The sequence below is a fragment of the Molossus molossus genome, unplaced genomic scaffold (genome assembly GCF_014108415.1).
Source record: "Molossus molossus isolate mMolMol1 unplaced genomic scaffold, mMolMol1.p scaffold_m16_p_13, whole genome shotgun sequence".
Taxonomy (NCBI): Eukaryota; Metazoa; Chordata; class Mammalia; order Chiroptera; family Molossidae; genus Molossus; species Molossus molossus.
In genome coordinates, this window is record NW_023425348.1 from 53087239 (window position 1) to 53209134 (window position 121896).

The 121896-nt window shown below is 44.6% G+C and overlaps 1 protein-coding gene and 1 pseudogene across 1 annotated transcript; one reads left to right on the top strand and one right to left on the bottom strand.

Annotated features, from left to right (window-relative positions):
- LOC118628617 overlaps positions 1–5925 on the bottom strand; it is a 10799-nt pseudogene extending 4874 nt beyond the window's left edge.
- Positions 5926–31249: 25324 nt separating this feature from the next.
- On the top strand, positions 31250–109431 carry SWAP70 (switching B cell complex subunit SWAP70). The gene is made up of 12 exons (XM_036258465.1): positions 31250–31419; positions 56566–56706; positions 71069–71242; positions 83218–83445; positions 86544–86690; positions 87983–88091; positions 90319–90500; positions 98264–98371; positions 100214–100380; positions 106671–106869; positions 107835–107931; positions 108243–109431. The coding sequence occupies exons 1-12, from the start codon at positions 31321–31323 to the stop codon at positions 108347–108349; spliced, it is 1758 nt and encodes a 585-aa protein (XP_036114358.1). The 5' UTR covers positions 31250–31320; the 3' UTR covers positions 108350–109431.
- The last annotated feature ends 12465 nt before the right edge of the window (positions 109432–121896 follow it).

A 121896-nucleotide genomic window follows, 5' to 3' on the forward strand; every position in this document is an offset into this window, starting at 1 on the left:
TTCCTCCAGAGCCTTGGAGACCTGTGCAAACTCCAGGCCCTGGTCTCACTGTGGGTCTGAAGGTTTTGATCAGGTGAGCATTGTGGATTCTTATGAAGACAAGGCGTGACGTCTCTTGTGGGTGGCAGTGATCAGGAGTGTGAACAGGAAGGTGGGCCTTGGGAATCACTGCCTGACATCAGCAGCACAGGGACTTTTCCCTCAGTTGACCAGAATCCACCGGGCCTCAGATCAAAGCCTTCTCTCAATCTCCACAGTCTGGAGGAGGAATTTCTCACTTTTTACATGCTGACATTTCCCCTCCCCCAACATTCTTAAATAGTAATTTGGTGGAGTGTAAATTTCTCTCATTCCTAAGGCTTTTTGTTCAATTCTGGGGAAAAACAAAACAAAATAAGTCTCAGTAATCTCTACCAGTACTTTCAATTCTCCTTCTCTGGAAGTCCTATTATATAAACATTTAGACCTTTTAATCTGCTTTCCACGATTTCTTTTTTTGGCACGTGTTCCTAGTGGGAACCGAACCCAGGACTCTCTGGTCCACAGGTTGACGCTCCAACCGCTGAGCCAAACCGGCCAGGGCTGCTTTCCATGATTTTAACTGCTGTTTCTCTCTGTTCATCTCATGCTATGTTTGGGGTGAATTCCTCAGTTCTCTCACCCAATTCTCTAATTTACTCTTTGAGCATATTTAATCTAGAGTGTCTCCCATTTGTGGCCTAAAAGATTTCAATTAGGGTATTTTTCATTTCAAGGATTTCTAATTGGTTATTCTCCATATTGTTTCATTTTGGCTTATTTTTGGTTAATAATTACTTTTTGAAATGGAAGGTGTACATTCACCTCTGAACTTTCTCAACCTTCAATTTTAAAGTCTTCTTATAGTCTTTTACAAATTTCCAGAGGAAGTTTGAGAAAATTTCTGATTGTTAATTTCAAAAGCTATTTTTCTCACCAAATAGGTTCTTTCATGTTTAGGAATTATGGTTCACGAGTTCTTTTTGAGAGAGAATATTTATTTTGTGTGATTTCTCTCTTCCTTTCTTCTCATCCCTCCTCAGGAGGCCTCCATCTAGACCCAGAGCACCAGATCCTGGCTCTCCACCCAGGACATCAGGGCTATGGCGGACCTAGTCATGGGCCAGCAGGCAGCTTGACAATTTCTGGTACCAAGTTCTCCCTTCCTTTCCTCCCTCCCTCCCTGGGCTCCGACACAGCCAGACTCCACAGACTGACAGCTGTCTTCTTCAGGAGCAGGGGAGCCCCCATCAGCCTCGTGTATCAAGCTGTGAGCATCAGTCCCCACCATGTGGGGAGCACTTTTTTTTTTATCCTCATATTTTTCCATTATTTTATTCAGATAGAGCGGGAGAGAGAGAGAGGTAGAGGGAGAGAGAAACTTCGACGTGAAAGGGGCACATCGAGTGGCTGCCACCCACACGACCCAACCAGGGACGGGGATAAACTGCGACCCAGGTACATGCCCTTAGCGGGAACCGAACCCGGGACTCTCTGGACCGCAGGCTGACGCTCTAACCACTAAACCAAACCGGCTAAGGCAGTTTTTTACCTCCACAGGAGTTGAACTCTTGGCCGGCCCTCAGGGTCCACTTCCACACTTAGAGCCCGTAATCCTGTGACTTCAGCCCCACAGATCTTACTGTTTCTATTCCATTTCTCGTTCAGGGAAATATGTGAAGCCAGTTTTGTTTTTTGAAAATCATTTTCATATTTCAAATGTCTTGGCTGGCTATGTGTTCCAAGCCAGGGGGTTTTGGAGATATTAACTCACTTCCTTGTGTTGATTTCAACCTCCTCACACCTGCTTTCTGCCTCCACCTTTCTAGTGAAAACACTCACTCAAATCCAATGGACGTTTCTCTGTCCTAATCGTATTTGACTGTTCAGAAATTTTTGGCATAACTGCTCCATTCTTTTTTAAAAAATATTTTTTCTTTATTGAATTTAGAGAGAGAGGCAAGGAGAGGGAGAGAGATAGAAACATCGATGAGAGAGAACATCGACTGGCTGCCTCCTGCATGCCCCACTGGGGATCGAGCCCACAACCTGGGGATGTGTCCTGACCAGGAATCGAACTGGTGACCTCTTGGTGCACGGGTCGATGCACAACCAGTGAACCACACAGGCCGAGCAGCTGCTCCATTCTTAAAACATCGCTCCCTGTTCAGCTACCCAGCATTCTCCTGGTTCTCATTCTCATTGTTCTTTGCAGCTCAACAGATCAGCAATTTTGAGATACTCCTTTGTCTTCTGGCATTCTTTTTGCCGATGAGTAACTTGCTTTGTAGGCAGTTTCAACTTCTTTCATATGTTGCTGCTTTGAAGATTTTTGTTTCCTATATTTACTGTTCTCCAATTTTACCATCCTGTCTCGGTACGAAATTTTTCTACTTTACACAGTATCTTGTGACCTGCACCTGAAGGACAGTGCGAGCTCCGGTCCCACACTAGTGTAGAAACAGGCTTGGGTTCCAATTTAACCTAGATGATTCGTTTTCTCCTGTGACACAGGCCAGTGGCGAGCTTTCTTGCTCCTTCTCCAAGCAGAGTTTTTCGTCCTCCCTTGGGGAGTAGACAGGACCTTTGCCCCAACTGCAGGTCAGGGCTCAAGATCTCTTCTGTTGCCATATCAACATTGAACTCCCTCCTTCATCCCCAAGGCCTGTCCTGTTTTAGTTTAGGATTCTGCACACCGTGCTAGTTTTGGGTTCCTTTTAGATTTCTAGAACCTTGGAATTTCCCTTTCTTGCTTTCAATCTCAGAAATGTCTTTAAAAAAATCCAGCCCAGCCGATGTGGCTCCGTGGTTGAACATCGACCCATGCACCAAGATCACCGGTTCAATTCCTGGTCAGTGCACATGCCCAGGTTGTGGGCCCGATCCTCAGTGTGGGGCGTGCAGGGCGTGCAGGAGGCAGCCGATCGATGTTCTCTCTCATCGATGTTTCTATCTCTCCCTCTCCCTTTCTCTCTCTCTAAAATCAATAAAGAAAGAAAAAAGAGAAAAGAAAAATCCAGCATTTCTCTTTGTGAGTGGTGAGTCTTGCTTTGATTCAGACTTGATTTTTTTTTTTAATTTTAATTTTATTTTATTAGGGTGAGGGTGAGGGTTAAGGTTAGGGTGAGGGTGAGAGTCTCTCAGCTTGTCCTGGTTTTAAGACACTATTGTGGCCCTGGCCACAGGTTAGAGTGTCGGCCTGTGGACCAAATGAGTCACGGGTTTGATTCCGGCCAAGGGCATGTACCTTGGTTGTGATTTGTCCCCGGCCCTGGTTGGGGTCATGCGGCAGGCAGCCACTTGATGTGTCCCTTTCACGTCGATGCTTCTCTCTCTCTCTCTCTCTCCCACTCTATCTGAACAAAAATGAAGAAAAAGTCCTCGGGTGGACTTTTGTGGAACTCAAAGCCAACGATTTGACTCTTTCCCCTCCCTGGGTTCTTTTACGTCCTCTTTCCTGTGTCAATAAATCTTATTCCCAAGGTCTAGTATAACTAAGCTAGCCAAAATTGAGTTTCAGTCACTGGGAGCCTAATACAGTGAAGTTTGGGGATTTCTGACCTTCAGGATAAAGTTCAAGTTCCCTAAATATGGTCTTAACTCTATTTCCTGTTATATACCAATACTTTCTCTCTCTCTCTCTCTCTCTCTCTCTCTCTCTCTCTCTCTCTGGCATTGATTTCAGAGAGAGGAAGGGGGAGGGAGAGAGAGAAACACGGATCAGTTACCTCCTGCACACACTCCGACTGGGGACCTAACCTGCAACCTGGGCATGCGCCCTGTCTATACATCAGTACTTTAAACAAACCTAAGTCCTTGCTATTGTCTCTGTACCCATGAGCTTTCTCATATCTACGACCTTGAATATGATGCTCCTGTACCTTTACCAGAACTGCAGGCCAAACCCAACCTGTCTTTCCAAGTCCAGCTCACTGGTGTCCCTAGAAGACGGGCTCACCTTTCCCGCCTGGAGTCGCCCGTGCTTCCTCGGGGTTCCGTGGCTCAGGGAGGCGGCTGTGGGGCAGAGGACTAAATCCGCCACTGATGCCAGGACCTGGTTCTGCGTCAGCTTAGTTAGCTCTCTTTTACCTCTCTGAGCTTCAGTTTTTCTCATACAAAACAGAGATAGAAATAGCTACTCCACAGACTTCAAGTTTCTTTGATCATTCTTGTGGTTTTGAGTAACAGAAAACACAACCCAGACTGGCTTCTGACAAAAGGGTATTTATAGGTTTATACAAGTGAAAAGTCTAGGTAGGGGCAGAGATGGCTTCAGGCATGGGTGAGTTCAAAGCTCAAATAATATCGTCAGGACCCTGTACCTCTCCATCTCTCGGCTCTGCCTTTTGTCTTGTCACCTTCAGACTTGGGTCAAGGAGTGGCAAGATGGCTGGCCGCTCTCCCAGAACCATGTTTTGAACTACGCATGCCTCAAGTCCAGATAAGCTGGAGATGCTCTTTGTCAGGAGTCCTAGCTAAATTCCGGCTACACTCACCGGGTCACGTTCCCATTCCTGAGGTGGTCACTGTGGCCAGGAGCACCTGATGCTCGAATTTGCTGGAACCCAGGAGACTTGTCCTGTCTCGGGCCCCGAGGTGCAGCCCTGAGGGCAGCATTTGGCATGAGAGTGGGTGGGTGGGGGTTCCCCAGGGAGAAGTTAACCTTTCACTTCGGTTATAGGTAAGTTAACTCTGGTTCTTTTAATAGTGGGTGGGAGTGCAGGGGAGAGACATTAATTCAGGAAGATGTATCCTTGCATTGATTGATTTGTTGACCTGGCCAACCTAAGGCCACTCAGAGAAGAGTCCTTCTGGTTTATTTATTTATTTTATTTCTGGTTAAAGCTCCTGTTCCTGCCCTCGTTATACGGAGGTGGCTTCAGGAAAGTGCAGACTGAATGAAAGAATCTCCTAAAGGCATTGACCACCAGGGCAGGTTTGAGGCTTCCTCCCTGAGGCCTGAGCTTCCAGGAAGTTTAAACAATTTTTTTAATTTTAATTTTTTAAAAATTTTATTTATTGCCCTGGCTGGTTTGACTCAGCAGTTAGAACGTTGGCCTGGGGTCCAGAGAGGCCCAGGTTTGGTTCCTGCGAAGGGCACGTACCTTAGTTGTGGTTTGTCCCCGGCCCTGGTTGGGTCATGTGGGTGGCAGCCACTCGATGTGTCCCTTTCACGTCGATGTTTCTCTCTCTCTCTCTCTCTCTCTCTCTCTCTCTCTCACACTCCTTCCTACTCTATCTGAATAAAAAAAAAGTGGGAAAATGTCCTCGGGTGAGAAAAAAAATTTATTTATTGGTGAGAGAGAGAGAGAGAGAGAGATTGATTTGTTGTTCCACTTATTGCTGTATCTACTGGTTGCTTCTTGTATGTGCCCTGTCCAGGGATTGACCTTATAACCTTGGCGTATCAGGACGACACTCTAACCAACTGTGCTACCTGGCCCGGGCCCCAGGAAGTTTTGCGTTTAACTAAAGGAACTGGATATCAGTTCTAGTAGAAGCCCAGCCAGTGAATCTGCTCTCCTGTGTCTGTGGGGTTGTGTTGTTTCCTTAGATTTCCTATCTGAACATGGAGCCTGGAGCTACTGGGGCCCTACAGGAGTTTGGGAAATGATCTCTTAAAAGAGGGAATGAAGGACCCCACTCACTCAGTCTATGGGTGGCCCCCGCTCCAAAGCTGACCCAAAGCTGCTTTTTTGGCTGATTTTGCAATAGAGTCACTGACTGTTCTCAGCCACGAGTATTAAGTAGGAAAGGCGATGTCGCTTAACACGGAACATACTGAGGCTGTGGGGACCTAGCAGTTTCACCTACCTTCTCTTGAGTTGTGGCAATGAGTCCATTGCATGGCTCGGGCCCTCGCAGGGCAGAAAAAACAGGGACACTCTTAGAGAAAGAAAGGTCCATGATTACAGGTGTTCTGAAGGCGGACATAATAAGCACTTGATTAAGTAGCAGAGTCATTGTTAGAAACAGTGTTTCAGCCCCTGTACATCAAAGACAGTTGCTGGAGGGTGGAGGAGTGGGAAGGAGAATTGTCCAAGCTGGTTGTTAGCAGGTCAGGAGGCAACAAAGGAAAATCTGAGCTGGGCTGGTCAGCAGCATCCAGCCCGGGGCTTGGCAGGCTCGGCAGCAAAGCTGAGTGTTGCTGAAAAGGAATTTCCTTGTTCACTATCTTCACTTCCTGGACTGTGCAAGTCAGTGCCAACGCTTTCCTGGAAGGATGTCTCTTCACTTCCGGGTTCTGACCTTGCTTCCCTTTCGCGTCTCTGTCTTTTCCTCAGTGGGCATCTTATCTCTCTTCCTGACACTGGTTTCCTTTTCGGGCCTCAGCAATGCTTGCACCACTGTTTTTGGGTAATGTTCTCCTTGTATGAACCTGCCCTTTGGTCTCTCTTCCCCACAAGTAGCCACAGGTGCTCTGTCCAGGGACCTGCAGCAGCATGACTCTATAGAAAGCCACACAGAGGTGGGTTCTAATCCTAACTGTCATTTATTAACCGGGGCAAACATGAGCAACTTATTTCATCGCTCTGAGGTTCAGTCTCCTCATCTGTAATACGGGGATAATTGATCTTACTGGGTTTCTATGAGAATTTGATAAGATAAAGGACCTAGGGCAGTGAGTGGTCTGCCTCTTTGTAAATGGCAGCTCTTATTAAGAATGAAGGTCTGGCCCAGCTGGTGTGGCTCAGTGGTTGAGTGTCAGCCTATGCACCAGAAGGTCGCTGGTTTGATTCCTGGTCAGGGCATGTGCCCAGGCTGTGGGCCCGATCCCTAGTGGGGGTCATGCAGGAGGCAGCCAGTTTATGTTCTCTCTCATCGATGTTTCTATCTCTCTCCTTCTCCTTTCCTCTCTCTCTTGAATCAATAAAGAAAAAGTGAAGATCTAGCCCTGGTTGGTGTGACTCAATTGGTTAAGCATCGTCCCACTGGTTTGATTCTTGCCCAGGTCAAGGGCTTGATCCCAGTAGGGGATGTGCAGGAGGCAGCGATGGATGCTTCTTTTTCTCATTGATGTTTTTCTCTCTTGTTGATGTTTCTGTCTCTTTTTTTTCCCTAAAAAAAAAAAAGAAAATAAATCAATAAAAACATTAAAAAAAAAAAAAAGGTGAACATCTTACTCTGGCCAGGTAGCTCAGTTGGTTAGAGTGTCGTCCCAATATGTCAAGGTTGAGGGTTCAATCCCCCAGTCCGGGCACATACAAGAATCAACCTGTGAATGCATAAATAAGTGGAACAACAAACCAGTCTCTCTCTCTAACATCAACAAATAAAATTTTTTTAAAAAAGAAAGAAAGCCCTGGCCAGTTTGGCTTAGCAGTTAGAGCATTGGCCTGTGGTCCTGAGAGACCCGGGTTCAGTTCCTGCTAAGGGCACGTACCTTGGTTGCAGTTTGTCCCTGGCCCTGGTTGGTCGTGCGGGTGGCAGCCACTCGATGTGTCCTTTTTACATCAGTTTTCTCTCTCTCTCTCTCTCTCTCTCTCTCTCTCTCTCTCTCTCTCTCTCTCTCCCTCTCTTCCTCGCTCTCCCTCCCACTCTATCTGAACAAAAAATGGAAAAAATGTCCTCGGGTGAGGGAAAAAAAATAATAATAAAAAAGAAATGTATATTTTTTAATCCTCACCTGAGAATATTTTTCCATTGAATTTTTTTCAGATAGAGTGGGAGGGAGGAAGAGAGAAACGTTGATGTGAGAGAGACATATCAACTGGTTGCCTCCCTCACGACCCTGACCAGGGCTGGGGATCACACTGCAACCGGGGTACATGCTCTTAACCAGAATCGAAGCTGAGACTCTTTGGTTCTTGGGCCGATGCTCTAACTGCTGAGCCAAACCAGCCAGGGCAAGAAATAAATCTTAAAAAAAAAAGTGAAGTCCTGCCTTGAGCAGACACAAATACCACTTTCCCACCTCACCAGTGATAGCATCTGACCAACAGAGTCAGGCGTTCACCCTGCGGACAAGCCCTACATAGATGGAGCCTCCACTTCCTCATTTGTAACCTGCTCTAATGTTTCACAATCTGTTAGGTCATTCTTCTTAATATCCAACCTAAGTTCCTCCTGCTGCAGTGTGTCATATCACACTTATTTTAAAATAGTGTAACACGCGAATAGACCCATGGAAATGAGCAGGTTTTTCTATGAGTCAGAGGCATTCACAGGCCTTGGGTTTACTTTTATCTTCAAAAGACTGGGGGTGGGGGGCGGGATGAAACCAGGGAATATTTGTCGTGTGACCACTGCAGACAGAGGACTGTGCTGGGAAGCTGCGAGAGGTATGAGAAGACCCTCTTGAGAATCATCTTGTTTGGACCGGTGGTCTCAGTCTCTCTCCCTCTCTTTTATATTTTCAGTTGCAACTAAATGACCAATCTTAATGTGTAAAGCCTAGCAGCACAGCAAAGAAATTTAATAGGACTGATCCCATTAGTGGCTAATCTGATAGCAAATTGGCTCTGGCAAAGATTGAAATGAAAATTGTGTGTGGGCTTTTCATTTAAGCATATGATACTAGCCAGCTACCTGCAACAGATCATTTCATTCAACTCTGCAGGTGCATTTTTCAGCTAATCCTTCTTACCGGGCTATTATTATGAATCACATCTTTTCAGCTATGTGGCCCAGAACGTAAGTGTCTGAGAGGTTCCTGTGGGAGGGGTACGTTTGCCCTGCCTGGCAGCACAGGGCAGGTGCCTCACCTTTCATGTGTCCACTCTAAGGGCGTGTTCTAAGCCTATAGGCTGAGGTTACACACTGGCAACCTGTAGACCACGGGCATCCTGTAGATGTGTTCTGTTTGGTCCCAGCATTTTCTGTTTTGTTTTCAGTTGAATTGGTTGCCCTAATCCAAAACTTGATAGATTCATGTGATCAAGGCTTCTGGCTTTTCTTGAAAAAGGGAAAATCTGGCCACACTGAAGATGCATTTTCTTACAGCAACATCCCCTGCATATGAGCGGAGATGCTCCTTATGGTTGGGCCCACCATTTCTTGTAGCCTCAGCCCACCTAGGTTCATTCGTGCATAGAACCTACCTGGACCCTGAAGGCATTTGAACTGGGGACTCTTTACTGTGAAGTCCCTCCCCTTTGGACACTGATAGACAGCACAGCTGCTGGTGATGTGTTCCTTTGGGCTCTCAGCCTCTCTTCCTCCACCTGAACTGATACCAGCAGGTCAGTGCTTGTGATGCCTGCAGCTAGGCCTTCCCTGAGTGTGCATTTAATGCCACTGTTGAAGACGTGTGTCATGCTACCAGTAGGTTCTCATACAAGGATTAAGGGCATCAATCTCTCTTTGGAAATCACTTCTACGCGTGTTTCTAGGTTCTTTAAAATCCAGGGGGCTTCTGTCTGGGCAGAGGAACACTCTCTACAGTTTTAAGTATAACTGATGCTCAGTTTATCAAATTTATATGCCTAATAACGAAAACTTAAAAAAATAAAAATTTCTTAAACTACATTTTTACACTGAAATCCTGATTACAAATTATGTTTGTTTTGGTTGGAACTAACAGAAAGCCCTCACTCAAAATGGTTGCAACAATAGGGAGATGTATGATCTCACACAGCAGGAAGCCCTGAGGTGGGGTGGACTGTGGGTGCAGAGTGTCCGGGCTGCAGCTCCACTTCACTCTGTCCTTGGTTCTGTCCTTCTCCACCTATTGGCAGCACCCTCAGGCTCGTAGCTATGTGGCTGCTGCAGTATCATCATATGAAGACACAGTAATTCAGAGGAGGAAGTGGGACTCATATTTCTCTTTTTTGGGGACTGTGGAAATCTCTCTCAGAAGGCCCACAGTGGACTTTTCCTCACCTCTCATTGGCCAGCGCTGTGGTACATGTGCATTCCTAAACCAATCACGGGCCAGGAGAATGGGACTGCCAGTTGGCTTTTACTAATTGTCCCAGAGTGGAATGACTGTTAGGGGGTCCAGCATACTGATCCTTACATAACAATTACATTCCCTTAAGCAATCCAAGTTATAATCATAAGTCCGATAAAACTGGGTTCCTTGGACATTTCAAGCATCTTAACACACCAAATAGCAGGCAGAGCAGGAAAAGAAAATAATCACCAAGGCTATAGCTACATTTAACTCTAATTTTAAAATATTAAAACCGTGCATTTAATTTCTTTCACTACCTTTATACTTATAAGTAATATTTTTTAAGATACTTTTCTAGGATTTTAGTAATTTTATTAGACCCCCATCTTATACTGGCCAAGATTGTAGGTTGTTTATTTTAAGTTATTTATGTAGGTCAGGGTTATTTATAATGGATTCTTGGCTGGAGCAGGGGATTTGGTGGAAACTTCTAAACCTGAGCCAGTAGGCATCAGGCTGTTCACCCCCTTTATAGCAACTTTATTGAGATAAAACTCACATAACATACAATTCACCATTTATTTAAAAAAACATTTTTTTAAAATTGATATTAGAGAGAGAAAGAGGAAGAGAGAGGGAGAGAGAGAGACACAAGCATTGATGAGAAAGAACGTCGATTGGCCGCCTCCTGCATGCCCCCACTGGGGATTGGGCCCACAATCTGGGCATGTACCCTGACCAGGAATCGAACCAGCGACCTCTTGGTGCATGGGTCGATGCTCAACTACTGAGCCACGTCAGCTGGGCCAATCCACTATTTAAAGTGTAGAATTCAGTTTGGCTTAGCAGTTAGAGCATCGGCCCGCGGTCCAGAGAGACTCGGGTTTGGTTCCCGCTAAGGGCATGTACCTCTGTTGCAGTTTGTCCCCAGCCCTGGCTCGGTCATGTGGTTGGCAACCACTCGATGTGTCCCTTTCACATCGATGTTTCTCTCTCTCTCTCTCTCTCCCTCCCACTCTATCTGAACAAAAAAATGGAAAAATGTCCTCAGGTGAGGATAAAAAAAAAAAAAAGTAAAGTGTAGAATTCAGTGGTTTTCAGTACATTCACAGAGTTGTGCCACCATCACCACAATCAACTTTAGAACATTTTCATCACTCCAATAAGAAACCCATTAGCGGTCGCTCTCCCTTTTCCCCTTTTTCCAAGCCCTAGGCAACCATTGATCTACTTTCTGTCTGTATGGATTTGCCTATTCTGGACATTTCACACAAATGGGATCATATCCTACATGGAGGCTGGACCCCTTTTGTCATTAAACTTTTCTTGCTCTATCAGTGGCACTTGTCATGCCTATACCTTTCAGAGATTTCCCGAAATTATGTATTTTTAAAGTTTTGCTTAGTTAATATTACATAATTGGTTGTACTGCCCCTGTTATATTCTGACCCAAATGTCTGAAATAATGGAAATATGAATGTCTTATACATTAGGCATTCACTCCCTTCCTTTCTTCCTCCATGCCTTCCTTCCTTTATTCCACAAATAAGCCTTGAGAATCCCCTCTGCATCAGGGATTATATCAGGCGCTGGGGATACAACGATGGACATACAGCTGGACCTTTCGTCTCCTGGACATATGGTTGGGTGGGGTCCTGTTCCTTCTGCTGAGTTGAGGAGGCCAGGCCATGTGGGTGCTGCTGAGATACCATTTCACAGCTGTTCAGTGAACAGAGCGGCTGCCGGCTCCTTCCCATATTTCCAATCTTTCCATCTCTCTCATCACCTAACCCTTGACATATTATCTTCAGGTATACAATTACCATCATTTATACAAACTTTTCCATACATACTTAATTATCTTATTAGAATAATAACTCATAAAATGCGTATCAGACTTCCTTTGTTATCAAATTTTACTTGATTACAACACTAAACTGTGTATTTATTTCATATCTGTACCTAGATTCTTCCAAAAAAGGATTAAAATTGAAGCAGAAAACAGGTCATTTATAAATAGCCAAGGTATAGATAAGAACAGTTAACTGGAAAATCTTTCTTACGGTTGAGCACTAAATTTGTCTTGGACCAAAAAAAGAATGCAAACAAATTTGCATCAGTGAAGAGATTTCAGAATGGTGACAGATGATTCACATAATAATTATAAAAAAGGTTACAAATTATAAATTTGGTGAGGAGTTAAAAATTAAGGAAGTATATGGTATACTAAGGGAATATATTTTTATATTCAAACAAAAATAATTTAGAGTTGGATAAAAATGGAAAGTTAATAAAAAAAAAATATATATATATATATATTTTTTTGTTTTTGTTTTTGGTACGTACTCCTAGTGGGAAACAAACCCGGGACTCTCTGGTCCGCAGGCCAATGCTCCAACCGCTGAGTCAAACCAGCCAGGGCTATACATGTTTTTGATTTCAGAGAGAGGACGGGAAAGGAAGAAAGAGATAGAAACATCGATGAGAGAGATAGGCTGCCTCCTACACACCCTCTACTGGGAATCAAGCCCAGGCACCCGGGCATGTGCCCTGACTGGGAATCAAACCTGTGACTTCCTGTTCCATGGAATGACCCTCAACCAACTGAGCCACACTGGCTGGGCAAAAATGGAAATTTTAATGCAAACTGATGAACTTCAAGAATAAAAATATTTGCCCTGGCCAGTGTTTCTCAGGGGTTAGAGCATTGGCCCTCGAACGGAAGGGTCTCAAGGGTTTGATTCCTGGTGAAGGGCAAATTCAATCCCCAGACTGGTTGGGGCTTGCTCTGGAGGCAACCAATCGATGTGTCTCTCTCACATCAATGTTTCTCTCTCTCTCCCCATTCTTCCCTCCCTTCCACTCTCTGAAAATCAATGGAAAAAATATCCTTGGGTGAGGATTCACATACATACATACATACATAAAAAATAAAAATATTCTTCGGGTTCATCACCTGGAAACAACTTTACTCACTACCCAATTATTTGCACATACAACAATCAGATTTTGGATTTTAAAACGCTTCTTAAAAAGAAAACAAAGCTTTAAAAGCACAGCCGAGCCCTGGCTGGTTTGGCTCAGCAGTTAGAGCATCAACCTGCAGTCCAGAGAGACCCAGGTTTGGTTCCCACTAAGGGCACGTATCTTGGTTATGATTTGTCCCCGGCCCTGGTTGGGTTGTGTGGGTGGGTGGGTGGCAGCCACTGGATGTGTCCCTTTCACGTCAATGTTTCTCTCTCTCTCTCTCTCTCTCTCTCTCTCTCTTCCTCTCTCTCCCTCCTACTCTATCTGAACAACAACAACAAAGCACAGCCAATTCCATGTCTTAAAGCACAGAAAAATCAGAAAGGGCTTGTCACATCCAAGAAAATGGTGCTTCAAAAAATATTTGAGCCCTGGCCAGTTTGGTTCAGCAGTTGGAGCCCCAACCTGCGGACCAGAGAGTCCCGGGTTCGGTTCCCGCTAGGGGCACATACCAAAAAAAAAAAAAGGAAATAACGCTGATTGCACATGAAACCTGTATAACAGCATTCTCAGTGGCCATGTGATTCTTTTGAACATCAAAAAAGAATAATTACAGTTAATTATAACATTTGCAGAAGTCCACATGTCAAAATCAAAAGTCTTGAAAAAGTATATGGAAAGGTAGTTATGCCCTGGCCAGTGTGGCTCAGTGATTAGAGCATTGGCCTGCAGAACTAGGGGTATTGGGTTCGATTTTCAGTCAAGGGCACATACTTGGGTTACAGGTTTGATCTCCAGCCCCGGTTCAGGCACATGTGGGAGGCAACCAACTAACGTGTCTCTCTTTTTTCCCTTCTCTCCCTCCTTTCCACTCTCTCTAAGAATCAATGAAAAAAATATATCCTTGGGTGAGGATTAAAGACTTTTTTTTATTTAAAGAAAAAGGTAGTTATGCCCTGGCCGGTTTGGCTCAGTGGTTGGAGTGATGGCCTGCGGTCTGGAGAGACCCGGGTTCGGTTCCTGCTAAGGGCGCGTACCTCAGATGCAGTTTGTCCCCGGCCCTGATTGGGTCGTGTGGGTGGCGACCACTCGATGTGTCCCTTTCGCATCGATGTTTCTCTCTCTCTCTCTCTCCCTCCCACTCTATCTGAGCAAAATATCAAAAAATGTCCTCGGGTGAGGATAAAAAAAAATAAATAATAAAATAAAAAAAAGGTAGTTATAATACAAAAGGAGGATAAATACAAGATACATTTAACTTCTTATTTATTTTCAAAGTAGGTGTTAATATTTTTGGCTGCTTTTCTTTTTCTGTTTTTTTTTTTTTTTTTTTTTCCCTCATATATATATATGATTTATTTATTTATATACTTCTAATAGATTTTTTTTTTTTTTTTTTTAGAGAGAGAGGCAAGGAGAGGGAGAGAGAGAAACATCGATGTCAAAGTGAAACATGGATTGGCTGCCTCCAGCATGCCCCCCACCAGAGATTGAGCCTGCAACCCAGGCATGTGCCCTGACCAGGAGTCTAACCAGCGACCTTCAATGCATGGGAGGACAGCCAACCAGCTGAGCCACACAGGCCAGGGCACTGCTTTGTTGCCGTTAAGTACATTTTGTGTATAAAGTGTAAATATATATTTCTCTCTGTATAACGAGAAAAGAGTACATACAGGGAACTGTGAGTGAGCCAAAGAGTTATGTAAAAGGAAGAAGTGTACCAAGAGCAGGAAAAATGATTAACCCAATGGTCATATAATAACCAGGTAGAAAGAGGGTCTGATAATATGCCACAGGATAGCACATTAATCAAATGTCATGAAGAAAGAAAGCCGACTATGCAGACTAATTCCTTTTTTGCTGGGAGGTAAGACCTTTGGATGATTCTACTAATATATTAAAGGTTAGATGTTAAGAGAGACAGGGAAAGCTTGGAAATATGGGAAGGAGCAGGAAGCTACTCTGGGGACCCACCAAACAGTTGTGGATCAGGAACTCAGCAGCACCCACATGGCCTGGCCTCCTCAAGTGTCAGGAGAAAGAACAGGGCCTCCACCCCGCTGCAAGTCCAGCAGGGGAAGGGCCTACATGTTCATTGTTATACCTTGAGCATCTGATGCAATACCTGATGCAGAGAAGATGCCGAATACTTATAAAGAAAGAGAGAAAGAGAGAGAGAAGGAAAGGCAGGCAGGCCCAGCCAGTGTGGCTCAGTGGATTGAGCATCGTCCCATGGACTGAGAGGTCCCAGTTCAATTCCTGGTCAGGGCACATGCCCGGGTTTCAGGCTCGATCCCCATTGTGGGGCGTGCAGGAGGCAGCTGATCCATGTATCTCTCTCACATCAATGTTTCTCTCTCTCTCTCTCTCCCCCTTTCTCTCTCTCTAAAAAAAAAAAAAAAATCAATAAAATTATTTTTTTTTTTAGAAAGGAAGGAAGGCATGGAAGAAGAAAGAAAGAGCATGAAGAATGGAGGAAAATGATTTTTTTGCATTACTGATTCCCCTTCACCATTTATATATATATATCCTCACCAGAGGATATGTTTGTATTGATTTTTTAGAGAGAGAGGAAGGGAAAGAGAAAGTGAAACGTTGATGTGAGAGAGAAACATTGATTGGTTGCCTCCCATTTGTGCTTCAACTTGATATTGAATCCGAAACCCAGGTATGTGCCCTGACCAGGAATTGAACCCACAACCTTTTGGTGTTTGGGATGATGCCCCAACCAACTGAGCCACCTGGCCAGGGCTCCCTCCTCCCCCATCTTTATTGAAGCATAATTGATAAATCAAAGTTGGATATTTCATATACATTGTGAAATACTTGCCACAATCAAGTTAATTAACATAATCATCACCTCACATTGTTACCTTTTTATCTTTTTTTTGTGGTGAGAACAATTAAGATCTACGCTCTTGGCAAATTTCAAGTATGCAATACAATAATGTTAATTGTATTCACGTTAGATCTCCAGAATTTACTCATCTTGCAAAACTGAAACTTTGCACCCTTAACCAGCATCTCCCTATTTCCCCCACCCCCTCAGCCCCTGGCAACCACCATTCTATTCTCTGCTTCTGATTCACATGTAAGTAAGATTATGCAGTATTTCTCTTTCTGTGTCTGGCTTATTTATTTAGCATAATGTCCTCCAGTTTCACTCATGTCACAGACATCAAGATTTCCTTCTCGCCCTGGCCGGTTTTGCTCAGCGGTTAGAGTGTCAGCCTGCGGTCCAGAGAGACCTGGGTTCAGTTCCCGCTATGAGCATGTGCCTAGGTTGCAGTTTGTCCTCGGCCCTGTTGGGTCGTGTGGGTGGCGACCACTAGATGTATCCCTTTCACATCGATGTTTCTCTCTCTCTCTTCCTCCCCCCCACCCCCGACTCTATCGGGGAAAAAAAAATTTACAAATGTCCTTGGGTGAGGATTAAAAAGAAATATTTCCTTCTCCGTAAAGGCTGAATAATAGTCCATTATATATATATATATATATATATATATATATCACCTTTTCTTTATCCAGCCACCTGTCAATGGACACTTAGGTTGTTTCTACATCTTGACTGCTGTGAATAATGCTATAATACACATGGAAGTGCAAATATGTCTTCAAGATACTAGTTTCCTTTGGATATATATATATGCAGAGTGAGATTGCTGGATCATAAGGTTGTTCTACTTTTATATTTTTAAGGAACCTCTATACTGTTTTTCATAATGGCTGCATAGGAAGAAAAAATGTTTGATGCCTATTCTAGGGAGAGAAAATAGATGGAAAAAGGAGACCTCTTCTCTACTACTCTTTATCCCTGAGGCCTGAGTTGTTCTGTCTGTGCTGAGTCAATAAAAAAGGATATTCAGCCTGAAGAGGAAATGGACCTAGGATACCAGTGTTTGTCTTGTCCAAGTGTTATCAGTGGGGTGCCCTCTGTGTTCCCACTTGTTACCAGTGGAAGTGGAGTTCTTGGGGTGCCACAGGGAAAATAACTCTCTGAGGCCCCCATGTGAGGATGAGGTTCCGTGGAAAGCTTTATTGTTGATGTAAAATTAAGGGAGTTCCCTTCCAAGGTCCTATTTCCTCTGTCCAGTCATGGAACAAGTCCAATCTTGTCTTTAGCAGTGCTGAGATCAAAGTTACTGCCCAGAGTTTCCGATCCATATTAAAGCACGGACCAGTCCAGCATCTGGCCAGGTTAGCTTGTGTTCCCAGCTGCAGTCCATTGCGTGTGGGGTCCAAATGGCCATGGGCCATGCAGCTGCTAAGGCCACCTGGCGGGCTAGCGCACTACGACTCTGGGTCACAGAGCAAGTGAGAAGCAGGAGCTCGCGAGAAGCAGGAGCTAACGAGCAAGCAAGAGAGAGAGAATTCTTTGGGGATATGTATTCCTGAAATTTTGTGGGCTTGCGTTGTAATCCACCCTCCTAATCGATGATCTTTGTTCCCAGGCTAGACTGACAGGCAAGCACCTTCCCTGTGTCACCCTGACTTCATGCACATGCACCCATCTCCCCCTTTGTTTGCTCCCTTCCCCCACTGATCTGCAGGGAATAGACTGGTGGCTCCTGGGGAGTGTGAGGCTGTAGCTTCCTGGTGAAGTTGCCCAGATGACCATGCCTATAATGTCTGGTCTCTCCTTTGCTCTCTTCCTACTATTAATATGAGCCAGCTAGTTACGATGGTAGCACTAGCTTCCAGAGTACATATGTATACGTGGCTGTCAGTTAGAGGTTTCCAGCAGATTCAAACCATAGATGCCCCCCCCATTAGGAAAAGGCAGTGGGAAGAAGAGAACCACATGAATATCAGTGAATTACTTCCGAGGGCTTCACAGCTGCTCCTCTGCTTCTTCCCCCAAGCTGAAGTAAATGGCCAGGTAGCCACAGTTGAAACTTTCTTTACCGTTCCCAGGTCAAATAGCCTGAAAGTTCAACCATTAGAAATTAATTTACAATTTTTGGTTACACATATCTAATACTCAAGGGCTGGCTGAAGATAGAGAAGCATTGGCCATTCACACTTAAATGTGGTTAGCTTTAACTTAGACTGCCCTGGCCCGTTTAACTTGATTGCTTTTCTACACTCAGGAGGAGGGGAGTTTGGATGAAGACAGTAGAGAGGAAGGATCAAGAATTAGCTCAGGACATCATCCCATACAGCTGAACGGTCATGGGTTTGATTCCTGGTCAGGGCACATACCCAGGTTGTGGATTCAATCCTCAGTTGGGGTGCACATGGGAGGCAACTGATTGATGTTTCTCTCTCACATCTATGTGTCCCTCTCTCCCTCCGTGTGAATACAGAAGTTTCTATCTCTCTATCCCGCTCCCTTCCTCATTCTAAAATCAGTAAGAAAAACATACATATTAAAAAAATAATAATAATAGCTCAGGAATGAGGGGCACTATGATGGAAAGTGGGCCTGAGACAGGGGCTAGAGGTTGGGGAGACTGGATTTCTCCAGCTGCATTTTGTTAGCCTCTTTCATGAACTCCTTTTGAAGCCAGCCTTAAATTTTGTTTTTTGCTGGGATTCTACACTTGTTTTATCTTACTTTTTACTCTCTCTAGCTCATCTCGTCTACTTTTTATTTATTTATTTTTCAATCCTCACCCGAGGACACTTTTGCATTTATCTTCAGACAGAGCGGGAAGGAGAGAGGGAAGAAGAGAGAGAGAGAGAGAGAAACATCGACGTGAGAGAGACACATCGACTGGTTGTCACTCACACAACCCCAACCGGGGCGGGAACAAACTGCAACGGAGGTACGTGCCCCTAGTGGGAACTGAACCCTGGTCTCTCTGGACCGCAGGCCGACACTCTAACTGCTGAGCAAACCGGCCAGGGCTCATCTCGTGTACTTGTACGTCACACTCGGGCTGGATATTACCCATAAGTCCTCAGGTCATATTCTTGCCTTTGACCTCAGCAACTGTGTACAAGTCAGGCCCTTTTTCAGGCTCTGCCTCCCACTGTTGTGTTTAGACTTTGGTTGATCTCTCATTTCTGCACCACTGCTTTTATATCAGATTCCCCTCCTCTCTGTTTAGCCCTTTCAGATTTTGCTAATCATTTGGAGGATCTGCCTGGCTTTTGGACTTACTTTCTCCTAAAAAAACACCCTTCTCTTGGATCACCTTCCTGACTGCAAAGACAGAAGTTTCTCAGCGTATGTTCCTGGCTCCAGTTCCGATGTGTGGGTTTTTTGTTTTTTTTTTACAACAAGCAATTCTCCAATACCAGCTGATGTCAATTCTGACACTACCCGGAGATAGCATCGGCTGGCGCAGTTAAGGGCTCAGTCTCATGAGACTGCCCAGACTTCCGATGCCAATCCAGTCTAAGGACAGGTTACTATCTGTGCTTCTGACTGACTGGTTAGAAACCAGAGCTTCCATGACCAATCTTTCATTTGCTAGAGCACCTCACAGAACTCAGGAAACCAATTTACTTATTAGATTACAAAGGATATGAATGAACAGCCAGATGAAGAGATACATGGGGTGAGGTCCCAGACACAGAAGCTTCTGTTTTCATGAAGTCTGGGGCCTGGCACGTGGATGTGTTTAGGTTACCAACTCAGGTCTCTAAACCCCGTTAGTATGGATTTGTATGGAGGCTTCATTTCGTAGGCATTATTTATTTGTTTTTAAAAATATGTCATTGATTTGAGAGAGAGAAACATCAATTGGCTGACACCCCCCCCTCCTTGCCCCCCACTGGGGATCAAGCTGGTGGCCTTTCATGGGAGGACACCCAACCAATTGAGCCAGACCAGCCAGACCAGCAAGGGCTTCGTAAGCATTATTGATTAAATCACTGGCCAGTGGTGATTAATCTAACCTCCAGCCCTACCCTCCTTCCCAGAGGTCAAAGGGGTGGGACTGAAAGTTCCAACCCGCTAGTCCTATGGTTGGTTCCTCTGTCAACCAGCCCCCACCTTAGGTGCTTTCCAATGTCCCAGCATTAACATAACAAAGGACACCTTTATCCTCTCACCACTTAGGGAATTCCGAGGGTTTTGGGAGCTCTGTGCCAGAGGCAAAGACCAAATATATTTTCCATGATAAATCACAATATCACATAGCCAAAACACTAGGGTACATCTTCCTTCTTCATCTCCCACGCGCTGCCCCCCTCTTCCTTCCGTACTTTTGCACAAGCAGCTAGTGACCTCTTTCTCGAATGCCCTTGCTTGTCTTCTATGGCTATCAACTTTCACTAATCCTTAAGACTCCATCTCCACCTCCAAGAAGCTGTCCTCATCCCTATCTTCAGTGGGTCTGGCTGTTGGATTTTCTTTTTTTTTTTTATCCTCACCCAAGGACATTTTTCCATTTTTTGTACAGAGAGAGTGGGAGGGAGAGAGAGGAAGAGAGAGAGAGAGAAACATCGATGTGAAAGGGACACATCGAGTGGCTGCCACCTGCACAACCCAACCAGGGCCAGGGACAAACTGCAACCGAGGTACATGCCCTTAGCGGGAACCGAACCCGGGTCTCTCCAGACCGCAGGTGGACGCTCCAACCGCTGAGCCAAACCGGCCAGGGCTGGCTGTTGGATTTTCATGCATTAGGTGGGACAGCATAGATCTGGCCTTGGTCTTTACTGGAAAGGGGACCTGGCCCTGGTGGGTCTGCCTAGGGCCGGCTGGTAGTGTGTGGGTTCTTGACTCCTTGCAGGAAAAATTACACAGCATGGGTCCAGGTGAATTTTAGAGGATGTTTATTAAAGCCGGGGACAGAGAAGCAAAGAAGGGCCTTGGATAGCAGGACTAGGTGGGGAAATGAGCCTAGGCTGGGCTGCTTTGGCTTACTAAGACGTCAGAGAAAAGGAGGCCTTGGGGATAGGTTCAGAGGGTTAACCCTGAACAAACCACTACTCCTCATTGCTGCCCTGGTTGCCAGCCTCATGGGGTCCCTTAGAGGCTAGGAGATCACGCCTCTGGGGGAAAAGGGGAGGAGGAGGGGAAAGGTTTGGGTGTGCCCTGAGGAGGGAGCGCTCCACTGGGACCTTCATTCTGAGGGGTTTTAAAGGCTGGGAGTCTGGGGAGGGGGGTCTTAGGGGGAGGATCTCAATAGAATATTCATCAATTTTATGCTGATGTGACAAAATGAGATTCCCTTAACTTCATTTGTCCTTAGGTGTGGTTGGCAAATGGCACTAATTGGATTTCTGCTATTTATCTCCCAGAGTAGGGTGATATGAATGGTTAACCCTCTGGTTGGGGAAGAGAATTGCAAACCACAGTCTTGAGTGTCCCTGGTTTGGGGAAGACGAGATTTACTAGGTGGCTGCAAACTGCTGTTTAACTATCTGTCTCGGTTTCCCTATTCCTTTTGCCAAGGAATTTCCCTAGCTTCTTACCATCCTGCCTCAGTCTCAGTGAAAGATCATTAAAGTAGGGTGTCCCGTAGAACACTGGGCTCGGCTGGTGACGTCCAAGAGGCTTTCAGTTAGCCCTGCCACACTTCTTACAATTCAGATTTCGCTGCGTTTGCACCTTGAGCAAACCACCACCCTTAGGGCCTCAGAGACCTTTGTCCTAGTTGGCATCAGAACCCCATTATTATTCTCCTCCTTGTTCATCACCACTGCCTCTCCCATTTGGATGGGCTTTCATGATGATAGATACTTTCACAGCCGTTCTCTTATTTGTTCCTCACAATAGCCCGGTCCCAGAGGCAGACAGAGCTGAGGAGATTGCAATGTCACCGGGCTCTGAGAACAGGCGGCAGCCCTAACTCCTTGAAGCTCTGCTTAAACCCTGGTCCAGCTTATGAAACTTCCACCGGAACCAGAAGCTTCCTCTTGTCCCTGGGAAAGATAACGGGTAATGGCGGTACTGAAGATGCCATCAGCAGCTGAGTGGCCAGCGTTGAGACGCCACTACTATACTTGCCAACTTTCATCACAATCTGTTCGCATTTCTGCTTTGCTCCCAGAATGTGCCCACTGATTACAGGGATTTCAGACCTTTGGGAAGACAGGAGCTCTGCAGATCTAACTGACAGGCCTGGTGCTCCTGGCGTATGAGGCCTCAGATGCTGACACCTCCAGTTTCTCCTCCCATCTCAGCACTCTTGCTCTCCATACTCGTCACACCGGCCTGCCCTTGGGTTTCTTGACTGAACCATGTTCTGACCAGGTTGTTCTTGTTTTCCTATCTTTAAAAAATTGGAAGGGGGTTAGGGAGAGATGGAAACATCCATATGAGAGAGACACATTGATTGATTGCTTTCTGCATGACCCCAACTGGGGCTGGAATTGGACCTGCAACCCAGGTATGTGCCCTTGACTGGGAATTGAACCTGAGTTGGTTCAAGAGCCGACGCTCTAACCACTGAGCCAAATGGGCCAGCGCCCCAGGCTGTTCTTTCTGTCTGTAAGGTTCTTCCCTCACTTTTTGCCCAGTTAACTGCAACTTACCCTTCAGGACTCAGACTCATTGTCACTCCTAATGTGCAGGCTTCCCTGTCCCCAGCGGAGCAGCATGTTCATCTGTATACACTCTCCTATCAGCCCATACTTATCTTCTGTATCACTTAGCAGAAAAAGACAAGGTGGTCTGAAATGCAGTCCATGGGGGGGGGGAGGGGGGGAGAGGAGGTGCTATTTATTTGTAACATTTAGAAAGCCATAAATGGCTAAGCTGGTCCTGAATCAAAGAACACAGGCCGCCCAGCCAAAGGAATTACCTTTCAAACACAATAGAGCTATATCGTCTCCCATGAGATCTCTTAGAATTCCCTTTCTCATCCTCTGCCTTCACACTCCATAGTGCTTTTCCTTTCTTCTCAACAACTGCCCCTTCCCCTAAGAAAACTCTGCATTGTGGTCTTGATCCTCTATTCTTTTCTTTCCAATTCTTCATTACAAAAACAAACAAACAAACAAACAAACAAACAAACCACAGCCCTGGCTGGAGGCTTGGTTGGCTGAGTGTCATCCATTCACCAAAAGGTTGCCAGTTTGATTCTCAGTCAGGGCACATACCCAGGTTATGGGTTCAATCCCTAGTCAGGATGCCTACGGGAGGCAACAGATCAATATTTCTCTCTCTCTCTTCCTTCCTCTCTCTCTAAAAATCAATAAAAACATATTTAAAAAATATTTTTAAACCCACCAAAACATCAGCTCAAGAATTGGTCTGGGCAGGTAGGGATCTTGTTGGAAGGCAGGGGAGAAGAGTCTGGGTAGGCTAAACCAGAATCTTCTTTGGCGGGTAGAGGAAGGAAACATTATCTTGGGAACATTATCTTGTCACTGTTGTTTGGTTACCTAATGCTACATAACAAACTATTCAAAACTTAGTGGCATATAACAAGAGTCATTTTATTATATTCATGATTCAGTAGGTGGGACGTTTGGGCAGGGCACAGAGGGGATGGTTTGTCTTCATTTCCCAGGTCTGGGGCCTTGGCTAGTTGGCTCAAATGGTTGGAGATGGCAGGGACAGCTTGACTGGTGTAATATGTCCGGAGTTCTGGTTCTTCTCCATGTAGTATGTGAGGGGACTAGAATGTCCAAGTTGTCTCCTTCACTCAGATGTGTGATGTCTGGGCTTGTATAGTTGAAATAGCTGGGGTCTGGCCAGCAATGTTCTCACTCCATGTGGCCTTTGCATGCGGCTTTAACTTCTCACAGCATGGCAGCACGGTTCAAAGACTGGGAATCCCAAGAAATCTGGGTGAAAGTTGTGAAGCTTTTTATGACTTGGCCTTAGAAGTCCCAGGCTGTCACTCCTGCCACATGACACTAAGTCCAGCTTATCTCCAAGAAGAGGGGAATTAGATTTCACCTCTTGGTATATCATACAGTATGGGTCTATAGGGCAGGACACAGTTAATGGCAGACATCTTGGAGACTATCCACCATAGTCCTCACCCCACGCCAGCTACCAGAAATCATGTACCTTTCATGGAATTGACTTGAAGTCCAGGATCTCATCAAAATTAGGTTCAGGTGGATGGGGGTCCTTGATTGCAGCTCTTCTTCATCTGAATAACTGTGAATTAAAGAGACAAGTTATTTGCCCCTTCCTTGCCTGTGTTGAAGGTCCCCAAGACCACCACCAGGTTTGATGATTCACTAGAACTCACAGAACTCAGCATATAGTAATATTGGCCCTGGTCGGGGTCGTGTGGGAGGCAACCAATCAATGTGTCTCTCTCACATGGATGTTTCTCTCTCTCTCTCTCTCTCTCTCTCTCCAACACACACACACACTCTCCCTCCTTTCACTTTATCTAAAGATAAATGGAACAAAAGGGTACAGAGAAAAATTAGTAAAGGGAAAAGGCACATGGGGGCAATGTCCAGAGAAACCCATGTGAAGTTTCCAGAGTCTACGCCCAGTGTAGTTACAAAGACATGCCTAACTTCCCCTCAAAATGAGTTGTGAAATCACACGTGGAATGTTGCCAACCAGGGAAATTCACTGGAGACTTAATGCCCAGGGTTTCTATGGAAGGTTCTATGGTAGGTAGTCTCTGCTTGTGATGCACCCAAATTTCAGACTCCCAGAAGGAAGACAGTTGTTTAACATAAACCATATCATTTGTATGAACAGTTTAGGCATAGAGAGCCATTCTTATCAGTTAATGGTGGGAACCTTCCTGAAATCTAGGTTCCCAATTGCCAGCCAAAGGCCAATTTTATAAACAAAGCTTTCTAAGGATAAGCAGTCAGACCTGCTATGTTAACTTCTTTTTGCACACTGGCCAGCATGTACTGGTAATACAGAGACAGAATAACTACAATAAACACTTCCTTTTAAAAAAGTGGAGAACCCTGGCCGGTTTGGTTCAGTGGTTAGAGTGTCGGCTTACGGTCCAGAGAGACCCGGGTTCGGTTCCCGCTAAGGGCACATGCCTCTGTTGCAGTTTGTCCCCAGCCCTAGTTGGGTAGTATTGGGGGCAGCCACTTGATGTGTCCCTTTCACGTTGATGTTTTTCTCTCTCTCTCCCTCCCACTCTATCTGAACAAAATATGGAAAAATGTCCTCAGGTGAGGATAATAAAATAAAATAAATAATAAAAAAGTGGAGAGAAGAGGGATGAGAGATACATAGCTGTCACTGGTCCGTAGCAATTCTGAAATCTATCCAGATACAGGTTTCTAATTCCTTGACTAAGGCCCAGTCCTGTTCCATAAGAGTGTTTCTTAGCTCTTCCCTCTGGGCTCTTAGATCTGCATTTAGTCATTCTTTTTTTTTCTATAAGAGATAGCTTTTTTAGCCCATTTCTTTTTCACATAAAGTTGGGTGTCCCAAGGCTTCTTTTCATTTTGAATTAGCTTTGTTCTTTTTTTTTTAAATCCTCACCTGAGGATATTTTTTCCATTTATCTTTAGATAGAGTGGGGGTGGGGGAGAGAGAGAAACATTGATGTGAGAGAGACACATCGATTGGTTGCCACTCACACGACCCCAACTGGGGCCAGGGATGAACCGCAACTGAGGTACGTGCCCTTAGCAGGAACTGAACCGGGGACTCTCTGGTCTGCCCGGTGGACGTTCTAACTGCTGATCTAAACTGGCCAGGGCAGCTTTGTTCTTTTTAATACAAGTTGGTAGTGCTTCTCCTGACACAATTCTGTTAACACCATTGTGGGTTTCTGTTAATAGTATTTAGGTTCACTCTATTAGATGAAAGCCACATCCTAAAATATCCTAAGACAATCACCTCTTCCTTGTGCTAAGAGTCAAGATACTCTTGAGATAATGCTCTTAAAAAGTCTAGAGCCTTTTTATCTAATTGGGAGTGTCTCTGAAGCATACCCTTCAATCTTACATCTGTCCCCTGAGCTGAAAAAATTTTTGAAGTAATCTTTACCCAGAAGCCATACTTTATTTGAAGTATGCTGAATTTAATCTTTGTTATTAGTTCATATCCTGCTCTGAGAACCTTAAACTGGGAGAGACTAGGAATTAGAAACAGTTCTATTTTTTTTTTTTTTTTATCCCCGAGGACATTTTTCCATTTTTTGTTCAGATAGAGTGGGAGGGAGAGAGGAAGAGAGAGAGAGAAACATTGACATGAAAGGGACACATCAAGTGGCTGCCACCTGCATGACCCAACCAGGGCCGGGACAACTGCAACCGAGGTACGTGCCCTTACCCAGAACAGAACCCGGGTCTCTCTGGACCGCAGTCCGATGCTTTAACTGTTGAGCCAAACCCGCCAGGGCAACAGTTCTGTTTTTAAACCTAGCAATTCTTGGCTCCTTTATGGTTCCTCTAATGTCTGCTTGAAAATTGAACAATTTCTTCTTTAATTCAACTCCCTCCTTGTACTTTGTCTTAAACAAACAGAAGAAGCCAATGGCAATTTCAACATTCTGATTGGACATCTCCTTAGCCACATCCAGAAGATCATTAAGTATCCTTTCTATTTTTTACTAGATACCCTTTCCAGTTTTAACATGACCTCAGGAAACACTGCTGTCAAGCTTTCTGCCACTATATAACATGGTCCACCTTTTATCTGACTGTATGAATTTTCTTGGGGTGCCATAATACAGTGCCCCAAACTGGGAGGCTTAAATAACAGAACTCAGTGGCTTAAACAGCAGAAATTTATAGTCTCCCAGTTCTGAAGGCCAGAAGTCCAAGATCAAGGTGTCAGCAGGGTTGGTTCCTTCTAAGAGATATGAGGAAGAATCTGTCATTCCTCTCTCCTGGTTTCTGGTGGTTTGCTGGCAATTGTAGGCATTCCTTGGCTTGAAGACCCATCACCTTGATCCCTGCCTTTATGTTTACATGTCTTCCTCCCTATGTACATGTTTTATGTCTAAAGTTCCCCATTTATTTATTTATTTATTTCCTCACCTGAGGACATTTTGCATTTATCTTCGGATAGAGTGGGAAGGAGAGAGGGAGGAAGAGAGAGAGAAACATCGATGTGAGAGAGACACATCGACTGGCTGCCACCCACATGACCCCAACTGGGGCCAGGGACAAGCTGCAACCAAGGTACGTGACCTTAGTAGGAACTGAACTCAGGACTCTCCAGTCCGTGGGCCAATGCTCTAACTGCCGAGCCAAACTGGCCAGAGCTAAATTTCCTCTTTTATAAGGGTACCAGTCATATTGAATTAGGTCCCATTCTAATGACCTCATTTAAACTGGATTGCCTCTATAAAGACTCTATCTCCAAATAAGACCACATTCTGAGGTACTGGGGTTAGGACTTAAACATATGAATTTGGGGGCGGGACACAATTCAACTCATAACCTTCAATAACAATTCCCTCACTGCCCCTGAAGCCTTCACATGAGCCCATTGTAGTTCCTGGCCCTTTCTAAAGCCAACAGAGCACATATTATTTATCAGTTGTATCTAACTTTATCAATTGTCAATATCATTTAGGGGCCGATCAGGGAAGCAGCGCCACTGTGGAATACAGGATTTATTATAGGGATTATATACATCACAGCTGCAGGAGAAGCTAAGGAATGTCTGAAAGGAGCTAACTGGAGAATGAGAGAAAAGTGATTAACCAGGGATCACAAAGAAAGCTGGTGAAAAAGTCTATAGGAGTCTATGTTACCTCTGTATCCAGTAACGGGTCTGAAATTGATAGGTCATCATAGCTAACAGTCAGGAAGAAAAGGTGGATTGAATTGGGGGAGAGTGAGGACAAACTAGAATCCACAAGGAAAAACAAACCCGTGAAGACAATGGAACCCCTAGCTATCACACCTTGATGCAGGTAGTCTGCAGAAGTTGATGTCCTCTCCCCACATGTGCCTTGCCCTAGAGCTTGAAGAAGATGAAATAGGAGATGTGATGGGAGCTGGAGGAACTGGGGTCTGCTTGCTGTTCAGCACCAACCATGTGTACCAGCAGATGAGTAACAAGTTTATAGTCTGCAGCTGGCACCAAGTATCCTATGTCAACCATCAGAGCACAAGGGTAGTTTCACTTGCTCCTTCTAAATCTTATACAGATTCTCTTGTGGCCAATCCTATCCTGGAACCAGACTGGGAAGGGAAATTTAGGAAACTAAATTCCAGCTTAGCTAAATTGACACAGTACAAAACTACCACATCAGTCAAACCTCAACAGTTTCCAGACACCATGATGCTGCATCTCACATACCTCAGTTTTTCATTTAAGCCTCATAGCAATTTTGTAAGATAAACATTAGCATCACCATTTTACATCAGAAGAAATGAAGCCTCGTATTTGCTAATAGGTAAGCAAATGGTGGAGCCTGGATTCTGCCCCACCTCTGTGTGGTAGCCAGCTTCCAAGATGGCCCCAGTGATTTTGCCTAATGGTATTCGTGCTCTTTTGTGGTTCTCCTCCCACATTAACTAGGTCTGACCTGAGCATTTAATAGAATATTGCAGAAATTATGGTGAGTGACTGTCAAGGCTGGATCGTAAAATACATTGCAGCTTCTACCTTTCTCTTTCTAGGATCACATGTTGGGGGCAGGGGGTGGGGGGCAGTAGCCATGTTGTAAGGATACTCAACTAGCCTGTGGGCAGACCCATAGGGAGGAACTGAGGCCTTTTGTGAACCAGTACATGGGGGTAAATTATCTTGGAAGTGGACTCTCCAGCACCAGCCAAGCCTTCAGATGATTACAACCCCATATCCTGACTGAAATGTCCCAAGAGACCTCAAGCCAGAACAATGCAGCTAAGTGGCTTCTATATTTTGGACCCACAGAAAATATGAGATAATGTTTGTTATTGCTTAAAGCTGTTAAATTTGGGGGTAATTATACAGCGATAGGTGACTAATATAATCTGTTAGGTTCCAAAGCACAGCTTTATCCATGACATCATTCTGCTTTAAAATTGATTATGAGAATAAAGCATGTGGAAGAATTAGGAATTTGGAAGTGCAGAATGTCCTGGCTATGTGATTAAAAAAAAAAAAAAAAAAAAAGCTTTCAAATATCTGGGCTTCCTTTCAGAAACTGAGAGAGAAGGAGGAGTGTCATCTAGTGGTTAAGCTGAACCTTGAGAATTAGGAGGGTTTCTTTTTTTGTCACTCTCACAGGGAAAGCTGAGTTGACATGGAGAAAATTAGAGGTTAAATCACGTGCTTCTGCTAACTAGCAGACTTGGGCTGGCCTTGGGGAAGAAAAATGATAGAAACTGCATTCTGGCAGGGCAAGCGAGGACTGACAGTCCCTTTGTTTTTGCCTCTTCCCTTCAAGTAGGCCATCCTCTCCTTGCCCCACTATGTTCTGTTTGGCCCCAAGCTCATTGAAGCAGCCCCTTCCTTTTATGATCTAAGTTTTTTTTTTATCCTCACCCGAAGACATTTTTCCATTTTTTGTTCAGATAGAGTGGGAGGGAGAGAGAGAAACATCGACGTGAAAGGGACATATCCAGTGGCTGCCTCCCGCACAACCCAACCAGAGTCGGGGACAAACTGCAACTGAGTACGTGCCCTTAGCAGGAACCGAACCCGGGACTCTCTGGACTGCAGGCCGACACTCTAACCACTGAGCAAAACTGGCCAGGGCCTTTTCTGCTCTTTTTAAAAAAAGATTTTTAAATTGCTTTTTAGAGAGAGAGGAAAGGAGAGGGAGAGAGAAACACTGATATGAGAGCAGAACATCCAAGATCAGCTGCCTCCTGCACACCCCCTACCAGGGGTTGAGCCCACGACCTAGGCATGTGCCTTGATCAGGAATTGAACCAATTTAGGTACATAGGATGATACCCAACCAATTGAGCCACACCAGCCAGGGCCAGCCCCTTTCTTTTCTGCTCTTTCCAAATCCATTTTCCTTATGATGCTCTTTTCCTTTTTAAGATTTTTTGTTGTTGTTATTGATTTTTAGAGAGGAAAGGAGAGGTAGAAAGAGAGAAACATCAATGTGATTGAAACATTGATTGGGCCCTGGCCAGTTTGGCTCAGCGGTTGAGCATTGGCCTGCGGACCAGAGTCCAGGGTTCGGTTACTGCTAGGGGCTTGTACCACCAAAAAAAGAAAAAAAGAAACATTGATCGGCTGCTTCCTACAGCCCGCCGCCAGGATCAAGCTGAAATCCAGCATGTGCCCTGACTGGGATGGAACCAGCAACCCCTTGGTGCCCCGGACAATGCCCAACCAACTGAGCCACATCAGTCAGGGCTCTTTTCCTTTTTATTTTTAGAAAACATTTTTTTTTTCTTTATTGATTTTAGAGAGAGAGGAAGAGAGAGATAGAAACATCGATGAGAGAGAACATCAATCAGTTGCCTCCTGCATGCCCCCCACTGGGGATTGGGCCCACAACCTGGGCATGTGCCCTGACCGGGAATCAAACCAGCAACCTCCTGGTGCATGGGTCAACGCTCAACCACTGAGCCACACGAGCTGGGCTCTTTTCCTTTTAAAAATAAGGTGCATATGTGTGTCTTTAGGAACATAAAATAGGAAAACAAAAAACAAACTTTATTTGAAAACCATCTCCTTTTGCAAACTCTTGGTATTTGTTTTCTCTCCATATTGTTCAGATTTGTCTTGGATCAGAGAGGTGAGGCACTGTGCCTGGTGACCTAATCAAGTCGGAATCATCCAGCAACAGTTATTCTAGGGTTCAAGCACTAGACGAACCTTTCCAGAACATCTGATGCATCCAAGTTCATTCAGTATGTGGAAAATTTGAAGCCCAAACAGCTCAAGTTACTATTAACAGATATTTGTTGATCAGTTACAAGGAGGAGGACTCTCTTCTGGACTTGGATAAGTTCTTTTAAAAGGTCCACCCATTCTGATCAGTAAGATGGGTGGAGTGATTTGCTGAGGTCCTCTCAGATTTTTATGCAAGCACAGAAACACCAGGAACAGCAGCATAACCCAGGTCAAACTCTTCCTACGTTGTAAACTGACCCTCAATAGCTGAGGGTTAAAGAAAAGGTTGCCTAACTCTGACTTCTATTAAACCTCATCTTTGTGCCCCCTGCGAATACTACACAGTGGTATCAAGAAGTATTTGCTAAAGGAATGAATCACCTTCCCTGCCTCCCATCCCCCACCACAGCCCCTCCCTAGGGACTGCACTAGCGTTTGAGCTCCCGCCGGGGACTTTTCGGGGGTCTTGTCTAGTCTCCTTAGACAGTGACCTCGGTCCCTGGATCAGGACCAGGGTGCCCCTTTTCACTGCGGGGCGCCGGCTGGAACCGGACAGGGTGCTCACTTGGACACTCATATTTTCCTTCGGGATGGAGGCTCTTCTCTTGTTCGAGGAGCACACGAACACCGAAAGGGCCCGGGCTGGCTTGGGGAGCACTGGGGGACTGCGGAGTGGTGTCTAGGTCCCAGCCTGGACAGAGGGCTCGCCGACCCACCCCGCTCTCCCACCCAGCGCACGGCTCCGGTTGGCGCCCGGGGGCGGGGCACGATGGGGCCGGGTCCCGGCGAGGGCGGGGCGGCGAGGTCAGGTGACCGTGCGGCGGGCGGCAGAGGCGCAGGGTGTCAGACGCGCAGAGGGGCTGGCTGGGCTGGCTGCGCAGGCTGGGCAGTCCCGTAACACGGCGCGGCCATGGGGGGCTTGAAGGACGAGCTGCTCAAGGCCATCTGGCACGCCTTCACCGCCCTGGACCTGGATCACAGCGGCAAGGTCTCCAAGTCCCAGCTCAAGGTGGGCCCCCGCCGGGCTCTACCCCGGCCTCCGGGGCGCGCTCCTCCACGGGGTGGAAGCGGCCCCGGGAGACGGTGGCTACAGGGAGGGGCGGGCGGGAATGCCGCCCGGCGGCCTGCTCCGGGCTGAAGGGCCAGAGCCCGGGTTCGGAAGTTTTTGTTTCCCACTTGCCCTCGGGCGGGGGCGGTGCGTTAGTCCCCTCAGGGCTCCCCGGGAACGGGGCAGGCGGGGGTGGGATCTTTGAGTGGCGACCTCCGCTCTCTGTGGGCGCCCCCCCCCCCAAGTTTCAGACTCGGAGAGGGCGGTGGGTAGCTCCCTTAGTGAACCTACCCATAGTTTACCCCTTACTCTGGGAGAGGAAGGGACTTGCCCAAGCTTACTGGGCAGAGCCTTGTACAGCGGGACTGTCCTCGAACGGTCCATCTGCACCCAAGGCAACCGGGCCCTTCAGAGAAGGGAGAGGTGCCTCAGAGTCCCCAGAGTCCGGCCTCCATCGGCCTCCTCCTTTGGGGCGGCTTTGGCGGTGGGGAGCGCTTTGTAACTTTGGAGGAAGAACTGCCCCCCTAGCGCGCTCAGGTCTGGAACTACTCGAGGCTGTGCTGTGCCCCACAGGGACCTTAGTTCCCGGGGAAGGAGCGCTGATCTTTCTGGCGCCCTGCAAAAGCAGAGCCTTTATAGTGACTGCCAAATATCCCTTAAGTGAGAGTATAAGGTATAAATAAAGGAATGCTTGTAAATTGAGTAACCCCAAGCACGGGAAGTGGCACTTAGCCAGGAGAAATTGGCAGCTTCTTGAAAGTGTAAAATATGGAAACAGACAAGAAGAACCATTCACAGGCATTTTCAAATATACACATTTTGGATCTAAATGTCTGGTTTTCTTAGCCTCTTCTGGGAATTAATTTCTGAAGATTGGGTTTGCTCTGTATATTTTGAGCAGTAATCAGGAGGTTCTTATGAGTAGTGGCTTTTATGCCAGTAGAATTTAGCATTCCTACCGGGTTTCTTTTGCACTCCTCTCTATGTGTTATATATAAAATTATACTCTGGAAGGGTCCACAGAAGTCTGGAAGCGCCCATGGAAGTCTGGAAGGGTTCACGTAAATCATCCACTTAATTTTTATTTTTTAAATTAACGTACAGTAAAATTGACATTTTTGGTGTATATTTCTATGAGTTTTAATACGTTTAAAGATTTGGATAACTACTACCAACACCAGGTTTCCATCATTTCTGTTATCCTAAAAGGCACCCTCATGATGCCCCTCATCCTCAACTGTGGGCTGTCAGTGATCTGTTCTTAATTGCTGTAGTTTTGTCTTTTTCCAGTGTCTTATAAATGGAGTCAGACAGTAGGTAACCTTTTGACACTGGCTTTAAAGAATATATTTTTATTGATTTTTAGAGAGAGGAAGGGAGAGGGAGAGGAAGAAAGACAAACATCCATGTGAGTGGAACAGCCATCTGCCTCCTGCACGCCCCCTACTGGAGATCACAACCCAGGCATGTACCCTGACTGGAATAGAATCCAACTGACAACCTTTCAGTCCACTGAGCCATATTGCCAGGGCAACTGGCTTCTTTTTTTAAAATTTTTTATCCTCACCCGAGGACATTTTTGCATTTATCCTCAGATAGAGCGGGAGGGAGAAAGAGGAAGAGAGAGAGAGAAACATCCATGTGAGAGAGATACATCAACTGGTTGCCACCCTCACGACCCCAACCAGGGCTGGGGACAAACTGCAACCGAGGTACGTGCCCTTAGCAGGAACCGAACCCGGGTCTCTGTGGTCCGCGGACCGATGCTCTAACCGCTGAGCCAAACTGACCAGGGCAATAATTTATTTTTTAAATACAAATGTATGGCTGGCTACCTTTTCCGGTGAGTTCTTTTGTTGTTTTTTTTTCTTTATTGATTTCTGAGAGACAGGAAGGGAGAGGGAGAGAGAGAGAGAAACATCTGTGAGAGAGAACATCAATTGGCTGCCTCCTGCATGCCCCACTGGGGATCGGGCCCACACCTTGGGAATCAAACTGGCGACCTCTTGGTCCATGAGTATACAGTCAACCACTGAGCCACACTGGCTGGGCTCCTTCCTTCTTTTAGATTATTTGAATATATTTTAGTATACCATTTTATTTTTATTTATTCTTTTATTGATTAATTTTATTATTTATTTATTTATTTATTTTTTTATCCTCACTTGAGAACATTTTTTGATTTTTTGTTCAGAGTGGGAAGAGAGAGAGGAAGAGAGAGAAAGAGAGAACCATCGACGTGAAAGGGACACATCGAGTGGCTGCCACCTGCAAGACCCAGCCAGGGCCGGGGACAAACCACAACCGAGGCAGATGCCCTTAGCCGGAACTGAACCCGGGTCTCTCCGGACCGCAGGCCGACGCTCTAACCGCTGAGCCAAACCAGCCAGGGCTTATTGATTGATTTTAGAGAGAGAGAGAAAAACATTGATTTTGTTGTTTATGCATTCCTTGGTTGGTTCTTGTATGTGCCCTGACTGGGGATCAAACCTGCAACCTTGGCTTATCAGGACAACCCTTAACCAACTGAGCTACTAGGCTAGGGCTTAGTATTCCATTTTAATACTGAGTTTTTTATTATATTTATTTGTATAGTTTTAAAAAGATTACACTAGGGCCCTGGCCAGTTTGGTTCAGCAGTTAGAGCATTGGCCTGTGGTCCGGAGAGACCTGGGTTCAGTTCCCGCTAAGGGCACGCTCGTACCTCGGTTGCAGTTTGTCCCTGGCCCTGTTTGGGTCGTGCGGGTAGCAACCACTTGATGTGTCCCTTTCATGGCGATGTTTTTCTTTCTCTCTCCCCCTCCCACTCTATTTGAACAAAAGATGGGAAAGTGTTCTCGGGTGAGGATAAAAAATAAAATAAAATAAAATAAATAAAAGATTACACTAGGGATTATAATATTTATAATCTAACATTTTACAGACTATTTAGAATTAATTAATATTTTACTACTTTAAGAGGAAGATAGAAACCTTATCACCACATAGGTCCCTTTTACCTCCCTGCTTTATTTTGTAGTTGTCATATTGATTACTTTTCATACATTGAAAACACCATCAAATAATGTTAAAATTTTCAACCATCATTTTTATTGTAAAGATCTCTCAGGAGGAGTATAGTATTTTTTCTCCCAGATACTCCCAGATTACTTCTTAATTTTATAGATGAGATAGATGAAGCTTCTGAGATGTTTGATGACTTACTCAAACTCACAGTTGTAAGTAGCTAAATATGAAACCAAGATTTTCAAACTTTTGAGCCAGTGTTTCTTCATTTTCTCTCTTTCAATTGATTGCATAAATGAGATGTTTTCTTTTACTTTTGTTACACTCCATTCATAATTGTCTTTGTGGCTGCCAGTAGGAAAAGTGTTCAGGTTATTCTTGACTGTAGGCTTGACAGGAAGTGTTAAAATCCCAGTTCATAGCTTTCACCCACAAACGCTGGTAACGCAACTGTAATTGTATTTTGTTTCTGTCTACTTAACTGAGAGGCTTTGGGATTGATTTAATTCTGTTCATTTTACCAATGTTTCTGGAATTGAAAATATTTTTTAAAAATTTCTATTTAGGTCTTTATGTGCTGCTTTGTGAAGTTTGATGTTCATTAATCTATTGGCTAGACATAGGTTTTTGCCTTAATTTGTTCACTTATTCATTTGTTCATACAACAATCTTTTGTGTGTTTACTCTGTATAAGGTACCGTAATAATTTCATAAAAAGATTAGTATTTGTAGGCTCTTAGTAGTTAATATCTCCTGGGAGGAAATATCTTATACAGTAGCCCTTCCTTATCCATGGTTTCAATTTCCATGGTTTCAGTTATTAGTAGTCAACCATTGTCCAAAAATAGTAAATGAAAAATTCTAGAAATAAGCAATTCAAAAGTTTTAAGTTGCCCACTGCTCTGAGCAGTGTGATGAAATCTGATGCGGTGTCATTCCTCCCCTGCCCACCATCCAGCCCAGTCCCACCCTGGACGTGTATCTTGGGTTTGTCCAGTATACCTACGCATTTATACACAATCCTGTTAGTCACTTAGAAGCTGTCTTGGTTATCAGGTTAGTTGTTAAAGAGAAAGAGACCACATTCATATAACTTTTATTACAGTATTGTTAAAGTTCTATTTTATTATTAGTTATTGTTAAATTCTTACTGTGCCTAATTTATAAATTAAACTTTATCATGGGTGTGTATATATGGAAAAAAGCATTGTGTATATAGGGGTTAGTAGTATTTGTGATTTCCATCATCCACTGGGGGTCCTGGAACATATCTTCCAACTATATGGACTAATGTAATTGTTTTATTAAGTATCAGACTAAAAATTACATATCCAAAATGAAGGTTAAAATGTATCACTTTGGAAAACTGTGGGCATTCTAAAATATTTTGAACTTGTCTTTTTGAATTATTGTACCTTCACCACTTTTGACACAACGAATGGATACATTTACTAATTATGTAGTAGATACTTAATGTGTTAGATACTGTGCTAATAGTAAAGGTGGAGGAAAAAGAAACAAATAGGAATCGTTGCCTTCAAAGAGTTTAAATTTTGGTAGGCAAATGAAGAGAATGATCAACCATTAGAGAAAGCTATATCTATATCTCTCTATCTCTATCTCTATCTCTATCTCTATCTCTATCTCTATCTCTATCTGTATCTATACCTATCGATATGGATATAGGTAGATGTCAGACAATTACCCTGTCTTTAAGAAATATAAAGTCTGGTTGTAGAGATAAAAAATACAGAACTATTATTAGATAGAAGATGTTGAATGTGACAGAAGATGAAGGACCATGGGATTTTAGAGAAAAAGACAATTACTTTTTACTGGTGAGGTTACTTCATGAAAAAAACAGAAAAACTTCTTTGAAATTAACTCTGAAGAAAGCTAGGATTTGATTATATAGTAATGGGGAGGATTAAACCCATTATATTAATTTATTCAATGGATATTTATTGACTTGTGAATTCTAAGGCATCCCTGTGAACTATTGCAGCAGACAGGAATTGATTAGGCATTCTGTTGTGTAGCTTGTTTTGATTGGAGTATAGAATACAAGTGGGTATTTGTTTGTGTGTATGTATAAGAGAGAGTTACTGCTGGTGATAAAGCTGTAGAAATAGATTAGGGTTAATGGCTTTGAGTGCCAGGCTAGTTAGGTGGATGCCATAGGGCCTTCAAGTTTCTTAGAGGTGATGAGCCATGATCAGAATTGCACTTGAGGAAGTCACTCGGGCAGTAACATACGTGCTGGGTTGGAATGGATTGGATAGGTTGGAATTAGGAAACCATCGCAGTAGCCCAGATGAGAGGTAATGGGAGTAAGAGGTGGGGAGGATGGACAAGGGGAAGATGGTGAATGAAAGAACTTTGCTGAACCTGATTGGGTGTGAAGAGAAATGGAAAAGACAGAGTCAGAAATGTCTCAAATTTCAACTATGGATGACCAGTGGATAGTAGTGGATTTTTTTAAATTATTAAATTTTTAGAGAGAGAGGAAGGGAGAGGGAGAGAAAAACATCAGTTGGCTATGTCCTGCATGCCCCATACTAGGGATAGAGCCCACTCCGGCATGTGCCCTGACCGGGAATTGAACCAGGATCTCGCAGTCCACTGGTGGACGCTCAATCCACTGAGCCACACTGGTCGGGCTAAATAAAATTTTAAAAAATTTATCTTTATTGTTGAAAGTATTACAGATGTCTCCCCCTTCCCCCTCCACCATGCTCCCACCCTCCCCAAATAACTTTTGAAATTTAAAATCCAAAGAAATAATTAACAATATAAGAAAGATATTTTGTTGTTGTACACATAGACTTTTATTAAACCTACTAAGATAAAAATACAGAACACAGAATGTAAAAACCTCTTGTGACTTACATAAGCTACTGTTGAAGCAGATGTTGGGTTGTCATCTAGTCACAGTGATGTTTCCTTGTTGAAACAACCAAGCATGAGGTCATTGCAGGTCAATATCTTCTTGATCTTTGCTAAATTACTCCCTGGCCCAGCTGGTGTGGCTCAGTGGTTGAGTATTGACCCATGCACCAAGAGGTCGCTGGTTCGATTCCTGGTCAGGATACATGCCCAGGTCGTGGGCCCGATCCCCAGTGGGGGCATGCAGGAAGCAGCCAATCGATGTTCTCTCTCATCGATGTTTCTATCTCTTCCTCTCCCTTCCTCTCTCTCTAAAATCAATAATAATAAAAAAAAGTACACCCCACCCCCACCCCAAAAAACAAAAACAAAAACAAATAAAACCAAAGATAACCACTGCTGCCTCGCTTTCCTTACCTTCATTCTTTCTCTCTCTTCCTCCTGCATTTCCTGTGATCTTGGGCTTTTTCCTGGCAAACCGCATACCCTCTGCAGGGGACCTCTGGCTCTTGCTCCAGTTGTGACATTTCTGGCTCCCCACCTGAGTTGTAGCTGTACAGACTTCACCCCCACACTCAGCTTATGCACCCATAGAAGTCTTCAGGTGTATTATCTTAATTTGTGTTTGGATTGTTGGAAGGCCACTCATTTTTTTATTGTCATATTGTTTTGGTGTTAGTTTATTTTTGAGGCTGGAATACACACACACACACACACACACACACACACACAGAGAGAGAGAGAGAGAGAGAGAGAGAGAGAGAGAAACACTAAACTAAGTTATTGTTTTAAGTTAAGCTTTTTCTAATTGTGTAGAGATCAAGTTCTTACAGCTGCTGAAGTAGATAGCATTAGGCTAATGGTGGGAAAAGAAATCTTTAGGAACACATTCTTTACTTGCTTTTAAACTTGTATTCATGAATAGTCCTTCCTTAGAACAAACTGTGTTGTTTGTTTTGAATGCAATTTTGGTATACTCTATGGGAGTATTTAAAACTACCAGAGAGAGAGATAGACACTTTAAAAAATACCCATAGGAAAGTGATAGGTATCTATAGGTAGCTGAATAAATATCATTGAGTTTAATGTTAGAAATTTTTTTTTATTATCCTCACCAGAGGACATTTTTGCAATTATCTTCAGATAGAATGGGAGAGAGGGAAGGAGGAAGAGAGAGAAAGAAACATCGATGAGAGAGAGACACATCAACTGGTTGCCACCAGCACGACCCCAACTGGGGCGGGGACAAACTGCAACCAAGGTACATGCCCTTAGTGGGAACCGAACCCTGAACTCTGGTCTGTAGACCAACGCTCTAACCGCTGAGCCAAACTGGCCAGGGCTAGAAATTTGTTTTTAAAGCACTGTTTTTTTTTAGTTTGGTTTTGATGTTTGTGCCTTTCTTTTATCTGTGTGTGTGTGTCTGTGTGTGTGTGTGTGTGTGTGTGTGTGTATAATGAGGGACATTTATGTGTGAATTTCATATTTTAGGAAACCTTATTAATATGCCATTTGAAATAGCATTACTTATAGTTTATGATATAAATTTGCAGAAGTCATAATGGAAGTAGGTATAGAGCATATTATTTGAATAGAGGCAATCATTATTTTCCCTACTGATGTTTAAATGATCTTTAAATTATTTAGAATTTTCGTGGTCTTGCTGAAGGATACTAAATCCCCAGTGTTACTTAGAAATACATGCAATTCCAAGAAGATAAAAAGATTAAGGCTATTTATTATGTAAACATATAAATCAAAAATAAACTTTTTGAATAGTTTATATATCTACATGGTATAAAATTTATAAAGTTCAAAAGGGCATTCACAGAAGTGAAGTTTCCTCCAACACCTGGCCCTACTAGTTCCCTGCCCTGGAGGTAACAATTATTACTAGTTTCTTATGTTCCTTCCAGAGAGCAAAATGTACCTTAAAATTAATAGTCTTGTTATGGTAATTGTTGTCCTTGTCCTCTTATATATAGCAAAAGCTTGTGATATTTTTGCTACTTCTATTACAGCTTCACTTTGCAATTGTGGTTACAGTGTGAATTACATGTCAGTGCTGGAAATGTCTTGAAATAAGCTTATTGGCCCTGCACTTCTATCCTGTTGTTTTTAGAAACACAGGGTTTTGTTTTGTTTTGCTCCTTTGAAGTAAAAGGGTTTTCAGTGAGGATCTTAATTAAAAAACAAAATTTTAGGAACAACATGGGTAGTTTGAATATTGATTCGTTTTTCAATGACAGATTTTTTTTTTTTTTTTTTTTTTATCCTCACCCGAGGACATTTTTCCATTTTTTGTTCAGGTAGAGTGGGAGGGAGAGAGAGGAACAGAGAGAGAGAAACATCGATGTGAAAGGAACACATCGAGTGGCTGCCACCCGCACGACTGACCAGAGCCAGGGACAAACCGCAACTGAGATACATGCCCTTAGCGGGAACTGAACCCGGGTCTCTCAGGACCGCAGGCCGGTACTCTAACCACTGAGCCAAACCGGCCAGGGCTCAATGACAGATTTTTCAATTAAATGTTTTTATTCTTTGCCTTGCACTTTGCCTTATGTATCTTGAGAATAAGGTCCTGTATTCTATTCTCATGTAGGCATTTAGCCTCAAAAGATTTTAACCTTGCTAGTTACAGAAGTAAATGAACTAGGCCAGTGGTCAGTTGAAAACATAAAGGAAGCGAGTGGCAGTTAAGGGCTTTGATTGTGCGAAGCACGGAAAGAGATGGTTGATTCTTGGTAACTTGGCCTGTGTAGTATTCCCTCTCTAATCTTTAGTGATTTCGTTTCTGTTAACTCCTGCTGTAAAAGTTGTTTCTGTTGAGGAACTAAAAATCTAATTAAAAATGGGATTAGGGGATTGGCGTCATGAGTGAGCCTTTAAAAGTCTTTGTTAGATATTTTTTTTTTGTATTTCACTGAAATAAAACAGAAAAGACAGCTCTCCAAATAAAGAAGCATATAAGAGACGTTTAAAAATTTTTAAATGGCTATAATGGATTCTGGGTTATTTCCTTTCTCTATTTCTTACTTGCTAGAAACTTTATGTGGGATAGCTTGGAAATTATTGTTTTTTTTTTTTAATACATATAAACTTTTGCTTTATTGAAGGTAACGTGCAGACTGCGAGGCACTTTTTTGTGGCCCTCTGTCTTAACAGCCCCTGCGTTTCTAACCTTATGACTCAGACCTCTTAACCTTCCTGATCCCCATTTTGTATTTCCTTTGGGGTCTCACCAGAGTCCCAGAGGTACATAGTAGCTGGAAGTTAGAGATGAAAGAGGCTTTGTGTGACCTTTTCCCGCTTACTGTTTGCCCTCATTGAGTAGGTACTTCTCGTTCCCTCCCAACAGGAGGGTTATTGTAGTCCCCTCCGTGGTGTGTTCAGTACGTGGGAACTCACTGTACTCCATTTTGCCTCCTCAGTCCCTTTTACGTGTGTCCCCGATCCTTCCAGCCACCTAAGTCTAAGGTAGCCCTTTGCCTCAGCTTTCTTCATCTTCTCAAAGCTTTGTTTCATAAATCTATTTTTATGCTCTGCTTTCTGCTGTATTTTTTCTTCTCATTCTACCTACAGGTTGCTGCTGCTGCTGCTTTTTTTAAAAACTCAAAATCTGTGTCTACTTGAAACTGCAATCTTCAGCAATTAATCAATTAATTATAGAAATGTATTTAGGAGTAAATCTGCATAGAGTTGAATATCCTACAAGAGCATCTTGTGATTAGGGAGAGATTCCTGTAATATTAGAAAAACTAATTTTTTCATCTTAGGACAGTTCTATGTCTTCTATACCCTTTGCTTCAATCTTGAGGAATAATTAGTTTTATGACTATGTTGGATTGGGACCAGGATAGTGTATATGTGGGCATGGTGTACCAGGCAGAAGAAGTGACACCAGTTAGGATGAAAGTGGTTCTGCTCGGATGGACCACTGGGCAGATGTATAATATTTCACTCGAGACAGCTCTGGAAGGATGGAACACTTTGCCTTATTAGGCAGCACATCCCATCATTTCTTTTTTTTTAAAAAATATTTTCTTTATTAATTTTAGAGAGAGGGGAAGGGAGAGGGAGAGATAGATAGAAACATCAATGAGAGAGAACATTGATTGGCCGCCTCCTGCATGCCCCACACTGGGGATCAGTCCCACAACCTGGGCATGTGCCCTGACCAGGAATCGAACCAGCGACCTCTTAGTGCATGGGTTGACGCTCAACCAGTGAGCCGCACCGGCCGGGCCCATCATTTCTTTCAGTTCGCAGGATGATGCACATCTTGGCCAGATGACTGTTGATTTGGAGTTGAGAGCAGGATCTGATAGTCAGTCGACTTAACTCTCAGTGACTTTCTTCAGTGATGATTTGAGGAAACGCTGTTAGGTAATGGGACACCAGACTGTTAGTAGATAGTACTAGACTGGAATTCAGAGGTTCTTTACCAGGGTGACTTTGGGGTGTTTGTTTCTTGTATTTTAAGATTATCTGTTAAATGGGAATAATAAGACATTTAGCAACATGCATACTTGCACAGATGGAGCTTACAACCTTTATGCGTGACAACGGAACCTTTACTAGCCACCTATTTATTTCCTACCAAACGATGATGTTGAAGAGAATTATCTACCAAACATTATATGAATTTGAAGGTTTGAATCTACTGAACACCTTTTGTTAGGGATTCTCGGCGAGAAATAAATAGACAGCATTGTTCCTTACCTTGAGAAGTGTGTGTTTTAGTAAAGAAGATAATACAGGAAATGACTCCAATAAGACAAGTTCTACAGGGTGTGGAAAACGAGTCCTCTGGACCATGCTGTCTAGTATGTTAGCTATTAGCCACCTTTGTCTATTAAGCATTGAAAAGTGGCTAGTCTGAACTGAGATATAAATATAAAATATACACTGGATTTTAGAGACTTTTAAGAAAAGAATAATTAAAATATTGATTACATGTTGAAGTTATAATATTTTAGATATATTATTAAAATTAATTTTACCTGTTTTTTTTCCTTTTTAAAAATGTGGCTATTAAAAATTTTTAATTTCATACGTGGTTTGCATTGTGTTTCTATGTAATGCGATATATAAAGCTGCTGAAGATGTTCAAAGGAAATAGAGAAAGAAATGCAGACGGTTGTAGACAAAGAAAGTTTCAGGGAAGAGATAGGACATCAGCTGTCTCTGGAGAGAGTGGACAGATCTCTTGTCTCGTGTGGTCACGGATGGGTGGCAAGCGTGGTGGTAGCTTTGTAGATAAGAGCAAGGGCCCAAACGTGCAGTGTTTGTGAGCAGTGAAGAAATCCTCTGGGTGTTAGAATGTTTGTTGAGTTATAGCGGAGAATTAGGGTTTAAGGGGAGATAGGGTTATATTGTTGATGTTTTTGTTCTCACACAGAATAGATAGTCAATATATTTTTGTTGACCAACTATTGTAGAATGAGTAGTTCAGAAGTGATCCGTAAAGAGGGAAAGTTAAAACTTTTGGGTAGATATATATATGACAAAGGTGGTATGTTGAGACTGTTTTGGTGATGTGAGTGTGATGATTAGAGGCGAGAGGCTGGAGATGGGGAGACCAGTTGGGGAGCCTCTATGAAAGCTGAAGAGTAAGTTGAATACTGGGCTGGGATGGTGGCATTGGGAATCAAACAGATATGTTCCCCACCCTTATAGAACTTATAGTCTTGTGAGTGATACAGACCAGCAAGCCAGCAGTTCAAACACAGTGAGCTAAAGAAAGGATGACCTCACAGGATGTGTGAAACTCCTCTGTAAGGACATTTACGATGAAAGATTTGGAAAGTAAATCTTTTGGAGGAACAGAAAAATGCGTCAGGAGGGAGAGCATTGTTTGGAGAGTCGGGAGAGTTGGGTGGCCATGGGAGTCACTTCTCCTTGCTGGGCTTGTTTCCTCATTTGTAAAATGTGGATAGAGGATGGATCTTCAAGGGTTAGCCTTCTAATTTAACTTTGTTAGCTTGGTATGTTTCCCATGGTCATAGCCTGGTGAGCAGTTGCTATTCAGCAACTCTTTGTTAGGGCCTCAGAAGGGTGAATGAGACTGGTTTTAAGGGTCAGGAGCCCTCCTTTCCCCAGCCTCACATCTCTGGTTAGCCTTGAGCTGACCGATCAGCTGACTCCGTGGAGAGAGGAGTTGGCGTGGGGGCCTGGGGCAGACTTAGATCTGGAAATAGGACAAACTGTAAGTAAGAGAAGTGCAAGAGGAGAGTCCACAGTTTTGCTGTCAAAGGAATGGTGGTACCAAAGTCATAGCCAGGGTGGGAGACCTGTTTTGGGAAGAAAGGTGATGAGTTCTTATTTGGGTTATTTGGATGTGAAGCAAATTTAGCATAGAAATCTCTGGTATTAGTGATATAAACCAGAGCTTGGTTGAGAGGTCAAAACCAGAAAGATATCTGAGGGTCATTAGAATAGAAGTGACTTAACATTGTCAGAATAAAAACACTTTTTAAGAAGAGAATAAGAGAAAGAATTCAGGGCTCAAAAATTGGGCCTTGGGAAATGTCCAGATTGGGAGAATGAGGAGTGAAGGAGGCGGTTCCATAAAGGCACCTTGGTAGGGGAGGGAGGAGAACTGAGGAAACTGTGTGCCGCGGGACCAGAGCGTTCTGAGAGGAAGGGATGACTAGATTGTGCAGGGCCAGGCACTTGGGAGAGTTCCTGTTCAGAAGGGATCTGCCCCAGGTTGGCTTTTCCAGGAAGCAGATGCGGAGGTATGCTGGGAGTACCAAAGGGTTATTGGGGAGAAACACCTGTGGAAAAAAAAGAGAGGAAGCAGGATTGGGAAAAGCTGTCAAACTGCAATATGGACTTGACAAAGCTGGGACTGCTAGAACAAAGATGGCCTGTTAGAGGTCTTGAGAACCATCTTGGGGGGAAATGATACTGCTTTGCTCAGTCATTGGCTGAGGTGGACCCTGAAGGTACTACTGCTGACGCCTCTCAGCTAACCACAGTCCTTGTAGCTGGGCTCCAGTTCCTTTTGTGAGGAGTGATCTGAGGGATGCATCTTTGTATCCACCACAGAATTCTTTTGAGAAAGCAATTTCGCAAGACTGATAAGGATAGAAGCCATGTTATAGGGACCATAAGGGAATAGAGTGGTCAGAAGTGGGGTAGTAGAGGTAAACCTCGGATTTGGGATCTTTCTCATCACCTTGGGTGTACACCATGGCTTCAGAGAAGAGTGTGCTACTCAATTGTACTACCTGATTTCTGTTCCATGGAGTTGTCTCTCACATACTTGTTAATTCTTACTGAGTCCTTCCTTCAAAAAATCTCTTTTTGAATATTGAGGAAGTGGACTGCTTTACAGATCTCAGGACAGATGAATTATGCCTGCTAGTTCTGATGGTGTTAATAACTAATTCGGGTCATTGTTTCTTAATCTAAAAGCGATATGAATTAGAGAGTCCAATAAAACAAAAATTCTTTCTGGAAAGAATATACTGGTAGTATAGTGAAATACATTTAAGAGACCCTGATCTAGATAAAGATGATGGAAAAGAAAAAGAAACGAAGAAGATTCTTTTCTTTAAAAAATATTTTTTACTTTATTGATTTTAAGAAGAGAGAGAGAGAGAGATAGAAACATTGATGAGAGAGAACATTGACTGGCCACCTCCTGCATGCCCCCCACTGGGGGTCGGGCCCACAACCTGAGCATGTGCCCTGACTGGGAATCAAACCAGCAACCTTTTGATGCATGGGTCGATGCTCAACCACTGAGCCACACCTGCTGGGCAAGATTCTTAAATGGGACTCATTTAGGTAACATTTCTTGAACATCAGGCACTCTCTCATCAGGCTTTGGTATTGCACAGATGGATGCAATACAGATCCTCTCTTTAAGGAGATTATGGAGTAGCAAAAGTGATAGACACAGATGCTTCTTCCAAATGACTTACTTTCTTAAAGACATTTGTTATTCTATAGTCCAGTGGGGAGGCTGGAGACTCCAGTCCAGTGTCTCGCACTTGGAGAAACAGTGGTTTCTTCAAGAAGCATGGCAAAGCATAGTCCTCCGTGGATGACTGAAGTGAGTTAATCCCATCAGCTCTATAGTCCTACAATGATCTCTTCACATTTTATAGTTTTATTGGTGCTTTCTAGCTGGAACCCTCAGACATATTTAAAATTTTCTATAAATATAAAAGCTTCACTTTTTCGGATTATAAAGATAATGCCTAGAATATTCAAACAGCACATTGAAATATAGAGGCAAAGGTAAAAGCCCCAAAGTTCCACCACCACAGGCAGATGCAATGAACTTTTCAGTGAATATCTTTGTAACATCTCTCTCTTTCTCTCTCCCCCTCCCTCCATCTCCCTTTCCTCCTATGTGCACACACATGCACTTATACATGCATATATATCCTTTTATAAATGGGATCATATTTCACATGCTTTTGTAATCTTTCTTTATGATCTTAACCATTTAAAAATTGTAATTAAATTTGTTGGTGTAACATTGGTTAATAACATAAATTTCAATTATACATCTGTATACTGCGTTATGTACTCACCACCCAAAGTTAATCTTCTGTCATCAAATATTTGACTCCCTGTACCCTCTTCCCCCCCTCCCCCCCTCCCCCTCTAGTAATCACCATTCTGTTGTCTGAGTCTATTAATTTGTTTGTTCATTTGTTGCTTTTTTTTTATATCCCACATGTGATTGAAATCATATGGGTCTTGTCTTTTTCCATTCCGACTTATTTCACCTTGCATGATAACTCTCAAGGTCCATTCATGTTTTACAACTGGCAATATTTCATCTTTTTTTATGGCTGAGTAGTATTCCATTATATATGTGTACCACATCTTCTTTATCCAGCCATTGGTTGAAGGACACTTAAGTTGTTTCCATGTCTTGGCTGCAGTGAACATAGGGGTACACACATCTTTACAAATAAGTGTTTTCAAATTTTTGGGTAGATACCTAGAAGAGAGATTGTAACTCTATTTTTAATTTTTTGAGGAACTTCCGTATTGTTTTTCACAGTGGCTGCACTGATTTACATTCCCACCAGCAGTGTATGAGGGTTCCCTTTTCTTCATATCCTCTCCAGCACTTGCTATTTCTTGTCTTTTTTTTTTTTGAATCCTCACCTGAGGATATTTTTCCATCAATATTTTTTTTCTGCTAAAGTAGGAGGGAGGGAGAGAGAGAGAGAGAGAGAGAAAGATTGAAGTAAGAGAGACACATTGATTGGTTGCCTCCTGCACAACCCTGACCGGGGCTGGTGATCAAACCTGCAACTGAAGTATGTGCCCTTGAATGGGAATCAAACCCAGGATTCTTAAGTCTGCAGGTCGATGCTCCAACCACTGAGCTAAACTGGCCAGGGCTCTTGCCTTATTGATGATAGCCATTCTAACAGGTATGAGGTGGTATCTCATTGTGGTTTTGATTTGCATTTCCCTTATAAGTAGTGAAGTTCAGCATCTTTTTATATATCTGTTGGCCACCTGTATAACTTACTTGGTAAAGTGTTTATTCAGGTCCTCTGCCCATTTAAAAAAATTTGGGCTCTGGCCAGTTTGGCTCAGCTGTTGGAGCGTCGGCCTATGGTCCGGAAAGACCCAGGTTTGGTTCCCGCTGGGGGCACATACCTCGGTTGCAGTTTGTCCCCAGCCCTGGTTGGGTTGTGTGGGTGGCAACCACTCCATGTGTTCCTTTCACGTTGATGTTTCTCTCTCTCTCTCTCTCCCTCCCACTCTATCTGAACAAAATATCGAAAAATGTCCTCGGGTGAGGATAAAAAAAAAAATTGTTTAATCCTCACCTGAGGATATTTTCCCATTAATTTTTAGATATAGTGGAAGGGAGGGAGGGGGAGAGAGAGAGAGAAACATTGATGTGAGAGAGACGCATCGATTGGTTGCATCTTGCACAACCCCAACCAGGTCCGGGGATTGAACTGAACCGAGGTATATGCTCTTGACTGGAATTGAACCTTCAACTCTTTGGTCCGACACGCTGACCACTGAGACAAACTGGCCAGTGAGTGAGCTGCCCAGTTTTCAACTGGACTGTTGTGTTTTGTTGCTGAGTTGTATGAGTTCTTTATATATTTTGGGTATTAGCCCCTTATTGGAAGTATTGTTTGCAAAAATCCCCTTCCATGGTTGGTTGCCTTTTTGGGTAATCTATTTTCTTAAGCAGTGTGTTAGAATTATCTTTCTATATCAGTGCACATAAATACAGACACCATTCTTTATAATGGCTATAAACCAGTTCACTGTGTTGATGCTTCAGACTCTGTTTAACCACTTTCTTATTCACAGATATTTGAGATGTTTTGATGTTTTCACACTTTCTTATTCACAGATATTTGAGATGTTTTGATGTTTTCAACCAGGGATGCTGCTAAAACATCCTATAATACACAGGACACCTCCATCTGCTCCCCAAATAAAGAAATTATCTGGCTCAAAATGTCGGTAGTGTAGGAGAAAACCTGCTCTGTATCTTCTCCAGTGTTTGTGTGTTGGAAATCATTACTCCCCTATATGTGCTCAAACACCAGGCAAAATATAATAGTTTTTTAAATTTGCATTATTTTGATTACTAGTGAGGTTAAGCATCTTTTCCTATATTTGCAGTTAGTTTCTTTTGTGAATTTTTTATTCATTTCCATTGCCCATTGTTTTATTAGGTGTTCGTCTTTTACTTAATAATTTCCAAGCATTATTTGAATATTGGAGCCATTAGACTTTTTTGTTTATGGTGTCTCTCTTTTTAAAAAATCCTCATCCAAGGATACTTTTCCATTGATTTTCAGACAGAGTGGGAAGGAGGGAGGGGGGGTGGGGAGAGAGAGAGAGTGAGAAAGAAACATCGATATAAGAGAGACACATCAATTGCTTGCCTCCTGCATGACCCCAACCAGGGCCGGGGATCAAATTGAAACCGAGGTATGTGCCCTTGTCTGGAATCAAACCCGCAGCTCTGGTCCAAGGGCCTGATGCTCCAACCGCTGAGCCAAACCAGCCAGGGCTTTGGTGTCTCTTTTTAAAGGGAAATTAAAAATTCTTTTATTTGGTCAAATTTGGCACTATTTTCTGTTTGATTTCTGAAGATGGCTAAGTTAATGAGTTATCCAAAATAACTTATTAAAGGTGGTTCATTTAGAATGTAATCCATTGGCATCTACTGTAGTTTAGTGGCATATATTCTGTGGGAAACATCACAATAGATGATTTTGAGTTAGATTTCCTGCCTTAATCTGTCCATAAGTGTTATGATCCTACTGAATTCTTCCGTAGGCCTGTGCCAGTCACTGTGAAGGGTATGGAAGAAAAGTATTAGGCAGGGTTTTCTCCCTTACTGAGCTGCAGTTAGATGTTTGAGATCCCGCTGTCGTGTGAAACAAAATTCATTTAAATGCTAATAGGAGTTTAGTGGACAGGCAGGGCAGTGAAGGTTTCCTAGAGTTTATGAGGAATGACTCAGTCTTGAAGGATAAGACTATGCAGAAGGGAATGTTTCCAGCACAGGGCATCATTGTGGGACAGACAGTTAGTACACCTGGGCTCTTGTCCCTACTTTGGCACTAATTAGTGTGTGACTTAGGCCAAGTCTCAGGCCCCAGGCTTTTTATCTATGAAATAAGGAGATAGCAGTAGGCTATTTCCTAAGATTGTTGTCATTATTAAAGTATTATGGTTTTACTGTTTACTGAGAATTTTTTGAACTAATTTGTTTGGCATTTCTTGAAAGCCTTCTGCATTCTGGGTAGCGTGTTAGGTGCTGTGGGAATGCAAAGCTGGGTAAGATATAGGCCTTTCTTTCAGAAATTTACAATCTCATGGGAGAGAAGAGTTATGCATTGGTAGTGTAAAACAAGAAGTACAGACGTCTTGGGAAACAGAATGTTTGGGTGTAGAGGCTGTAGAAAGGGATGGCGTTTATGTTAGGTAGGGGTGGTTGGAGCAAAGGCCTGGAGGAGGAAGGGGGGTGGTACAGGGTTTGTTTGGGGTAGAGTTGGGTAGACTTGTTTGGCTGAATTTGTATAGTTGATGCAGAGGGTAGGGAAATAAATAAGGCTAGAAAGGTAAAGTGGGGCTGGCTTGTTGAGTGAGTTAAATATGGAGCTCAGATACTTTCTTGTGTCACTGGAAAGGGACTGAGCTGAGGTGGGTCTGTCCTGGCCTGGTCTGGAACGTGTGGGTTCTTGACTTCATGCAGGAAAGATTTCATGAAACGTGTCCAGGTGATTTTGAGAGTATGTTTATTAAGCTGGAGACTGAAACAAAGTAAGGGCTCAAGATAGAAAAGGCAAGATCATAGCAACAGAAGGAGCTGCCTTGGCCCTTTAGAAAGAAAGTCACAGGCAGAGGAAGTGAGCCAGCTGGGCTGTGTGGACTCAGTAAACAAGTTACAGAGGCAAAAAGAGGGCCCTTGGAGACAGGTTGAGGGGGTTGGCCGCAACAAGCTGCTGCTGCCTGCTGCTCCGCTGGTTGCAAGTCTCCTGGGAAACCTTTAGAGCTTAGGAGAAAGAAAGCAAAGATACCTGCCTGAGAAAAGAAGGGGTGGGGGGAGTGAGTGGGTGGGGGTAGGAGGTGCAGGCATGCTCAAGGGAGAGTGAGCACTGGGTCCTTTGTCTTAAGGGTTTGATCTGTTTTCTAAAGGTGGGAATTTTAGGGGAGATCTCAATCAGGATATTCATCAACTTTCCTGGTGTGTCCTTTGATATACTGATGCATCAAAATAAGCATATAGAGGGATCAGGGTCATTCTCTGGTCAGTTTCACCTTCAAAGAATGTCACTGGAGAGGGACTGGGACTGGGATCCAAGTTGGTCTGCCCCGCATGGTGTGGAATGTGTAAACCATTTGCTCCTAAGTGTCCTTGGTTAGGGAAGGTAAGACCTTGCGGTTTATTATCTGGCTGTAAATTACTTGGCCTTGTTTAACTATCTGTCTCAGTTTCCCCATTCCACTTGCCAAGGAATTTTCCTAGCTTCTTACTAATGTGCTTCACTTGGTTTTTACTTCTGTATGCTTTTGATGAATTTTAGATAAGAAGGTAATGTGATATAAGCAGTACTTGAAGATTAATTTGGTAAAAGAGTCTGGAATGGCATAATAATAACACAGGAATCAACTGTTTCACTACTCACAACTGTAAACCTACATTTGCCCCACCCCATATTTAAGAGAGAGCAAGCAGGATTTAAGCAGTGACAAGCAGGATGAAGGATATTTTCAGGAAAGGGAAAATGACTCCATGTGATAAGGGGCGGGACTTCTGTTGAGACAATGCTCTTAAGGCAGGGCATAGCACTGGTAGGAAATTGGTCATTCTGGTTCATTGTTAGGAAGAGTTTTCTGGTACTTTGCCATTAGCTTAATTTTATAAATCAGAAAGGAATTTTCATGTTTTTAAAAAAGATTGCCCATTATGAATTATAATTCTATAATTATGTCCGTTCAGATAAGCTTGTTGGAATAGAGATCTCCACCCCCCTCCCTTTTTCAGTGTTGAATTTTGCCCATTACGCACATCCTGTAAAGGGAAACTGTGACTAGGGGGCACATTTCAGAGAACCTTTATAATCTCTACATCTTTGGGAGGTTAAACATTATGCACTCATGTGTGTTAAAACGTTGTTAGTCGTTATCATTCCTGATTTCATTTTCATGATAGTTGGAGCAAAAGTAAATGGCAAACCACTGAACAGGAACACACCACACTAGCAGGGCTCTTGCAGCTAATTAGTCATCTCTTGTCAGCGGAGGCCCTGCAGAGCCATAGCAGACAGCTATGGGTCTTTAATTGTAGTGACAGTGGTTTATTTTTCAAATCGGAAGGGAGAGCAAAGTTGCTTAGCAATCACATGGGTGCTAAAAGAATGGTCTTTGGAGGAGCAGGCATTTGAAGTGGGATATATTCATCTTTTTCAAGAAACTTGTAAACACTCTGATTAGAGTGATTCAGGGGCAGTCCTTTCACAAATAGAGAATGTGTAGTCCTCTTTCCTTTTGATTGCTTTTGTCCTCAGCAGTGTCCCCCAAAGGTGGTTGCGGGGAGATGGGTGTTCCCAGAGAGAGAATGGTCCCAGATTTCTAGGCATATGTAGTTCTTCACCACTGGATTTATCTTTTTAAATTACTATTATCATCATCATCATCATCATCATCATCATCATCACCTGAGGACATACTTAGAGAGGGGGAGAAAGGGGGAAGAGAGAGAGAGAGAGAAAAAGAGAAAGAGAAACAGAGAAACAGCGATCAGTTGCCTTGCCTTCTGTATGTACCCAACTGGTAATCGAACTGGCAACCTTTGGTGCACAGGACAATACACAACCAACTGAATCATTCCAGCTGGGCTTCACCGCTGGATTTAACTTGGCTTTGCTAAACAGCGCCAGCCATCTTGCTAGGTCCTAGAGAACTGACTGGTAGGGCCGGGGGAGCAGCAGTCCATCACTGCACCTTAGCATAGCATGCATGCATGGCCAGAGTCACGGCTCTCTCCAGAAACAGGGAAGGTGGCCAGCGTGGCGATTTAGTCTAGTCTAGTTCTAGTACCAGTTTCATAACATACAGCTCTGATTTGGGGCACATCTCCTAATCTCTGACCTCACCTCTTCATCTACTCTCCCAGGGGCCAGACTAAGACCAACTAATGCATGATGTGGCTCTCGTCTACATTAACTGCTGCTTAAGCTTATGGAGTGTTTCCTTTTTGTGACTAGTTTATATTCTGACCTTTGAGATTTTGATCTTTATAGATTTTACTTTTTACTTAAGAAAAACCTGAGATACTGCCTAGGCTTTTAAAAAATTGCTGATAAAAATTATTACAGAGTTTTGAAGATAGCACACAATTTTTTCTGTTAGTAACAAAACCTTTTCATTTACCTATTATCCAGTTTGTTTTGTTTGAAGAAAACTTCCCTATTGTAGGCCTTACTAACAATGAAAAGAGATAAATTTCTGATCTAAATTATAGTTCTTTTGATGAATTCATGAAATGAGTTTGAGTTGACAGTTATAGATTAGGCTTTAAAAAAGTTAGAGACAAGTCCAAATCCTCATTATGCAGTTACTATACTGAGACCAAGTGATTAAGTAGCAAAATATTAAAATATTTATAAAGGGAAAATGGCAAATCACTGAACAGGAACAGAACACATGAACTGGGCCAGCACTGAGGCCTCCTCAGAAGGGTCCTTGTTCTAATGTGCTGCTCGCACATTGCTTAACTAAATGAATGTGGTTAAGGGAATCCAACTGAATTCAGCTATCTGTGTATTTCACAAAAGTACTGGTTAATTGTCCAAGGCTGAAGTCTGAAATTCAAATCTAAATCTTTTTCAGTGGGATCAATGAACTGAACTAACCACCTACTAAAAACGTAATGTTCCTATGAGTGTTGGACCAGGATTACAAAATCTGAGTTCTAGTCTCAGTTCTGCTAAGTAACTTTAGTCAAGAAAAACAAGTTGAATCTCTTTGCATTTAATCTCTGTAAGCCGGTACTCACCAGCTACAAAATGACAAGAATGACAATATGGTGTCTAGTGCCTCTGCCAGGACTTTAAGTTGGAGGATCTATGAAATCCAAAAGCAGAGAGAGGAGTGGATGTGGGGGAGATTGGTGTGTCCTTTTTTTTTTTAAATTCCTCACCTAAGGATATTTTTCTACTTATTATCAGATAGAGTGGGAGGGAGGGGAGAGAGAGACAGAGACAGAGAGAAACATTGACATGATAGAGCCACATCGACTGGTTGCCTCCCGCACAACCCGACCAGGGCCAGGGACGAACTACAGCTGAGGTACATGCCCTCGATCGGAATCGAACCCACAACTCATTGGTCTGCGGGCCAACACTCTAACCGCTGAGCCAGACTGGCCAGGGAATGTGTTTCCTTTTTGTATCCTGAGGATTTTGCATTAATTAACTACTTTTTCATATTATTCTTCTATCTGGCAAGTCTTCTAATGTCCCCCAAACCTTTTCCTATCCACAGCACTCCTTATCTGAGGCCCAGGTTACTTTGCACTTCCTCTATGAAGTCACTGTAGCACACACAATTTCTCCTTTCTGAACTCATTTATTGCCCTTACATCTCATTCATCTGTTAATCACGGTACATTGCTGCGGAATGTCTTCCTTTTATACCTAATCTCTAGGGAGTAGGTTACTGTAGAAAAAGTGTAGACCTTGAAGATAAATTAGATTTAGCTGCATGCTCTTAGGCCGGCCACTTTTTAAAAATATATATTTACTTTATAAATAGGTAGCACATTTTTGAATAGGTAATTTTTTTCAAGATAATAAAAAGGGGAAGATACAGTGAAAAGTCACCTTCTACCCCTAGTCTAACACCACACTAGTCTTTCCCCCACTGTTATTAGTTTCTTACACATCCTCCTGGAGATTTTAATTTTTTCTTTTTTTTTTATGTTAAAGATGACACACTAATGTAGTCTTAGGTATGTTGCTTTTTTTCACCTAATTTATCTAGGAGATGTTTTTCCTTTTTTAAATATGTTTTTATTTATTTTTTTAGAGAGAGAGGAATGGAGAGAGATAGAAACATTGATCGGCTGCCCCGTACTGGGGATCGAGCCCAAAACCTGGGCATGTGCCCTGACTGGGAATCGAACCGGGACCTCTCAGTCCATGAGACGACACTCAATCCACTGAGCCACACGGGCTGGGCTATTTGGAGATCTTTTTATATTACCTCACAGTGAGCTTCCTCATTGTTCTTCAGGTTTTATGGGTGAACCATAATTTAACCAATGGTTGGGAATTTTTACTTGGGTAAAGTCCCAAATAATTTTAAAATTTGAATGACCTTTGTGCCTTATCTAAGAAATATGCTCTTTATTTATCTAAAACTTGTATTTTTGTAGTACATTATAATTTTTAAGCACTTTACATTCTAAGCTGTTAATCTTCACAAAACCTCTTTGGGGTAGATAATTACTCTATAGATTTTACTAGATAGATAGAGCAAATAATCTATTTAGGATTTTGTTGACCGTGGTGTAAGATTCTTGAATAAAAGCTCACCGTGCTCTCCTCATGTGCTCTATTACAAATAGAGGGCTTGCTTGAGAAACACAGCCTGCTTTGTAGGGCTGATAAAAGTCTTCATTTCATTTACAGCCATTTGTGAATTTACTTCCTTTACTTTACTTCCTTAAAACCAGTGGAGCATGTAGAAAATGACCTGCACAGAAATGAAGCTTTGAGAAGCAAAACAAATGTAGAAAGAATATGTTCTTTTTATAGATTCAGTACTTTTAATCTTAAAAAATCCTAACTGAAATATGTTTAGGCAGAAAAAAGTGACTTGCTTAATAGAATTGCAAATATTCATTGAGATGAATGTGGCTCTTTAAGTGGTTAAATGGGTAGGGCTGAGAGAAATAGGAAAATTGTTTTTTTACAAAAAATTTTTTCTCTATTGACTTTAGAGAGAAAGGGAGAGGGAGAGAGAGATGGAAACATCGATGAGATAATATCGATTGGCCGCCTCCTGCATGCTCCTCACTGGGGATTTGGCCCACAGCCTGGGCATGTGCCCTGACCGGGAATTGAACCGTGACCTCTTGGTACATGGGTCTGTGCTCAACCACCGAGCCACACTGGCCGGGCGAAAAATTTTAACCTGGGATTTCACATTTAGTAATAATCTGTGTTAAAGGAAGTGTAGCCTTAGCTATGTAATTCGACCTGTTAAGAATGTGCAAATGATATTGAAGGAATTTGTTTTATTTTTTAATTTTCATTTAATGTGAAACAAGATTAGTACTGAGATAGCCCAATCTGCTAATTCAACTACCTGCATGTTAAAGTGTGTACTTAGCTTATCAACAAGACCAGTAACCCTTTATATATGGAATGCTAATTTTCTGCAAAATATTTCAACCATTTTATTTTATTTTTTATTTATTTATTTATTTTTATCCTCACCAGAGGACATTTTTTCCATTTTTTTTGTTCAGGTAGAGTGGGAGGGAGAGAGAGGAACAGAGAGAGAGAGAGAGAAACATCGATGTGAAAGGAACACATCGAGTGGCTGCCACCCGCACAACCAACCAGGGCCGGGGACAAACTGCAACCGAGGTACGTGCTCTTAGCGGAACCGAACCCGGGTCTCTCAGGACCATAGGCCGACACTCTAACCGCTGAGCCAAACTGGCCAGGGCTATTTCAACCATTTTAGTAACTCCTGAGATATTTATTGTTTTTTTAATAGGATTATTATTATTTTTTTATCCTCACCTGAGGACATTTTTTTGTTTTTTGTTCAGATAGAGTGGGAGGGAGAGAGAGGAAGAGAGAGAGAGAAACATCAACGTGAAAGGGACACATTGAGTGGTCGCCACCTGCATGACCCAACCGGGGCCAGGGACAAACTGCAACTGAAGGTACATGCCCTTAGTGGGAACCGAACCCGGGTCTCTCTGGACCGCAGGCTGACGCTCTAACTGCTGAGCCAAACCGGCCAGGGCTTCTGAGATATTTTTGCTATTGATTTTTTTTCATATTTAGAAACTGGGCCCTTGATGTCTTTTTTTTTTTCTCTTTTTACTTTTACACTTTTAAATGCTAACGCTGAAAACAGCCTAACACCATAGATTTTCAGAGATGTTTGGACACTTAGAGATTACCAATTGTATTTGTGATATTTGTATATTAACTTGGCCCTTTCTACTGAACAAATGAGAAAGCTGCAGTCCAGAGAGGCTATGACTGGCCCATGTCAGCCGCCTTGCCCAGGTCTCCTGGCTGGAGCTGCTCAGTCAGTATAGGTTCTTTTTCTTACAGCTCTAATCGACTGACACTGCTCTACTTGGGGAGAAGTTTAATTTTGATCACATTCTCATGCTCTTTTCCCCCTTTCTCTTTCTAATGTGGGACAATTAATACAAAGCTACAAATATTATAGTCACCGATCTTGCATAGAGCCTGGCTCAATGTGGTCAAGTAAGGGAGACTCATTTGAAGTGTACCAGAACTGGGGAAGGAATGAGAGACACTCATGGGTAACAAGTGGGGGGCTGGCAGCTGAGCAGTACTCATCCGCATTTGCTAGTTTATTCTCCATCTTTCTCTCCCCAGGGCAGGGAGCAGCCAGTTGTGTTCAGACAGGGAAGGTACCGTGTGCCGGTTAGTGGCGGCCTTTAAATAACTTTTGTTTCCCTCTTAGGTCCTTTCCCATAACCTGTGCACGGTGCTGAAGGTTCCACATGATCCTGTTGCCCTTGAAGAACACTTCAGGGATGATGATGAGGGTCCCGTCTCCAATCAGGGCTACATGCCGTATTTAAACAAGTTCATTTTGGAAAAGGTATGATTCTATCTAACCTCTTTTTGCTTACAGTGTTGTTTGATTTGCATATTTCAAATGGGCCCCAGAGCCCCTGGTTGGTGAGTTCACTAAGGAGTTCGGTTGTGAGGCATCAAGAAAGGAAATCAGCCTGGCCAGTGTGGCTCTGTGGTTGAGCCTTGACCCATGCACCAGGAGGTTTCGGGTTCGATTCCCAATCAGGGCACATGCCTGGGTTACAGTCTCAATTTCCAGTAGGGGGCATGCAGGAGGTAGCCAGTCGATGTTTCTGTCTCTTCCTCTCCCTCTCTCTCTAAAAATCAATAAAAAAAACACATTAAAAATAAAAAATGTTATAGTTACTTAAAAAAGAAAGAAAGACAGGAAATCAGAAAGAATGAAAGATGGATGTCGCTTTCTATTTCTCCCTCTTCTCCACTGTCTTCTAAAACTTGGTTTGAGCCCTGGCCGGTTTGGCTCAGTAGTTGGAGTGTCGGCCCTCAGACCAAAGGGTCCTGGGTTCAATTCTAGCCAAGGGCACGAACCTTGGTTGCAGTTTGTCCCTGCCCTGGTTGGGGTTATACGGGTGGCAACCAATAGATGTATCTCTCTCACATTGGTGTCTTCCCCCCCCCCCCACTCTGTCTGAGGATAAATGTAAAAATATCCTCGGGTGAGGAATTAAAAAAAACCCCACAAAACATGGTTTGATAATTTCCCAACTTGGCTCATTTTTGGAGATTAAGAAGTGTATTTTGTTTTAATCTGTACCTGTTTTCTCTTAGGGTGCTTTTTGTTTCTTTTAACATTCTGATTCCACATGTATTGGCAATGATCGTAAAAGCCCAGGTGGGATGGGGTGAAATCTGAGCACTGAAGGTGATGTTAATTGTCTTTACTAAATAGATATTATACAGCAAAGTTTTCATCCTAGACTTTTCAGAATACCACTTGAATGCTTCCTCTGTGGTATGTTATGAGTAAAGATGTTGCAAAAACCTATTATGTGTTTGGAAGCCAAATAGTAAACCTATTGGCATTTGCTGCCATGTTTAGTTTCTTCCTTGGTTTGGATAATTAAAAAATTGACACATCAATGTGTTGAATTTAATGTACTTTTCAGAGGAAAATTTCTTTTTAGAAGAAAGTAACTTAAACTGATGGTACATTTAAGTAATTTTAAAAATTGGTGATTAAAAATTATGAAAGGTAGTACATGCTTATTAAATAGGCAATTAATACAGAAATGTATGCAATAAAAAAAATGAATGTTTCTTTAACCCTTTTTAGTTTGACTCCCCAGGAGTAACCACTCATAACATTTTGGTAAATATCTTTGCAGACCTTTTTAATACACATGCAAACACATACTACATGGTACATAAAGTTTTGTTTCTACATGAATAGGATCATGCTGTACATATAGTTCAACTTGTATTTTTTTAACTGAAAAATATTAATGTCATTTTCCGTATTATGTACCTTTAGTTTAGGTATGAAAGTAATCATGTGAAGGGTTGGAAATTCCTGCTTTTACCTATTCATGACATCAAGCATGAAATTTTAATTTTATTTTAAAAATTAAAGACAGTAATTTCAAAATTGCCCTTTAAAAAGTGACAGTGATAATACTTTTAATTAAAAAATAAAACACATTTTATTTTATTATTATTACGTTAAATATGTTTTTATTGATTTTTTAGAGAGAGAGGAAGGGAGAGAGCGATAGAAACATCAGTGTGAGAGAGAAACATTGATTGGCTGCCTCCTACATGTCCTCTATTAGAGATCAAGCCTATAACCTAGGTGTGTGCCCTGACGGCATCAAACCAGGGCTATGGGACGATGCTCAGTCCACTTAACCACACTAGCCAGGCATAAAATGCATCTTTAAAAAATCTCTATTTCCGTCTGGCCTGTGTGGCTCAGTGGTTGAGCGTCGGTCCATGTACCAGTAGGTCACTGGTTCAGTTCCCGGTTGGAGCACATGGCCAGGTTGTGGGCTAAATCCCCAGTGAGGAGGTATGCAGGAGGTGGCCAGTCAATGTTCTCTCTCATCGATGTTTCTATCTCCCTCTTCCTTTCTCTCTCTCTGAAATCAATAAAGAAAAAAAAATCTCTTATTTCCCATCACCTAATTATGATGTCTATTTACATATTTTTTTCCCTGTGGCTTCTTTGGATTTTTATATGTATAAATCCTATTTTTTCTTTCTTTTTTTGTTAACCCTCACCCAAGGATATTTTCCCCTTGATTTTTAGATAGAGTGGAAGGGAGGGAGGGAGAGAGAGAGAGAAACATTGATGTGAGAGGGACCTATTGATTGGTTGCCTCCCGCACAACCTTGATGGGGGCTGGGGATTAAACCTGCAACCCAGCTATGTGTCCTTGACTGGGAATCAAACCCGCTACTCTTTGGTCTGAGGGCTGACACTCTACTGCTGAGCCAAACCAGCCAGGGCTATATGTATAAATTATTTTTATTACTTGATGTGTTTGTATAATAACAAAGTACAGTAAATTAAAATTTATAATGATAATTTAAGTTAGTAATTTGGAAAATGCCAAGTGTTGGTCAGGATTCTTTTGAGAAATCACATTTTATTTTTCAGAAATTTTGAAGCAAAGATTGTCAAAATTACATTGTTTTCATTTATGTAGTAGTCTTTGTAACTATATCTATTATTTCATATCAGTCTCATAATACCATTTTCTGCTCTTTGTGTATGTATATACTTTATATGTATATATGTTATATATATGCATTTTAAGTATTTTCCCTTGCATAGATGATAAATTACCTTGACCATGCTTTAATTAGAAAAAAAGAGAGAGAAACCACACTATAATGAAATATAAGATTTAACCAAACTTAAAAGCCACATATTGTATGATTCCATTTATGTGAAATGTTCCAAATAGGCAAACATATAGATATACAAAGTAGATTAATAGCTGCCAGAGGCTGAGAGGAAGTGGGAATAGCGAGTGACTACTAATCAGTATGGGTTTCTTTCTAGGGTGATGAAAGTGTTCTAGTTATATAGTGATGGTGGTTGCAAATCCTTGTGCATGCACCTCACACGGAATGGCTGTCATTAGTAAATCCATAGATGACAAGTGCTGGCGAGGGTGTGGAGAAAAGGGAACCCTAGTGCACTGCTGGTGGGAGTGCAGACTGGTGCAGCCACTGTGGAAAACACTATGGAGTTTCCTTAAAAGATTAAAAATGGAACTGCCTTATGACCCAGTAATTCTACTTCTGGGGATTTATCTGAAGAAACCCAAAACACTAATTTGAAAGAATATATATACCCCGGTGTTCATAGCAGCTATTATTTTTTTTTTTTTTTATCCTCACCAGAGGACATTTTTTTTTCCATTTTTTGTTCAGGTAGAGTGGGAGGGAGAGAGAGGAACAGAGAGAGAGAGAGAAACATCGATGCGAAAGGAACACATCGAGTGGCTGCCACCCGCACAACCGACCAGGGCCGGGGACAAACTGCAACCGAGGTACGTGCCCTTAGCGGGAACCGAACCCGGGTCTCTCAGGACTGCAGGCCGATGCTCTAACCGCTGAGCCAAACAGGCCAGGGCCATAGCAGCTATTATTTACAATAACTAAGCTATGGAAGCAACCCAAGAGCCCATAAATAGACGAGAGGATAAAAAAGCTGTGGTACGCCCAGCTGGTGTGGCTCAGTGGTTGAGCATCAACCCACGTACCAAGAGGTCGCCCGATCCATTCTCAGTCGGCACGTGCCCAGGTGTGGGCAAATCCCCAGTGGGGGGCATGCAGGAGGTGGCCAGTTGATGTTCTCTCGCATTGATGTTTCTGTCTCTCTCTCCCTCTAAAATGAATAAAGAAAAAAATAAAAAGCTGTGGTGTGTGTGTGTATATATATATATATATATAAATAATGGAATATTGCTCGGCTATAAAAAAAGAATGAAATCTTATAATTTGCTACAGCATGGAGGGACCTAGAGGGTATTATGCTGAGTGAAATAAGTCAGTCAGAGAAGGACAAATATCATATGATTTCACTTATATATAGAATCCAAAGAACAAAATAAATAAACAAACAAAACAGAAACAGACTCATGAATGCAGAGAGAGAAGTGAACTGGTGGTTGCCAGATGGGAAGGAGGGATGGAGCGCTGAGTGGAAGAGGTGAAGGGACCAAGAAGCACAGATTGATTGGTAGTTACAGAATATTCACAGGGAAAGTAAGTAAGCATAGGAAATATGGTTGTTAATACTGTAATAGCTGTGTATGGTGCCAGATGGGGTACTGGAAATGGTAAGGGGAACACTATGTAAAAAATATGATTGACCACTAAAAAACAAACAAACAAAAAAAACCTGTGAATATACTAAAAACTGTATTGTACACAGGTGAATTATAGTTCAATAAAAAAGATTTAATCATATTGTGCAGAGACTGGTGTGTGAACTCTCAAAACTTCACAGTAGATGCTGTACTATTCTCTGGAGCTTGGCGTAGCTGCTGTTCTGTTCAATGATCAGGTAGCTCATTCGTGCCCTAAAGTTGCATTATATGTACATATGTCTTATATTCAGCAAATATTTGATGACCTGTTATGTGCATGTGTTTAATCTTAAAAATGTCTGTTATTAAAATATGGAACATATTGGGAAAGCCCTAGAAATCTGGAAATTGCTTTGTTTTTCAGTGCTAGAATTTGTGTGATCTGGGCCAGTAGTTAGAGAAACATGGTTTAATATCTTAAAGTGCCATGCCCTAAATCCTGCATTTTGTTCTCCTGGGTGTGACTTTCTTTAAGCATCTTGAACTTTACGCTTTAAAATGTTCTTTATTTTTATATTTAGATATTTTAAAGTTTTGTAACTGGGGGAGAAAATATAGCAGTATTTAAAAAGTCCAAAATTAGCCACTAAATTTAGAGAAAACCTTATTCACAGAGCGGGTTAGGATGTGATGAAACAGTGAGCCCTTGTTTACTATTGCGTAGCCACCTGGAGTGGGATTTTGCCAGTACTTCAATCCAAATCAAGCTGCCAAGGTTTCCATGGTGTGGGTTTAAATTGAGCAAAGATTAGTGCTTCATTTTGAATCTTGGTGGAAAAAATGCCAGTAGTGACTGAAGCATGTTAACATAAAATTTAGAAATGGTCATCTGCTATGCGAACAAAATATATAATAATGATTAAATATTTGTACGATGTGCAAGTATATACATATGCTGTCTCATTTGACCCTCATGTTAATCCCGTAATCCCCATTTAACTCAGGAGGAAATAGAGCATAAGGTTGCCGAGCTAGTAAGAGGTAGATAGCTTGTGAACCTAAGACCAGTGTTCTTTTAACTGTACTATTGAGGGATTAAAATGATTCCCTTCCAGAATTATTATGTTCCCCAGTTTGGACACAAAGGACAGGGGTGGAGTGGCTTAAAAGCTTTTCTGACCATCTCAGATTACCTCATCCTCCATTTAGTTCTCTCAGGTTTTCTCTCAAGTGTTTTTATGAGGATTGTTTTCTCTTCATTACCATCTGGTGTTTCTTAGTGTTCCTTTCCGCCCTCCAGGTTATTTTGCTGGTTTTCTGCCTTAGTTTAGGAGAATTATTCTGAAGGGGTTGGGACTGAGAGATAAATTATATTGAAAGTTGCTTTCCAAAAAGTAATTTTTCCTTTTGGTTTCAATATTTGCTTCTTCAGAGATAAACATTCCTGTTGCTCTTCATGTTGATAGAATTTATTAGGACTTCAAATGATTACTATATCTGTTGTTCTTATATCAAATATTTTGCCTCCCCTGAGTGTTAACTTTTTTTTTCTTGTTAAATTCCTTTTTTAGTAAAGAATGGAATTCTGTAAGCATCTAGAAAGAATTTTAAAAAATGTTTTAAAATTGATTTTAGAGAGAGAAAGGAAGAGAAACATCGATTTGTTGTTCCACTTATTTAAGCATTCATCAGTTGATTCTTGTATGTACCCTGACTGTGGGTCCAACCTGAAACCTTGGCATATTAGGACAATGCTCTAACCAACTGAGCTGCCCAGCCAGGGCCTAGGAAGAGCTCTCCCCCAACCCCATTTTTGGCAAAGAGACACTATACCTGGATTATCCGACAGTGAAAAATTAAAGAAAGTGGTATAATATTAGCTTTTTATTATTGAACCCCAATAGACTACATAAAAAACTAGTTCTGTTTCAGCATATTTATGAGACAGTCTAATTCTTTAATGAGATTTAATTACCTGTTAGGCTTTTTGGTCCAAATAATTGTCAGTTCTTTTTCCTGAATCTACATGTGTTAAAGGTTGGTCTGGGCTATATGATTAAAACCAATACTTTATCGGGAATATGCTAAGTCCCAACTGGGGAATCTGCTACTTTCTAATATAATCCTTGGGGGTGGGGGTTGGAAGCATATATATATGCAAAAGATAAACACACAAAGATAAATACTTCAGTTCAATATAATGTCCTTTCTTTAGATGCTAGCAGCCTCTACATTCTGTTTCCTATACTTTTTTTTTTACCAGATGCTTGAGTTCATATGTCAGTTGTAGTTCTTCCATAAAATGAGGTTTCCGATTTCTATTAGTTGAATAAATATACTTTCAGCCCTCAAAATGTCTTCAAAACTTCTGAGTGAATAAAGAGGTTCTATACTGAGTATTGTGGATTACTTTATACCATTAGACACTTTGGCCAGCAATATAAATCTAAGGGTGATGTAGTTTAAAGAAATAACTAAGTGTGTGTGATTTATTTTTATTTTTTATTAATTTTTTTTTTCTTTATTGATTTGAGAGAGAGAGGAAGGGAGAGGGGGAGAGAGACAGAAACATTGATGAGCAAGAACATCAAATGGCCGCCTCCTGCATGCCCCCACTGGGGATTTGGCCCACAACCTGGGCATGTGCCCTGACTGGGAATTGAACTGGCGACCTCTTGGTGCATGGGTTGATGCTCAGCCACCGAGCCACACTAGCTGTTTTTTGAGATATAATTCATATACCATACATTTGACTTTATAGTGGACAATCAGTAGTTTATAATATAGTCACATTGTTGTGCAACCATCACCTCAATCAATTTTGGAATATTTTCATCATTCTCCTTCAAAAATCCATATCTATTAGCACTTACTCTCTCTTCCCCCAGAGCCCTAGGCAACCATTAATCTACTTTCTGTCTCTGGATTTGCCTATTGTGGACTCATACAATAGGAATGGAATCATAACATATGTGGCCTTCTGTGTCTGCCTTTTTTCACTTAGCATAATGTTTTCAAGATTCAGCCACATTTTACATATAACAGTACTTCATTCTTTTTTATAGCTGAATAGTAGTCTATTATAGATATACCACATTTTGTTTGTACATTCAATAGATTATAGACATTTGAGTTGTTTCCACTTTTTGGTTATAATGAATTTGCTGCTTTGAGCATTCACGTTCAAGTTTTTGTGTGGAAGTATGTTTCAGTTCTCTTGGGTATATACTTAGGAATGGAACTTTGAGTCATATGGCAACTATGTTTGCCCTTTTGAGGAATTGCCAAACTGTTTCCCAAAGCAGCTGTGCATTTTACTTTTGTACCAGCAATATGTGAGGGTTCCAGTTGTTTCATATCCTTACTAATAACACTTATTATTTTCTGTCTTGATTATAGCCATCCTTGTGGTGTGAGGTGTGGTATCTTACTGTGTTTTGATTTGTATTTCCCTGATGATTAACGTGAAATACATTTTTTAAAAGTGGTTTTCTTTATTGAAAATGGTTTCTGTATTGAAATACAGGCTATGGTTATAAGTTTTTTAAAAAGGAACTTATTCAGCCTGACCAGTGTGGCTCAGTGGTGGAGCGTCCACCCATGCACCAAGAGCTCGCTGGTTTGATTCCTGATCAGCAGCGCAGGTCCAGGTTGTGGGCCAAATCCCCAGTGGGGGGCATGCAGGAGGTGGCCAGTCGATATTCCCTCTTATCAATGTTTCTCTTTCCCCCCTCCCCCTTCCCTCTCTCTAAAATCAATAAAAAGAGAAAAAGGAACTTAATTCAGAAAATACTTATTACCCATAACCTTACCATTTAGAGCCAGTCACTGTTAACATATTGATCTGTCTACTTTGGGTCTTTATTTTTTTAAAAATATATTTATATGGTTTTTCAAGCTGGGATCATATTGAACACTTAACATTAATGTCTTCTTTCCCATGTCATTGAAATCTTTTTGAAAATATTAGTTTAAAGCTAAAACACTGCTCTTGCTGGTTTAGCTCGGCAGTTAGAGCATAGGCCTGTGGAATAGTGAGTTGCATGTTCGATTCTGGTCAAGGGCTCATACCTCGGTTGCGGTTTGTCCCCGGCCCTGGTTGGGTTGTGCAACCGGTTGATGTGGCTCTATCACATCGATGTTTCTCTCTGTCTCCCTCTCTCCCTCCTTCCCACTCTATCTGATAATAAGTAGAAAAATATCCTCAGGTGAGGAATAAAAAAAATGATAAAACACTAACATTTAGTCTACTGTGTATCAGGCATTAGGCTAATTATTTTAAACAAGGGCTACTAGTTTGGATGGAAATTCTAGCTTAGAGAACATGTGAGTATAGTTTTGTAAATCCTTTAGTACTTTGAGTCAGAATGGAGGTCCATAATTGCTATCTTATTCATCTGTATGGATTTTGATGAAAAGCAAATATATGTTAAAAATAAGAACAACTCAACTGTCTGACGCAGTTTGAGGTTCTGTAGCAATAAAGTACCTATTCCAGTGTTCTCTCCTCTCGGAGACAAGCTGTTATGTAGACTTAGAAAGTGTTTAAAACACACACACACACACACACACAACCAACTATACACATTTCTTTCTAGGAAATTATCTTGTATTTGGACACCTTGAAATCAGTGACAGTGTTACTAGTTTTCCAAAAGATGTGAGACTGTCAATTTAATGTGTTTTGATATAAACTGGGATGTTGGGGCAGTTTGTAATCTTAGGTGAGATGGAGTATGGAATCATAGATTTCTAGACCTTTTATAGTTAGAATAGACTTAGAGATCATCAGTTCAAGTCCAACATCCTATCGTGGCCTGAGCGCTGTGTTCTGTTTGGCTCTGCCAGCCTCTCCAGCCTCCACGTTCTCCACTCCCCTCCTCGTTCACTTCAGTGCAGCCGAGTCGGCCTTCTCTCTGTTCCTCAAATTATGAAGACCCTTCCTGCCACAGAGCCTTCAGACACACAGATGACTCTGCTCTACGGCTTCCCGAACCCATAACATGCAGCCGATTCCTGTTCATCCTTTTAGGTCTTAGCTTAATTGTCACTTCCTCAGGGAGGTTTCTGTAGGTAGCACCCCACCCTTCCTAAGACTAACACAGCTCTGCTCTAATGTGTTCTCAAGAGTCTTTTGCTTTTCCTTCATAGCACTTACTGCAGGCTGTTATTGCTGTGCTGTTTGGTATCTGATTCCCCCCTTGGAGGGTAATACAGTTCTGTGATGGAAAGGACTGGTTCACCGTTGTCCACCTCTTGATTGTTTTCTTTGTGTGCAGAAGTTGTTGTTTGATGTAGTTTCATTTGTCTGTTTCTGCTTTTGTTGCCTGTGCTTTTAGTGTCATATCCAAGAAATCATTGCCCGTTTCAATGTCATGAAGCTTTCCTCCTTGTTTTCTTCTAGGAGTTTTATGGTTTGAAGTCTTCCATTTAGATCTTTACTTCATTTTGAATTAATTAAAAAAAAATCCTCATCCAAGAATATTTTTCCATTGATTTTTTTCAGATAGAGTGGGAGGGAGGGAGAGAGGGAGAGACTTTTACCCATGCTTCTCGGCTGTCTTGAAGGTAACCATAGACAACTGAAGGGCAAAACCAGTGGTCTTTTCTCAAATAACTTCTCCTTCATCTCCTTGCAGCATTTTACACTATTTATCAAACCTTCTTCTTAACTCTTTCCTTACTCAGTTCTCATGTCTTTGCGGTTCTCCTACCACTTCGACTGCCTTTGCAGTTATCCTAATTCCTGTTCCTCCTCTTGCTTTGCAATTGTGGTAGCCCCCGAGGTCCTGTTTCTGATCCCATGTCTTTTCTCCCTGCGTTCTCTCTCAGTGATCTCACTGGCCACACGGTGTCAGTCACCGTTGGCATGCAGTTGATTCACAAATCTGCCTCTCCTCTTAGGTTAGTTTCACTTCTCGATTGTCCGTGGACACCTCCATCTAATGTCTTGCCAGAATTGTCTTATCAAAATTGAAAACTTTTATCTTTCCTTTGCCCTTGTTTTTGTCTTCTTCATCCTGTGACTATTCCCTAAACATGGCTGGTGTGCTGCTCCTGCCATGCTTTTTTTGCTCATGCCATTTCCGTTCCTGTCCTTTGGAGTACTTTACCTTGGGCATTTCAGTATACTTCAAGGATCACCTCAAATACCATCTTTTCTGCAAAGTAGTAATCTGGGCTGCAGATGACGCTTGTTCTCTGCTCCAAAATCCTTCAGTTGGGGGTTTCCCATAGGCTATTTAAAAAGAAAATTATAAAGTTCTTTGTGATTTGTTCTGTGTTTGCTTTTTCCAGCCATAAAGCTAGCCACTCCCTCCCAGGAACTCTGTAATTCACCACACAATCCACACAGAATCTCTGGTTCCTCAGAACAAGGCTGTGTGCTCTCATGCACATGTCATTTCCCAGGTGGCATAGCTTTCACTTAACGTTGTTTTTGGGGGGAAGGGGGTAGATAGAGTTGATGGTGGTGGCTTTTCAAACGAATGCCACAGAGATGTCTTTCATCATGTAGATGTCGTCCATCCACTGAGTTCTATGAGCAGTTTGGCATAGTGGAACAGACAGCATCTGGACTTTGATTTAGACTCTGGTTTTGATATTTAGTAGCCATGTGAACTTGGTAAAAGTACGTAGTTTCTCTGAACCTCTATTTCCTGATCAGTAAAATAGAGACATTTAAGGGAGGTTTAAGGGAGAAACTGCATATACAATGTCAAATATAACTAAGTCCTCAATAAATGGTGTTAAAGAAAAACAAAGAAAGCCCTGGCCAGTTTGGCTCAGCGGTTAAAGCGTTGGCCTGCGGTCCAGAGAGACCGGGTTTGGTTCCCGCTAAGGGCATGTAACTTGGTTGCAGTTTGTCCCCAGCCCTGGTTGGGTTGTGTCCTGGTTGGGTTGTGTGGGTGGCAGCCACTCGATGTGTCCCTTTCACGTCGATGTTTCTCTCTCTCTCTCTCTTCCTCCCACTCCATCTGAACAAAAAACGAAAAAATGTCCTTGAGTGAGGATAAAAAAACAAAAACACAAAAGAAAAACAAAGAAAGAAGAGATGCTGCAGTAGCAGTTGCTGCTTGGCCCTCATGGGATCAGCCGTGTACGATGGGGCTGTGGAAAATGGTGCCAGACGGAGACCAGGTGCTGAAGGCATAGCACAGAGGGTATCTTCCTGTCCTGGGGAACTGGTTTACAAACCACAGGTTCTAGTTGGAGATCAAGAGAAACTTCTCCCTGCAGCCAGCTAGTGACTTCTTCCCTATGCTACATGCAACACTTGGTTTATATTTCTCGAAAAAGAAATGCTTTGCTCATATTGTCCTGCCCCTTCCGCTATATCTTCCATATTATGCCAGAACATGGCTTTTACAGTGCGGGTGAGTGTGTTGCTCCCTTTCACTCTTTACAGATAAATCCTGATGAATTTTAAGGCTCCTCATGATCTGGTCTCCATCTACTTTTCTAGCCTCATTTTTCACTATGCCCATGCAGAGGTCAGTTGTCATTTTTTTGTCTGCCCAGTGTCTGAACTCTTTTCTCACGTCTGTGAAATTCCACAGCGTCTTGGTGGGTGGGGAACAGGACCTGACCCACATCTCAGATTTTGAAAAGTTCAGATACTCATTTTCCCTGTTCCCTGGCGGCCTGAGTGAAGGAATGTGACCCAGGCTCAGCTAGTGGGACTTTGAAGCTGCAGCTGGGTCAGTGGAAACAGTGATGGCCTCGTGGTGGGGACGTCACATTGGCAGTGTGTCTCCCCCTGCTATCCCTGTGAGTATTTTTCTCCACGGTTCTGACTGCCTCGCCTAGCTTGTAGCTGCTTAGATTTGGAGCCTAGATTTTCCAGTGCTTGTGTTTGATCTTTGAGGTTACCCATTGTTTTTTCAATAAATTCCTTTTCTGTTTAAAGGAACCCAAAATACTTTCTGTTATTCGCACTGCGAAGAGCCTCAATTCATACAATTTTCTGGCGCCAGGGGCCTGTTTCACATTAGACTTCCCATAGTTCTTCCAAACTGACCGTGGTTGTCTCCACCTGTGGGCTTTCTTTAAAAAAAGTTTTTTCCCCTTTATTGATTGTAGAGAGAGGGGGAGGGAGAATGAGAGAGAGATAGAAACATTGATGAGAGAGAACATGGAATGGCTGTCTTCTGCATGCCCCTCACTGGGGATCTGGCCCACAACCCGGGCATGTGTCCTGCCGGGAATCGAACCAGTGACCTCTTGGTGCATGGGTCGATGCTCAACCAATCAGCCACACTGGTAGGGCTGGGCTTTCTTATATTCCATCCTACTTGGGACACTCTACTCAATTCTTGAACTGTTTGACTCTGGATGGTTCTCTAGAACTCAGCTCTGTTGTCATTTTTTTTTTTTTTTAATCCTCACCTGAGGACATTTTTCCATTTTTTGTTCAGATAGAGTGGGAGGGAGAGAGAGGAACATCGACGTGAAAGGGACGCATCGAGTGGCTGCCACCCACACAACCAACCAGGGCCGGGGACAAACTGCAACCAAGGTACACGCCCTTAGCGGGAACCGAACCCAGGTCTCTCTGGACCGCAGGCCGATGCTCTAACCGCTGAGCCAAACCGGCCAGGGCTCTGTTGTCATTCTTTCTGCAAATCTTCCCCAATTCTTACGATTGCATTAGCTTCTCAGTGTTCCCACAAAACCAGACAGAGACACTATACTGTAATTGTCTTTCCATTCCTTGGAGACATGGGATAGCATTATATTAAATGTCTTTGCATTGTCCCTGGCAAAGAATAATTACCATATAAATTTTATCTGTTGAATTAGTGAAAAACTATTGCATTATACACTGTGTTATATTAAAATTTATTGATTTGCATATCTCTTTTTCCTAATAAACTATGAACATACTAAGAGGAGAGACCAAGTTCTTCATCTTTATATTTTTAATTTGTAGCAAAGTACTTGGCTCATTGTAGAGGCTGTGGCAATGTTGAATGGATGACTGAATGGCAGGGTTGTCTTTTAGAATTTCAGTTAAACAGTGTTTCCCAAGAGAAAGTATCTTCTTTGACTGTATAGGTGAAGATGAGGTGTCTGCATGTGGCTTATCTTGAGTAATGGACATCCTCAATTCCTCTTGACTCCCAGGGTTGGTAGTCTATTTAGAAGATATTGTGTACACATGAAAAAAACAACTATTTGACAAGTCAGTATTTTTTTAAATTGATTTTTATTTTAGAGAGAGATAGAAACATTGATGTGAGAGAAACATTGATTGACTGCCTCCTGCATGCCTCCTACTGGGGATCGAGCCCGAAACCTGGGCACGTGCCCTGACCAGGAATCAAACTAGGACCTCTCAGTCCATGGGATTATGCTCAATCCACTGAGCCACACCAGCTAGCCAGTATTTTTTTTAAATTGTCACCCAAGGATATGTTTTTATTGATTTTAAAGAGAGAGGGAGGGGCAGAGACATGAGAGAGAAACATCAATCTGTTGCCTCCTGTACATGCCCCTGCTGGAGATTGCACACAAAACCTAGGTATGTGTCCTGACTTGGTACTGAACCTGTAACCTTTTGGTGTATGGGATGACACTCAACCAACTGAGCCACCTGTCCAGGGCAGACAAGTCAGTATTTTGTGTACCAAGTGAGTGATGTGAGCAGATACTGCTTTAGTGTGAGGCTAAATATAACATTCTCAGCTGAGCCTTTGAAAGTGTGGCATCTAGCCCTGGCCGGTTTGGCTCAGCAGTTAGAGCCTCGGCCTGCGGTCCAGAGAGACCCGGGTTCGTTTCCCGCTAAGGGCACGTACCTCGGTTGCAGTTTGTCCCTGGCCCTGGTTGGTTGTGCGGGTGGTAGCCACTCGATGTGTCCCTTTCATGTCGATGTTTCTCTCTCTCTCTTCCTCTCCCTCCCTCCCACTCTATCTGAACAAAAAATGGAAAAATGTCCTCGGGTGACGATAAAAAAATAGAAAGTGTGGCATCTAAGTATATACTCTGAACATGGTAATTGGTTAATTGGATTGGTTATATAATAGGCTTTGTCTTGGTTTTTCTTGGCTCATTTTATATTCCTTATTTTGGACTGGTTCATTGGAATTTTTCCTCATTCCTTTTTAGGTCCAAGACAACTTTGACAAGATTGAATTCAATAGGATGTGCTGGACCCTCTGTTTCAAAAAAAACCTCACAAAGAGTCCCCTGATCATTATGGAAGAAGATTCATTCAAAGTGTGGGTTATTTTCAACTTTCTATCTGAGGACAAGTATCCACTAATCATTGTGCCGGAAGAGGTAAGGCGTGGCTCTGGGCCAACCTCACATTTACTAGCTCTGACTGGGAAGCATCTGTGTTCAGTGTAGATACGGAAGGTGATCCTCGACTAGTCTTTTTGGAACAGAGGCAAAACAGCTTGAATCCAAAAAAAGTACAAAACTTAGTGATTTAGGATCATATGATATCCCTGGAGGTTTGCAGACACGGTTGGACTCTTCTTCTCTAAGTTGTTGTAATTATAGATGAATCTATCCTCATATCCAAAGAATATTTATTCAGTATAAGTCACAACATAATTTTTTCTCTACTTGCCTATTGGTAAAACCATTAGAACTGGCTGAATGATGCTATATGGGAAACACATAGGATCTAGAATGTTTTCAAGGCTGTTTTATGTAAGGAAATACTATTCTTGTTTCAAAGTCCAGGATGGTGACTTTTAACCGTACTTTCCAAAGAATGAAAAAGGACTTTGCTTGTTTTGTTCTGGGCTATTTTTCTTAAGCTTCCAAAGGAAAACAAATAGAGGAGTAAAGTTGCGTGCTGTCTTACTGCCATATAAAATTATACCTGTAATACATGCTTATTATAGTAGTAAATTTAGAAAAGGCTCATAATACCAAAATTAAAATCAGCTGTAGTCCTCCCCTTAAAAACGAGTCATATGTAATCCCTTAACCTTGGACAAATGATTTAACTTTTTGGGTTTTAATTTCCTCATTTATAAAACAGAGCTCATAATAATGTTACCGCTAAGTCAGTGGTTCTCAACCTGTGGGTCGTGACCCCTTTGGGGGTCAAATGAACCTTTCACAGGGGTCGCCTAAGACCATCGGAAAACACGTATTTTTGATGGCGATTCTTAACAGTAGCAAAATTACAGTCATGAAGTAGCAACAAAATTAATTTTATGGTTGGGGGTCACCACAACATGAGGAACTGGACTAAAGAGTCGCGGCATTAGGAAGGTTGAGAACCACTGCTCTAAAGGGTGTGAGATTCTGCATTTAAAGGACTTAACTCAGTGTGCAGCATGTAATATGTACTCAGTAAATGTGTTAACTCCCATGACTACATACATTTTTGCAACTAGTCTGCGTATTTGCTGAGGATACAGTAGAATTCCAAGTACTAAGAAATGCACTTCCAAGGTGTTAGATGAACAAGGCAGAATTGCCCTTCAGAAAGGCTGTACCAATTTGTACACCTACCAGTAGTGGCTGAGGGTGCCCTTTATTACCCATCTTGCCAACACAGTCCTGACTATGACTTCTATGATCCTTGTTCATGTTAGGGAAACCCGCCCCCCCCCCCTTTATTTATTTTATAGAGAGGAAGGGAGCGGGAGAGAGAGAGATAGAAACATTGATGAGAGAGAACATTGATTATCCGCCTCCTGCATGCCCCGCCCTGGGAATCGGGCCCACAACCTGGGCATGTGCCCTGACTGGGAATCTAACTGGGACGTCTTAGTTCATGGGACAACGTTCAGTCCACTGAGCCACACCAGCCAGGCAAAAAAGCAGAGGCTTGAAGGGCCAGACAGTAAACATTTGAGGCTTTGTGGGCCCCGCTGTCGGTCGCAGGTACTCAGCTCTGCTGTGGAAGCATGAAAGCGGCATAGACACTGTCCTGCTGTGCTTCAGTGAAATGGATGTTAGAATGCGAATTTTTATATAATTTTCATGGGTCATGAAATTTTTTATTTTTATTCCCAACCACTTAAAAATGTGAAAACTATTCTTAGATCACGGGTGTATAAAAACATGCTGTGAGTCATTTCTGGCTGCTGGACTAGATTTGACTCATGGGCCATAATTTGCTGTTCCCTGATTAAGAACAGGGGGCTGGAGTCAGATTTCCTGGATTTGAATTCTGGCTCTATCACCTGTTCACTAGATGCATGACCTTGGCCAATTTTCTTAATTTGTTTTTGTTGCATTTTCCTCAACTGTAAAATAGGGCCAATGCTGGTATTTACCTCCTACTGTATTTGTGAAGAGCCCGTGAAAAGAATGCCTGGTCCTTAGTGCTCGTTAAATATTAGCTATTGTATTTATGGGGAAGCAGTACTTGTGCTGGGTCTTGAAAGATGGGGTGAGTTTTGACTAATAGAGAAGAATTCTGGGTGGAAGAAACAGTGGGCAAGGTTATATGAGACAGGAAAGCAGAGGGCATGTTCTGAGATGAGTGAAGGATGCTTCCTGGGAGACACCAGGATTCATGATTTAAGGCAAAAAGGAATGTTTAAAAAGGATGTTGGGTAGTTCACAGAATCACCTCAATATCCTAAAAATCAAATGTGAAGGATGGAACTCTACTGGTCCCTCCAGTGAGGACCCACAAAGGAAATGCTGCTGCCACAGGAGGGTCGGTGTTGCACTCGTACTGAGGAACACCTCTGGCTCTGCACACTGGGTGCTGCCCAGGGACTCTTCCTGATCTTCCTGCAGCTGTTCTTGCTCCCAAGGGGAGTTCTCTGTGGTGCCCACTTTCCAACTCTCAGTTGGGATGATGCATCTAATTGGTATGGCTTAGGTCAGGTGCCATAAGCTAGCTGCAAAGGAGGCTTGAAAAGGGTATATTTGCATTTCTAGCTCCAACATTGGAAGGTAGGGAATTCCCCAGACATAAGAAGGGGGTTAGATGCTGGGCAGTCAGAAAGGATGACACATATCCTTCCTAAGTGAAACATGATGGTTGTGAAGAAGAGTGGTGGTAGATGAGGCTGGGAAGAATTTTGACTTAACCTGTAGTCAGTAGGGAGCTTGTGAGCCACTGATGATTTTTGAGCAAGAGAGTGATAGGTGAATAGATGAAATACGGAGAGATGGGAGATGGAAAGTTAAGAGAAGTTAAGTGGTATTGAGGACTGAAGAATAGTAGTGTCAGTGAGAATGGAAAAGAAGGCCAGATCGGAGGGACCCGGAGGTCACAGGACCAAGCTCATAGTGCCTTGCTGTGCAGAAATATAGATGAGTTTCATGCCTGAGCAATTGGGAGGTAATATAGTGCAGTTGTTTAAAGCATGGCCTTTGAAATCAGCCTGGTTTGAATCCTGGCTCTACCATTTTTTAGCTATGTGACCTTGAACAAATTACTTAATCTCTCTGTTTGGGTGTCCCCATCTTTAAAATAGGGATAACTACTTTCTTCATTCGACTCTTGGGAGGATTATAGTAGTTGATGTATGTGAAGCATTTAACATAATGGGTGGTCCCAGAGTAAGTACTCACCTAAGTGGTGTGTCTGTGTGTGTGAGTGAATGACAGGATGATGAACAAATTGGGCCACAGTGCATGATGATGTGCTTGGTATATTTGGCATTTGGTACACTTGGGCCATCCTTGTGGCGCTGTCCTGTGTTCAGCTGAAGTGCACATGTAGCGTTTGTGAGAGGCCAGGGCTGGACACAGACAGGGAAGCCGTGGAAATGGGTTAGATCAGGTGGGTGGAGACTAGTGGGAGAAGAGGCTGAGGACAGAATCTTGGGACTGTTTCAGTAGCAGGAGGAGGAAGTAGATTTGGTAAAGGAAGCTGAATTGAATAGTCGGTGAGATAGGAGAACTGGGAGAGCGTTGAGTCATGGGTGCCAAAGGAAAAAAATTCTTAGAAGCAGAAAAGTAATTACTAGCGTTCTCTGTTACAGAAACATGAGAGTGTGAAGAGTGAGAAGTTGCCCTTGGATTTAGCAATTAGGTGGTCATTGGTAATCAGGGAGAAGGCAGATTCACTGTAGTGGTGGGAACAGTTTCTTCCTGTGAAATAGCCATAATGATGTAATTGTGCATGTATGTTAAAGGGGAAATAAAATATAAAACATGCTGTGGAATTTTTGTCCACAAAAATTGTCTAGCTTGCCCTGGCCGGTGTGGCTCAGTTGGTTGGCTGTCATCCTGTGCACCAAAGGGTTGCTGGTTTGTTCCAGGTCAGGACACATGCCCGGGTTGTGGGCTCAGTCCCCCAGTAGGTGGCATTCGAAGGCAGCCGATGGGTGTTTCTCCTTCTCCTTTCTTCTCTCTCTAAAAATCAATATGAAACCTTAAAAAAAAGAGAGAGAGAGAAAAGTAAAACAAAAAAATGGTCTAGCTTAATACAGAGAAATATAGAAGGGGATAAAAAATTTATAGGTGTAGAAAAAGTTATACCAACGGTATTATAAAAATCTAGCTGCTGCTTGGAAGGATTATGCTAGTAAAATCTCCAGTGTCATCTTTAAAAATTTTTTTTTTCCTTTATTGATTTTAGAGAGAGAAGAAGGTAGAGGGAGAGAGAGATAGAAACATTGATAAGCCATTGGTCGCATCCAGCATGCCCCCCACTGGGGATTTGGCCCACAACCTGGTCATATGTCCTGACCAGGAATCGAACCAGTGACCTCTTGGAGCATGGGGCGATGCTCAACCACTGAGCCACACCGGCTGGACTCCAGTGTCATCTTTTAAGACATTTTGTAGTTACACCCAGTGTTCCAAATTTATTTGTTTTCCTTGGAACTGGAGGAAGGGTGGGTCTCTTACCTGTGATGTTTTGTTTCCATTATTAAAATATTCATGGTGAACTTGAAAGTGACCTTGTCCTGATTTCAGAATTCGGAATTAGTGAATAAGGAGACTTACCTTATTCTTCGAGGCAGCACTCGATTAATGGGAAAGACTTGTTACTGGTTTTAAATCATCACTGAGTCACAGGCTGTGAAAGGAGCCAGTCAGCATCAGCTTCCTGACTACTCTGCTTACGAAACTCAAAAGATTTTTTCTCCAGGTGGCTTGAAGAACTGGGACCCATGTGAGCTTCAGTGTATACCATGACTCTGTTCTTTTTTTTTTTTTAATCCTCACCCGAGGACACTTTTTTTTTTGCATTTATCTCCAGATAGAGTGGGAAGGAGACAGGGAGGAAGAGAGAGAGAAACATCGATGTGAGAGAGACACATCAAGTGGTTGCCACCCACACAACCCCAACCGGGGCCGGGAACCAACTGCAACCGAGGTACCTACCCTTGCCGTGGTTCTCAACCTTCCCAATGCCGCGATTCTTTAACACAGTTCCTCGTGTTGTGGTGATTTCCAAACATAAAATTAGTTTTGTTGCTACTTTATAACTGTAATTTTGCTACTGTTATGTCTTAGGTGACCCCTGTGAAAGGGTTGTTTGACCCCCAAAGGGGTCACGACCAACAGGTTGAGAACCGCTGCCTTAGCGCGAACCAAACTTGGGACTTTCTGGTTTTTGGGCTGATGCTCTAAGCACTGAGCCAAACCAGCCAGGGCCCATGACCCTGTTCTTTATGCACCCAGACCCCAGCCAAAACCTTGCAGCATGCTTAACTTCATCTTTGCAGGCTGGCAGGAATGTCTTGGTCCTCTTTCCAAGCAAGTTCCTCTCATTTGAGAGGGGAACAGCCTCTCTCTGCTGTGAGAGAATAGCCAGGCAGCATACCTTGCCATGTGGTTGTTTGGACTTACTCTGTGTTTTGACATCCTTCACTCCCTCACCGTTTCTTCTAGTTAAAAGTAGAATTTGGTTAGTTTTACTGATTATTCCTCTGTGGCCAGGAGTACTTGTGTGGGGAAAGAAAGGATCGCTGGGACAGGTTTATGTCGAAACAAATGCTTTGTCTGGCTGCTGAACCAGCCTCCTGAGGTTTAAAATGTGGCCTTGAGCCCTGGCTGGTTTGGCTGAGTGGTTTGAGCATTGGCCCGCAGACTGAAGGGCCTTAGGTTCGACTCCCCGTCCAGTGTGTGTACCTGGGTTGTAGATACAATCCCCGGCCCCGGTCTGGGTTGTGTGGGAGGCAACCAGTCGATGTCTCTCTCTCATATTGATGTTTCTCTTTTTTCTCGCTCTCTCTCCCTCCCTCTCTCCCTTCCACCCTATCTGAAAATCAATGGAAAAATATCCTCGGGTAAGGGTTAACAAAACACACACACACACACACACACACACACACACACATCAACAAAACAAAACAAAACAAAAATGTGGCCTTGAATTTATTGAGCCCTCAGCACATCTTATGTTCTTTGACCAAGCTCTGCAAACTCAAGGTCACACTATTTTATGGAAAACACTTGAGTCATAATATTTCTTAAGGTGACAGTTCTCTCTTTGATTTGGCTTCCTTCCTAAATACTTTAATAACATGTAAAAAAGTATGTTTTGATTTAGTTTTAGGCTAACAGATTTTAATAAAATTTAATGTGAAAAAAGATGTATTTAAAATATAAAATTTGAACTATAATGTCTTTGTCATAAGTATATACAAAAGTTTATTTGTAGTCTTACCAACAGTTTTTAGACTTTATACACTTAAAGTAATTTTTTATTTTTCCAGTAATCTACCTACCATAATGGTCATTTGCATTTTAAGTCCAGAATGTTTTTAAGAACGATTTTATTCTTCAGCTTTGATGAATGCTATATAAGTATCAGTGATAGTTAAATGAATAACATAAGTGGTATAAATAAGTTTGCTTTTGACTTAGTTTTCTATCACCCAGAGAGTAGTGTCAAGAATATTGAATAAATATTTGAGTGACTAACTACACAAAAGTTAAGAAATAATATGTCCTTATTTGAGATGGTTCTGTAACTTTTGTCAAAAGTTATTCCTGGAAATGTGTGTCTATAAAGTATAGTTTTTACATTAGTATTCATTTCCCATAGAGCCAAGAACAAAACAGGATGTGTCTGTTGTGAGCTTATTTGGAAGAATTGCCTTGAAATACATATCAAACCTGAAATAGTTTTAAGAGATCCTCCATGAAATAAAACCTGAATTGTTGTTACACCAATAAAGGCCCTTTTAAATGACGACAGGGCAAGAACTTTTAACAAAATAAATTTTGGAGCCACAGGCATCGAAAATCACATGCAGTTTAAAAGTTTACTCTTTGTTATTTTTGGTGGAACTTGCTTGGAAGGAGGAAGTAAGCTGCTTCCTGAAACTGAATGAGCTCTTAGAACTGATGCAAGCCCTGGAGACTAACATGCAGCGCGTGGTTTGTTATTTAGTATAAGTGAATAGTTGAGAATGGTAATGCTTGTCTCTCGTTGGCCCAATATAATGTTTTAAGAGATCCTTAAGTTACTTGGTTATGATAAGTAAATGATTGTGTAGAAAGCCAGCAGGAAATGAATCTAATTCGTTGTCTGGTATAGTTATTGGCAATGCTGAGCAGATGCTGGGTGCTGATGACCAACTCAGAAGGGTTTGGAGGGCACCTTCAGAAAGTTTGCTACTCATAGGACCTTTCTGGGTTACAGACATAAAGGTCATCCCATAGGTAAGAACTAAGCTCAGAGCGTGAGGGGTGTGGGTTCATTTATAAGGGGTAGGCGAGGAAGAGCTGAGGCTGTTTCTTGACTTGGTGCAGATACAAGCGGTCAGTTGGATACACCAATTTGCCACACCCACTTTCCATCATACTTGTGGCCAAATGCATATGTTTACATTGGCCTTCCTACTAAAACTTCTAGCTGTGCCGTTACTGCATTTACCCCAAGTGTGATCAGGCAGCATGGGCCCTTCTTTTTGCTGCCTTAGGGAGATTGAATTTCTGTACATACATGTTAATACCTTGAAGTTAGTTTACCATGGGCAATTCTTTCTTTTTCTTTTTCTTAAAAACAAATTTTTTTTCTTATTGATTTTTAGAGGGAGAGGGAGAGAGAAATATCGATGTGAAAGGGATACATCGAGTGGCTGCCTCTCACATGACACCAACCAGGGCCGGGGACGAATCGCAACTGAGGTTTGTGCCCTTGGCCGGAATCAAACCCACGACTCGTTGGTCCATAGGCTGACACTCTAACCGCTGAGCCAAATCGGCCAGGGCTTAATGTTCTTTTCTACTTTCTTTTTCTCTCTTGTCTTTCTTCAGTTTCTTCTTGCCTTTATATATTTTTTTCTTTTCTGTCTCATTCTTTCCTTCCCTCTTCCTTTGTCTTCCTCTTAACCATTTCCTTTTTCTCTCTTCCACTGACTATCCCTGTTCCTTTTTTTAAGAGCCAAGAAAATAGTATCTGATAAGCTTAACAGTAGATGATATATTTCCAACAAGAGGAAGAGACCTAAGTATGTTTTTCTCCAACAAGTGAATATTTGCTGACCACCTACCATATGTTAAATTTAGGGGATTAGATAATCTCCATACTAAAGAATTTTTACAATTTTATCAAATTAAATCAATAGAACTCATATTTTTTGACCTTGTGAAATTTTATGAATGTGTATTTTTTTGAAAATATGTTTTTCCTATTTTTGTAATCTTTTTCTGTTAAAAATTCACAAGCATTATGACCAAGTTAATAGAATTGTAAAGAAGAGAAAGAAAAAAATAATTCACAATCCTATCTGTAACACTTACTGTTTCTATGTTTTCCCTTAGTATTTGTCAAAATATTTACATAATCTTAGCCCTGGCCGATTTGGCTCAGTGGTTGGAGCATCGGCCTGCGGTCCAGAGAGTCCTGGGTTCGGTTCCCGCTAGGGGCACGTACCCCGCCCCCCAAATATTTACATAATCTTTATGGAATAGAAATCATAGGTAAATATAATTTTGCATTCTTTCACTTTATGTTATTTCAGAAATATTTTCTTAAATGTAATTTTTTTAAAAATCCTCACCTGAGGATATCTTTTTCCATTTTTTTTTTAGAGAGAGAATGGAAGAGATGGAAGGAGGGGGGAGGGAGGGAGAGCGAGCGAGCGAGCAAAACATTGATATGAGAAAGACACATCAATTGGTTGCCTTCTGTTTGTGCCCCAACTGGGGCTTGGGATTGAACCTACAACCCAAGTACATGCCCTTGACTGGGAATCAAACCCGGGACACTTTGGTGTGCTGGCCGACAGTCTGACCACTGAGCTACACTGGCCAGGGCCTTAAATGTAATTTTGAATGGTGGAATAATACTCCAGTAATACTACACTCAGTGCAGAAGGGAAGTAACATTGATGGAGTACCTAGTGTGCCAGGCATTGTGCAAAATGTTCTACATTTGGCCCTGGCCGGTTTGGCTCAGCGGTTAGAGCGTCGGCCTGCGGTCCGGAGAGACCCGGGTTCGGTTCCCGCTAAGGGCACGTACCTCCATTGCAGTTTGTCCCCGGCCCTGGTCGGTCGTGCAGGTGGCAGCCACTAGATGTGTTCCTTTCACGTCGATGTTTCTCTCTCTCTCTGTTCCTCTCTCTCCCTGAACAAAAAAATGGGAAAATGTCCTCGGGTGAGGATAAAAAAAGAAAAAAAAAATGTTCTACATTTGTTTCATGTTATCCCCATTGTAGTTATATGTGATGAGTGTTGTTATGCTCATTTCATTGATGAGGAAATTGAGACTTAGCCTAATTTATTTCAGTTTAACAAACATTAATTGAGCTCTACTGCATTCTAGGTACCATGCTGAGTCCTGGGGATTCAAAGATGAGTGGGATAGTCCCTCCTGTAAAGATTTCAGAAAATGATGGGGAAGCCAATTAGTAAAGAGATCATTGTACTTCAGTATGCTGAGTGCAGTGACATAGAAAAACACCTGACCTGGGCTAGGGTTGGTCAGGCAGGTTTTTTCTTAAACTTTAATGTGCATATGGAAGTTCCTGGGGTTCTTGTTCAAAGGCAATTCTGACTTTGGGGTCTTTAGTGGGATCTGAGATACTTAATTTCTAATAGGCTTCTGAGTGCTGCTGCTGCTGGTCCACACATCTCACTTTGGGTAGGAATATCCTAGATGATGTAGGACTTGAATAAACACCAGTTGGCCAGGTAGAGAAATGGGTAAAGGTATTCTGGACAGAGGACAGCGTGGGGAAAGACAAAGAAGCATAACAGTGTTATGTGGGTAAACCACTTATAATCTGTGGCAAGTGTTGGCAGACTGTGGCTCACTGGCTGAATGATCTGTTTTTGTATTGTCTATGTTCTAGGAATAGTTTTTATGTTTTTAAAAGGTTGTAAAAAAACAAAAGGAACACAGAATGGAAATGGACAAAGCCTGAAATATTTACTGTCCAGTCCTTTATAGAACAAGCGAGGGGCCCTGATCGGTGGTATTGGTAGGGCAGGTGGAGTGTAAAATGTGCCGCAGGCATAGTGGAAGACATGGTAGAGGCAGCAGGCATGAAGATGACCACCAGGGGATGCAGGGGAGCTTAGCCTTTCTCTTTGAAGTGACAAGGACCCAGGGCAGGGTTTAAAGGTGGTGGTCACAGGCTCAGGTTTTGTTTTACAAAAATCTCTCTGGCAGAATATAGATAGATACAAGGAAGGCGATGCTGGAGGTCAGGTAACAACCAGGAGGCCTGAACAAGGGCAAAGGGGTAGGAGGAGACGGAGTTGAAAACTGTCTTGGGCAGTTTTTCATTGTCTTTTCTCTTGACAATGAAAAAAACCTATAGGAAGATAAACATTTTATTTCATGGCCCAGCACACACAGATGCATGCTCACAAAAAGCAAAACTTGTCACAAAACAGTATTTGTCTTTATTTGTGGATAAACTAAAATATTTTTCATTTCATTAAAGAAAATGCTGGTTATAGTAACAGAAAGGGAAGTCATTTGGAAGGTAGAGGTGATTCATTCATCTTTAGACATGTTGAGTATTGTAAGATACCCAGAATTTTCAGAAAATAGCAGATATCAATTTCTTATTCAGTATCACTACCTCATTGTTTTGTTTAACTGCTACTGTTTCAATAATAGTATTTTCTACTGCTTTTCTAGACAAAGGTATGTGTTTCAGGATTTAATAAGCTTTTCTAGGCTAAGCTAGGAGTTCAACATTGTGTTTTTTTTTTTGTACAGATAGAGTGGGAGGGAGAGAGAGGAAGAGAGAGAAACATCGATGTGAAAGAGACACATCGAATGGCTGCCACCCACACGGCCAAACCAGGGCCGGGGACAAACTGCAACCGAGGTACATGCCCTTAGCGGGAACCGAACCCGGGTCTCTCCGGACCGCAGACCGATGCTCTAACCGCTGAACCAAACTGGCAAGGGCGAGTTCAACATTGTTTACAACACAGTTAGTGTTCTGACAGGAGGAGGCAGCATGAATTTAAAAAAATTGGCCCTACCCTGGCCGGTTTGGCTCAGTGGTTAGAGCGTCAGCCTGCGGTCCAGAGAGACCTGGGTTCAGTTCCCGCTAAGGGCGCGTACCTCGGTTGCAGTTTGTCATGTGGGTTGCAGCCACTCAATGTGTCTCTTTCTTTCATGTCGATGTTTCTCTCTCTCTCTCTTTTTCTCTCTCTCTCTCCCTCTCTCTCCCTTCCACTCTATCTGAACAAAAAATGGGAAAAAAAAAAAAATTGGCCCTGGCTCGTGTGGCTTATTTGATTGGAGCGTTGTCCAATGCATAGGAAGTTTGTGGGTTCAATTCCTGATCAGGGTACTTACCTAGATTGTGGGTTTGATTCCTGGTCGGGGTACATGCAGGGGGCAACTGATCATTGTTTCTCTCTCACATTGATGTTTCTCTCTCTCCCTACCTCTCTCTCTAAGATCAATAAAAATAAACAAATATACAAACAAATAAATAATAAACTAATTGGCTTATATGGAAAATTTGTAAATTGGGGAGTAACTTATACATAGTACTTTGAGATGCTTATTTAATTTGGTGCTTGGGTATTAGTTCAGTAAGATGAATATTTTGATATATTGAAATATTTATCCAAGAGAGAGTAATCAGATCACATTAATTAGTATGTGTATGATAGTGTATGTGTGCAGTTTGCTTTAGTTATGTATGCAAATATACTGTTAGAGGGTTATCAGTTTTTGATTCCTTTATTTATTCTAGGTTAATATAGAACCAGTGGCATTTATCCATACCCTTTTCCCTGAGAGTGTCATGACCTTTTAAATACCCGCTATTGGAATTATAAAAGAATATTTCTTAAGTTGACTTTATCAGTGTAAAAACTTAGATACATACCTAAGTTAAAAAGCTATTTTTAAACTAATAAATAATAACCTCTAAATTTTTATATAGATTGAGTACCTGCTTAAGAAACTGACAGAAGCCATGGGAGGAGGTTGGCAGCAAGAGCAGTTTGAACATTATAAAGTCAACTTTGATGACGGTAAAGATGGTCTTTCTGTGTGGGAGCTGATTGAGCTTATTGGAACTGGACAGTTTAGCAAAGGCATGGATCGGCAGACGGTGTCTATGGCGATCAATGAAGTCTTTAATGAGCTTATATTAGATGTGTTGAAACAGGTAAGAGTCGTATTGCGCTGTTTTTTTCTCACCTTTGAAATTTGACATGTTTGAAATAAAACAAATTTTCATCACAAAGATGAGTATAAGTCACATGTACTTTCACACTTATTTAAAACAGGAATAAAGTTTCTTACTTTGCCAGGTTTTCATTTTAAAGAATTACTGGTACATTTCTGAAGCACAGTTAAGCATTGGGAAGTTGTTATTTTGAAAGAACTGTTTAAATGATCACATTTCCAAACTGTTTTTAAAGTACTTTCTCGTGTCATGTAATCCATGCTTATTGAAAACCAGGCTGTTGGACAGCAGGTGTCGTGTAATCCCTGTCACAGTCTGCATGTGCGCGTGCAGGGCTGGAAGGATGCTCACCCACCTGTCAGAGCGCTTGCCTCTGCACTGTGGCACTTCTGTGAACCTTTTCTTCTTTATTCCTCTCTTAGCATTGGATTTATGATGTGTACATGAGGCTGTGTGTATGGTTATATATTATTTTTATAAAATCAGAAAAATACCCTTATTTTTGGAAGAAAAACTCTTTATATAACAAAATTGCATTTATCTTATTAGATTATGATGTTTGTTTTCTCAGCACCTGCAAAGCAACTGGTATGCACATGGGAAGCTTTATGCTTTAAAATGGAATTTATATATTTATTAGTGGAGCTTTCAAATTTCTGACATTATTATATTGAATGATAATTCCAATTTGGGATTTCCTTACTTTGGTCCTTTTTTTGCTCAGTAGGTGATATTGCTGTCTTGATTCTTTTCTCCTAGTGGAGCCCATCAGTAAACAGTAATTGAGGCTTAATTTGTATAGACTCTTGGTGCTTTGAAGAGGTATAAGACACGATCTCTGCAAAGAGGACTTTTAAGCCCACCAGGATGGCAGGATATAGGAGCACAGATGAATTTCAGTATGAGATAGCTTTTTAATTTTTTAAAAATAAAATTACAGTTTACTTTCAATATTATTTTGTATTAGTTTGAGGTGTACAGCATAGTGGTTAGAATCATACACTTCACAAAGTGTTCCCCTGATATTTCTGGTATGCACCTGACAGCACACATAGTTATTACAATATTACTGAGTGTATTCCCTATGCTGTACTTTGCATCCTCGTGACTGTTTTGTAACTGCCAATTGTACTTCTTAATCCCTTCACCTCTTTCTCCCAGTCCCCCAACCCCCACCCCTCTGGCAACCACCAGCCCTCTCTCTGTGTCTGTGAGTCTGTTTTAATTTTGTTTGTGAGACAGCTTTTGCTTAAATTTGCAAGGATTAGGAACTGAACAAGTAATATGATTAGAACTTAGTGTAATCATCAAATGATATAGCTGAACTAATATATATTTAGTGCTATGTATATTCTACCATAGGCTGTCAGCAGCTGTACATTATATATATGTGTACATTTTTTATTTTTATTTTTATTTATTTGATTTTTATTTTTTTATCCTCACCCGAGGACATTTTTTCTTTTTTTTCTTTTTATTTATTTTTTTATCCTCACCCGAGGATATTTTTCCATTTTTTGTACAGATAGAGTGGGAGGGAGAGAGAGGAATAGAGAGAGAGAAACATCGATGTGAAGGGACACATCGAGTGGCTGCCACCCGCACGACCAACCAGGGCCGGGGACAAACTGCAACCGAAGTACGTGCCCTTAGCAGGAACCGAACCCGGGTCTCTCCGGGCCGCAGGCCGACGCTCTAACCGCTGAGCCAAACTGGCCAGGGCGCCCAAGGACATTTTTTCATTTTTTGTTCAGATAGAGTGGGAGGGAGAGAGAGGAAGAGAGAGAGAGAGAAACATCGACATGAAAGGGACACATCGAGTGGCTGCCACCCACATAACCCAACCAGGGCCAGGGACAAACTGCAACCGAGGTACGTGCCCTTAGCGGGAACCGAACCTGGTCTCTCCGGACCGCGGGCCGACGCTCTGACCGCTGAGCCAAACCGGCCAGGGCAGTTTTTAATTTTTTTATTACAGTTTACATCCAGTTTACTGTTTTGCATTCGTTCCAGGTGTACAGCACAACGGACAGACACTCACATGCTTTACAAAGTGTTCCCTCCGATAACTCAGGTGCCCACCCGGCACCATGCGTAGCAATTAGAACATTGTTAGCTATATACCTATGCTTTACTTACATCCCTGTGCTTACTTTGTAACTGCCAATTAGTACTTCTTAATCCCTTGCCTTTTTTTACTCTGCCCCCTGTATGTTTAATATTTAAATGTCAGCTGTTCTTGAACAACCTTGAAGGGCTATAATGTGTGATTTTGCTGAAGTAAAAATTTGAATTATACACCTTTGAGGCAGATACATGGGCAGGAAGTACAGAGTTGTAAGTATGAGCATAGAAGCTACACGTAGAAGCTAGTGTCCTAACAATTAGTTCAGTTCTTTGTCCGCTCATCTGGAGCACAGCTCATCCTCCAGAATAGTGTGCGATCAGGCAGTAAGGGGGCTTGGTGTCAGAAGGTGACTGGCTGAGTAAATAATACTTGGCCAAGCTGACACCTTTTAGCATTTTCATTAACTGAGGTATTAATTGAGAATCACTGTTTGATGTGTGTGTGTATGTGTGCTAAAAGGAATAGAATGAATAGTATAATGAACTTCCGTATACCCATCACCCAGTGCCGGTAACCACCTCCACCTGGTGAATCCTACCCTACCTACTTTTGCCTCTCCTGTATTATCTTGAAACAAATCTCAGACATTGCATTTTATCCATAAATATTTCAATAAGTATCCCTAAAAGATAAGAAATTTAAAAAAACCACAATGCTGTTAACATCAGGGATTCTAAAGTCTGCTATCTATCTAGCTTTGCAGGGAGGGGAGGGATTGTCTCTGAGTGTCTAAAGTTCCATGTAGGCTTTTGTCTGCATGTACTTGTGTGAATTTGACTGGGTCTGGTGTCCCTGGCCTTCATGAATGCTCAAAGGGTTCATGATCCACAAAGGGCAAGAACACTGATACTGTTCTGGATCATATATCAGATAATGGAATAGGCAAGAATATCAAGGAAGAGAGATATCAGTTCTTACAGGCATTTATATCAGATTTAATCTCTTATAGGGTTATATGATGAAAAAAGGCCATAAACGGAAAAATTGGACTGAACGCTGGTTTGTACTAAAACCCAACATAATTTCTTATTATGTGAGTGAGGATCTGAAAGATAAGAAAGGAGACATTCCCTTGGATGAAAACTGCTGTGTGGAGGTAAGAGCCCATTGTTACCTCTTTCTGGTGCTGCCCCCTGCTGCTCAAGCAGTTTATCTTCCGTGTGGCCTTCAGAGCCTTCAAATAATCTTAAAACTTACATTTCCAACATAATACAGGCATAAAATTGCAGTAGTTTCTGAACTAAAAACTAAAGATACCTGAAAAAATTTTTTTCTAATGTGAGTTTATTTTCTGTCTTATATTCATGAACAAAGTATAGGGATTAAATTGAATTTGTTTGTACATTTAAGAGATCATTTATTGAATAAAACGGAGTCATCAAAAGAAAGTGAAGCAAAAAAAAAAACAAAAAAAAAAAAACTGCAATAAAGTGTTTAAATTATGAATATACAAGAAAATCCAGGCCATTTTGAGTGCAATGAATAAAGCTGAAGAAGCTGCGAGCATTACCTTTGAATATTTTGAGTGATTCAGGATACTTTATAACTGTCAATTCTATAAAAAAATGAAGTCCTCAAGAACATACAATTTTGAGCATTTGTATTTGTCTGTATTTGTCGAAGAACATTTAAAATACCTAAGGTCTTACTCACAAACGACAGTATATTTTGGTGGATGAGATGGCATAGATATATTAATGTCCTAGGGTGTGCAGTGCCCACTAAGTGGTCTTCTTAGATTCAACTAAAATGGAGAATCACAAAATTACTATAGGCCATACCAGTCTCTTTATAAGGACATAGGTCAGGACCCACAGCTGGCCAGTAACAACATCCCAGGTGTGAGGAGAGGAGAGAGCACATTTCAGGCAGGTGTGGGAATCACCCTGGCTTAGAAGCCTCATAGCTCATAGGAGTTAATACCTGTAGGGGTGTGCTCAGGTATGAGTCACTGTGCTTGGGAAAGCCCAAAGCTTGGCATCCCCATCAGGCATCGATGGTTCTCCCTGTCTGGAAGTGGTATACTAGCCAGGGGTCATTGTTCCCATAAGTAATGTTGCCCCGGGGATAGAGTTAGTGAATCTGTAATGTGCATTTATAGATATTTTTCATTGACATTGAAGTTCAGCCAGATTTGTATAAATAATTAAGCTTGAATTTAATTTAAATACTTAAAATAAAACCTTAGCCCTGGCCTGGTAGTTCAGTTGTGGTAGCGTCGTCCCGATACACCAACATTTCGGGTTCGATCCAGGTCAGGGCACATACAGGAAGCAGCTAACAAATGTATAAATAAGTGAAACGACAAATCGATGTTTCTCTCCCCCTCTCCCTTCCTCTTTCTCAAAAAACTAAAATCTTAAAGAACTAATTTAGCTTTCTGTTTAGTCTTTGCCTGACAAAGATGGAAAGAAATGCCTTTTTCTCATCAAATGTTTTGATAAGACCTTTGAGATCAGTGCTTCAGATAAGAAGAAGAAACAGGAGTGGATTCAGGGTAAGGCGACGTTATTATTTGTCACATACTCGCTTGAGAGCTCTGGCTTTCTGTTTTTAAATCGCATTGAAGATGCTAAGATCTTATTTCCTCATTGTCTGTGTTATTTCTGGATGTAACATGGTGGCTTAGAGAAAACAAATCAAGAGGAGTTTCCAAATTTTTAATCCATTTTCGAAATGATCTTGTGGGAAAATTGTAAACTGGACATTTTGAGTTTTATTTACTCCTACTATTTGAAGAGTATGGAATTTCCCATTAACAACCGAAGAATTTTAAAGTGACCATCTTGAGTTTTGAGTAATATGTAAAATAGAAGAGGAAGAATGGAATAGCTTTTGAATAATTTTTAAGATTGGTTATTTTCACAAGAAAAGTATTATTCCAAAATTAATAAAGAATGAGACACTCTACCTCATGGGGAGATTTTGAATATGATATTCTTGGACATAGGTATTTAACTGGGACCCCAATGTTGGTTTTTTTTAGTCCATCTGCCTGCATGAACTGGCCCAATGACATGCAGGAGCAGGCGTTTGCAGTATAGAAAGAAAGAGTTTAATACTGAATGACCAACACGGTGGTAGAGAGCTAGTGCTAAAAACCAGTTCCCCCACGGCATGTAGTTACAGATTATATAGGGCAAAATCACTAGACAGGATTAGGGGCTTCAGGGTCGTGCTGGGAGCTGATTGGTCCAAGGTGAGGTAAGGGTAATAAATCATTTCTTCAGGTCTTGAGGACAGTCTGAGGTCTGCGCAGGCGTCCCTTTGTCTGGTCTCATGGAAAAGTAGCCGAGGGGTCTCTACTTTAGGGCTTAGGAGCTGCAGCATAATTTAGGGCAAGATGTAATCTTTAGCCTGCCAGTGGTCCAGCCCTTGTGAGCATTAGTCAGATCCGGGCTGTTTTCTGCTGCCTCGGGGGTGCTGATTATCTGGGGAAAAGGCTGGGTCTCTGAGTACTATGTATTTATATAGAGAGATGATTTCTGGAGCTGGGATTTAACACTACATTTATCAAAGCCATAGGGACCCTCGGTTTCAGGTAGGGAAATATTATATTGAAAATTGTGGTCATTTTTGATGTGATTTAAGAGTTTGAGCAAGCACAGCTACGTTCCAATCTCCCCTGAGTCACGTGGGTTGAGTTATGAATTCTGTAGCTGCTTTCCTCCTTGGCATGGGACCAGTACAGCACCTTCCTCTCGGGCTTGTTGTGGGGGATAATAATTAAACCATGAAGGTATACTCGCATGGTTTAAAATGACACATCATTGTGGAAATGTTTGTGATCGATGGCAAACGACCTAAATGCTCATGAACTGGGAGATGGCTGGCTAGATGGTGGCTCAGCTTCACAGTGGAGGGTGCAGTCCTTGTGTCTGGGGCTGCGTGTTCTGAGATGGGAAGCTCTTCCAGATAAATTAAATGAAAAAAAAAAACACAAAAAACCAAGGCCCAGAAGAGTGTGTTGTGCCACTGTTTGTATCAAAAGAAGGTGGAGGATGTATATACATATTTATTTGTATATTCTTAAACTACCTTCAGAAAGATGCACCAGAAACCGTTCGCATTGGTTGCTGGCGGAGAGGGGAACCGGGTACCTGGGGACAGAAGTAGGAGAGAGACTCCCCCTATGCCCTGTCATGCTATTGAATTTGAACAAAAGTGTTAGCTATTAAAAAAATTAAATTTATGTAATTGAAATAATCAAGAAGAAAATCAGATTTTATATAAAAATTTGGTAATGCATGTAAATGGTGTACATATAGGAAGTATTCAGTAAATGGTAGCTACTGTTAATCATCTCAGGAAGGGGTGTGTGTATAGGGAGCCAGTTTCAAAAACTAATCACAGCAGGTAGCAAATCAGATGTAGGAACTTTGAATCTTGGTCCTTACTATGGCTTAATCTCATTTCGCCTTTTGAGAAGTATGGAGAAGGGAGTTGCAAGTGTTATAAATTCTTCAAGCGTGTGTGCTTTTCCCGAATCAAGTATCTCTTTAAGCACAGATAATGCAGTTTTGAAATTTTGGAATTTTGGAGCTGGAAGGGACGAGAGATCATCTTCCTCATCTCAGAGGAAAATGGTGCTGCAGGAGATGGTGTGAGGTGGCCGAATCAGAACCCACCGTGGGTCCTGTCTGGTTTCTTCCCACTGTGCCATTTGCATGTTAGGCTTACAAAGAATAAAGGGTGTTTCCTGTTTTTTCTCCCACCTTTCACAGCCATTCATTCTACTATCCATCTGTTGAAGTTGGGCAGGCCCCCACCGCACAAAGAAGCCCGCCAGCGTCGGAAAGAACTCCGGAAGAAGCTGCTGGCTGAGCAGGAGGAGCTGGAGCGACAGATGAAGGAGCTCCAGGCTGCCAACGAAAACAAGCAGCGGGAGCTGGAGACTGTGCGGAAGGTGGGAGCAGACGCTGGGCGGGAGGGCTCTTTGAATCGCTGCGGCCACAGCTGCCTCACTGTCCAGCTTTGGTTTGACCAAGACCGGGTTACTGCAGTTTCAGGGAGGTGTTTTCAGTGAACATCTGAAAGTTCTCAGGAAGTATATCCGCACCACGTGAAACACCCTGGTTTTCTCAACCCCAAACGTATGAGTGTCACAGGGCAGCAAGGACATTTCATTGATCAGAAAAGCGTATTTATAAAAATGAAGCACAGTTGAATTTTGTCAGAGAAAGATGAGAAATTTTATTCTCCTAAGATGTCAAGGTCACTTTTTCTTATACTTTTAAAATCTTAACCATGTGGTCATGCAATCTCAGAAATAGCTGTTTCTATCTAGCACGTATACTTTCTTTTTTTTTTTTTTAAATCTTTATTGTTGAATGTATTATAGATGTTTCTCATTTCCCCCCCCACTGACCCCCTCCTCCCCACCCCTATCCCCCTCCCGCCTTTTCCCACACTGTTGTCTGTGTCCATTGGTTATGCATGTAAGTTCTTTGGTTTATTTCTTCCCACCCCCCAACCCCCTTCCCTTTGAGGTTTGTCAGTCTAACAACCAATTTGTACTTCTTAATCTCTTCACCTTTTTCACCCATTTCCCCAACTCCCCTCCCATCTGGCAACCATCAGAATATTCTCTGTATCTATGAGAATGCTTCTGTTCTGCCTGTTCATTTTATTTGTAGATTCAATTGTCGATAGATATGTATTCATTGCCATTTTGTTTGTTCATATATTTTATCTTTTTCTTCAAAAAGACCATCATTTCATATAATAATGTTTTGGTGGTGATGAACTCCTTTAACTTTTTCTTGTCTGGGAAACTCTTTATATGGCCATCAATTCTAAATGACAGCTTTGCAGGATAAAGTAACCTTGGTTGTAGGTTCTTGCTTTTCATCACTCTGAATATTTCTTGCCACTCCCTTCGGGCCTGCAAAGTTTCTTTTGAGAAATCAGCAGACAGCCTTATGGGAACTCCCTTGTAGGTAACTAGCTGCTTTTCTCTTGCTGCTTTTAAGATTCTCTCTTTGTCTTGAACCTTTTGCCTTTTGATGATGATGTGTCTTGGTGTGGGCCTCTTGGGGTTCATCTTGTTTGGGACTCTGTGCTTCCTGGACTTGTATGTCTGTTTCCTTCACCAAGTTAGGGAAGTTTTCTGCCATTATTGTTTCAAATAGGTTTTCGATTTCTTGTTCTTTCTCTTCTCCTTCTGGCACCCCCAAGATGTGAATGTTGGCATGCTTAAAGTTGTCCCAGAGGTTCCTTACACTATTCTCATTTTTTTGGATTCTGTTTTCTTTTGCTGTTCTGATTGGGTGTTTTTTTTTGCTTCCTTATATTCCAAATTGATGGTTTGCTTCTTGGCTTTATCTACTCTACTATTGAATCTGTGTAAATTATTCTTTATTTCAGTTAGTGCCTCCTTCATTTCTGACTGTGCATCCTTCATTTCTGACTGGTCCTTTTTTATGCTCTTGAGGCCCTCACTAAGTTCACTGAGGTTCTCACTAAGTTCATTGAGCATCCTTATAAGCAGTATTTTGAACTCAGCATCTGTTAGGTTGCTTATCTCCATTTTGCTTAGTTCTTTTTCTGGGGTTTTGTTCTGTTCTTTCATTTGGGACCTGTTTCTTAGTCTCCTCATTTTGGCTGCCTCTCTGTGTTTGTTTCTGTGTATTACTTAATGAGTGGTATGGGGCTAGCTGAGACCAGATGCTGCTTGTTTGAAAGAATTTAGGAAAACCTGAAGCAGGATCCAAGACAGACCAATCCTATGTAAAGCAACTGGCAACAGCTTGGGTGGGCCTGAAAGTTGGGTGGGGCGAGGCCTCAGGGAATCACCAGGGCAGGGCTACCAGAGTGAACCAGGTTGCTGGAGTCCCAGATATGGTGACTGTCTGCTGTCCCAGGGAAGGGCTCACCAAAGGAACAAAGGCCTCTCACAGCACGTTTGTCCTGGAGAAAGCCCCCTCTCCAGCCCTCGCTCCAGTGCCAAACAGCTCAGTTCTTCCCTGTATGTCTCTGGTGCCCCTCGAGCTGCCTCCCCTCCAAGCTTAGAGGGAGTGAGTCTGATAAGTCTGTGCGCGGGCTCTTTAAGAAAGCTGCCTGGGGCTCCAGCCGCTTCAGCCTCCTGAGCCTCAGTTCCCGCTGGTTTTTCCAGCCAGAAGTGATGGGGACTTCTCTTCCTGGCACTGGAACCCTGAGCAGGGCGCCTGGTGTGGGACGGGGACCCCTCAGTCCTCAGGAAGGACCTTCCCAGCCGAGGTGTCCTCCTGATTTTTAGCCTCCACACGTGGGTGTGGGACCAGCCGGTCCTCCTCCGCCCCTCCTACCAGTCTTGATATGGCTGCTGCTTTAATTCCGTAGTTGTAGGACTTCCTTGATTTCAGGCGGTTTTGAGTGATGGTTGCTCTGTAGTTTAGTTGTAACTTTGACGTGGTTGTGGGAGGACGCGATACCGCGTTTACCTACCTGCCATCTTGACCGGTCGTCCTCCCAACACGTCTACTTTCTAAAAGCAGGTCCTTAGGTCTTGCTGCTCTTGCTGCTCTTCTTTCCAAACCACTCCTGCATCTCGCCTCTGCGGTGGTGTATTTTCTGTAGAAACCGCTTCACAGGCTCAGCTGCGCTCCTGCAGGACGAGGTTGCTGCTTCCTCCAGCACTGCACACGGCAGCAGTGGGTGTTATGGGAATAGGCTCTGGGCTTGGTGTCCTTCGTTTATAACTTACAAACGTTTGAAATGGGTCATGCATACAAAAGAGTATGGAATATGTGTATACAAATAAAGCGATATTCCTGAAACTTAACCCAAGTAGAATATTGCCAATATTTTAGAAGCTTCTATGTCCTCTCTTTCTTTTTTAAAAAAATTTATAAACAGCAAGTTTGTGATTTATATATAGTTTTATGAGTCTTTATACCTGCCTAGATTCTTGTAACTACCACAGACAGAATACAGAACAGTTCCAATGCCTCAAAGAATTTCCTCACACTGCTCCTTGTACTCAGACCTTGCCCTCACCCCAACCCCTGGAAACCACCGACCTGTTCTGTTCCGGTATTTTTGCCTTTTCACATTGTTGTATACATGGAATCATTCAGTATGTATGCTTTCAAGACTAGGTTCTTTCACTTAGCATCATGCCTTGAGACTCATCTGTATGGTGTCCTTTTAAATTCTTTTGAACGTGGCCTCCCAGCAGCACGGAGATGTCCTGCTCGGTTACGTGGGTGCCTGCCTGGGTTGACAAGGCCTAGCCACTTAGACAGCTTTCCTGCTAGCGTTACAGAATTGTCGAAGCAACTGATTTGGGATTTGGGGATAAGTGTTGGAAAATTATTACAGATCCCTTAATAATCTTTAATTTGCTTTTTCTTATCAAGAAATAAAATTCTCCAGTTTTTCATAGAAGCATTTTATTTATTTATTTAATTCTTTATTTATTTATTTATTTATTTATTTATTTATTTTTATCCTCACCCGAGGACATTTTTCCATTTTTTGTTCAGGTAGAGTGGGAGGGAGAGAGAGAGAGAGAAACATCGATGTGAAAGGAACATATTGAGTGGCTGCCACCCTCACGACCGACCAGGGCCGGGGACAAACTGCAACCGAGATACACGCCCTTAGCGGGAACCGAACCTGGGTCTCTCTGGACCGCAGGCCGGCGCTCTAACCACTGAGCAAAACCGGCCAGGGCAAGAAATAAAATTCTCCAGTTTTTCATAGAAGCATTTTTAGAAAAATACTGCTCCAGTGAATATTTTAATCACCTGGAATTATGTTGCACATTTGTGAATTTTGTATGACTTGCTAGGCCTTAGTTGATGCAGAGGAAAAGAATAAGAGATCTTGGTGTTTTTAAAATAAATTAATAGATTTCTTTAAGGGATTTACCCAAATAATTTTTTTAAAATATGATTTTACTGATTTTTGGAAAGAGAGGAAGGGCGAGGGAGAGAGAGCAGCATTGATCAGGCCAGGGCTACCCAAATACTTTTTTAAAAAGACTTTATTTTTTTAGAGCAGTTTTAGGTTCACAATAAAATTGAGAGGAAGGTACCGAGCTTTCCCTTATGCCTCCTTCCCCAGCGCATGCATAGCTCCCCATTCCCAATATTCCCTACAGAGGGGTGCGTTCGTTACAGCTGATGTCTGCAGTGACTCAGCACCCAGAGCCATAGTTTAGGGTTCACTCTTGGTGGCCCACATTCTGTGGGTTTGGACACATGTATAACAACAGATACCTACCATCAGGGTGTCATTCAGAGTATTTACCATTAGAATGTCATTCAGAATATTTTCACTGTGTTCTATCTGTTCATCCCTCCTCCCCAAATAATTTTTATTTCTACTTTTGTTTCTTTAAAAATATAACCATTTGATTAGGTAATACAATCTTATGGTTCAATATTTAAAAATACAAAAAGGAATTCAATGAAAAGATTTCCTTTTCCTTCTTTTCTCCCCTCTGCCTAGCTTCCACACCTTGTCTAAGGTAATCATTTTTTATTTCTTGTATATCCTTCTAGATTTATTTAATATACATAAAGAAAATATGAATATACATTCTTATTTTTCCATTCTTTAAACACAAAAAGTACATACTCATCCTCATGGTTCTGCAACTAGTTTATTTCACTTTATATACTAATTTGAGATCTTTGCATGTCAGTATAAAAAGAACTTTTTTATTCTTGTTTATGGCTATATAATACTATTAAATGACTGTATCATTACTTATTTAACCAGTCCTTTATTGATGAACATTTGAGTTGTTTTAATAAATAATGCTATAGGGAATTATTTTGTACCCATGTTCATACATGTTCTAATGTATCTATAGAATAATGTCAGAAGTGGGCTGGATCAGAGAGTATGCATCTATAATTATGAAATCCAGGTTTATGTAACAGCCAACATCTCAAATCTTGCTATTTACTCTACCAGAATCAATAATGTTCCAGGGTTTGGCAATTAAGTACTCTGGCACAGAAATGTCACACTTCACTTCTGTTTGCAATATTTTGACCAGAACTAGTCATATGTTTCTGATGAGAAGTCAGCTGTCAGTCTTATTGGAATTCCTTGTGTGTGATGAATCATTTTTCTGTTGTTACTTTCAGGATTTTCTTTTTGCCTTCATCTTTCCAGTTTTACTATGATGTGTGTGGGTGTTAGATGTCTTTGTTTCATCCTAGAGTTGAACTTCTTGGATGTGTAATGTTTTACATCAAATTGGGTAACTTTTCAGCCATTTTTCCTTCAAATATTTTTCTACTTCTTTCTTTCCTCTCCTGATAGTCTCATTCTGTGAATATTGGTATAATTAATGGTGTCCCACATTTCTCTGAGGTTCTGTTCATTTTTCTTCATTCCGTTTCCTCTCTGTTCTTCAGACTGCATAATTTCTCTCAGTCTTTGATAGATTCTTCTTGCAGTCCACATGTGTGTATTAGAACCTCTAGTGACTTTTTCATTTCAGTTATTGTACTTTCAGCTCCAGAATTTTCATTTGGTTCTTTTTATAATTTCTATCTTCTTATTGATATTCTCTATTTGATGCATATCACCATACCTTCTATTGCTTCCTCAAGCATGGTTTCCTTTAGTTCTCTGAACGTGTGACTTCTTTGAAGTCTAAGCTAAATCCACCATCCGAGCCCTTTCAAAGGCAGTTTCTATTGCCTGCTCTTCCCTGTGCATGTGCACACTGTTCCCTTTCTTTGTACATCTCATACATTTTTGTGGAGAACTGGACATTTTAGATAATATGTTGTATGCACCTGGATATGTCTTCCTTTCCTCCCCCAATGGCTTGTTGTTTGTTCATTTATTTGTTTAGTGACGTGGCTGGACCATTTCATTGGGGTCTGTTTTCCTCACAGAGTGAAACCTGTGACTGTTCCTCAGAGGAGTGCCTGGGCAGGTGTACCCTGTGACTGTTCCTCAGAGGAGTGCCTGGGCAGGTGTACCCTGTGACTGTTCCTCAGAGGAGTGCCTGGGCAGGTGTACCCTGTGACTGTTCCTCAGAGGAGTGCCTGGGCAGGTGTACCCTGTGACTGTTCCTCAGAGGAGTGCCTGGGCAGGTGTACCCTGTGACTGTTCCTCAGAGGAGTGCCTGGGCAGGTGTACCCTGTGACTGTTCCTCAGAGGAGTGCCTGGGCAGGTGTACAGTGCCCCGGGATGACGGGATGAGTGTGTCTCTCTGTTAATCTGCCTCTGTTGGTGTCATATCCAGCTATTAGAGCTCCCTAATCTCCAGTGATTGCTCTATTGTTTTCATTTGCCCCGCAGTCTGATGCTATGCGAATACCGGTCTACAGGCTGTCTTGGAGACTGCTGCAGGAGGCCTCTTCTTTGCTATCTTGGCCAGAATCTTTTTAAAAAAAATCCTCACCCGAGGCTGTTTATTGATTTTTTTGAGAGAGGAAGGGAGAGAGAGAAACCACTGATGTGAGAGAGAAATATTGATTGGTTGCCATCTGTACTTGTCCCAACCAGGAATCGAACTTACAACCTTTTGGTGTATGGGACAATGCTCCTACCAACTAGGCCACCCGGCCAGGGCTCAGCCAGATTCTCACTGTCAAACTTCTAGCTGGCCTGTGGTTTAGTTTGTTGGTCTCATGGAGCTACAAGCCTCTTCATATTCCTTACCACCCAAATGTCCATTGTTTTTAAGAGCATCTTTAGGCTTGAACTTCTCACACTGTTTAGATAAAGTTAGCTCTTTTGGGGAGAGCTTCAGGGCCTGCTTTCTCCCTGGACAATGCTCTGGATCTGGCATTGAGACAGTGGTCTGTGTCTCTTGGAATGATACCCTGCTTGGTGGGCCTGTCCCTAGGTGGTTACCTCTTGTCTCAGTTTGTTTCTCCCAGTGTGGAACCTCTGCCCTTCAAGTGAGTTGGGACAGGGGTGCCCGTGCCTGTCATACCTGAGGTGACACTTCTACCCTATGAATGGGGGCTGGTGGAGGAAGAGAACCCCTGACCTCTTAGCCACTCTTCCCTGGAATAGGGTTTCTGCAACATGGACCTGGGTGAATGAGAAATACTGGTGACCAACCCCTCCTGGGGAGATGCCACAGCCTGGACTGTGAGCTGAGGAGGGGGAGCCCTGTGTTGTTGGTTCCATTGCCGTGGGGTAGACCTTCCTTCTCACCGACATCGTGGGGGAAGAGAAGGGGCCGACTGTGGCTCCAATGCCATAGACTCTCACTCTTACTACTGAGACTAGGTTGATTGTCATGGATCAGTGTTCTCCATTTGCTGTGTGCCCTTAGGGTAATTCTCAGAGACGAAATGGTTGTTTCACTGGGGAAGGGGCATATGGAGTTCCTCATGCCATCCTTCTAGAAATTGAGCTCTGTTAAAAGTTCTCAGGAATAATGTATAAGATGACAATACTTTACAGGAAGAGCTCAATAAATAGATCTCGAACCTCGTGAATGCGTTTACAGGTGAATTTCACTCAATGACCCCTTTGCAAAATGTTGCTCAGACTTACCAGTGTCATTCATTTGACTAATTTGTTTTGTATGTTGACTGAGAAAATTGATGGAATGGATCTAAATGTTTTTGTTTTAAATTTATGGAACATTAAGAATGTTTGGATTCTTGCATGTGTTGAAGCGTGACCATTTTTTCCCCCCAAATGCACTTCCACTGTAACATGCCCTACTTTTCTGTGGGTGGGATTTTGATCGGGTAGAAACTGGAAGAAGCAGCATCTCGGGCAGCAGAAGAAGAAAAGAAACGCCTTCAGACTCAAGTGGAGCTGCAGGCCAGGTTCAGCACGGAGCTGGAGCGCGAGAAGCTCGTGAGTCCCGCGCGGCTGGGGATGCTGCTGTGTCAGCTCAGAGGTGGCCTGGGGGGGCGGTGTCGGAGGCTGGGAGGCTGCTGGGTCAGCTCACAGAGGGGTGTGTGTGTGTGTGTGTGTGTGTGTGTGTGTGTGTGTGTGTTGTGTCAGAGGCTGGGAGGCTGCGGTGAGGCTTTTTCAGCTGGGCTCTGCTCCCGACCTGCAGTGGGCTGGGGGGTGTCCTGTGTTTGTTCGCTCATCCATTATCAGTTTATTGAGCACCTTCCATGTGCTGGGCACCATGCCAAGGAAGTAAAGGTAAAAGACATAAACCTTGCTTTTAAGACCAGGAAGTGGAAATGTGAGGGATGGGGTGATAAGTGCTGTGGTTAGGGTGACTGTAGGTCTTGGTTTGACCGAGACAGTCCCTGCCATCCTGGTATAATTATTAGGAGCATCCCTCTTCCTTCTCAGTGTCCTGGCTTTGAAAATAAATAGCTATGGAAAAAGGATGCAGAGGCTCCATGACATTTCTCCTCTGTAATGAGCAAAGAAGGAGGTTCTGAAACCGTGAGAACATACAAATTCTGGTCTGCTGCTGTTGGCAGTTCTGATTAATTTTAGAGGTTCCCATCCCCAAGGAACCCAGGATTCACGTAGCTAGCCGGTCCTCCTTCTCACATTGAGTTCTAAATGTGTGGGTGCTGAGCCCAGTGCCTGCTACGTGGATGCTCGTCGCATGGCCTGGTGACGTTGTTTGGAGTTGAGGTGGACATGCCCGAGTTGTGAGGAGAGGCCGCAGGGGAAGGCAGCCGTGCTGGGAAGGAGGCTGGGCTTGTCTCCTCTCGGCTCCTTCTCGCTGAGCATTCGTTCTGTCAGTCAGGGGTTGTCATATGATCGGTCATGGCTGTTATGAGGATAAAGTGAGCTAATACAAGTGAAACTATTTTATTTTATTTTTTTTTATCCTCACCTGAGGACACTTTTTCATTCTTTGTTCAGATAGAGCAGGAGGGAGAGAAAGAGAGAGAAACATCGATGTGAAAGGGACACATCGAGTGGCTGCCACCCGCACGACCAACCAGGGCCGGGGACAAACTGCAACCGAGGTACATGCCCTTAGCGGGAACCGAACCCGGGTCTCTCCGGACCGCAGGCCGATGCTTTAACCGCTGAGCAAAACCGGCCAGGGCACAAGTGAAACTATTTTATAAATGTCAGACACATATGCTCATATGTATGCTATGACATTTAGGATGGTCTTGTCTTTTCATTGTTAAGGCAGAGATTCAGACTCTTAAGTCCAGAAGGGAGAAACCCTAAACTCATTAGGACATTAGGGCTTGAACCCCGCCCAGGTTTGGAGGTGCCCTCGGGAGGGAGGGAGGATGGGGTGCTAGGCTGCCAGGCAAGTGCGGGAGTCATGCCCATCAGGGATTCCTCTTCCCTTTGGCAGTTGTAACTGGGGAAACGTTCATTCCTGTTAGAGAAGACTCTGTTGGTAAGAAGCTTGTAATTTTAAAATTGAAAAGAATTTAAAGAGAAATGATACGAGGGAGCAGTTTTTTCCCCTTGACTTGATTCAAAGTGTGGAGTGGAGAAGATGGAGAGTGTACTGGGGCAGGAAAATAGCACTGGGGTTGTAGTTTGTCCCCGGACTCCGTAGGTGTGGTCCTGGTGTTGGTACTGGGACTGGGGTGCTCTGTTCCTCCATTTTTGTTCAAGGACGGAAGGCAGGGCCCCCCTACCCTGAAGGGCTGCAGTTGTGGGCTGTGGCAACCCCTCAGGGTGCTGGCAGAGTGGGAGGGTTTCCCTGAGGGTGAAGTCCACCGGTGTTTAAATATGACCCTTTTGTACCATCAGATCAGACAGCAGATGGAAGAACAGGTTGCCCAAAAGTCCTCTGAACTGGAACAGTATTTGCAGCGAGTGCAGGAGCTGGAAGACATGTACCTAAAGCTGCAGGAGGCTCTCGAGGATGAGAGACAGGCCCGGCAAGATGAAGAGACCGTGCGGAAGCTGCAGGCCAGGTGCTGGATTGGTGTGCATGTGCACCTCACACGCGGTTGCTAGGGGCGACTCGCACAGCTGGTGGAGGCGCAGCCTGTGTTGTTTATACTCAGTCTGGGGCATGGAGGACCCTTGCTTCTGGGGCTAAAGACTGACCTATATCTGTTTTAGAGCAGTCTTGGGTATGTTGGATGGGGTGCCTCAGTCATATTCTAGGATGTCCCTGGACCCAGGATCAGCTCTGGTGAGATCCTGGCGTCGTCGACATGTTCCAGACCAGAGAAGGACCTTGGGTATGGAGACGGGCCTGCTTCACCCCAGAGTTGCAGCCACTTTGGGGGGATAAGGAGGAAATAAGCAGTTTTCATTCCGTCATTCAGGAGTAGTGACATTCTGTAAATAATTATTATTTGGAATCCTAGTTTTAGAAGTTTTTCAGATCTAGATTATTTTTTTCCTTAGAGCTTTTAAAGTCAGGTTTGCTATTTATGACGTCATGTTCTGCTATGAGAACTCTGAATTGCTGGCCTTTGCAGCAGCAGGGAGGGCGGGGTAGAGTGAAGACCCCGAAGGGAAATGTGAGCTCTCCTCTGGCCGTTTCTGACTTGCTTCCCCTTGTGCGTCTTTGCCATGTCCCCTGACACCGCGCATGCGCGCCCAGGGCAGCAGCTGGGCCGTGGAGGTCCACGCAGGCTTCGCCGGCTCCCTGCTTCGGGGCAGTTGTGAGGCGGCCTGGGGTACCTTTCCGTGGCTGCCGTTCTTCGTGGGGAGCAGCAGAGGAGGTTGGTTTGCCGTTTAGGTAGGAAGAGAAGAGAGGAGGTCTTGGTTGTGTACTTTGTCAACATGCCTTCAAAAATAAATAGGTTGTGAACATTTTAATTCTTTTAGGGAAAACTTATCTTCTAAATAGAAAATGAAATGCTTGGCACATTGCCTGGCGTTTACAGGCCCACAAGCATTGTTCCGCGTGCTGTGATGTTAACTAGATTCTTGGAACTGCACCCAGTTGCCGCTGGCAGTGATGTGAGTACAAGATTCACTCATGGGAAGGTTTGAGCCCGTGTGACTTTCAAAAAGAGGCAAAGGCGCACAGGATGGTTTTTGAGCCTCTTTATAGTCTGTGGTGTGTTGGGAGTTTATAGATAGATTCCCCTTGTGCAGAGAATGCACAGGTGAGCTATGATATATGTATAACTTTCCTGCAGTTTCGAGAGAGGTTGATTATAACACAGCAGAGATTTGCCCTGGCTGGTTTGTCTCAGTGGTTAGAGCGTTGGCCCGCGGACCAAAGAGTTGTAGGGACCAAAGAGTTGTAGGTACCTCGGTTGCGGTTCAATCCCCAGCCTGTGTGGGAGGCAACCAGTTGATCTCGCTCTCTCTCTATCTCTCTGTCCCCCTCTCCCTCCCTCTCTCCCACTCTATCTGAAGATAAATGAAAAAATATCCTTGGGTGAGGACTTAAAAAAATATATATATATATAACACCTCGGAGATTAGATCACAAAGGGAACCAGATAACTCTAGAAATTTATTAAAGTATTAGTTATTTTTTATTTATCGAATGAATGATCTTTTGAATAAGGGACAATTTTGGATAATAAAACTTATATTTTTTAACCAATGGTAAATATCAGAATCACCTGTATAACTTTTACAAAATACAGATGTAGGGTCTATCCCACATTTATCGAATCAAAATATCTGAGATAGGAGCCAGGCATGTGTATTATTATTTTAAAAACTCTGGCTGTGCCTGGCTGGTGTGGCTCAGTTGTTGAGCATTGACCCACGCACCAAGAGGTCGCCAGTTTGATTCCTGGTCAGGGCACATGCCCAGGTTGGGGGCCGATCCCCGGTGGGGGTAATGCAGGAGGCAGCAATTGATGTTTTCTCTCATCGATGGTTCTATCTCTCTCTTCTTCTCCCTTCTTTTCTCTCCAAAATCAATAAAGAAAAAAAACAACAACAAAAAACTCTGGGTAATTGTTTTGTATAGTCTGATTTAAGTATATAGCAAAATGGTTTCAACCTTTTGAATGCAAATGTGGCTATTACATATGTACTGATTTGTACCAATAAGCTGAAATTACTGCACAAAAGTTAACCTTTTCTTGGCGTGCAAAGGCCACTTTATGAATATAATTATTTTACTATTCTAAATTATTTTTCTTTCAACTTAATTTTGGGAACTTGAAATAGATGAACTGATGCCCTCTAGTGGTCATTTTTAAGTGAGGCGAGTCCCTCTCATTCCTGAAGTCCCGGAGGCTGGGCCTGGTTCGGAGGGTCCTTTTGTCATGATGGCTAGGGGCTTTCTCCTGCCCGCAGTCCCAGGACAGGCCTTTCTGGGTAGGAAAATCAAGGGAAGTCTTCGTGGAGTTGGGATAGAAACATTTATGTCTGGCTGTGATGACATGAAACATAATCTTAGGCGAAGGGTGTATGTCAGGGGCTTTTTGGTTAACCCTCCCGTCCTTCCTTCCAACAATAGTGAGTCATTTTTGGAATATTTGGCATCTTGTCCTTCCAGTGGGTGACCCTTTCTCTGTCAGTTTCCCTAGAGATACTTTATATAGTAAATTGTTTAAATACAAAAATTTTGACTTGATACATCTGGATCTTTTTTTTTATATTAAAATTGAAGTTTGTTTTTTCAGTGTGTAATCTGAAGGTTATCTAGCCTCTTCTGAACGGGGACTCAGAAGGAAACTGTTCATCTGACATTGGGACAACTCAATTATTGGAAAGTTCTTGAGGCTGAGCCATCATCTGCCCCTTGATAACTTCCCCCTACTGTGTCTTTGGATCTGTAAGGCCTCGTAGCATAGTTTAGCCAGGTCTGAGGTCTCAGCAACTGGTGCAGTGCCGGGCACACCGCAAGCGCCCAAGGGGTATTTTGCAAATGAGTCATTGGATCCAAATTCTACTTATTGGGGCCTCTTGGAACAACAGTCATGTGACAATACTTTTCATGTATTTGAAGGCAGTTAGGAACCAAGCTCTGAGTGAGGGCTGGGCTTGAGACCCAGCTGCTTTCTAGCCGTGTCATTTTAGAAAAGCTACTTCACTGCGCTGCGCCTCCAGTCCCTTATCTATAAAACGAGGGTCGCTGCCCGCCTTGCAGATAGCGCGTGCCCGGCGCTCAGTGTGAGGGCTGGCGTGGTCTTCACTCAGTGTGCTGGCCTCTGTTCCTCTATCTCTTGTGCAGATGAGAGGAAGAGATAATGTATGGAATGTCAAAATAAATGCTCTTGACACATTGTTGACCGCTCACGAGTTAACTTCGTAAGAAGTTTCTCAGTGTGTTGATATTAATGGGACAAACAAACAAAAAAATCACATTGGAGGGATTACTGGTCAACGGACCCTTTGGTTGATGCTCCAGTATTTCCTGAAACTATGAGCAGAATGAGGTTCGAGCAAATTCTTACATTTTTCCATCTTAGTGATAATTTACAAAATACATCTAATGAAGACAGACTATATAAAATTAGGCCTCTTTTGGATTATTTCTTCCAAAATTTCAGTCTTTGTATGTACGTAAGCAGGAGTTATCTCTAGACGGAAGTGCAGCGAAACCAGATATATTTGCAAAACGTGTTGTGCACCACTGCACGTAGGTGATTGCTACACAGTACGCCACACCAAAAAAACTACTAAAACATATAATATGTATAAAATAGAATATGTAGCAGATATGTACAAAGTTTTATTTAAATTTATTATGTATAAATAAAGTATACTGAAGCTTATTTAGATTGTTTCACTTTCATACTCAATTACGAAAAATAGCCAGTGACATGAGATAACTTCTGCATAAATTTGCCGGTCAACAATGTGTTAAAAGATACTGACAGGCTGAAATGATGGTCTTATATCATCATTTAATAAAGAAGATAGTTTAAAATGCTGACAGAACAAGGACAGGATTCATTAGAAAAGACTTGGAGTTTTACTTCCTTGTGACATGATCATCAAGAACCTCACAGACGCTCGGGCAGCCTCAGTGAATGAGAAGGATCCGGAGCAATGAGGTGACAGTCTCTGTAACAGAGAGGTGCTGGTTGTCAGCACTTTCTGCACGGTAGGCTCTGTTCTAAGTACCTTACAGGCATTATCACATTTAATGCATCAGCAAACCGTTGATGGTGGGTATAGTTCCTATACATTTTTTGTAAATGAGGAAACTGAGGCACAGAGAGGTTAAGTTCTTTGGTCAGGGGCTTGTTTGCAAACCACAGAAACCAAAGTGGGTCAGCTAAAGTAAGAAATAGTTCTTGGAAGTCCTTGCGTCGTTCACCAATCCCACAGAAAAGCAGGTGGACAGGCAGGAACCAGGGGAGGCTGAGCCGCCTAAACCACAGCCTGGGAAGGTCCAGTCAGGATGCCAGCGGCGCCATCATTGGCACTGTGTCGGTAGACGCTGCTGCACCGCTCAGTAGTGGATGTGGCTGCCACCAGCAATACACATTCTCCACAGGCTCTGCTTCTTTGTGTCAGCCACTTCAGAGTCAAAGATCCCAGAGAGCTATCTGCTCAGCCCGCCCACTCAGACTTTCAGCGTCCCGTGGCTGCGGGGGTGGAGGGCAGGTGCCCGGCCTGTGGCTCTGTGTGGGAGATGCACCCACTTTCCATCGAGACACCTGCTGGGCCAGACTCTCTAGACTTGTGAAGGGCATTCAGGTGCTGGGGAGCCTTAGCACTGCGCTGCCCGCCCCTCCCTGCTTTCACACCAGGATAAAGACTCCAGGCCCTTCCAGGCTTGTTCACTTTGTATCCCCAGTGCCGAGAAAAGCCGTGGCGGGCGGGTAGCAAAGAAACTGCGCTGTCAGACCACATTCGCAGTGTGTTCAGGTGGGGACATCACAGTCCAGGAGACAGCGAAGGGGGCACAGATTGGACCTACATGGACTTAGGGATAGGAGATGGGAGGGCTGAGGAAGAACCTTCTAGGCATTGAGGCTGCCCATAAGCAAACGGCCGGTTTGTGAAGGGGTGAGCGGCCCATCACACAGGGTATTGAGCTGAGTTGGGTAACCACCTCGCAGGGTGCTAGAGTGAGTGTTTACAGTGGTGGGGTGGGGCTGGGGTGGAGGAGTTGGGGGCTGGTCAGGTGAGGGGTGGGCGTTCTGTTCCTTTACTTCCTTTGCTGTCGCTTTTATTTTATTTTATTTTTTTATCTTCACCCGAGGACATTTTTCCATTTTTTTGTTCAGATAGAGTGGGGGAGAGAGAGAAACATCCACATGACAGGAACACATTGAGTGGCTGCCACCTGCACGACCCATCCAGGGCCGGGGACAAACTGCAACCGAGGTATGCGCCCTTAGCAGGAACCGAACCCGGGTCTCTCTGGACCGCAGGCTGACGCTGTAACCGCTGAGCCGAACCGGCCAGGGTTTTGCTGTCGCTTTTAGAAGAGCAGACGCTCTAGGTGTAGTCACTGGCCGGCGTGTGGCTTGTTGCTGACGGTCAAGCACTGGAGGTGTGTCCCATCCTGGGCTGGCATCTGACCACTTTGCTGTACTTTGGGTAAGGTTTGGGCTCTCTGTCAGTTTAGTTGAGTTTAGTTTAGTTACACACCTGTATATCTGGAAATTTTGAGAGGTAAGTTGTTATTGTGCCATTTTGGACTCAGGCCGACCTGGGTTGAAATCTGTTGCTACCTGTGCAGTGTGGTTTCCGATGGCTCCATCTGTGATGTGGATCTGACGCCTCGTGTGGGGGTTGGTGATGATGAAGTGTGTGGCAGGTAGTAATTGTTCAGTAAATGGTATCTGATTCTATTCTACTTTTGTTAGCTGCTTCTTCCCTCACTTCTTTAGTTTACTTACCAGCTTTTTCCTTCGTAACAGGTGTTTCACTAGATGAAAGTGTTTGAATGTTGTAGTAATCAGGCAGGTTCAGACCTTGGCCCTACCATCTGCCAGGCGAAGGGCCTGGTGCAGGTCCCTTAACCTTTGTGCTCACGTCCTCATCACTACAGTGTGAGTAATAATAGTACTCAGGCATCTTGTGAAGGTTAATTCAGAATACACGTAGCTCCTGGCCCCGTCCGTGGCACACTGGGCCCTCCTTAAATGTCACTGCGTTGTTTTCAGAAGAGTGAAGCAGAGTTTGGAGCAGGACACGAGGGTCACGTTGCCGGTCCTGTGGACGTAGGTCTTCCTGGCTCCTAGTCTCCTCCTGGTAAAGTGAGAGAGGCGGACTAGGTGACCCCAGATACTCTCTTCTGCTCCGAGTGTCCCCATCACGTGCTGGGCCAGGGGCGTGGCCGGGCTCCGGTGACCCTGAGCTCCCCACGTTGCAGGTTGCTGGAGGAAGAGTCTTCTAAGAGGGCCGAGCTGGAAAAGTGGCACCTGGAGCAGCAGCAGGCCATCCAGACGACCGAAGCGGAGAAGCAGGAGCTGGAGAACCAGCGCGTCATGAAGGAGCAGGCCCTTCAGGAAGCCATGGCGCAGCTGGAACAGCTGGAGTTGGAGCGGGAGCAGGCGCTCGAGCAGTACGAGGTGAACTCACCCCTGCAAACGTGTGCATCGAAGTTGTTAAAAACGAGCATGTTTTCGATCGGAAAAATGTGCTCAGCCGCAAGGAGCCGTAGTAAGAATTCTGCTTAGCGTAGGTGAGAGGAAAGCAGCAGCTTCACAGGTGGTGACGCCCACTGGTTAGAGTGCAGTCAGGAGGCAGAGATCACGCAGTAAGTCCAGCAGGGACATTTATGTGAACAAGCGTTAGGTATGACAGGATTGCCTAGGAAGGGCAAAGAGAACTCTACGGGCGTGGGAATGGCAGATGCAGGAGGCAGCCGTGCCTCCAGGCCTGAGGTGGAGCACCCAGGAAGGACACATCTGGAACAGGGTCCCCGTGAGCCCGGTGCTGGAATCAGGCCTCTGGGGGGCCGGCCTTGGCCCGTGGGATGGCAGAAGCGCTCGCCCAGGTGTGGCGCCCGCATGACTCACTGGGAGGCCGCCTCTGGGGCACTGGCCGAAGCTGCCACGGGGAGGTGCCGCTGAAACTCCCTGGGTGAGCACCACGGTGTCCCACGTGCCACAGGAGCCCCTGGGAAGAGCACAGTGGAACTGGGAAGCCAAGCCCCGTCCTCCAGTGTCCCTGCAGCACCCTCTGCTGGCAGAGCTCAGACTATGCCAGCTGGCGGGAGACTCCCTGGTGTCACAGCAGGATGAGGGAGGGTGGGTTGGAGCCGAGACGCAGGCCGCTGCAGCTGGCACAGGATTTTACCTCCGTCTGTGATTAGTGTGGATTAGGTGCTCTGTGTGACCTCAGGCAGGTTACTTAACTGCTCTGAATCCTAGTTTCTACCCCTGTAAAATGGGAGTGGTAACAGTTCCTGCTCCTTAGAGTGGCCGTGAGGGTTCAGTGAGAAGGGCCTGAGTGTATAGTACGTGGCCAGTCGTTATTTGACTCTTACACTCCCAGGGTGTTTTGCATAATCCTGAGTCTCCTTTTGTTTCAGGGAGTTAAAAAGAAGCTGGAAATGGCGACTAGTAAGACCAAGAGCTGGAAGGACAAAGTGGCCCAGCACGAAGGGCTGATCCGACTCATAGAGCCAGGTAACACCGTCTTCCCAGCAGTGTGGATTCATTCGGTTTGTGTCTTTGTTTTATTACATGTTTGAATTGTGCAAAGAAACTTCTCCAGAAACCAGGCTGTTGAGGGTACATTTTCCTGACTCACTTGCCCTCTCAGATGAGAAGGCCTGGTCCTTCCCTTCGAGGACATCTTCTGGTTGTTTTGGTGACACTTATAGATGCTCCCCAGAGAAGAAATCAAGTAGAACAATTACTATTTTGTCTGTGGGAAAATTATAATGTTAGTTGAAGAATACAGTACTTCCTACATTGAAAGCATGTTTGTCTCTCAGGTTCCAAAAACCCTCACCTGATCACGCACTGGGGCCCGGCCGCGTTCACCCAGGCGGAGCTGGAGGAGCGGGAGAGGAGCTGGAAGGGGAAGAAGGGCACCGAGTGACCGCAGCAGTCACGCGGCGGGTTTGGTGCGGCCGGGTCACTTTGTGTGCCAGACAGAAGGGACCGGCTTCGCTGCTTCTCTCTTCCTTCTACGTCCTGTTGGTCCGTGTACTGCGGGAGCTTGTTTATCTTCCTGCAAACAAGGGCTCGCATGAAAAGGAGAAAGAGTCAACCCTGTCCAGCTCTACATGGACTCTTTTTGTTTTTTGTTTTTTTGGAAAACCTCTGGACATTCCTTTGTAGCGCTCAGATTCTTGTCGGCCATCGCGGGGTTGGGGGGAGCGGGTTGGTGCTCAGGACCACCGGGAGATCGGAGCCGCGGACTGCAGTCCGGCATGTCCTCTGCAGCGCGTGTGCTGCTCCGGGTGCGCTTCCAAACTAGGCTGGCCGGTCTGCTCGCCAGGGCCCGCCGTTCCCGCGGACCGCCCGGAGCACCGCCGACGGCCAGCCGCTGCGGTGGACCTGCCGCCACCGAGCCGCTCGGTCTGTGGTTGTGCAGAGGGTGTCTGCCTGATGCACAGTGTCACTGACCGACATCCGGCTTCAGTGGCACCTTTTAAACAATGCTCCAGTCCAGATAGATACAGTAAGTCCTCGCTTAACATCATGGCCCGGTCTCCAACCCTGAGTGAAATGACGAACAGCAAAACCAGTTCTACCGCAGGCCAGTTCGGAAAAACCAGCCAAGTTTCTGCGGCATCTCATCAACATTGTAACAGAACAATGTTGAACAAAATGATGTTATTCAAGGACCTGCTGTATTTATGAATCAGAGCACATAGGCAAACTATGTAAATTCTGTTTGGAATGACATTCTGATACTAACTGAATTCCTCCCGAGATTTATCAGCTGTCGGATTGCTGACGGAACCCATGTTTCACTTTGTAGTTACTGTACAGAATACGTCAGGAGTCTGAATGCTCGTCATGATCAGGCCTTCTACTTGATAACCAGGAATATGATCATTTATGGGAACTATGTATGAAAAAAATTTTTAAATGTATTTTTTGTCATGTGCGGTGTTGAGAAGGAACAAAATATTTATAATTTCAAACATTCTTACCTAAATGTACAATTTAATATGCTGAACATTCTTAATTTTTTGCTAATTTTCCAATATATATTAAAATATTTTGTACGGTCTTTTTTAAAAATGGACTCAGTAAAAAAATAAAAAATAAATACCAGAACAACAGACATTTAATAAGTGGAGTGTGTGCGCGCGTATTTTTGTGCAGTGAGAGGGACTTTGTTTAGCAGCAGCGCCTGGAAACAGGGGGTTGGGGGTGTGGACCCCATGCTGAGCGCGGTCAGGAAGTGGCTGAGGCCTCGCGTTTGGTGTGTGATCACTGGAGTGGGAACCCTGGCCGGCGTGTCCGCTCAGCCGGGAACTGACAGCTGGGTTCTCCCTCACTGTTGCTGTCACCGCCACATCTCCTGCCTCTGCCTGCCCAGAGTCCTGTGTCTTTCTGCTTCACCAGAGTAAACTGTAGTTTTCTGTTTGGGTTGCCAAGATTTGTTTTGTTTTTGTTGCCAAGATTAAAATGCCTGTTGTGGACAAAGCGGGCCACTCCGTCCAGCTTGAGCACGTCTGGTAAGCTGATCTCTCCCTTCTGGAAGGAGAGGTCACACTGGCTGGAGTTTTTTAAAAAACTTGTCTCTACTGCATTGGTTCTCAACCAGGCATGGTTTTCGCCCCCCAGGGGACATTTGGCAGTGTCTGGAGACAGTTTTGATTGTTACAACTGGGGATGTTGCCGGCATCTAGTGGGCAGAGGCCAGGAGTGCTGCCCAACGTCCCACGATTCACAGAGCAGCCCTCGGCTGCAAAGAGTGATCTGGACTAAGATGTCCATAGTGCTGAGGTTGAGAAGACCTCTCTCTCTCTTTTTTTTTTATCCTCACCCAAGGGCATTTTTGCATCCATCTTCAGATAGAGCAAGAGGGAGAGAGGGGGGAAGAGAGAGAGAAACATCGACGTGAAAGGGACACATGGAGTGGTTGCCACCCACACGACCCCAACCAGGGCTGGGGACAAACCGAGGTATGTGCCCTTGGCGGGAACCGAACCCCAGTCTCTGTGGTTCGTGGGCCGATGCTCTAACCACTGAGCCAAACCGGCCAGGGCCAGAAGGCCTTCTCTACAGGAAGGCACGTTCTGTGGGCCAGAACACAACAGGCTCCTCGAGGCAGGGTTTCCCTTTAAGGTGTCCCACAGTTGACCCCTTGGGTGTAAATGGGGTGCGCCTGGAAGGGAGAGCCGCTGGCTGGCTCTGTGAGCTGGCAGAGCGGTGGGCAGGGGCTCTGGCACCGTGTGGGGCGTTGCACTTCAGACGCTGTAACTGCCCTTTCCGTACAGATTGAAGGAAGCTGCTCCGCATCTGTTTGAAAGGGCGATGCAGGCTGCTGAGGTGTGATGTGCAAATGCTGCTGTGACCTTGGTGTCTTCCAAGTGGCTAAGCTGAGCACAGGGAGGGCCTGTCAGGACCGCCCAGCACTGGTGAGGGACATGTGCCCGCCCCGCTGGTGATGTGCCTCGCGGAGCGCTGTGCCTGCTCCTCCTGGCAAAGCCTCCTCCGCACCCTCGCGGAAGCTCCAGCAGGGCACAGCTGCCCTAGAGGGGCGAGGGTCAGGTTCAGGTCAGGCCACATGGAAGGGGGAAGAGGCTCTGCCCAGCTTTCGCCAATTCCTAGCCGGTGCTCAAAACTCACTGCAAGAATCAGTCTTGGGACTAGTTTAAGGAATGCTCCTTTCCTCTCCCCATCTACTTCCTTCTTTATATATTCATTTCGAGATCTGTAAGTCACCCCCAACTCTGGGAAGCTACTTGGTAGTATCTACTAAAGCTGAACATGACCGCTACCTCCGGCCAGTGGCTCCACTCCCGGGAGGAGGCACGTGTCCGCCGGGGCCCACCAGGAGCTTCGCGGCACCTTTGGGATGGCCCGAACCGGAAGCACGAATGCTCCGCAGCGGAGAACAGATCAGTGAGTTGTGGTGTAGTCAGGCAGGATGCTACACTTGAATTTCACTGAGAGATGCAACAATGTGGATGAATTTCAGATATTATGTTGAGCCAAGAAGCCAAACACAAGAGAACATCCTGAATGATTCCATTTATATTAATTTCCAGAACTGGCACAGCTAATCTGTGGATTTTGAGGTCAGAATGTTGGTTACCCAGGTGTGTGTGTGTGGGGGGGTATTGACTGGAAAGGGGCACAAGTGAACCTTCTGGGACGATGGAAGTGGGCAGTGGTTATACGAGGAACATGTGTCAGCTTTACAGTCCAGATCTGTGCAGCTGACTAACCTCAGTGCCTCCAGAATGCTGCGGCCGGCCGGCCCCTACAGGTCAGCAGAAAAGGACACGGAGGGGACAAGTCAGGTCCTGACCCTTTTCTAGGCAGGTTCATTGGACCACTTGCCTCTTTGCAGGTCCTTTAAAAACATTTGGATGCAAACATTTTTTTAAAGACGTTTTTTCCCCTTTATTGATTTTAGAGAGAGAGGAAGGGAGAGGGAGAAAGAGATAGGAAAATCAATGAGAGAGAACATCGATTGGCCACCTCCTGCATGCCCCCCACTGGGGATTTTGCCCACAACCTGGGCATGTGCCCTGACCAGGAATTGAACTAGTGACCTCTTGGTGCATGGGTCAGTGCTCACCCACTGAGCCACACTAGCTGGGCTGGATTCAAACATTTTTATCTTGGGGTTTCTGTCCCCCACCACCCAGCTAGCGGGATGTCCACCCTCCAGTCCCATGCTTAGCCTCTACTGACCTTTCTGAGGTGGCTAGCTAGACCTTTGGTCCTGGGTCGTGGGTAAATTGTGGACGCTAAGTTCCAACCATGGCTAGCCTCAGATTCCTTTTCTGTCCCCACCGCATGGATGCGACACACTCTCGTAGGGGCACGTGCCCACAGGAGTGAAGGCCTTCCCACTATGTCCACCTCCTCACCAGCAGGCCACAGGGCCCCGCTGAAGGCCTGGGATGTGAGGCGTGGGGAGAGGGAAGCTTCGTTTAGCAACCCCCCTTCCGTTCAGCCCCCAGCCTGCCCCCTTCCACCTGAACCCCTCATGTCCTGCCCCTGTCAGCCCCCCTGCCTCTTCTCAGCCAGCACTGTCTGCTTAGACCAGCAGCCCTGGGCCCCTCTTGCTATGTTTTCTCTCCTCTGTTATTTCTCATGGTCTCTGCCCTTCTGATGGGTCAGCCAGGGCGTCCTGGACTAGCTCCCCTGAGGACACACTGCACGAAGACTGGTTTTGGCGGTGCCAGGGCTGCTGCCACCCCATGCTCATCTGTCCCCCCATTCTCTTCGGAAGCCCAGTCCCTGCCCACTCCGCTCAAGCAGCCTCTGTCCACCGCTGCCCACTGGGCTCTCTGTTCCCATTTGGGGGGCATCTGTGTCTGAAACATTGTTTAGAAGAAACTCACATGCTATTTAAGAAGGGCATATGGGTGGGCGATTTCACACCCGAGTCGCGAGGCCCCGCAGTCCTTATGGCATAGTTGGCGGGAAAACGGCTGAAGGGACAGAGTAAATGGCTTCTTTTTGGAGTGGCTGCCCTCACAGCCCAAGGGTGTAAGTGGGCAGCACTTGGCCTTCACAGCACTGAGTTGGCAAGGAGCTGACTTCAGTGACACGGGCCTGGGTTCTACCTTGTCACGTTGAATGAGTTCGGTTTGGGGGCGCACAGGTCACACGTGCTCTCGGCGTCACCTCTGGGGGCACACGTGTCTGTCAAGGCTTCTCCACACGGCGGAGACATACTTCACCCCTGAGGTTTCATCTCGTCTCATCCTGGTGTGTTTTCTTTAGAAAGTCATGTGACAAGGGGCTTTCATCTTGAGTGGGCCAGGCCACAAACTAGGGATTTTTGAGCCGGACTGGCATGTTCTGAGAAAATCCCCACAGATGACAGAGGCAGGTCAGTCATGCAAGACGACTGGAAAGTCCGGCGCTCTCTTTGCACCCCCACAGGCAGGTGTCACTTCCGAAGTGTCCTGCAAAGGCAGCTATTCGACACGTTTGAGTGGCTCAGAGAACAAGTCAGGGCCTAGGGCGGGGGCTTCTGCGCAGGAAGGCTCCCACCTCCCGGTCACACCAGCCCTTTGGGGGCCCAACCAGGTTGAAGTGGATCTCAAAGGCCCGAGACCGCAGCCTCCCAGTGGAGCCCAAAGGACCCCAGACTCTGCTTTCCCCTCGCGGATGCTGTGGCTTCTTCCGTGGTCATTACAGCTTTTCCGCTGTGAGGCCAGAGTGGTTCACTCCACCCCCAGGGTCTCACCCGGCAGCTGTGGCTCCCACGGCCAGCCCCAGCGTTCTGACCAGTTCCGCCTCAACAGCAGGAGGGCGAGGCCCCGCCAGCACCGCAGCTCTGACGGACTTTCTCAAAGGCAAGCCCGGAGCGCCTTGGCAGGATGTTGGCCTCATGGCTGTATTGCCAGCACATGGCACCTGGTAGGTGCTTCCTAAATGATCGCTTCTTAATGACCCCTTTCTGAAATAAGTCCCTGTCCTCAAATAATCCTGGATATAATCCTTGTGTTGTTGGAGACAACAGGAAAATAAGTTTCTGATGTGTTTGGAGCATTTCTGGTTGAGGACAATTTTTCCTTCTTTTATTTTTGAGAGAGAGAGAAAGAAGAGACACATCATTTGTTCCACTTAAGCATTCATTGGTTGAGCCTTGTATGTGCCCTGACCAGGAATCAAACCCCACAACCTTGGCGCATGGAGATGAGGCTCTAACCAACCAGGGCCAAGGTATCTATTTTTATCTTCTTAGTAGGAAAAACCTAACCATGACACCAAAAGCTGAAAGCCATAACACAGTTCTGGTATAAATGGATAAAAAGTGAAACTTTTTTTTTTTTTTTTTAAGAAAGAAAGGCAGGGAGAGAGAAAGAAACATCCATGGGAGAGAGAAATATTGATGGGTTGCCTCCCAAACCAAGATGGCCCCGGAAACCTTGGCTATTAGGAGGACGCTCTGACCAATTGAACTACCAGGCCAGGGCCCTTCTTTTCATCTTAAAGGAAGTCAGTCCCAGCATATGTGAAGGATGGACCATCAATCCCAAAGCCTCAAGTCCCAGTCCCCATTTCTCCCACAGACTTCATGCAACTAGAGATGAAAGAAACTAGACCCAAAGTTGCAGAATTTCCGTGACAAACAGGCCAATTAGGCTCCCATGTGATTCTTTAAAAATGAAGTTTGTAGTTGTTTCTTAGCACAAAGTAATACATACCCAACGTGGGGAACAGAAAGAGCAGGTATGCAAAGAAATAGCCCGCGCCGCTGAACCCCGCCCTCCAGGGCTGTATGCGCCCCAGGCCCACGTTCCGCTGGTTTAAAAGAGGAACGCGCCCCTGCCTCCATCGGGGACCATCCCACCACCCCGCGCCTCCGTGGCCGCTCCCGAAATGGCCCAGACGCGGGCCGTGGAACGGTCACGCCTTGGCGGGGACACAGTGCTGTGCCCAGGCACGCGCGGCGGGGCAGGGGCCCGGCGACGCGGGCGAGGCCGGCGGGGGCCGCCAGGTGGCAGGCCTGCGCCGCGGGTCCCCACACGACCAGCGCCGCCCCAGGCGGCCCTGCTCCGCCGCGGCCGATCCCTGCCGGGCGTGCGGCGCGGCCTCGCCCCTCCTCGCTCAGGACTCGGGACGGCGCGGCCGCTCGGGGCCGGGGAGGGGGCCGCGGGCCACAGGCGCGGCTGCCGACGGCGGAGGGACCCACGGCGCGGACCCGCCGGAGCCAGCCCCGCCGATCTCCCTGTATCCCCAACAGCCCCGAAAGTTGGCGCTATTTTACAGATGCAGACAGTGAGGCAGTTGCCCAAGGGGACACAGGCAACGACAGATATGGGACAAAACCCACTTGTCCGGGCTCCAGGGCCTCTCCCAGCCATTCCTGGCATGTCCCCGGGCGGCGGCAAGTGCGAGCCTGCCTGGGAGCACCTGGATGGGGCAGCCTGGGACAGCCTCGGCCCCTCGGCCCAGGAGGAGTTCCCCTTGGGGCCTGGGGCGGGCCTGCTGGCACCTTGACCACGTTGGGGGTGATTCACGCCCCGCCCCGCCCGGCCGGTTTCCGCGAGGGCCGAGGACAGGGACAGCCTCTGCCTCGGGCCGCTGGCTGCGGGCCGGCTCGAGCGGGTAGGAGGGGCGGGCGCGCCAGCAGGCAGGGGCCTGCTTCCTGACTGGTTTGACCCCGGCCGTCCCAGTGGAGGCCCCGGCCGGCAGAGCAAGGTCATCCAGGGCGAAATTCCAGCCCGAGGCCCGAGCAGTTACTTCAGTTTTCCCGATAAAGCTCAAGAAGGGACAGAGAGTATCCTCCCCACACCCACAGCCTGTCAGCACCTCCACGCTTGTGAAGCCTCGGCTGCAGACAGCCAGCCTGGAGGAGAGCCAAAGATAGCCTGGGGCAGATAAGGAGCCAGCCAGCCAGGGACAGACAGGGCAAAGAGCAGCAGGGAGAAGATGGGGCGATGGGGCCGAGCCCAGGCAGCGGGGCTGGAGCCTGGGGGTCGCCGCGGTGCCCAGACTGCCTGCTGACACCAGACTGGGCGCAGGGGGAGATGCGGCTGTGGCAACACAGAGGCCCTTTTGCGTGGTAGAGAAATGGGTTGTGCTGGCAGCGCCGCACCTCTGGGCCTGATTCCTGGTGTGTGCCAACCCGGGACTGGTGGGTGAGGTGACAGAGGAGTCAGTGTGGGGCGTGGTGCCAGCCTCCCAGGGGCAGGCCCCACACCTGTGGTGGAGGGGCAGGTGGGGCCCAGAGACAAAGGCAGCTGGCCCGGCGTTGCTTCTCCTGCTTCCCGGAGGCCCCTGGATGGGACTTCTCCCCTGCGCACTGTGGTAGAGTGTTTGCACCCAGTGCTGGCTGTTTGGTTTGGCAAGTGGGCAAGCCACAAAGTCACAGCTGGCCTGTGGGCGCCCAGTCACCGAAGAGAGCTGAGTCAGCCACGGCCACTTCCCCACCCCCCAGGGGTACTCTGCTGCTGCCTGCACACAGACTCAGCCACACAGGGCCGTCCAGACGCTGTGTGCAGCTGAGTCATGGCTGCCTCCTCAGGGAGCGTGTGCCCGCACGCACGTGCACACAGGGCCCACAGGTGCCACACACACCTGATTCTGAGTCACCACACCTCAGACCCTGAGGGAGGGCACCAGGAGTGTGTTCTGCCGTTTGTATGTACACACAGATACCTATATATGTACATACAGGATCCCACCATACATCTTGTGCCAATTGCACCACACTGGGAGATCAATGCATGTTTGTGGAATGAATAAACGCATTAACAGACGAGTGAATGAACAAGCAAGTGGAAATGTGAGCAACACCCACACCACTTGGATACTAGGTGAAGTCAGCTGGGGCACGCTGCAGGGTGGGTCCTGAGTCTGTGTCTCTAGGGAGTTGTCCTGCTCCAAATATAGCCTCCGTGGGCGGGCAGGGGGCCAGGGCTGCCTCCCAGACCCTGATTTCACTGGGCTGGAGGCCCAGCCTCGGAGGAGGTGGAGAAAATGAACAGAGAAGAGGCCCCAGTGTCCCACAGCCAGGCTGAGATGTGAGACGGGTCAGTGGGTGACAATGCACTTGCTCAGGGGCTTGGGCTGTAGGACAGAGGACTCTGCAGATGGGTCCAGAAAGAAATGGTTCTGGGTTGGGCCCCTGGGAGCTCCGGGGAGCTCCTTGTCCTGGAGGGGCTGGATGCCCAGGAGGTGCAGCCCCATGCAGAGCGGGGGCAAGCACAGTGCCTGGCCCACCTGGGCGGGGCTGTGCTCCAGGGCTGCTCCCCTGGGTGCTCCTAGAAACGGCTGCTCTAATTCATCATCTGGAATATTACGATATTAGCTCAACTGGTCTTCTTGCCTTTAGATACCCCCTGCCCCAATCCACCTTATTTGTAGCTGCCTGTGTTATTTTTATAAAATACAGATAGGGTTATGCAACATTTCTGCTCAAAATTCTTCCACAGCTCCCCACTGTGTAGTGATAAAGTTGGAATGACTTAGCCTGGTACTCAAGACCCTTCACCGTCAGGCCCCACTCCACCATGTGTGTCTTGAGAGGCTGCCGCTGGAGGGAGAGTTGTTTGGTACATGCTGAGGGGTAGACGGATGGACGCTAGGCTGATGGATGCTCATAGGGATGCCCGTGGACTGCTGGATCTGTAGACAGATGAGCGGATGTCTAGGTGACTGGGAGGCTGGGTGTAGGATGGTGACATGGAGGGTGGGCGGTTGCAAGTCAAGGCTATTTTGGTTGCAAGGCATGAAAACCTGACTCATCAGGAAAGGGGTGGGGGTGATTGTGAGGATACAACATCAACATCGCAGAACGCGCTCACGTTCAGGCCTCATGAAGATCGGAACTGGAGTCAGAGAGGCGGCTCTTCGCCCCTCTCTCCAGGAGCTCGGTCTCCATCGGCCCTGCTTGCGGTGCGCTCTCTCCTCTCCCAGCTGGCCTGGCTTTCTTCCTCCTGGCCCAGCAGCCTCTGGCTCCTTCTTCCCGCGGATTTTTATCAAGTGCGATTTATGTGCCTATTTGCACCTTGACACTGCTTCTATGTGCTGGAAAACAGAACAAAACAAAGTGACTGCCTCCACAAACGCACTCTCTAGTGGGGAGACCGTTGTATCTGTGTGTATGTAACATGTAAGCAGTTGTGTGTGAGGTGGGGGTCCACGCTGTGGGAACAACAGAGCAGGGCCGGGTGTGTGAGGGGCATGGAGCGGCGGGTCACTGCAGGGTGCTCAGGGACAGGGGCTCTGATCAGGTGCTGTTTGAGCAGAGAGATGTGGAGAAAGTGAGGGTGAGCCCTGCAGATGTCTGGGGAGGAGTGTTCTGGAAGCGTGGTGATGTGGCTTAGCTTCCACTCCAGGGACAGGAGGGTGAGGAGGATGCTCCATGGGGTCCCGCGCACTCTGGCTGCCCTTCGAGAACAGGCAGGAGGTGCCGGTGGGGGCTGGGAGACCAGTCAGGAGGCTCCTGCAGGGACCCGGGCCGGGCAGTGGCGGAGGTGGTGACTTGCCGTCCAGCTCAGGGTGTATTTTGCAGGTGGAGTTATCAGGATTTGCTGATGGACGGCTGTGGGTGGGAGAGAGGAATGTTTCGTCCAGGACGACTCTAAGCCGTTCGGCCACGGCAGCTGTGACCATGGCGTCCCGTTGCTGTCCGGCAGGGAGGACCTCGCTCTGGCAGGTCCCGACGGCATGCCGGCTGGCTCCGGGGGGGGGGGAGGGGACTTAGAGGCAGCCGGACAGACGGCTTTGGGGTTCAGGAAAGAGACGTAAGCTGGATTCCAGGGTGGGGCTTCTCGCCAGATGGATGGCGCTGAAAGCCGAGACCACTGAGGTGCTCTGAGGAGAGTGAAAACAGAGAACTGGTTCAAGGAGGACACCTGGGCCCCCACTGTGACAAGAGAGCTGGCCAGCCAGGGTGGAGGAAAACCAGGTGATGTGTGAAAAAAGTGCTTGAAGAGCTGCCGACGGCTCCGGCGAGACGAGGCTGGAGTGAAGGGAAGACAGAGGGTTCTTCGTGCTCACTCAGGACAAGCGGACAAGCGTCAGTGCGGCTGTCCCCAGGGGAGGCAGCCGGGCCCATCAGCTGTGCACAGGGGCCGTGGGACGCCGGTGTTCTCCTGGAGGACGAGGGCTCAGGGTGGGGCTCAGGGTGCCCGGCCGTGCCCAGCCCCGGAGCTGCCCAGTCGCTCGGGATCCCAGCTCTTTCCAGGCAGAGGCAGACAGCAGACTTAGTGCAAAAGTTCAGTTAGTGGGAAGCTCAGTGGAACAACAGCTTCCCGTCGTTCAGGGCAGAACCTGGAGCTCGAAGTGACCCAACTTCTCAAGAAAACCGAACACCCGTCCGCAGAGGGAGAGGGTGTGTAAGACTTGGCTAAGTCTGTCAGCTCCGACACAGGCGACCTCTTTTGGGTGGAGTCTTATGCCACTCAAGTTATAAATTCCCTGTGTGTGTGGGTTTATAGAGACACACATGTCTCACGCACAAGCATGTGTTTATTTATGGCAGTGTTGTCCCAGAATCAGCTCGAAGGTTTGGGAAACGCAGACTGCTGGGCACGGCCCCCAGAGTTTCTGACTCAGGAGATGTGGGCCTGAGGATCTGCATGTTTAACAAGTTTCCAGGTGAGGCTCAGAACCACTGCCCTGGGGTGTGCCGGGGCGGCCCTGCGTGGAGGGGTCAGGGACGTCATCCAGCAGATCTCAGGCTTCCTGTCACTGCCAATGAGCCTTAGGCCCATGACAAGCCGAGGGGCCCACGGCTCTTCTCCCGGAGATGTAGCGCCCCTGTCACGGCCCACCCCGGTCCCTCCAGCTCTCTCCACTCCTGCTCTCCACAGTGGGGGCTCGGAGGGGCCCAGGTGGTGCATGTGCTTGGCCATCGGCAGTGCTGGACTTGGCTGTGGGCACAGAGAGGCAGTGCCCACTGCTCCTCAGAAGCTGCCCTTGGACCCGCTGGAGGCTGCTCTCATCTCCCCTAACCTCAGCGTCCAACAGACGTTTTCCTCTCAGGACAGAACAGGGCGGTGACTCCCGAGCTGTTCCTGACCTCCGAGGAGCAGGGCGGCGTGGGCAGTGGGGACACCGCTGGGCCGGGAGGCCGTGGGCAGTGGGGACACCGCTGGGCCGGGAGGCCGTGGGCAGTGGGGACACCGCTGGGCCGGGAGGCCGTGGGCAGTGGGGACACCGCTGGGCCGGGAGGCCGTGGGCAGTGGGGACACCGCTGGGCCGGGAGGCCGTGGGCAGGGACACCGCTGGGCCGGGAGGCTGTGGATCCCACGCTGCCCTGAGCTCAGTCCTGCCCTGTGGGAGGCCCTGGTGAGCCCCTCTGCTGGCTCAAACCAGCTTTCTGTTTGTCATCCCTGTTTTCTCCGGTATTGTCAACAGAATCCCCCTCAGCAACGCATAAACATGCTCAAGTCTCACTTGCCTGAAACAATGAGCCAAAGTCCTCTGTGACCCCACACCCTCCCGCTCGCAGTACCTTCCCCGGAGGGTGGCTGACACATCGTCGGTCTCTGCCCTCAGCACCTCCCGGGCCACGGCAGCCTGGTTCCCGCACCCCTCAGCTCACTAAAATGCACCCCTGACGTCATCAGTGACCTGCAGGACACTAAATCCCAAGCCCTCCTCTTCCACCGTCCCCTGCAGTCCTGCCCCGCCGGGCTCCTTGACGCTCCGCACTCCGGTGTGGCCCAGCTCCCCTCTGGTTCTTCCTGCACTCTGGCCGCTCCTCCGATTCCTCAGCAGGTGCCTCCTGCAGGCGCGGTCCTCTCCTCTCTGACTCCTGACTCTCGCGGGGCAGCGTCACCTGTCTCAGCTGGGATGCCGTCTCCACTTTCTGCCCCCCAATGTGCATCCCCAGCTCATCCTCCCTGAACATCCATCTGCTCACTGGGGCATATGAGAGGCACTGTGGCCTCCACATGTCCAAGGCCAAGCTTATGACCCTTCCCCCCGTCGCAGCCCTGGCTGGCCTCGTGTCCACCGTCTCAGTGAGACAGGGCGCCAGCCCTCCACGGTGCAACCCAGAACCAGGGCCTTTGACACTCCGCCCAGCCTCATGGCCAGACAACCGCCAGTTTCTCTCCATCTTATTTTCTCGGTAGCTTTGGACTCCATTCAGTGTTTCACATCTTCACTGTCCCATCCTAACCCAAACCATGGCCATTCTTCCCAGGACCACAGCAGCCTCTTGAGGTCTCTCCACATCCCCTCGGCGTGCCTCCAACCCCATTTCCAAGTTGCAGCCACTGAGCACCTGGGTTCTGCCTCTCGCTCAGAGATGGGGAGACTGTGGCTTGGAGAGGGGGGACCGGTCTCCTGGGAGGTGGGGCCTGCTGAGGGTCCCGCAGGGGCTGCCCGAGGCCCCCCCTTTCCAGGGCAGGAAGGCAGAGCTGCATGTCGGCTGCGGGCCCGGCAGACACAGCTCAGCCAGGCCCCCTCCGGACCGGAGAAGAGGCTCTGAAATGTGCAGGATCAGGTTTCGGAAAACACAGGGTCAGGGTCAGCAGAGCAGCTGGCAGTGGGAAAGGCCAGGCCCAGCTAATTTCCTGTCAGAATGGCCCAGAGGCCTCAGCCCCTCTCAGGGCTGGTCACAGGGGAGGAGATGCCGGGAATGGCTCGCATTCCTCTGGCTGGGGCTCCACCAGACCTCGGGGGACCTGCGGGGAGTGAGGAGGTGGAGCCGCTGAGGCCAGAGCCGGGGGCTCTCTGCAGGGACCAGGCATCTGCTGTCCGACCCTCAGGCGGGAACGGGGCCAGGGACTGCCGAGCAGACGAGCAGACGCGATGACCAGCACCGCTGCTGAAGCTTCAGGATAAACCAGCCCAACCTCACGTTTCAGAGGAGGAGACAGGCTCAGACAGGACCAGACCTCTCCAGGATCATGTGGGCGTCCCCGTCCTAAGTCCCGAACTTTCTCTTCTGGCCGGGCCTGCGTTCCTGGGAGGCCCAGCTTTGCTGAGCGTGTGACATGCGGGAGAAGCCGGGCTAGGCGTGCGCTCCCC

What these genes read in the sequence shown, in the direction of transcription:
- SWAP70 (XM_036258465.1), top strand. Translation starts at nt 31,321, where the DNA reads ATGGGGGGCTTGAAGGACGAGCTGCTCAAGGCCATCTGGCACGCCTTC. An exon ending in TCTCCAAGTCCCAGCTCAAG is followed by an intron (nt 31,420 to 56,565) that starts GTGGGCCCCCGC and finishes TTTCCCTCTTAG; the next exon opens with GTCCTTTCCCATAACCTGTG. An exon ending in TATTAGATGTGTTGAAACAG is followed by an intron (nt 83,446 to 86,543) that starts GTAAGAGTCGTA and finishes AATCTCTTATAG; the next exon opens with GGTTATATGATGAAAAAAGG.